The 144,179-nt window shown below is 40.3% G+C and overlaps 4 protein-coding genes, 1 long non-coding RNA gene and 1 pseudogene across 9 annotated transcripts in view; 3 read left to right on the forward strand and 3 right to left on the reverse strand.

Moving 5' to 3' along the window:
* LOC122974727 (amphoterin-induced protein 2-like) overlaps window positions 1-39 on the forward strand; it is a 4,641-nt gene extending 4,602 nt beyond the window's left edge. For both annotated transcript variants that reach the window (XM_044342613.1, XM_044342614.1), the window contains exon 2: window positions 1-39. This exon is cut by the window's left edge and continues 3,337 nt beyond it. The gene's annotated coding sequence lies outside the window, so the exon portion shown is untranslated.
* Window positions 40-17,157: 17,118 nt separating this feature from the next.
* Window positions 17,158-66,059, reverse strand: LOC122975149 (anoctamin-4-like). 3 transcript variants are annotated; one of them, XM_044343408.1, is made up of 29 exons: window positions 65,425-66,059; window positions 62,719-62,793; window positions 55,068-55,292; window positions 47,386-47,586; window positions 44,069-44,217; window positions 43,152-43,301; window positions 41,217-41,317; window positions 40,606-40,650; window positions 40,392-40,523; window positions 40,063-40,169; window positions 38,855-38,910; window positions 38,543-38,664; window positions 38,110-38,244; window positions 37,453-37,549; window positions 37,069-37,129; window positions 29,992-30,074; window positions 28,562-28,702; window positions 28,038-28,202; window positions 27,711-27,747; window positions 26,295-26,406; window positions 25,865-25,922; window positions 24,224-24,321; window positions 23,806-23,948; window positions 22,524-22,676; window positions 22,256-22,403; window positions 21,997-22,116; window positions 21,274-21,379; window positions 19,701-19,904; window positions 17,158-17,740 (listed from the first exon to the last, which is right to left on the reverse strand). In XM_044343408.1, the coding sequence occupies exons 1-28, from the start codon at window positions 65,648-65,650 to the stop codon at window positions 19,713-19,715; spliced, it is 3,438 nt and encodes a 1,145-aa protein (XP_044199343.1). In that variant the 5' UTR covers window positions 65,651-66,059; the 3' UTR covers window positions 17,158-17,740; window positions 19,701-19,712. The 3 variants fall into 3 exon arrangements, with proteins under 3 accessions (XP_044199343.1, XP_044199342.1, XP_044199344.1); XM_044343407.1 differs by having other exon boundaries at window positions 55,068-55,295; XM_044343409.1 differs by lacking the exons at window positions 55,068-55,292; window positions 62,719-62,793; window positions 65,425-66,059 and adding an exon at window positions 52,328-52,396.
* Window positions 30,091-36,336, forward strand: LOC122975150. 2 transcript variants are annotated; one of them, XR_006400576.1, is made up of 5 exons: window positions 30,091-30,199; window positions 32,315-32,500; window positions 34,185-34,307; window positions 35,235-35,378; window positions 35,986-36,336. It is a non-coding gene; the product is annotated as an uncharacterized LOC122975150 (long non-coding RNA). The 2 variants fall into 2 exon arrangements; XR_006400575.1 differs by lacking the exon at window positions 30,091-30,199 and having other exon boundaries at window positions 30,283-32,500.
* Window positions 66,060-68,617: 2,558 nt separating the features above from the next.
* On the forward strand, window positions 68,618-89,079 carry LOC122975049 (annotated as a pseudogene).
* A 21,434-nt stretch (window positions 89,080-110,513) lies between these two features.
* On the reverse strand, window positions 110,514-117,923 carry LOC122975050 (NXPE family member 3-like). The gene is made up of 6 exons (XM_044343222.1): window positions 117,801-117,923; window positions 116,456-116,887; window positions 113,688-113,983; window positions 112,992-113,062; window positions 112,564-112,770; window positions 110,514-112,468 (listed from the first exon to the last, which is right to left on the reverse strand). The coding sequence occupies exons 1-6, from the start codon at window positions 117,921-117,923 to the stop codon at window positions 111,915-111,917; spliced, it is 1,683 nt and encodes a 560-aa protein (XP_044199157.1). The 3' UTR covers window positions 110,514-111,914.
* Window positions 117,924-141,552: 23,629 nt separating this feature from the next.
* Window positions 141,553-144,179, reverse strand: part of LOC122975649 (NXPE family member 3-like) — a 6,865-nt gene continuing 4,238 nt past the window's right edge. Inside the window, exons 4-6 of the mRNA XM_044344179.1 lie at window positions 143,069-143,139; window positions 142,640-142,846; window positions 141,553-142,545 (exon numbers count right to left, since the gene is read on the reverse strand). Of these exons, the coding sequence (XP_044200114.1) occupies window positions 141,992-142,545; window positions 142,640-142,846; window positions 143,069-143,139 (832 nt within the window). The 3' untranslated portion in view covers window positions 141,553-141,991. The remainder of the gene's footprint in view (window positions 142,546-142,639; window positions 142,847-143,068; window positions 143,140-144,179) is intronic.

The raw sequence follows: 144,179 nt of genomic DNA on the forward strand, positions 1-144,179 counted from the left end.
AGCTTGTTGTGCTGAGGCCAATAAAATCAATTGATGCTTTGAATTGTAATTGTTTTCAGCAAAGGACTTCTCAAAATTTTGGTCAATAAAAATGATATGTACGGCTAGACACCAGTAGAGGTAAGTGAGAAAATATGTTATTTTGTCATTTGTGTGCACTGACCCTTTAAGCTGTAATTTGAGCACCATATCAAAAAGTGATACTTTGCTAACATCATAGGAAGATTCAGTCTTCTCCATGGTCAGTCAGAGGTCAGCTGTAGAACAACCCGCCTGGAACTGGTTAGGACTGACACTTAAGCAGGACGGACATTTGTCAACCTGATCCCTGGTTGTCCTCTTTAAAATTGATTTCCCTGCTCACCCTCCACCTTGTTACACAGACTTGCTAGACTAGCTTTAAAAATACCACATTCACAGAGGAATTGATCCTTATCAGTTCAGACAGGAAGGGAGTTTTGGCTGGGCAATATAGCTCCAGTCAGCCTAGATCAGTGTCACAGAAATCAGAAGGTTTGCCAGCTTGCCCCGAGCCCACCATGACCCACATTCCTCCATCCTTCCATTGTTTGATTTCGATAGGTGTGTGGAGTCATTTGCAAGGTGCCAAGAGACTTGTTAAAGTTTCAGTGTCCTTGGTTGTACCACTGTTTGAATATTAACATCTTTTTATGTATTTTCTGTTTCATTAGAATGCAGCATAAATTTTAAGTAGAGCAATGAAGGTAACACTTTGTCATGTCTGCAATGACTAATATTTCTGTTTTAATTTAGTTTATTTGTGTTTTAATCTAATTTAATTAATTTGTATTTAAAATGTGCTAATTTTGGAGGACGAGTATGTTCTTTTATGCCTACAAGTGAAAATTAAAATAATACCCATATTTGAGGTGTTTAGTATCATGTTTTGCTCCTCTCTGGAGGTCTGTTCAAATATTTTTTTGGTAGTACTCCGATGTAAAATGAACAGAGTCAGAGCAGTTTGGGTGAAAAATGAAAAAGTAGTGTTACATCAGAAGGATTTAAGGATAGCAAATAACCCCTTAGTGAGACAACAAATCGCATTTTCAAAAATCCTCTTATAAGCTTTTTCAATGGCTGGTGAAAAACGTAAAAATCCTGTAAAACCCTTTTTTTCTTGCACACTTGTTGGTCAGTACTTTTCCAAGTGGAAAGACATTTCATATGAATGTAGAGTAATTTCAGTGTGTTGTAATTGCAGTAACGACACAAGAAACCTTTTATTACGCTTTATGCTTTCAGAGGCGACAGACCAATGGCAGTGTTGGATAGATGCTTCAGGTAGTGTGGGATCCCATTGGGACTAATTTAAGCATCCCTCGCCATTCACAGCTACAAACTGCTTTTCACAGGTCAAGACAGTGACATCTGAAGTGTGTTGCAGGTGTTGTAAATGCAGTAGAGAAAACCAGCCACTCATTTCTGCATTTCATTTAGTAGATTTAGTAGATTCATATTTAATGTTAGGAGCCATAGAAAACTGTATTAGCACTCATGTTTGTAGTGTTAAAAGTATTAGTAGAAGGAGGAGCACATCATTCCAATCAAACCCTTCCTTCATTTCTTGCCTTTATTGAACTTCTATTTTTTTTTTTGATTGACCCCTTCCTATCTTAAAATCTCCATATCAATCTGAATCAATCAAATCAAAGTGTGGTGGTTCAGCCTTTAGTTGAACCACCACACTTTGCAACCGTCTGTCTATATGTATGTTTTTCTATTATTTGTGGTGGCCTTGAGAGCTCAATGCATTGCACCTGAAGAGTGCATGTGCAAATACACAAAACACAAGTAAACAAAGACATATCTTCACCAATTCCACAACATGTGTATGCTGAGAAATAAAACACGGTCAAACAAAAAGAAAACACATTCACTAATTTAACACAACACATATTCAGCATAACAAGTACAGAAGACACAAACCCAGACAACACAACCAAATTCAGAAATGCTCTGAAGTTGACTACTTGTGTTGGAAAATGAGCTTGCGATTCAAAGATCCCCTCCAGACATCTTTTGAGACATATAACAAATACTTTGCTTTGAAATGCTTTTTATTTTGCTTTCACTGTTCAGTGCTTCAAAATTCTCCTAATTCACTGTAAAGTCCATTTAAGATGAGCACAGAGGAACTTTCCTCTTCAGCAGATGAATGTGAAAACAACCTTCATTCTGCACAGTGAAGCTCAAACATCCAAGTGAAGGCACAATAAGCTAAACACATTTTTGACTGGAGGGGGACTTTTAACATTCTGATAGCATGATTTCAATGTGTTTTCTTGGGTTACAGTGTATTGACTTGCAACCATGTCTTAACATTAGTTTAATAGCACAGCCATCAGGGTGCTCGAACAAAGAAAGCCACAGTGAACTTGTGTGGCTGGGTGTACATCTTTATGCAGTCTATATGGCTTATGGCACAATATACTCTGTATGGAGTGATGCTGAATTTAATCTGTCATCTCTATATAATTGTGCGGTAGTTGTTTTTGTAATTTAGTAGCAGTTGCATTCATTGTAATACTTGGTTGTATAGTAATAGAGGAGTAGGTGCAGTAATGGAGTAGTGGGTGTATTAGCTTCTATAATAATACACATTGGATCAATATTATACAATGTAGTATTTGCAAATTCTGCTAAAACTGATTAAAAAAAAGTTTGAGACATAAATATAGTCCGACACCACAGAAGCATTTAATCTCCTCTGTGCCCAATATAAATGTAGTAATTTCCTGACTATCCATAATTCAAATGCTGGAGGAGTGTAATGGATGTGTGGGTTGTAATTGAAATAGGAACATTAATGTGGACACATTCAAGACAATGGGACCATTTAGCAAATCTAATTAACATGATTTTACAGCACATCCTCATAATTAAATGACCACGTAGGTCGATTGTACTATGCACTCCAGAAAGACCCATAGGATTGTTTTCAGAACGACCCATAAGAGTGAAATATGCTGCTTTCCAAAACTTGTACAAATCACTGTTGAAAAATAATGATGTTTTATGGTGTGACAGCACTGTGGTTAAGGTCTGATTAGGTTTAGGCACAAAAACTACCTGGTTAGGGTTAGGGAAAGATCATGGTTTGGGTTAAAATGTTCACTTGTAACGTGGTTACCACTTCCGTGAAGTTAGGCAACCTTTATCATCATGGCAATAGTAAACACCAAGACAATTATTACAGTTTTTTTAAAAAAATGTGCCAACTTGCAGTTGGAAACATGACATTTGTGGTAGGAAATGGGAAGCGAACTGTGGTCTCTTGCAGCAAAGTCCACTTTTTGCCATTTATCTATCTAGCCGTCCACCCTACCTGCTTCCTCCTAATAAGGAAATTTGTCACCTCATATTGACATCATCTGAACTGCATCACTTCCCTGGGTCATAATTACTATGGCCGCTAGATGGTGTCTGTCACTCAAATGTAACTATAGGTTGTTTTTGTTGGCGTGAATTTTAGACCTAAACTGTCATTGTTCTTGTGAGGACGGGCTGTGATTTTGTTAATGTTTCTTAACTGTACGATCCAACCACCATGTTGAGACAGTTCAGTCCAGAGCTATGTTATATAGAAAGACACACCTTACCCGAGAAAGATCACTATAATCTTTCCACTATTATGGTAATCATGCCCCCCGCAGACTTACCGTTTCATAAGCAAATGCTGCTTATATGATAATCAGCTCTTTTGGAGCCAGAACTCAACTCACAGCACATAATAATGATGTAAAGTCTTGTCAAAAAGTCTTGTCAACATGCATCAAAAATTAATGCCATTTGATGGACACCTCCTTTATTCATAGCACATTATACTGTAAGTGCCAACATTTGGAGCATGTGTGAGCCCAGTGGGATTTGATCTTGTAATATTGGTGGCATATTTCCTGCTGCTGTATAATGTATGTTGGACCCAAGAGCTTAACAGTTAGAGTACTAAGTACTGTGCTTTCAGGGTTCCTGGTGACATGCATAAAAACCATGTCCAAAAACTACACTATTTGCATTAATATTTGTTTAATTTTTTATGACAAGTAAAACCATTTGGAGTGAAGCAGCACAATAAACAATGTAATTGATAAATAACTGAAACAAGCAGATTTATAGGAGTAAAATGTATGACACACCTTCAGTTTCTTAGGGACATCATGCTCTCCAGAACATGGGCCATATATTACAGAGGAAAAAGGGTAACAGACAGAAATTCCATTATCCAGGGTGAAAACTTAATATATATAACACCAACTCCAAGTATGAGTTCTGTAATAACTGTGAAAAGCCTCTGCTTGACGATGAATTGGCCTTAAAGGTGGGAAAAATATTTCAGGATTACATTGAGAGAGTTTATTACATCCTGCAGGGCCATGTCATGTATTCAAAATATCCTTTTTTGTGCTGTCTGACTTTCTTCATGACTTTACCTTAAAGTTGTAACTCTTAAATTAAATTATAATTATAATGTTAGGTTGGAGTACCTTTAGTGGCTCCATGTGCAAAGTCTGATAAATTAACTCGAGTGAGTCAGCGTCCGATGGGGCTGAAGACTACAAGTTTGAAAATGAAAAAAATTTGGGGGTGTCTAGCTAGAAAAAAGTTAGGTTACCAGACCTGTTTAGCCTGCTGCTCATCTCTGCTGGAGGCTAGCAGCTCCAGACTACTAGCATATACGACCCAACTGTTGGCGGTCAACTTGAATTGTGGGTAATATAGGTGCCAAGTTTTGACAAAGAATTAGAGGCATGCATAAAAAACTGCTTCACAATAAAAGCCACTCCTTGTATTGCCAGATGAACACTTACAATGTAAACTAGCAGCAGGAGGAAATGTTGGGTTAGCATTAGCAGTAAATTAATACAGCACTGACACGGTTGAAGGAGAGTCAACAGTAAACAGTATGGACGATATCAATGAGATAAATTATGCTAGATTACATGCCTGCTTTTCTGTGGATCGGTCATGTGTATGTAGACCATTGGAAACCCATGTGGGAATGGCAGACCCTGCCAATAGCAATGAAAACTACTATATAGAAAGGTGATTAAAGAATATAAATATATTGAGTGGCTATTGTCACTTGTCAAAAATGGGATTTAATTTAATGAAAAATTTAAAAATTATAACTTTAAGTCTTCCTTGATTGCAGAGCAGTGTTGTGCGTAACATTGTAATATGACCGTATTAAGGCAGAATGATATTTCAACATTACTACTGTAACTGAGGAACACTAATATCATAGTCTAAACACTTGAAAATAATATTTCAAGCTCAGAATGATTAAGTGTTTGAGGACGAACCAGTAAGTGCTTAGGAGAGAGCTAGAATGGATGTTTCATCAACTTGCTCTAATATGCTTTAGCTTAAGGAGCATATCAGGGTGGATGGAGGAGGCAGACAGAGGAGGGAATGTGATTCATTACTGAGAGATGTGAGCTATTTGTTCAAGGGATGAGTGTTCAGCCCACAACAAGATAGGGAGAAATTTTAATATTATGAGTGCATTAGAGCCGGACTAACCTGATATTGTAGATATGTGAGATAAGGTTTCCAGTGTAATTTTAAAGCCACAAAAAGAGAAGTTTGGACTAGGTGGCATGATGATGAGCTACATCACACTTCATTAAAATGTACAAAGGCAAATAATACAATTTTCATTTATTGCTGTGAACTGTAAGAAGTTTCTTTATTCTGCAAGATCATTCAGTGGGATTCACAGGATGAATACAGCATATTACCTGTGAAATTGCAGGTGAAATCTCTCTTAAAAATGACATGAGGTAGCAAATATCTGTGCAGCTTAATTGGGCAGAGACAGGCACTACACACTGCCATGTTTAGAAGGCTGGATGCTAAAAATGACGACATTCTAGTGGTTTATTCTTTCATCTCTTTCCACCGAAAAGGAAGGACTGCAAATTGATCTTTAAAGCTGACATTGATGATTTGTGGATCTCACACAGCTCTTAATCCATTTTCTATGAAGTATGTGTGTTTTCCAATAATCAAGGCAACATTACACTGCCAGGAAATTTCCTTTGAGAGAAAAAGAGAGGTCAGGTACTATAGAGACTCCCATGAATACAGAGAGAGAATTTGCAATCAAACGCTAATGATGGTAGTGAATGAAGTATGAAGGAACTCAACAGAATTTTAGACACAGGAAGCTTGTAAGGTTACAGTTAATTTATTGTTATGTCACCTCAGGCTTCCTGATCATAACCATAGCACTTACCTCCCTTACTCATGTACTAACACAGTACTCTGTCTATGAAGGCATATGATTGTTGCAATAGATTGCAGAGCAGTGTGCGTCAAGTGACAGATGGTGTGTCAACTTCAAATGTATTAACTACAACACTACCAAGGTCGAGCAGAGACATCAAAAGTATCTGGATGTTTAATATATCAGGAGTGAAAGGAAGTGCCAAAGGTGTTCATTCTGCAAAAATAAAAATACAAGCTGTGGCATTTAGAGATATTTCAGTTAACCTTAAACACATCTTTCATTTACATTCAAAGTGAGGTTTTATTATTTATACAGCATACAACATTAAAAGACTGGTCTTTGCCCCACATTACATTTTTTACTTACTTCAACATGTTTCAAATTTAAAGCTGCTGATATTTACGCAATAACATTTAGTCTGATGAGAATTTTCGGCACTTTAGTTTTTTTTTAAAAGCTGCCCTGATCAATATTTTTATATGAACACTTATTTTTATAAGTGTAATGTCAGAGGTGTTGCTCTTAGTAACAATGCCACAAAGAATTATCATCGACTCTGCTCAACGCAGCATTTTAGCGTCAGACAAAGTTAGTGACTAGCTGGTGAACATGGTGGCATTTAGCAGCTAAAGAAACTAGTGCTAAAAGGTGCATATTGGGCTTAGATTCACCAAGTGGAAATGATAATTTTGCTTTGTTTCTGCTGAAGCTGTAAATAAACAGCTGCTTACTAATAAGTTTGCAGCTTGTTGTGCTTCCATCAAGTGCCCCCCCAAAGTGCAACTTGAAGTCAGTAATTTGACTTTTTAAAGCCATCACCGCCGCTGTGTAAAGTAAGTGTTTTTTACTTGACTACAAATAAAATTATATCCATTACGGAATACACATTCATAGCATGGGTGTCTGAAAAAATTGTTTGTTGTCAAAAGTTTTGATCAATTAAGTGTTTTTCTCACCTGTTGCAGTGTTCAGATATAAGCAACAATACATAATATGTAATGTGGTTATAATTGCCAAAAGAGGTTAGTAGCTAACAGTAGCTAGTTGAGTCGACTGCCACACACCTGGCCAGTTGCTATGTGAAGTAGGTGTACTTGTGCTTGACCTGTGCAAAAAGTTTCAGAAACTGTCAGATGCAGCTTCTCCCCAAGAAGAATAAATCTGTGCTGCCCCAGTTGCAGTACAAAAAGAAAAAGAGCTACCTCCATACTGTACCTGAGGCCATTTGTCTATTGAACTCCCCCCTCCCCTCTGGGAATCCTCCCATCCCCACTACTGACTGATGTGCCCAGCATGTAGTATTCCCCTCTGGGGATGAATACAGTTCTTTGAATTGAACTGAATTTGCATGCAGGTAATCACATCCAGGTGTTCCTGAGTTTTTTTTTTTTTTATATAACATAATAACATAATGAACAAAGCATGCTGGGAGATGGAGGCACTGTGCGACAGTCTTTTAGAGCAGAAGAAGCCACATTTTTGTGTCCATGTGAATGGCATTTCCGGAATTTCTACACTTTAGCAAAGCAATGTCCCTTGATTTTTGAGGGGAAATCCTTTCCCTTATTTGTGGACATATATTTGATTCAGTCTCATACTACAATTAGTGTTCAATGCTATGTTCACAGCAGTGAAATTCCTAAATTGCCTATCAACCAAACAATTTGTAACCACTGGTAACTACTGTAGAGTTTCTATTAAAGCAGTTCCAGCAGCATGGCCACTGTGCCTGTCTTTGTTAATTCAAACCTGTTTATTCCAAAATGACAGAAATGTTAAATGCATCTCCTCCTGTGCACTGGAGGAATTTTAGAGTAAAGAGCCAATAAAACAAGAACAGTGAGCAGTATATAAGCACAAAACAGACCTTTATATTATAATAATATAATTATATTCTGACTTTTATTTTTTACAATAAAATGTAAACTATTACAATTTTAGTAAAATAATGGTATCTACTCATATTGGTTATTTTTATGTATCATGTTAGAGAGCCACAGGAGTGCTAACATATTTCCCCTCATTAGGCAATTACAGCTCCTCTAAGACAGCCAGGTGTAAAGTGCATCATCCAACCCCCTCTTAAGACAGAGCTGTAAAGCCTTAATACTGAAGGGACAGATGGGAGAAATGTGCTACCCAAAGATGCAGCAGATGAAGATGACCCAGATTCCATGGGTAAGAAGGTGAAAGGAGTGTCTTCTCTGCAAAGTAATTTCCTCTTTCTCTGCAGAAGGCGATGACAGCTTTGCCCTTAAAATTGTCTGATCAAATATTTCAGTGTGAATGTAGGGTCACAGTCTGGGCAGGATGTGAGCTGCTAGCTGTATCTTCAATATGTTATTAGGCCTTATTATCTGTCCACTGTTGCACACTGGGTGTGTGTGTGTGTATGTGTGTGTGTGTGTGTGTGTGTGTGTGTGTGTGTGTGTGTGTGTGTGTATAAATTCTGTATTACCAAACTAACGACAGCCAAATGCCCTCACAAGGGCAAAGTAAATGAGTATTCAGTTTGAAGGACTTTAAAATGGGGTTTAGGATTAAGTTCAGTGACACTTAAAGGTTGGGATTTGGGTCAAAGGTTAAAGCTGAGATTAAAATTTAGGTTTAGGAATCTCATAGGGATGTTAAAGCAACTATAATCAGTGTTTTTATATTAGCAATGGATCACATGATTACTTGTATGTAAAAGTAGTGAATCATAGTGAAGACAAAAAAAAGGTGATGATATGTCAGTGTGTTCATAGCTTGTTTCCATTGCCCACGAGAAGCCAAAAATCTGTTATTGCTGTTTAAAAGTTGAGCTGAAATTCAAACTGTCCTTACTTTTTCTGTAAGGAAATGTGAATGATAATGATGGTGCAAATATTGTGTGTTTTTGGACACAACCCTCAGCCTATGGGTGGGTGTTTCCCATTTCTGTCAAATCCTGTGCTTTTTCAGTACGTCTGCATAGTGCAGGTTACTGTTTAAGAAGTCCCTTTAGAACATTCATCATTTGGGAGCACCAATCATGCTGTTCAATTTGTATCCCACTCAGAAAGTAGAAGCTAGTTAGCTAGCTAACATAAACACTGATTCTCACTACAAGTTACTTTTCTATCATGTTATTTCAACACCTGCTGAGTCATTGGCAGCTCCCACACACTCAGTGTTGTGTTTGTCCCATGGTATACAAAGGAGGGGAGTCTAGCTAGCGTTGGCTGTCACTCTATTATGGGTCCAGTCCAACATGGAGAAATATAGGAATCGCAGTAATGTCGATACTGCTCAGCTAAATCACAGATAGGACTAAGCGATGGCTAACAACATTAGTCATGACATCATGTGAAGGCTAGCCTCTGTTCCACTAGCGTCTAGTTTATGTGCAAGTTCTCATTCAGATATTTTTTCATCGATTTTTATGAAAAAAGGAAGCGTGTTCCTGGGGTTTACTTTCCAGACAGCACTTGCTTTTTGAAGTTGAAACCTTCAAAAATAAACAACCATTAATTTTTTAGCATAGCTCTCATCAAAACTTACCAGCACAGTGGCATGGGAAGCCTATTTACATCATTGTAACTTGGCTTTGTTGACTACTAATGTCTTTTAAAAAAAATTTTTGTTGTCATCTCTGCTATCTTGGGGTATTGGGGTGCAAGGCCCAGGCTTGTTATGTTATGTTGTGGCATTTTGGTTAAATTAATCAGCTTTTGCTTTAGCAACATTGTGGTTTTTGTTCATTAAGTTTGAATTAGAAAATTGCTTGTGCTACACTGTGATGCGCTCTGACACAGATATTGAGTGAACCCTTTTTCTGTTGATACTGTGTAATTAACAAGTTTGTGATTACTAAAGTATTAAAGTACGTGTTGTTAAGCATTATTTTAATATGAGGGGTTCTCTTGTCACATAGTAGTATTGGCATTTTTACCCTGTAAAGGCACACATTTCCAACCATGTTTAAAGTCTGGCCTCCCTGTGAAAACTGAATGCTCCCCCGTTCAATTTGTTCTGGCTACAGGGCTGCTCCTCTCTCTCTTGCTGTTATTACAGACATGTCTGCACTAACTGCAACCCCTTGACTGGCCAAAACAGAGATATTGAATAAACAGTGATATTAAATAGGTTGTGGACTAAGGCTGGATTTTTAGTTATTTACCACACTTCAAATGTCAATGGGATTTTGAATTTAGTTTTCTTACACCTGTAACAGAACGGAAGTTCCAGTATCACTTCGGCTCTCTGTGGCTATGTTCAAAATCGCATACTACAGAAACATACTTCCTACTACATAATCAGTATGTACTGCATACCGCTTACTAAATGAACAATTAAGTATGCCATCATCAGCAGACTGTTTATACTGAGGTAAACTCAAGCAAGACAGTCCTGACAGTCAAAAATTTGATGAAATTAGTTGATAAGTCCAAACACAGAGAAGCAGAAAAGAAAAAGAAATGAGACAGACTGAGAAAGAGAATGAAAAATGGAGAAAAAGAGAAAGGAAAGGGGAGGAAAATTGAGATGGACTTGTCAGCTGTGTCGCCCTGGCAACTGCAGCCAGGAAACAGCAGGAGTGTTTTATTTTTCTGTTTTTCTTTTCTTTTTTTTCCCTAGCATTTGCAGGGATGATCCAGGATGTGACATCAGGGCCTTGCTGTCTAATGTCTGTGTGTGCAAACAATCTGCCTGGCAGCTTACAAGCAGCGCTCGTTATCTGAAATACAGAGCCAGGCAGCTGGAGCCTTGACATTTCAAGGAGGCGGGTTTCTGGCACGAGGGTAATTCATCTACTCGCCGTGCAGGTTACGAGGGGGAGAAAACACGTGCTGGACGCCTGGCTCGCTGTCTGTTCTCTTTAAGCCTCTGATGGATGCAAATATTTAATATGAGGAGGGATTTGTGGAGGAAACTGTACCTGAACACAAATATTTGGCATATGGATTATAACAAACAACATATAGCAGAGAAAACACAAGTAAAAATGAATATTTAAATAATTTAAAAGCCAGACATATTCAAATTTAGTAGTTTAATAATGTAAGTCTAAAGTAATAATGGTTTTAAATGGAGTGCAGGATTGATTACAATATACTCAAGGTTGCCTTTCCTCTTAAATCTTTAAAGATCTGGTATTATGGCCTTTTTTGACTCATTTTTATGAGTAGTCTATTTTAAACATCTGTGACATTTTATTCACCAAAGATTGTTTGGATTTCTCTAAATCCATCTCTCCTTACAGCCCAGATTCCCTTCGGTCCTCCAGCAGGCTATCTTGGAAGCTGTTCACATAAAATCAACATTAATAATGACCACCTACTACATTTGGCTGGAGGTGTGGCCCCCACCTTAACCCCCAGCCAGTCAGAGTACTACCTAATCAATAAAACAAATTCCCTTACGCTGCATCTTTACCTGGAATAATGGCTGCAGCTGGAGGACAGTATATATTGTATATATGAACTGGAGTCTGATCCTGAATGAAGGGGAAGAACCTGCTGTTACCCAGGTGAGATTTCACAAGGATGTTTCAGAAGATCGTGTCTAAGTTTCCCACAAAGTAAAAGTCATTTTTTCAAACGTAGCTGGAGGTCGCTAGCTTAGCTTTAGCACAGATATATTATTTTAGCTGAGTAACAGAAAGAAACCATGTTTTAAAACTTCATCCAAAGATTGAAGATGTAAAAGTAGAGAATCCTGCAGTGTACTGCATCTCGTTAAGCAGACAGTTGGCTGCAAAATGCGCCAAACACACACACAGAACTACTCGCCAATAATGCAGGGAAAATCTCCAAAAAAAAAAGAGAAAGAAATCTCCTCTGGAAGGCTGTAAAGACTTTTAAGTTGCTGAACAACCAACAACACTTCCAGTGTCCTGCTTCCAGTGTCCTGAACTGTGACTACAGAAGTTACGTACTCATTCTGCGTAGGGCTGGGCGGTGATGGGCTCATGCTAAAGCTTCCTGCATATTTGATTTGACTTTCTGGTATGACATAGTATTGGGTTCCGCCTCAACACCGCTAGCTCTTGAGCTGCAAATTTAAAAATTTCAAATAACTTAAAGAGACCGAGGAGATAGAAGAGAGAGTCATTTTACAACACAGGAGGGCCCCCACCATCACCCTAATCCAGATCTTGTTTTTTGTTTTTCCACAACACCAGCCCTTAATGTGAAACATTTGTGCAAGTCCAGCAGCTGCCTTAAAAACTTTAAAGTCTCCCTCCACTCAAAAATATTTTTCTTCTCATTCCTTCAGTTGGATGTTGGAACAACACTGTGCAGAATGATGTGTATGCAAAATTTATTTTCACATTCATCTGCTGAAAGTAGAACGTTTCTCTGTGCTCATCGAAAATAAGATTTTAAGGGGCGGGCCTACGAGCATGATTTGTGACATCACAACTAGTTTGGAGCCAATCATAGTCCAGTTTTCAACTTCCGCAAGTGTGATGAAGAAACTTGAAGCCTCCAGTGCACAAACACTGAAAATGGACTTTACAGTGAAGTAGGAGACATCTTGTGTCCAACAGGAAAACCTTAAAAAATTAAATATATTGCATATTCATAGATTCTGGATTTTTAACGAGGGAGAAGGAGTAGATTTAATTTTAAGTAATTGAACTTTTTAGTGGAAAAAACATATTCGCCACAAATTATTTTTCATAGCAGTATACTTCTATATGTCTTAAAACATGTCTGGAGGGGATCTTTAAATGTGATAAATTATAAATAAAAGTAAAGTAAAATAAAATTGCCTATAAAAGTGATTCAAGTAGCAGCACAACGCTGATTGGGCCAGTCACACAGAGCACAGGGATGGGGCATGATGTGATGGACGAATTAAATGAGGTTTTTCCAAATTGCTCATTTATTTTAACATCAAAGAGAATAAATCCCAGGAGATCCTGCAGTCTTCAGAGGTTCAGGTTTCTCTGGCATAACAATGTGTTTCCAAACTGCTTGTGGTGGGTTGCAGGATTTGAAGTAGAAATGAGAGTTCATCAAGTCAAAACAGCATACATTGTGTCATTCTGAAACAGCTAAACTTCTGTTAAATCCTGTATGACTTTGGTAATAGGTTGTGCACAACATACAGGCATCATACTGTATTTACCAGACAGTCTGTAATACTTTATAAAGGTAAGGATATAAAAAAAGAAGCAAGTCTAGCTGTTTCTTGACTTTATTGCTTTAAATTTTTTGATTTTTGTGAAGATTTTCTGTCAGTAACTTTAGCAGCTCACACAAACTGCATCCACAACAGTGAGATGCTCTTCTTTGCTGAAATGTGATCATTTATTGTTGCCTTGTTTATCAGAAAACATACATCCTGCAAGTCAAAGCTGCCAAGATTTGTATTTAGGAGCACATCTGTGTCCCATCCCCATTAATTCAGATGCTGCAGATTTACAGTCTGCCAAATTTATTTGCCCACTGGTGGGAAATTGGCACACAAGAGGAATATAAATAGCATGCTTTAGGGTGTTTTCTGAGAGTGTTTCTGGATGATTTTCTTTTTTAGGATGATGACATCTGATGATTTGATCCCTAAAGGATAATTTAATGTTCTTCTTGCCTACCTATTCTTGCTACTGTTCCCTCTATCATGTGTTTAATTAAAGCAAGAATAAAGAATTTCACTGTTCTAAAAATGGTCCCTCTTTCTTTTACGCCACATGCTCACTGTTTTACCACACACCTCAGATCAACTACACCGATTTCACAGAGGGCTGAGCTGCCAAAATGCAGGATATGAGGAAATGTCAGATATTATCCTCCTGACAGCCTTACGTAACTCCTGAGCGCGTGTCAGGGGTAATCCTCTTAGTGGGAGAAAAGTCGCCTTAATAGGAAACAAAACACAGTTTGCCTCCTCTGTCCCCTGCTTTTAATAATCAAAATGGAGTTTGTACGAAGGCCACCACACCAGAGTAATCCATGCTGGAGGACAAGCCTCTGCTCTCTAATCTATGATTATTTATATGTTCAAAATGACCAGATAGTGATAAACTGTTGGATCAACAGATGTGTTTGGGTATTAAAATGCATCTGAAGGAACATTCAACACAATGCCAATCATGGTGGTATTGTTTTGTTGGAAAAATCTCAAGGTGTGTGACTTTGAGAAGGTGATATAAATTCATTCATACATTGAAATATTAAACATAGATTCTGGTAAAAACGTAATTGATTGTCCCTGCTTTCCAGCAGACAAGCTCATAAAAACTGTCTTGATCTTGAAGGCAGTGTTTTGCCTCATCATAAATTACAGAGAGATAAGCCCTGATTGTAAAAGTCTTCTTATCTGTGTTGACAGGGATAACAAGCTGCCTAGCCTTGAGGCCAGCTGCACGAGGCACAGCGTGTGTAAAATCTCAGTTTACACAAACAAAGGTTGAAGGATGTGCAACATCATCAGCAAATTTACCCCCTTCATCTCCTGTGTTGTAGGCTACTACAAGAAACAATATATTATGTACAAACAGAGTAAATACGTTTTCAATCCACTCAAGAATCTTTAAAAAAACAACTTCATATTTATGTTATTCTTGATATGACTTGGTCAAAGTAATGATAGTGTTATGAAGAGTTAAACACATAAACTGTGTGAAAGTCTGCTGCTGCTGCTGAAACGTAGCTAAGCTCTCTGGTCCCCCTCTGATGGTGTGAAAGAGAATTACAGGTTTGGCTCATGAGCAAATTGAGGTCATGTCCTCTGAATTTTTTTTTTTTTGTGTGTGTGTGTGTGTGTGTTTATGTGTAAATTTAAAGGTTTTATCAACCTGGGGTAAGTAAGCATTCTACAAATACAGTCTTAGACTGCATATGTTCAGATTTGACTGACTCTGGGTCAATAAAATTGTACATAAACACAAGCTTCAGCATCCCCCCCTCAGAAATTTATACCTGACAGTATGGCTTTGAAACAGCCTTTAAGCCCTCATTTTGGGAAATAACATTTACAGAAGGTATAAATGAGCAGTTAACAGAATAAATAAAATATGAAAAATGCTAATATTAAAAAAAAGACTGCACCCCCAGTTTTTGATCTAGGGGATGCATTAGGGGGACTCACTATTATTCTATTATATTCTACTGTATGTAATCCTGGCTATGGCCCTGCTTTTACCAATGTTAATAAAAACATGTGCTGTGTATTGTGTATATATAACATCATTCTTTACTTTCAGGGGAAAAAATGTACTAACACTGACTTAAAACACTCTCTGCTACCTGTGTATTTAAGGTAGTTTCTTTTTCTTTGTGCTCTCTTTTTTCTTAATGGACGAAAATAATACAAATCAATACAATATAACAGAAAATATATGAAAAATAAATAACAGAATAAAAATATACAGTACTGTGCAAAAGTTTTAGGCATTTTAGATGTTTGGATTCTTACGTATAATGCAATACCATCAGGGAGGCATCTGATCTGATGTCCCAAATTTATTCTGCAGCGTGACTATGAGCCCAAACATACAACCAGAGTCAAAAAGAAATGAAGCTTAGCGAAAGTTCAGTCAGGAAGACTATCTTTTGCAACCCTTGCGTAATTTTAGCACTCATACCTCCCTGTCATTCTCATTTCTCACGCATGCTGTTAATGCACGGGGGCATAGTTTGAGTTTCAGCTGTCACCAGCTGATCACTTCTACCTATAGCATGGCGACACATTTTCATTGTTAGCCTATCATCTGGTTGGTCTCCACCCGGTCTCCACAGGATCGCTGGTACCATCACTTCATCAGCTATCGGTCTCATCTCAAGTCATCTTCCACCACCATCACCAGTACCTGGACTCCATGGGGGGATCTATCTCAGGGATGATGTCCTTTTGGAGTCCAAGCGCCAAAGACTCTATGACTATCACATCTATCTGTATCATAAACTTTATCTTTTCTCATTCAGTGATCTCTCATGATTGAACTGTCTTCAGTGACAAGAAAAACAAGGAAAAACAGATGGTTTGGCCCCCACAGAGCTCTGATCTCAACATCATGTAGTCAGTCTAGGATTACATGAAGAGACAGAAGCAGCTGAGATGCCTAAATCCAAAGAAACTGTGAGCAAGTGTACAGAGGAGAACTGCTGCTGTTTTAAAGGCCAAGTGTGCTCACACCAAATATTGATTTGATTTAGGTTTCTTCTGTTTATTTAACTTTGTATGAAATTAACTGATATACAAAAACTATGTATAGCATTATTTTAGAAAGCATCCTCACTTCACTTTCGTCGTCTTAAACTTATGCACAGTACTGTGCATTAAAATGGAAAGCTGTACAGATGTTATATAATTTTTCCTCAATTAAAAATATAATTTTCATATATTTTTACATATGTATAGAATACTGGAGTGGTCTTCATTGGATTTTAGTGGATGATATGGTTATCATTGTCATTATTTTATCATTGTGTTAAATGGTTGACTAATCTTTTTTTTTTCAAAATTCCTGGTAGTTTACAAGAAAAATCTGGTATGTTAAAATAGAAATATCTTTAAACCCCAGCAAATATTCATTTATTATTACCTTTTGCCTGCTCAGCTTACTTACTGTGCATTAAACTTTGTTACAATAGCAATGAACTGGAATGAATGAATGAACTAATCAAACAGTCTCCATTTCCATTTAATTACTACCAAATTACATCATTCTTTCCTGGAAACTTCTTGGAAATTATTCAGAAATTACTGACTTGTTAAATCAAGTTTACAATTACATTTATTTACAATTCCTAATATTCTTTTGGCTTTGTTGAGTGTTTTTTTTTCTGACCAGAGTGACAAGGATGACCATAATGGCTAGGCTAGACTACTCAATAAGAAGGTTGTAAGAAGGTTGGTGTTATTGGTAGGGTTGCTGAACTCCACTTGTCTCCATAAACTTGATGACAATGTTCAAGAAAGACAAAGTCAAATCTCTTTACAATAAATAATGTTTATTACTGCAGTTATCAATCTAAATTCAAATGGAAAGCATTTCCAATTTAAGCAAACTGTGGACACTACCACAGTGTACCTTTTTAATGCACTACACTATAGCAGAGCAGATAGCCTGACATTCATTTAAATATCTTTATTTACAAGCAAAATGTGAACTCCTAAAATAAGGAGAAATGTAAACAGGGTGTGTCATTCAGTAAGCTCGGGAGAGTTATTTCCTCTCATCTAAAATCTGTAAAAGTTTAGTCTTGCTTGAAGCTACATTCAGTATCTGAAGACATACGCTGCTGAGAGTCCAGTGTGGTAGAAACTATCTGGAGAAAATAAAAGGTAGCAAAACCTGCAGCCAAATGTTCAAGAGGACCTCTGTTATGTGTGCAGACACCAGGGCTCCATGGTCACCGTGTGACCCTGCTGGATGCAGTTCATCAACTGTCCACTAGGAGGTGCTGGTCTGACATGGCAGGCGGAAGGTATGAGGGTCCAGTATCATGCAGGAAACCCAGCGCTCCTCTGCCCCCTCTACTGGGCACTGAAAAGCAAACACCAGCTGACAACCTGGAAATCAAGAGAGAAAATGTGGTAAGGCCTGTACACACTGGAAAAAATACAGCTTCATATGTTAAATTTTTTATTTCATTTATTTTTGTGTTGTTATACTTTATTTATAGTTTTGTCATTCATTCCTGTCATTTATGACATTTTATTTAACTCTCATAGACACAACTTAAAGTGAATTTTCCTTCATTCTTTTTCTTTGATGCAACATGATTTTGGCCATTTTTAATCTTAAAATAATTTTAGCAGGAATTCAGTAACTTTAATGTCCTCTTACATTAACAAGTCCTTGATTTAATGTTTCCAATTGCAGCTATTAGTTGACTATGGCTGGAAAGAGTACAAATAAATGCAAAGCTAAACTTTTGTTGACTTCAAATGCTCTGCCTCAGATCTTAAAATATATACTCATTAGGCTAGTTGACTGTTAGCTTAGTTATTGTGGCTCTCACATGGCACAAATGCAATTTACAATAGTAATGGTATTACTACTTGAAATTCTTAATAATTTCTTTAAAGAACTGTTCCCTGATCTCAGACAGAGGAACACAAAAGCAGGCTTCTCATTCCTAGCTGGAGATTGTCAATACTGTTGGCTAAAATGACAACTGTCAGCTACCTAGCTAATTAAGCTAACATTAGCTCTATTTATTGGTTGAAATCACCATCAGCTGACTCTTTTTAAAATGAGAATCTTGTAAAAGAGGTCTTAGATATGCACTTGATGGCTACATACATGATATCATGTTAAAGGTTAAAGCTGCAAAAATGTAAGATCAGAGTTTTATTTCCTTATAACATAAACCAGTTTGGCTGCTTAGCTTACATGTCCATATTTTTACACTAAATGTTTTCATCTGTAACATTACAAAGGAAAAGTCACATTGTCACATTAGACCGAAAGCCCATAGTCTGACAGCCCCCAAAAATACACACTGTGGAGGTGGAGTTCAGTGACTGCTGGCCTTACTACTCTCCAGACTGTTGACATATTGCTCAATTTAACAAATAACATATAAATCATAATGTAAGTCATAACGTATGACTTTGTATGACTGCTAAAGAAAGACGATTCATTTTGGCTGACATTTAACTTTAACAGTTCTTCAGTACACTAAATTAAATAATTTTTATAACGTGATTTCATTAAATCAGTTCTGCTTTGTGAAACATGACACTACATTTCTCAGAAGAACTGAGTGAATTGTGAAAACTCTGATAAGGTAATTTTAAATGACTGATGATGAGGCAAATAAAGTCTTCAATGGTTTCCTGTTGTCGGAGGAAAATCTCTGTTAACATATTTTTAAATTTAAAGGAGCTGAGCTTCCCGGTAAACATCTACTCCTTCTAAAAAGGTCATTTATGATTTCTTACGTCTCATAAATGGACACAAACTCATATGACGAACATTTAACATAATCAGTATTAATATTAGCTCCATGTAAAGTGAAAAAATGTGATGATTCCACATTTGTTTCTACATTTTTAATGACAGAGGACCTTCGTCTGTTTTGTCATTTAGTAAACATTATCAGTGTCTGATAACCAATAATGTTGCACTGCCATTATTTATGGTTAGGTGTTCCGTAAGGCTACCTCTGTCGTTTTTTGTCCTTAATATCTTAGTGTATTTTGAGGTGTTTGTTAAAAAATAATTTTATGGTGTGACAACGCTGTGGTTAAGGTCTGGTTTGGGTTAGACCAAAAACCACCTGGTTAGGGTTCAAGTGATCACTTGCACATCAAGAAACACTGGCATGTCAGCTTTCAGAGCAATGGGCCTTCCGACTATGGGCTTTCGGCCAAATGGGAAGCACCATTGTGAACAAGGCTTTTTTTTAACATTAACTCTAACCCCACACAATAAAACCTGGGTTAGTTAATGTTAAACTGCATACAAGTCATGAACAGAGCTGATAACTTCTTCGACAAACGCTTTCTGAATCTCTAACTGTACCAGTCGGTGCGTTCAGGGCCATTCCTTGTGATGGGCCCCATCTTTCTTCTTCTTCTCGTTTTTCTCCTTCTGCAGTCTCTCCAGCTCGGCCTCATACATCATCTCCTGGATCAGGTATTTCTCTCTGCGCATTCGGTCCCGTAGGTCCTTGGGAAGGTCGGGGATCAGGTACGCGATCAGAGTCTTGATGGCAAAGACCATGTGCTGCAAAAACAGAGTATATTATCACAAACGTCAGAGCCATTCCTCCACAGTAAAAACAAACAAAAATTTATTTATTATTTAGCCGCTAGATGCTTCATTAGGTTCACCAGCAAATCGATAATGTTGCACAATCCACTTTTATTTAACCTCCTCTATTGAAGTAAAAACTGTGGCACAAGAATCTATGGTATAGATACGTCTTTTGAAAAAATTGTATTAAGTTATTGTCCTGTCATCAAGCTAAGCTAACTAGTGCTTGCAGAGCTTTATTTTCCTTCTTCAGTAACATTCTATTGAATGAAATGGTGTGCAATGGTGAACATAAGCTTGGGAGGAAGTAAACAGAACATTAAAGAGAAAATAGAGAGAAGCTGAAGGAGCTATTGTGACTGACTAGCACTAGCTGGCTAGCGAGTTAGAGGATAGCTCACTAGTACAGCAGTTAGCCCTGGGAGTAGTCACTTCTGGCCTCCCTTATTTCTCATGGGCGAGCAATGTCACTTTGTTGCTTTTAATCATGTTTTAATAGGTGCCTTTTTGAAACACCTTTGCCTTTTTGATTTGTTTAGTTGTTCCTTGACTATGGGCTTGCGGGCTAAGTTAAATGAGATTAATTTGAAGCAGCTGTGTATGTCCTCATTAGTGACAGTGTGTGCACATGGTACTGGACTGAGGCTGCTGATTAAAAGTTTGAAAACTTCAAAAACAATCACGTAGTTGGTTGCAGTCAGAGCAATAAAAACAGACAAAACAGGAAATGGAAAATGGTGACAAACACAATGTCAAAAACCTTTAAGTGACTGGAGAAAAGGTAATACAGGCTTTCCTTGTTGTAACACTATGAGTCTGGATTTCAGCAATGAAATGAACTCTGCTGCATCTTATTTTTTACTAGTCCCTGAAACTGGTTTGGTTCTATCAAAAAAGTATTTTTCTGGCTAGTGACGCAAAGTATCTACACTGACAGCATAATTCTGAAGCTAAGTTTGCCAACCTGGAGACTTAATTTAAGGTTGGTTCATTTTTGAATTAACGCTATTATTCAGGATATCAGTCAAGTTAATTCAGGACTACGAACCTAAGACCTTTCCAAATTATTTTCTGAGAGAGCCACATTGAGTTAATCTGCGTAAAGGGAAGAAATGATGGGGCTGTAAAGTCATTTTGGTTTAAACATCACCAGATCTCTTCAGCAATCAGCAACATCTTTATATGTTTTGAGCAAATTACATCAAAATGATGAAGACATAGATAGTCACTGATGGATGAAGACAGAAAAGGGCATCGACAAAACAATATGAAGGATTCCAATTCCAAACCTATCCTGCTGTTTGGCCTCATCTGTCAAAAACGCTGTGAAAACACTAACCTCAAAAACAATGATGAATGCCAGCCGGGCTGCCAGGACGTGCCAGAACTGCAGAGTGTATGAGTACGGCTCAGCAGAGTCTGGGGGCTCCCTGTAGTCACGATATCTGATGGGTCAAACAACGGAAGCCAAAGGTCGTCACAAACAAAAATGATATCTAAGCGATATCAGTGATTCAAAAACCAAAGGAGAAGTCAACAAATCTGAGTGGAATTCGCTGCAGTTACGCTCAGAATGCTGACAGCATCTGTACAGATGCAAGCAAAACATCAAAATAACTTGTGTGCAAGCTTGTGATTTCATTCTGTTATTTCAGTTCAGCTTTACGTTGTCTGAGAAAACCTGAAAGTGTATGTTTATTTATTCTTGTTGTACTTGGCTTCTTTTCTTTTATACTCCTGTTTATGTAATTTATATATGTGCAGCTCAGTAAGATTGTGCAAAATGCACAGAGCCTGCATGTTGGTTTATGGGGATAAAGTGATGGATGGACACACCAAATGGGTTATGCAATCCACCCTAGGTCTGCATAAATGCTTGTAGCCAAAGCCTGTTAAAAATTAGAAGGTTTGTTTTCATCAAACACTTTTTTTAGTGCAAAAGATACAAGGGGGAAACCTAAATCATGGCTCAGCTACAGAAGTACAGTTTTAAAATGCTTGAAATTATGCTCAATGAGCACTGAAAGCCGTTGGTGCTGGGGCACATACACAAACACACTACCTGCAATACTTCACATCTTCTCCAAACAGCTCAGAGCCATTTGTCTTCGGCTGTGATGTCTTCTCAAAGTCAGACACGCGAAAAACTGAGAGACTGGCATTGACATAACCCATCATACACCTGAGGAAAACACAAGATATCATTTAACACTTACTGCATCAAAAAATATCAAAATAACAAAAGGAAAACCACACTCCAAATAGTTGGTGAATATGAAATAAAGAAAGAAACCAACAGGTGCAGAATCATCTTCACTCACCCCTCCCCTGCTCGACCCTGACCAGCACAAGGCCCATACTTGTAGGCGTAAACAAGGCGAGGGATGAAGTCTGAGGTAACAGCGATGACAAAGGCGTTGGTGATGACGGACAAGATGCCGATCCCCTCCAGAATGCCATACCAGATCCCTGCCACAAACACACACAATTAGACACAGATAGAGTTATACCCCCCAAAAAAGAAGAACAGAAAAACATTATTTTTAGATTGGGAAAAAACAAAAAGATAAATGTGCCAGTCTTCATTACCTATGTCTTTGGCTTGTGAGGGCAGAGGTCGGCGCCACTGTGTGACAAACTTGTAGGCGTCTAAACGGATCTCAATGATGTTGTTGAGCAGCGCTAAGAGAGGGGCCAGAGGGAAGGCTGCCACAAAGATGGTGGTGAAGCCAAACTGTAAAACTGAAAACACAATACATGCACAAAGAGCCTTTAGGTCCTGCATGTCGTCATCACAGCTAACATGAGGGAAATAACTGGCTCTTAAGCTGCTAAATGCTCCACTTCATTTACCAGCTGGTTGCTAACTTTGTCTATCTGATGTATGGTGCTGGGCAGGTAGTGCACAAGGGGTTTATCAGAGCTTTTTTGCTGAATACAGCTGCCTGCTGTGGCCTTAAATAACACTGTAGAGAGCAGGAATACTGCAGGCCAGATAACCAAAACAATGAGCTGAAAAACACTAAAATGCTCTGCAGAGCTGAGGGAAAGAGATTACCTTGCTAGGCAGCTGGATTTTCGAGATCACAAGATCACAAGATCACACAAGAATCCATCTTGTCAGGCTTCAAGTTATGTGCTTGTGGTTGAGCCACCAGTGATTCAGACCAATCAGTATCCTAGAGCTACTGGCAGCTATGGGTGTGGTTTAGGTGTGATGATGGCGAGAAGCGATAGACAATGATAGACAGATGGTTCACCCAATCACCTGCCAAGTATTTTTCAGAAGTGCCTGCCCTTTTCCAAACAGTTTCTAGGGATGATGTCTTAGATGGTTCTGTGTAACAAACCACCGGGCATGTCAAGATAGGAAAGGGAGTGGGGTGATATTCTCTGTGGGTTCATCACTGTAAGCAACCCCTTTAACATTACCCAGTCATTTCTTCCCCTTGTTAATATGAACGTATTTATAAATGCAGCTTCAAAGTTTTTTAAGTTAACCCACAAATGCAAATGAATGACTATTTTAACAATTTGGTATTTGTCCTTTTCATTTTTCAATTTTGAATCTATTTGATGATAGACAGTGGTGACAAACATGAAAGATGTGAGCATGTGGAAAAGCTCCTAGCCAAATCCAGTCCAAGGCAAATCAGTGTCACAGTTACATAATATGCACTGCAGCTGCTGGATCACCAAATGAAACTGTCCTGTAGAAGATTAAACTGGAGTGCATTTGGGATAACCTTAAAACTATAAATCTGATATTAAAGGTTGTAGTACTCACATAGGTAAAGTTTTATTATCTCTGGAGCCATCTGTACTAAATATGTAAAGAAAATATATGCGTGGCACTGGAAGTGCAGCTTACTCATTTCCAAGTATTCATCAAAGAGTCCGTAGGCATTCATTGGCTGTAGGTTGTAATCCCTCTCCCACTGTGGGAAGCTAGCTTTAGCTTTCTGTCCGTGCTCTCTCTTCAGCCGCCGCCGTGTCCACCAGTTCTGGATCAGTCTAACAACCACAAGAAAACAAACAACAGAAGATGGCAGGAACGACTGATTCAGAACAGAAACATATGTATACAATTTGATCTGTTATTAATCTGTAATCAGTACAGTTACACAGGAATATGCATGTTGTCATTGAATTAGTTAAATTGCTGATCATATTTAATTATCAATAATCTGTAGGTTGGCCAGAAACATAATGTCTGACATCTGATAAGCACCACTGAAAAACACACTTTAATTTCATTCTCAATGTGGAAAAAAACGTCTGGAACTCACGGGTAGCCAAGCTCCATGAAGTTGTTCCAGGTCTGTTTTAGCACCATGATGATCCCCATCTGCATGCAGAGGTCAATGAGACAGCCACTGGGGTGGCACTGCAGCAAGGATAGAGAGAGAGGGTCAAAGTCTAGCCCTCGCTAACAATGGCACTTATAAAATGTAAGCAAAAATTGGTGGAACTCTGCATTGCCTCATCATTCTCAAGACTCATCAATCTAAACACCCAATCTCTCAATCTGTTAGAAATTCAAGCAAACCTAATGCAGAAGACAGACTCCACATGGTTATTATACATAAAGGCATTATACTACATTATATAAAATTTTACATTACACAAATATACATTTTGAAACGTCAAAATCCCTACTGTTACTATTTATCAATACATATATCTATTCTTACATTTTGGTTACCTTTTCTGTAGAAGGCCCTTCTCACCCACACAGGTGTCAATCAAGCTCAATTTGTACATGCCCACACAGTCCAGTAAAGAGGTCTAATCAGGCAACATAAGTGAGAACACCTGTGTGGGTGGGATATAGGTGTGTAGGGGCTTTATACTAACAGGAATTGCATCATCAGATGTAAATCACAGTACAACTTTAGAATGCCACTACTAATTAAACTTCATTTTATTCCAAAATTTTAATGACTCTGTTCTGTACATGATTTTATTATGAAGAATGGCAGAAGCTTTCCAAAGTTGCAGTGTGATTGACATCCAACAGTATACATAATGTATCATTTCCTCTTAGTACAAAACTATGTTGATTTCATGTATACTAACTGCACAAACAGTATACTATAATGATCAATGTTGCATTGCATTGTGGGAGTGTGCATCAACAGCAAATTGAAAAAAGTGTTTAAAGTATGCAATGTGACTTTTTTAAGTATATGTCATTCTACTACTTGTCCAGTATGGACACACTACACTCTAAAGGTGCTACCATTAGTGTTTACTACCTAACTGGGAAATATACTCTGTATCTAGAGCTCAAAATTAAATGTGCTGGTAATCTGTTGGTTGTCATTTCCATCTTTTCATATTCCATTGGTAGATTGGTAGTATCTTATATCTAATCAGGATTTAAAATGTAATTATTTTACAGACCTGAATAAAGCTACTCACTACTTACATGGGCACTTTTGCAAGCAAGTAAATTTACATAAAAGACATAGCACAGGCCTATAACACCAACATGAGTGTTTTGTTGTAAGCAAGAAACCTTTCAGATGCATCTATTGAGCTTATAGAAGCTTTTGCAAATGTTCATTAAAGGCCAGTAAGCTCTCCAAGCACAATCATGATTTTGCATGGCCACAAAGGCTGATTGAGTTCTGTATATCAAATCACAGAGAATTTGTCATTTCAATTTCTGCAGCCATGGGAACATGTGGGAGTGCATTAGCTCAGCATCTAAAAGCACCATCTCAGGCCTTTTTTCCCCTTAGACCACTTCAGTGTATTATTTCCCCACATGTTCCCATAAGTACTGCTGGCTACACTTACTGCTGATGGGGGTTAAATGCCTGGTGGTTGGGCATAAAGTAATAGCCTAATGTCCAATTTAGAAATACTTGGATCCATAATGCTTTGCTGTTATTCTCCCATGGGAAAGCAAAGTAATTACTCACTTCTTCCAGTTTCCAGCGGTTGATGAGGCGTAGATATGCACCAGGCCGGCCTGTAAATCTGTCAACCAAAGAAATAACTATTTTTAAAAAAAAATAATGTAAGGTGGCAGCTTAATATCAATCAATATGGCAGGCAGTATCTTAGGACCTTTTTTTTTTAATCTAAGATAGCTTACTGTTTATCGTTTATTTATTTTTTCTTAAATATCTTAATTGTCTTCTCTTTGTTTTTGCTTTGAATGTTTCTGCTTTCATCATCTGTCTTTTTTCTGTTTATTGTTCATCTTTTGCTGAGCATTTTTTTATTACATTTGTATAAAATAGGTTCATTGTTATTATGTATCGATTGTGGCTGTTAGAGAACTGAAATTTACAAAGTTACAGTGGCACATGCTGCATTATGTTTGTGAATTCTGCACAACATTCTCACCTCCCCAAAAAAAAGGCGATGTAGAAAGTTGAACTGTTGAGGTTGACAAACTGAAAAAGGAACATCTTGAAGGTGAAGCTGTTCTCCCACTCCAACTCTGTCCTTGGCTGCTCTGTGGCCACAGGAAGAGAAGCAAGGAATAGTAAGATAAACTAAACATGCAGACTGGGCATTTTAGTAAGGTGACCAATGGGACAAATGAGATTAATTTGTATGACAATCACAACAGTCATAGACCTAGACCAGAGTGAATATTAATTATCTTAATGGCTCTGAATTTGACCGTTCACTAAACCCCTCGCCAGAACAGTGATTGTCAAAACATAGCTTAGCAACAGGAACCAGGCATGGCAGACCTGTCAAGCTGTGGATTTTTCGACATGGTGAAGCGGTGCACATGGGGCTGTAGTAAGATAGGTCTACTCTGTCTATAAAGAGTTTTTTATTTACGACTAGCACATCCAGTGTGGGTCAGTCCTGGGTAAGTTTTAAAAAAATACATCCTTCATGGATTACAAATTCAACAAACACAAAGAGTAATACTTGACCTTATTTGCAGTTTGAGATGTTCTGTCAACAGTTTAATAGACATTTCTTTTATAATGGTGGACTATGGAGACAATGCTTTTCAAGCCACAGGGGATTTTTTTCACTGTAATACTGCCAGTGGCCACTAGGAAGAAATGGCAGTAAGGCCATATAGAGACCAAATCAGGTGGTGCAGCGAAAACGCCAGTCCCCCCATTCATTTGAATGGGAGTAGTGTGTTTCGTCTGCGGCCGTTTTGGCCGCTGCGGCGCTGCACCGGACTGCAGCCGGAAAGTTGAGCCAGAGTCAACTTTTGGAGAAACGCAACCTGACGTCACTGTGGCTGAAGGCTTCAGATCAGACTGATCAGAGTTGTAAACTCTGCCATGAGGGAGCACAAAGACGTTACTAGGATGAGGGGAAGACATTTCTCTTTATATGACAACGTTAAAAGTAAAGTTAGACGAGAGAAAAAGAGAGAGAGCTGAGAGCATCAGTGAGAGAGAGAGAGGGAGAAAGAGAGAGAGAGAGAGCAGCTGTGGTTGAGCGAGCTAGAGAGTGAATGAAGAGAGGGAGCCCTGGTGGCGAGAAAGCTGGTGAATCAGATCAATAAAACGTTATTTTCTGATTGTTTCACAGCGGTTACATTCTAGAGCACAAATAAACACGCCCACAACCCCCCACCACACCTCGACCCTGCGGCTGAACACTGCACCACCTGATTTGGTCTGAATACAGCCTAAGACTGAGTGGAGGCACTGTATCGAGCTCTCTTTATACATCCATGGCCAACAACAATGTACTTAACAATTGTAATTGTAATTTAAGCCTGCCTGAAGAAACTTTTCACCCTCAAGAATAGCAGATCTGCTGATAAAACCAACTTACCTAAATTGGTGAGCAAGAGAGCAACTTTTTCATAGAGCTAGGGGAAAAAAAAGAAGGTTTTAAGTCATTGCTGAGTGAAGAAATTAACAACGACCGAGTTAAAAGAATATACTGCATATATTTATTTTATTCAGAAGATATTTAGTAGATTTGTACAGTACTTATGCATATTAGTATGTCTGTATGTATTTATTACTCTTTACTTGGCAATGTAGCAAATGAAAGCATCCTGTATCTTGGTCATGTTGTGTTATGATTATTATCCTTCTATTTATTAGTTGACCAACCTCTCTGCACCACTGCTGTTGATAGACAGCAGAAACTCACCACGTTGAGGAGCATGATCACGCAGAAGTTGATACAGACTGCCGTGCCCGTAGTTGCCACCTGAGAGTTGTTCCTGATGAGAGCCCAGCCAAAGGCGGCAAAGGTGCTGACGGTGATCACACGGTAAATGACAATGCCAAACACAGCGGCGATCACCACCAATATCTGTGACACGTGACAAAAATACCACTACTACTAACAACGACAAATATCAATTATACATTGGCCTTACACTGTAAACATGTGTTTATCAAGTAATTTACAAAATTCATAAAATAGGGAATTGTACAATGAATACAACAGGTAATCACCAAATGCATAAAAAAAGATAACCAGGTGGTGAATCCGCTCAGACAAATTGAACGTTGGCATGAAATAAACTACATAATAGATTACAAATAATAGCAAAGAATATTTAAATCTACCCTACCAACAGGAAAAGTGACTTTCCATTAAAATGATGAATCAGGATGAATAAAATGGTGAGAGTGCCACACCTACATTTATTTACCCCACTAACTCACCATGAAGAATATCCCAGATGCTGAGACGATGAGGCGACTGTATTTGTCAGTGAAGGCCTGGTATGGCTCAGGCTTTCCTGATATGGGATTCATCCTCTCTTTCTTTGAATATTTGGCCTCAAACTGGGGGCGTATTTCATCCTGCAAAACAATGGACATCATGACACACATGAGCAAATTCTAGCAGAAAATGTGATAAAAGACACTTGTCAAAAATGCTCAGTCCAAAGCCCTGACATAAGTGCTAAATCTTTAAATTATAGTTCTGCATGACTAAAATACAGTAAGTGCTATGCAGTAAGCACGCACTGATAGCATTTCATTTCCATAAACAATTTGAGAGTTTCAAGCTCCAGACTTATTAAACCAAACCAATTCTACACTTAGCCAGAGTGAAACCTAATATTTTCCTTCTCCTTCCTACCATCTATTTGTGTCGAGCAGCTCTTCTTCATAGGACTGTTCTACTACTAGTGTACTATAACACTACTGTACAAAGTGGCGGTATTGCACTATTAAGCTGTTTACACTTGACTTGCAGTACACTGAATATTTAAGATTATTATTTTTTTGAATGTGGGAACATTGCAACAATAAACTTAACAACTTCCAGTGTGACATGGTGTGCCTAAAAACTGTAATCATCCCGAAACACAATAGGCTTTTTTCACAGCAGTAATTTGAATTTATATCAGTTTTATATTGGTCTCATATAGAAAAGTACAGATGAAAAGAACATTATTACAGTACCAGTGAGCAATACAGTATAATACAATATCAGGGCCCAGAAACTGGTGCACCTAAACAAAATACAGCCATTATTACTGCATTACAGTTGCAGCACTTCTTCTTCAACAAAATGTGCAATATAAAAAGGTTTTAGTTCTTCCTTGATTGTGAATTAGCCACAACTGCTGCAGGTACCAACCAGGCATACAGTTGCTTATGCAGTTTATTATCTCAGTTTTGTGTCACAGGGGCTCTGAGTCATTTTTGCATCCACAAACAGCAGCCTTTCAAAGAACACATTTATCAGTTAGAGAATGATTGACAGAGAAGGGTTGGAGGTTGATACATCATAAAGGCAAGAAATTTATAAACCCACCAAGATTTCTCACACAACCAACCTTTATATTATCATATGACAACTGTGTAGGGGCTTGACTTTGTATGAGCTGTCATTGGTAAAGTGTTAAAACTGTACATTTTCAGTGAGTCATAAATTGATTTGAGAGAGACTTTCTTGGTGTAGACTCTCAGTACAACAATCCCAAAGGAAACTCCACACAAACACATGCAAACCTGAAACTGCAGCATTTCTTTACTGTTGTTCATGAACCAAGTTGTCAAGACATTACACTTCAAAAGAAAGTCTTGTCATAACATTCATTATATTTTGAGGTGAGTAGATTAGCTACATATATAGTCACCTCTTCTTCCTCCCAGTCAATGAGGTCCCAGTCGTAGGCGAGGACGGCTCTGCGCCTTTTCCAGAACTCCAGGAAGACTGTAGCTGAAATATGAGAAAAATGGCATTAGGAGCATGTGACCATTTGTGTCTTCTCTTTAACAGTACTGATCACAACAGTGATTTTAGGTTTTTGGCTCCTCATAAGGTTATGTCCTTCTAAATATCTGGTAATACTCTCAGGGTAAAACACCCTGAGGTTTAAGGAGAGCTACATTTTCTATTTTTCCTTGTAGAAGTTTATTTTCAGGTTGTGGTATGATGCCTTTAGGGTAAGTGCAAGGTCTCAAACCCTGGACTGACAGTTTTTCTCTCAAAAAGCACGTATTAGTGGAGTTTAGTTCACTACGGTGCATATTAAGTGCTGATGTTTTTTCATAGGTTCCAAATAAGTGATTCCCTTTTCTACAATCCAAGCGTGCCCATATTTTCTTTAAAGTTGTATTAATTAATTTCGAACATTTCATCAACATATTATCAGCTTATAAATTTGTTATGACTAATATGTTATCAGTTGCTTATGTATACATCCAGCAGACAGAGTAAAATTAGCATTCATTTACAGTCGTCTCAGTCCAATGTTCACTCTCTATAGATTTACATTTTTTCAAGTCTACCTTAGAAAGGTAGCAATATTTTTTTTCTGACTACTTTTCATTATTTAAAAACAAAAGTAAACACGTCACTGTCTGGGCGAAAATGCTATTTTTGTGCCAGTGTATCCGGTACATCATAAATTACAAATACAGCCGCAAGCAGTGGTTCAAGCAACACAGACCGTTAGTAGTTGAAAGCTTCAACAGCTTAATTAAAAAATATCCACCAAGTTTGGTGACATTTGGTCATTGATTTATGGCCAAATTTGCATCAGGCCCATGAGTGTGTTTGGAACTGGTGGTGCCCCCTATTGAGCAATTTCAAAATAGTTTTACACACGTGGTTCAACACTGTTATGAAACATATCCTGTGAGTTTTCTTAAGATTGGACAAACAATTTTTGATTCATAGTCTGATTCTTGTTATGCAATGCATTTCTTGCATTTGTAGCGCCCCCTAGTGGTTGATTTGAATGAGACTTTCAGGGTATTTTCCAGGTACCTATGTGGAATTATCCTGCAAGTTTTGTGATGACTGGCCCAACGGTTGTTGACTTTAGTCTTATGTGCTAGTGCTTGTGTCTTTATGTGCTGAACCATGCCCTTTTGAAGTTAATTAGTCGGTATCTTGAAAAGTAAATAAGACATCAACAAGTTTTATGCAACTTTAGAAAGCTTGTAGGGCCAAAACATACTGTAAAGTTCGTGGTTGTAGCATCATCACCTGGCGCTATAATAAGGCCATTGGGGTCGTATTTCTTGGGCAGCACTTGCACACAACTTCCAATCAAACTGCAACATTGGTAAAAATTAAAAGTAATTCCTTTCCGCAGAAAGTCTCTTTAATTGCACAACATGCAAATCTTTGTAAGAAAAACCAGTCTATCAATCATTTTACATACATATTTTTACATAAAACATTTAAAGTATAGGTTTACATTTTTTCAAGTCTACCTTAATAATACTGACATGCCCATATATACCCTGCAAGGGTTGTTAGTGACTGTAACCATTTCACCTGTTCATACTGCCCGCAAAGAAATGCCTTTTTAAAATAATTTCAGTGTTAGTGATGGGGGAAAAATTAATAGTCCTCCATCTGTGCAAAAACACATCTTAAGTTCAGCTGAAGCTTCTGGCTTCTGCAGTCAGTGTTAGAAAAATAAAGTGGGTTCTTCCAAAAATAATCTTTTTAATGCAAAATTATGACTTTGTGTGTTTACTTGCTGAACTACAGCAGAAGAGTAAGACTACAACTACAGCCCACTATACCTTATTTGATCTAAAAGGTGAAGTCATGATCAAATCCCTCAGGATCTGCTTTCATTGCATGTGATTGGTTCTTTCTTCTAAAAGTTCATCCCTCATGGCCAAATGATAATTACTGAAACCAGTTAGTTTGCTGCCAAGATAATCAGACTGTGTTGATATTGTCTCTGGGGCAAAGTGACACAGAGCTGGTTTCTGTTCTGGTGTTTACAATGCAGAGACAATGCTCCACCACAGAGGGCAGGCATATCCGACCAAAGTCCTAAAGATGGCTTACTTATTGCACATATTTACCTGCCTCTCCACTGACAACTGGAGCAGTATTTCTACAGAGGCTCCACTATGACCACTTAGGTTTTTGTCCTCATTATTTCAATGCTTGTAGTTTATTTTCTCTTTTTTGTCCACTGTTGAGTGCAGTGTTTTGAATGTGACTCAGCTGTCTGAAAAGGGCACCACTTCCCATGTGGAGGCAGCAGGGGAGCGCACTTCTGAGGAACCTTAATGAAGGGATTTGAGTGCATTCTCTGCAGCAGTTGAACCCAAAAATATATTCATTTGGACAGCAGTGGCAACAGCAACTTGCAACACCAAGAAGCAGTGACTGTAAGTATATCAGTGCACTTTCTATTAGATTTTCTTTAAACTGGATAAAAACTGGAATAATGTGAGGTATTTGCAGACGTTAAACTGGGCTCTGCAGGTCTGTGCAGCTGTCAAAACAGCTTTAGCCCTCCTCATTGCTCTTCAGAGAGTTTACCATTTGTAACAGAAATCCTCGTCCACTTTACAAAGGTTTAATATCAGCTTGGCATGTTTTTAAGTCAGATTATTAGTTTGTCTGTTAATGTGTAATGTCTTATGTGTTTATAAGTATGTATATACTTGCACTCAGATGTTTTATGCAATCATATATTGTATTCCTGATATGTTGCTATTCGAAGCTAAATCAAATCTAGATACCTTCAAAGACACATTTCAACACACTACATGACATTTGGGAAAAAGTTTAACAGTGCACTGTTTAAAGTTCAACATGCTTTTTATTTAAAGGTGTGTAACTGATTAAAGGATTGTTTAAGTCAGCCTGTAGAGAAGATCAGATGGAGAAAGATCATTAAAATAAGCATGTGACCTTTTTACTTCAAAATACACATTTAATATCAGACTGACATGATAAAATAATCTTTAAGTCAATGTCTTACAAAAATTTGAGAGCGGCAATACTTTGAAAATTTTTATGATTTTCTGCTCCATCAAATGCATGATTTCTGTAACTTGTATTTAAAGTGAAGTGGATTCCCCAGCCCTGTGTTCACACAATAAATTTAATATTTCAAATAAAGCCTATTAATAACCTTTGCATGCCTACTGGAACCATTATAATACAGTAGTTTAAAACAACTTAAGTAGAGCTCTATCAAGACTAGAATTCTTAAATAATAGATTATACAATTACATGAAAGAGATTTTACTATGAACTCTTGAATCAGGAGAGGAAGATAAAAGAAAAATGATCAAATCTATCAGGGTTGATTTTATATACTCAGTATATACTTGATATGAAAGATTCATTTTCATTTCATATCACTGTGAAAAGACTGTTTCTCCCTCCTTTCACATGGCCTTGTTTCTCGACAGTAGTACTTTTTTTTTGTTACATCATTCACTTTAAGTTCAGTGTTTCAGTTTATAGTTCAGTTAATTCAACAGACAGTTTGTGTTCAAAGAAATTGATGTGTTAAATGGGGTCAACCCTGCTGTAGTGATGTATTTTTTGTTGTTCTGCGTGTGATGTCGGTTCTGCAGTAAACTGCATTCTTTAAATTGTGTGTGTGTGAATGTGTGCCAAGCGATAAACTACAATGTGAGGGGTAAATGAGGTCTTAAATTAATTGTTTTTCGTTACTTTGTAATTTCTGATTGCTTTGTATCTGTCTAGCTCATCTACCTGAGCAGGTAAAACAGCGGGTGACAGTTAGGTGAGGCTGAGAAGGTTCAACCTGTTGATTTCTCTTCAAGTTTAAGTTGTTTTGTTGAACTTCCCGCGGTTTGTTTTCTGCCACCTTTTTTGTATCTGTCTACAGTTCAATACCCCCTTCAAAGTTTCCCTGAGCCAAACATTTTCTGCCCTTCATGTGGACTTTTATATAACAGCATCACATTCACAAATACAACGTCAGCAACTACTCTTCCAAAGGTCTTCAGATTCTTTTGATGTGCAGTAGAAAACTTTAACCTTTGCCAGGGCATTAGTAAATACAAGCAAATGCTTCTGTCTGCTGTACAGGGACTCAGCTGTAGCAGTGACGGATCTGACTGATGGGATTCCTCCAGAACCAGAACCTGACTCTGGGCTTCTCTCAGCCACACGTCTCCCACTGGGAGTCAACACCACAACTATCATCAGCTGGTCAGTAACAACATTGCTCAGTGGCTGTCATCTCTATTGTGACTGGAGTTAAAAAGGAAATGCACAAAGGCTCTTAACCATATAAGCAAACAGGGGACCAGTTAAAAATCAAATGTTTTTCTTTATAGTTTTTCATACCTTTTTTTTTAGTTTGCCTTGACAGAAGTTCAGTCAAACTACATCTGCAAGTCATCATAAAACATTTATAAGTGTGAAACAGATCAAGTTTCCACTGTGATGAGGACATTGTCTGAATATGCCTGAATGAATTATTAACACACACAAATGCAACAGGGCCTGCACTGCTTTCATTAGTGTATATACTCAAGTATAAGGACTACGGCACTCACTGTCCAAGAATTACACAATTAAGGGCAAAAAATCACTGATTGATTGACATATTAAGCATTTGACTACATTACATTTCAACATTTATACAGGTTTAAAGGTGTCTGATGGCACTAAAATGTCCTGGCTTTTGGATTCAATGTAAAAAAGCACAGCATGCACATAAACACTTCACTGTGGGATAATTACATTTTTCAAGTGTAATGATATGATTGGATTAACCTGCATCCACACAACAATAATGTTTTTCTGTAATCTCTGCCATAGATATTTATTTTTATTATGTTTATAGATTTTATGTATTTATTATTTATGCATCACCAGTACTCCACTGTATGTCCATGATGGCACCAGAGGTGGTTGAGAAAAGGAAGTTTATATAACATCTGCAATTTGGGGAATACTTTTACCCAAAGCACTTTACACTCCAATGATTGCATATATATTTAGTTTAAATGTCCTGGCATTATTAGTTCCATGCTGTTACACTAAGCTACAAAACCACATTCAATGTTCTTTTCACAGAAAAACAGACAGATAAATAACTCGTACCATTCCTCTCTCCTTTACCCACAACAGTTACCAACACCATCATCGTGCTGGGTGTGTTGACCTTTGCCCTCCAGCTGTGTTTAGTTCTGTTCTTCATGCTGAGATGTTGGAGGTTGGACAGCAAAGTACAAAAAGCTCTCAAACACCCAGACACTGTGCAAAAAGTCTTTGGTGAGCATTCAGTCTGCTGCTAGAGTTTTTGTTTTGAGGTTTGGAATTTAACTAATCAACAAAGTTTCAATATTGATAATTAAATTTAAAAAAAAAACTAATAATGAAACTTTACAAGTGGCGTGAGTTATTTTTGAGAAAATAAGTATTTTTGCAGCCTGACTTATTTTGTTTATTGTTTGAATCTAATCTAGGAAATCAAAAGTAGCAACACAATATAGTACATAAGTTTTCATTCTTAAAACTCTCCTGCTTAAGTTAACTGTAGTGTAATTACAATTCTAGAAATTCCAGCATGCAAATACAAATCACATATACAATACAAGCCTCCAGGTCTAATTTAATAGCAAATAGTGTATCCATATCCGTAATATGACATCTATGAATTAAAGTAATAGCAGCAGTGTGAACAGGGAATATCCAACTGTTCCACAGTAAAAGCTTTCTCTCCTGCCACAGTTTAAAAGTTGCCTTGACAATCAGTTTAACTCAACATATTAGTAAACTGCTTTGTAAAGAAATGGAAAAAAATAAATGTCTGTGGTCTATTTTTTTCTTCAACACAATTACTTTAAGTTCATTTTTCATTTCTTTTGCATTTCTCCAGTCCCCTCATCCTTCCAACTAGATGTTCACAGACTGGCTAGCTATCAGCTTTGTGATGATTCTGCTGCTTCATCACCTGCAGAGTTGGTAGCAGTTGAAGAACATGAACCCACCACAAGCTCTCTGTTTGCGCCTTCAATACCCTGGGACCTTGTTCAGCGCTGACAGGCTCCTGATCCTACTGCCATTTACACAATGTAAATGAAAATGTGAATATTGAAGTTTCACTTTATGACAAATATACTGTATGAAATACTCTATATCACTTTGAGACAATATGCAATCTATGTGAAGTAATAACATCTGTCAGTTTTTAAATGTAGCAATAATACTTTTACTTTTAGAAACCTCATGTTTTTTTTTTTCATTTTTTCAAAAATAAAAAAACTGAAGTTAAAGCTGCACTGATGAATAATTTTACATTAACAAGGGGTCAAATTACTACATATAATGTGAAAGGCATTGCTCATAGTGATTAACCCACTGAGAATTATCATCAGACTCTGCAGTTCCCCTCAGCTCTAAGGAGCATTTCAGCATCTTTAAGCTGATTGTTTTAGTTTTATAGTTCACAACTTTACTGTTTTGGTTCACTCTCACCACTCTCATCTGTGTCATTTCCAGCCACAGCAATAAGCTGTTTTCAGCTAAAAAAAGCTCTGGTAAATCCACTGCACACTGTCTGCCCAACACCAAATTACAGGCACTGAAAGTTAGCAACCAGCTGGTGAACGTAGTGGAGCATTTAGCAGCTAGAGAGCCAAACATTTCCCTCAGAAGTTAGAAGAGACCAAAACAAAGCTAAAAGTAGAGCAAATACTGCACAGGTGGTCATAAATACAACTCTAAATAAGTGCTACAATTCTCGGTATCTGCTGGATGTGTAAATAGCCAACTGTTTGTGAACACATTTTGGATTTCAACTTTCTAGTGAAAGTATGTCAATGTTGTGTTTACAGCTTGTTGCGCTGCCCCCAAGTGGCCAAAAATGCAGGTAGTAAATTGTTAAGTGCATCTAAAGTCTTTTTGTGAAGAGGAGGAATGCCTGGAAAGTTCCTGCAAAAATGTTAACTGTCCAACTTACCCCAAACAGCCATGAACACAGCAAAGAAAACAGTCGCCCCATTGTCAAAGAGATGAGTGACCTGAAATAAAGAAAGGACAACCTTAATATGATTTGAAATTTGAAAGATACACAATTTATCTCAAGTTCACAGTGAATAACATTAACTTTAGTCTTATGACAGCAAATTGAGTTCATTGGTTAATCCCTGAACAACAAAGTTATAAATCAAACACATTTTGGCACCAGAGTTACCCTTAATTAACCACTAATGTGCTTAATCATTGAGAGTAAAAGTTGCATATTATTACACATAGTTGGCTCATGACACATTTTCCACATTTTCACTAACAAATAGGTGTTGGGAACATTTTCCCCCTTGTTTTGGCTCCGTGGCAGCAATACCTTGGCGTAGATGCAGCTGTCTGACAGTTTCAAGTAGGGGCAGTACTGGTCACAGATGGGGCACATGATGATGTCAGTGGCCTGGCAGATTTCTTTACTGGAGATCAACAAACAATTAGTCCATCAAACTCTGATAAAGCAGCTATTACAGCATCCAGAAACAGTCAAAGTGCCTTTAACAACTTACTAAAACCCCAAACTAATGTAATGCAGTTTCTTATGTAAGTTTTTGATAAGATTTTGTTTGTCTGGAAAAAAATGACAACACTTTATTCTGCAGCACTACACAGTATTTTGGCCTTTCTTCTTAAGTGATGAACACCACACATTTACATTTTAGGCATTTATTTTAACCAGAGCATCCTGAATAAGTTTAACTTCCTTTATTCCATCTGACAAGCATCTAATTTGATGGGTTACAAGGGACAATTTCACACTCTGTTGCCTTAACTGTAATCATCATTTGCATCAAGAGTAGTTACTTGACTTTCTCACTAAATAAATGCTGCATTTAATCTGTAGTTATTGAGCATTTGTGCAGCTTAAACAAACAACAAAATGAAGCAAGATAAGGCTTGGTCTGGCATAGACACTATTGTATACAATACCAGCTCTAGGGAAACTATTTTTATAAGAAAAGAGAGGAGGTGTGTTTACCTGACCTGGCACTGCTCCAGAGTGAAGATGCCGTACAGGAATACCAGGAGGCCGACCAGAGCTGCAGGAAATAGCATCCCTGTGTACCAGCCAAGCCAGGCGAAGTACAGACCGATCTTCTCCCCAAAATACCTCCTAAAACAGCGGCAGGGCAGAAGAGTTTGAGGCATCTTTAAGTCTGCCAAAAAGTGTCCTTAAAATATTCATATGACATAAATACTGTGTATATAATATACTGTATATACAGTATAATATCTGGTAAAGTTGCAGTCCAGTGCACAGCTGTTAACAACTGCACTCTGTTTGCTCACTGGATTGTGATGAAGAAACTTCTAAATGAAGGTACTAGAGTTTTACTGCTACTACTACTTATCTCATAATGTCTTGATTTAAATTGACATTAAAACCTCTTTAATTGTCTGAATGTAGTTACCTGATGAGGTCCAGTGGCTGGTACTTGTACCAAACCCCCCACCAGGCCCAGCACTCGTATAGCAGGTGCCGATGGTTCTCTGCTCCATGTGTTCTGATGGAGTTTTTGCTATGATAGCTCCCCTATTAAAATGTATACACATGTGTAATGTCACTGATAACATAATCTATGTATGTACTGGTCTAAAATTTCATGGAATTTCCTCTTTTTACACATCAGCGACCACATACATGTCAAAGCAAGCAGTGATGAATTCAAAACAGGTGGCAGAATTTAATTAATGAATGGATTTACGGAGATTAGGCAAATTACCTCATGAAGAGGGAAAGCTGCTTCATATGAATTATTGCTCAAAAGACGATTAACCCCTGGAATCAAAGACAGAGAATCATAAATGAAGAGCAACAGTCAGTGTGTTAGTCGAGCAGTGTAGAAGATACAATGCTGTAATTGTAACTGTTCCAACATGATCTGTTCAAATTTCTGACTTTTCAGTAACAGGCATTGCCTTGTTCTCCATGTTTGTACTTTCCATCTCACCCATTGCATGTAATGTTGCCTTATCAGTAAACTATGCCAATGTTGTTCTTTTTGCTAACACAAAACTAGCAGAAAACTAGCAAGCCTTGCTGAATCATGTCACCAAACCATCTAAGTAGAAATGTGATTAAGTATTCTGGGTTCAACAATATATATGGATAAATCATGGTACAGCTGTTGACTTTGTAAGCTTTGTAAAAGTGCTTGTCACGTTAGCTTGTTAATGCTACAAAAGTTTAGCATCTCGCTACAATGGTTGCATTTTAATTAATTTGAATGAATTACATGTTAAAATTTGTTGAAACTTGTTTTTTTTTACAGCCCAATCAGGCACAGACTACTATTAGGTACTTAATTATACCAAAAGGATATGATAAGATAAGATTAACTTTAGGGAAAAGTGGACATTTGTAACTGCAGCAGCAAAAACTAGAGGTGCAGCTGGACAAGACAAACTGGGTTTCCTACTAGAACCTGATTTCAGCAGAGCTTCTCAATATTTTTCAGGGTTGATTTATGAAATATTATTGTCATTTTTGTTTTAATTTTATAAATAGAGACTGTAGGACCTCTAACATACTCACTAAGACTGCAAATATACTACAGGTTTACTGATGCAGAGAAAGGTCTGATTTGAATTAAGCATATTTACTAATGCCTTATCGATCAGTTATAAGCCATTTTTAAGACATTTTGGTTTGCCAGCATGTGGAAAATCCTCCATGACACTCCAGCATTCTTATAATAATCCATCAAGTCTGCCAATCCATCAAATTGTAAATGTTAATGAATTCTTTATAAATGGATTTTGGTCCAAATCCCAGCTGACCCCACTCATTGCCTCAAACACTGACAGTCAGATGGTCTCTCTACATTTCTTTTATCTTTCTTTTTTTTGCACCCCTTCCTGTTAAGCTTCAATTTTCCTTATTTTTAAAAATATTTCTGGTATTTGTGATAACGTTCAGGGAGAAACTCACCCATTTTATTTTTCCCCTCCTCATATTTGACCCGTTGGAGGATGTGGTGGACGATGCGACTTCTGGTGGCGTTGTTGAAAAATGTGTCTTTGTTGTGGATGATGAAACTACAGTGAAATGACATGGTTGTTAAAAATCTGTCTGCTGTGAATGATATTTCTTATCTGAGTGTGTGTGTGTGTGTTGATTGGTATAAGAAAGGCAAGATAGAGAGTTTAAAGTGGCAAAAGCACAATAGAGTAAATTGAAAATGTACCAGGCAGGCACCAGGTATAAAGTTCAATTCATTTTGTGGGGATTTTTTAAAGTGCAGTTGTGTAGAAACTCACTGATGTATCCTTGATCGACTGAAAGGGGCGGTAAAGCTCTCGTTCTCCTCCAGGTCAGGCAGAGTGTTGTTGTGAAATTTCATGGGCTTACGGGGAAGCCAGCCACGGAATTTGTTGATGCGCTTCTCCATCCTACAAGTGAAGTTTCTGTTAAAGTTGCCAGAGTTTTGCTTCGTTCACCGACCTCATGTTGCCTCTTACACTGAATACTCACCTGCTCATGAACTTGTGCCGTCGGTGCATGTAAAAGATTTTCCTCCTGGAATATTTAGGAATATTTGAAATAATATTTGGAAATGATGAACTTAGTACAGGGTGATATAGATCAGTAATGAGGTTATAGCTACAATGAATTGTACTACTTCTACTGCTGTTACAATTAATATTACTGCTTCTATTGCTGCTAAGTTGTGGTTCTACTAGCCATGTTGCTATGATAATACTACTGATAATACAAACATTAAAGGTACCCCTTGGAATTTTTTGACCACTAGTAGTGCTATGGAGCAATATTTTTACAGATAGGCCACTGTTTTATCACAAGCACCACAGTACACATTCCTGATGCCGGTTTCATGTTACTCTGTTGATTGTTGACAATATCGTACAAAGAAGCATAGCAATGTCCCAGCAAAGGCAAAAAATATTATGCTAGCTATGCTAACTTAAAATATATATAAAATAATGTTTTATGAGGAAGGAAATACATTGTGTAAGTAAAGACACTTTGTAATGTAAACAAAGTGTTTGTTAATAAGAAAACTCCACAGGGTACCTTTAAGTTTTTTCCATTATAAGACACTTTCAGAAGTGGTTTTATCTCACCTAAAAGGCATGCGAATGTTCATGAGCTCTGCGTAATGGCAGAGAACATCCCATGGTGCATGAAGCTTCAGGAAGATCACGTCGCTGTTGGTTAAGGAGGCCTGTGACGAAACCAAACATACAAAACAACAATACAATGTCAGTAACAAAGATAAGTTAAATAACTAAAATAGGGAGGACCAGAGAATGTCATTTACATTTAATTTTCATTCTGTATTCACATTTATATATTTACAATGATAGTTTTGAGTTCCCTGACAGAGTAGGAGTCAGTCTAAAGGTACAAGAATCAAGGGTTAACTGTAAAAAGACCTAAAAATAACTAAATAGCTCCATGTAAGAAACACACACAAGTGGGCTGTTGAAGGAGACAAGGGCCCTTTGTCCTCCCCTGTGTGTCCTAGATAATGCTGACCTTGATGCTACAGCAGAAAGCGCAGAAATGAACACACACACACACACACACACACACACAGATCACAATATCTGCATTTCCTACTCTTTCAAGGGGTCCTTTTGCTAAATACGAAGCAGCAGGGGAGAAAATCAACAGCAGCTCATTAGTTTTGGGTCTATGAGTGGTAACCAATGAACACCAGAACAGAACTCAGCTGTCAGACTTTGTAAGACCAGGTGAAAAGGCTCAGAGCATTTTAAGATTCAACAATCTGGCCATTGAAATTACATGCATTATAGGACTGAGCATTAAAATGCTTATTCAAACAAACTGGTATTGATGTTGCTCATGTTGCACATTATGAATGCACCTGCATGTTTGCCAAAGTAATCACAGCAAATCTAATTCAACAAAAAATACCGACAGAGCTGCTTGTTTATTTGCTGTCATAAGTTTTCAAAGAACTGGCAATTTTTGCTTTGCAATAAGGCCAGAAAGTGAGAAACCCCTTTACTGAGCAGTGAGAGAAGATATGATTTTCCTCTTGGAAGAGATGGAGACCTAATGTGATAAGGCCACTTTTCCCCTGGAACCCCCTGGTAATAGCTTCTGCCCTGTTGAGGTGTGCTTGAGTAAGAAACTAAATCCCTATCAGTTGGAGTGCTGCTTTGTGGCTAAACCTGACCTCTGACCCTGTTGTGGAGTGCGAGAGGAAACATGATGAATTAATCAATAATTAATAACACAATAATAATCATTGGTTATCAACACATAATCATTTATGGTTTGAGTCATGATAAATATACCAGTTGAATATATCACATGTAGCACCTTGTTGAATATGAACGAATATGAATATTTCAGTGTCTTTAAGCTTATGGTTTTAGTATTGTTTTGGTTTTTGTTAGGGCCCACAACTTTTTTGTTTTGATCAAATCTCATCAGTGTCATCTCCAGTAGCAGCAGGCAACTGTTTTCAGCAAAAAAGCTCTGATAATCCCACAATACACTACCTGACCGTAACCAAATGGCAGATAAAGTTTGAGACTAGCTGGGGAACATAGTGGAGCATTTAGTAGCTAAAGGGCCAGATAAATACGTCTCCAAATGAATGCTAATGTTGCCCCATGTCTGCTGGAGGTGTAAATAGGCAACGGCTAACACGTTTTCCTTAATCTACTTTATAAGGTAATAATATGTCAATGTTGTGTTTACAGCTTGTTGTGCTGCCCCCAAATGGCCAAAAAAATCAAATCAGGAAGTTTAAACAATAACTAATCATTTTTTGTATCTCTGTATTAGTTACTCGGCAGTCCAAGTGGAGTCATTAACTGTTTTGCAAAAACACATCAAAAATATTTGCTAAGCATGTGGATCATCTGTTACATTGGCATTTTCTGAAACCAGTGAGGAAAATGAAGTAAAATATTTCCTGCAGTTTATCAAAACAAATGTTTTATATTGTAAATATTCCTGGATGATTTAGCAGAACCCTTATCAACGTAATGAAATAAGCAGCAAGTGTAAACGCTCTCCACCTCCTTTTCCATCTGTAAGCCCTCTGCTCGGATGTTCCGCTCAAATACCTCCCTCTTCTCTGATTGCGAACTGGACTTCCTGTAAACCAGGATGTAGTCGATGAGGCTCTTTCCATCGCTGAAACAAAGGCCGCTGGACTTACTCCTCCCCTGAAAGCAGACAACAGACAGAGAATCAGGAAATCTAACTATAAAGGAAGGAATCTCTGTATGTCTACAACAAGCTGTAAACACAACACTGACATATAATCACCTCATAAAAATGATATGGCGAATGTAAAAGAAAACAGTTGCCTGCTTACACACCCAGCAGACATGAGCAATATAAGCATTTATTTCAAATCATGTCTCAGGCTACCTAATAAATGTAAGTTAAATATTCACTCTCCTTTTTGCTCTATTTAATTCTCCACCAACCCTTTGGGGTAATATTTGACTCTTTAGTGGCTAAATGCTACACTATGTTGACCAGTTTACATGAGAGCTGTCTAGGTATTGAGAAATTGTCCCATTCTGAACAGGCACGTTTTGAACAGGCACTGCATTAGCAATAATAATTGGCCATTGAGACAAAGAGGAAAAACAAGTTGTGGGAGTTTGATTTGCATGGAAGTCAGTTTCATCGGGGAACTTCAGGGAACCATAGGTCGTCACCGGAATACTTTAGGGAAGGACACTAAAGCACTAGCTTACAAGGCAAATATCAGTACTTTTCAATTGGACAATCACTGAATTTCACCTCTTTCACAATAAACATCTCATCTGATTTATCTGTCCACTGCATTGTTTTAACCTTGTTCACATTTTTTAATTATACACATTAATTCTGAAGCCCTTTCCATGAAGGGCCTATACCTTCAGCTGGAATGGAAGGAGTGATGTCTCTGGGAGGCCCAGAGATTTTTTTTACCACTGACCTCTGGGAGGCCAGAATCAGACTTTGTGTTGTCATCAAGGATGCTGCTGTGGGTGACCGGGTTCAGCAGGGTGGAGTCATCATCTCTGGATGGGGTGCTGGTGCCCTCTGACCTTTCTCTCTCAAGCAGGACATTAACATCCTTCACAGCTGGAGGGAAGACAAGAATGGATAAAAAGTAGACTAATATTAGAAGTATTAATATGACAGTGAATGCTGTATGGTTACCAGTCTGCTGAATGAGCTTTTTCACAACAGCAGGGTCAGCTATCTTTTTACTCTATGGTTTGGGTTATTAAGTGCTGAACAGAGTGACTTGTTGAACAGAGAAGAGGTACTGTATTATCTGTAATTACGGTAAAATATTAAGAAATTTAAATGTACGTAAGCGTGTATTTTTGCCACTTGTGGGCAGCACAACAAGCTGTAAACACAACACTGACATATAATCTGATAAGAAAACAGTTGCCTGTTTACACACCCAGCAGACATGGAACAATATAAGCATTTATTTAAAATCATGCCTCAGGCCACCTCACAAATGTAAGTTCAATATTCACTCTCCTTTTTGCTCTATTTTGTTCTCCAGCAATCCCTTGGAGTAATATTTGACTCTTTAGTGAGTTTAGTAAGTTTATCAAAGCTTCTTCACTGGAAACAGCTGTTTACTGCAGTTGGAAACAATGCTGTTGAGAGCAGTGAAACTGAACAGTTAAGTTACTGGCCATAAAATCAAAACAATTAGCTCTAAGAGGTTGAAACATTCCATAGATCTAAGTGGAACTGTTTGTTTCCTGAACTGTACAGCAAACCCTTTCTATCCTCGAGTGATAACTGTTCAATTCGGTTTTGCTTTTGGGATCCAACTAGGGCCTAGGCCATAAAGTATACCCTCTGCAGTCCAAAGGGGCCCCGTCCCACCTGTCAACAACTATTATAAGAATTACAATTTTTTATTTCTTTAATTAAAACAGATTACAATTACATAGGTTGCACATCATGATGTTGACTGTATATTCAGAGGCAATACTGGTGTAAAGATAAAATCAATATTTTAAAAAAATCTTTGCTGGTCCATATTTTTCTAGGAGCACTTCAAAGTGTGTATTTTATGCAGCAGTAGACACTGCATTGCACAGGTGACACACAGTTTCCATGGTATGCAAGAGGTAGCAAGGATGTTTGGGTTTTTACACCCACAATAACGTTTGTCAAAATCCTATGAGGAAATGTATAAATCAGCAAGTGCCCTAGCTGACCAATACAAAGATGAGTTATCTGCTCTCATTGAAACGTGCATTAGTGTTAAAATATAAAGAAAATCAAGCATGGCTCAGTCCAAGATTTTGCGCACACTCTGTTTATAAAGCATCACTCTATTCTACCAAGTGTGCCTGATGTAGCCATAGCTATTAAACTATTTTGTAACTCTACCTTTGAATGTCACAAGTGCCTAAAGATCCTTCTCAAAACTGAAACTAATTAAAACATATCACAAAAGCACCATGGCACAGGAGAGACTGTGGGAGCTGGCTATCTTGAGTATTGATAATAAACACGCTTATAGTCTTGACTTAAAGAGGGTGGTATGGGATTTTGTTCATCGATATGCCAAAAGATGTGTGCATATACTTGCCAGCAAGCCTGTAAGAGAAGCATCATAAACAGATACTGTAATCTTATTGCTTACTCTGATGAGGAGTGCTGATAACCTAAATGTTTCATCACATATATTGATGAATTGTGTTACCTGTTAAGATGAACATGTATTCACATTGTGAACCCTGGCATTTCAATTGATGTAATCTTTATTGTTCTGTTTGAGAAACCGATTTAAAATAAAAGTAATTTGGCCTTAAAGGAAAAGCTTGTTCTGTCTATCATCACAGTACAGTTATGTAACAATCTGAGTTGAGTGGGCAGGTGGGTTTTTTGCAATAACTTCGATAATGAAATCCTCCACTCTGCGACAATGACTAATGAGGAGAAGTCAAATACAGAGTACTCTGTACAGCTCCCGCAATCATGGCCATTACAGGATCAGCACCTTGGACAGTGGTCGTGATGCTTCAATAGAATGTTGGAAAGCTCCAACAGTTTAAAATTTACTCAATACAATAAACTCCATAATTTTATCCAGTGTTCTAAGTGGTCTGTTAAATTTCACTGTGCGTTTGAAATGATTTCAGGTGTTTAGTGTTTTCAGACAATTTCCATGACAATGGGACTGCCATTAATCTTGCAGCAATGTCATAAACCAAAGTATTGGACAAACTGAAATTCTGCCAATATGATAGCACTAGATAAAAAGTTAATGGATCACCATCATGATTCACCCTGAGGGGGACATGACTGTCTGACGTTTTGCTCAAAACCACAAATGCTTGCGTAGATGAAATCATCACAAAAGTCTTAAGGATAAATCATTTGGGAACCATGACTGTCTGCATAAAATTTTGTAACAATCCATCCACTAGATGTTGAGATATTTCCCTGTAGAGAAAATTTGACCTGCTGGTGGTCCAGAGTTATTAGGGTTCCCTCTACCAAATTCCATAGTAATTCATCCAATAGCTGTTAAGACAGCCTGTTGGTTGGTCCACTAGCTGTCGAGATATTTCAGTCTGGAACAAAGTGATGGACAGTCAGACTGACTGAAAAAATGATATTGTCAACCCTAAAGCCATGCCACTAGTACGGCTAAAATGTAGACAGGAATACAGATTGGATTTCTTGGACCTTGTGACACTCATTTGTTGCCTGTTAGGTTTCTATCAGTGATCTTTATATTCTAGTAAATGTTGACTGGAAATGTAATTTTTTACATGTGAGGTACATCATAAAACTGTCTTTTAAGTCTCTCATAGTGCAGTTCATTTTTAGTAGGGGGCAGTGGCACTTGCTGTGATAATAATTAGATGTAGGGGGAAGAGATTTGTAATGTAAATACAAATATTTAACAAGTTTATGTACTGTGATTATACAGTAGCCTTCTATTACATACTGAATAGCTTTTTATGTTTAAACAGGGATTAGCTTTTTGTTGCCCTATCTAGATCTATTCATTTTAACCATGCCAATGCAGCAGCCCAACTTGTGGTGTACACATACACGGCTTGGTTAAGTGGTACTTTCAGATCACACACTTATTACTTGAAGCTGCCCAATATTACTGCCATTGAAAGTGTTGTGCTTTGCTCAAGAGACTCGTCTAGGAGTTGCTGAAGGATTGGAGAGTTTCTTTACCCACCCAAGGTTGCCAGCCAATCTGGGGACTGACTTCCCTTACTTCTAGGTCATTGTGTCTGTGGGTCTCACCGAGGGGAGGCACATCGTCTTGAGTGCTGGAGTCCGGGGCTTCAGCCGAGGATTCCTCCATGATGTCTGCCTTCCCACAAGAGGGGAAGGCGAGAGGTCTGTCCGCTGCCTGGTAGCCAGTGGCTGAAGGATGCAGCGAGACTCTGTGTCTGTGGAGGCTCTGCTGCTGGGGTTCAGACCCATGTAGAAATAAACTCACACCTGTAGGACACAGAAAGCTTCATTTCACTTTCTTTCTTTATGTTTTGCAGCATTTATAACATAATTAAAAATAGAGAGGGGCAAAAAAGTTTTGGAAAGATAAATTATTAGACAATTAGACTTAATACTTGAGGGCAGCACAGCAAGCTGTAAACACAACATTGAAATAATATCACTTCATAAAGTGTAGAACATTAGAAAACAGTTGCTTATTTATATCAAAAGTAAGTCTTTATTATTCCCACTCTCCTTTCAGCTCTGTTTTGGCCTCCTCCAACTCCTGGAAAATATCTGGTTCTTTAGCTGAATGCACCACTATGTTCCCCAACTAGTTGCTAACTTTGTCTGTCTGCCACATGATGCTGGACAGAATAAGGCTGCCCAGTGTGTCTGAAAACGACCCATTCAGTCACCACTGGATGTTCCTGCCATATTTTTTAGTTTGGAAATGTCTCAAGTAACCCAGAAATAATAGTTTCAAATGCATACAGGACAAAACTCCAAAGCTTTGTGCAACAGATGAACACAGACATTGGAAATCTGACTCTTTGCTAGCAAGGGTTAAGTCCATTTTAGCAAAAAGTAGTCTGTGAAACAGTTCACAGATGTTGGATGGATAACCACTCACACAAACGCAAACTTTTTTTCTGTGTAAAAGCTCATTTAGAAAAGCTGAAATGGAACGAGGAGGAGGATGAATAGAGAGACGAATAGTGTAAGACAAGATGTGTGAAAGTCAAAGAGGGAAGACCAACCCCCCCCCCCCCCCCAAAAAAAAAGAATAGAAACTGAATATGACAGCTCAAGACCTTTGGAGTCCTTAATGAGGATTAACCTTGAAAGACCTTGAAAAGACAGACACTCTCCACGGGAACACATAAGCTAATTGGGTCTATTTATCAACCAGACTGTGCCCTCTGAGAGGGAAATTATTCAAAGCTTAGCAAAATAGCTTAAATCACCTATATCTAAAAAGGTCTGCATCTCTCACTTTCAGTCATCTGGAGAGCAGGAAGACTTCAGAAAACAGGGGTGGCTGTCTTAGAAGTCTGCGTACTGAATTTTCATTTGTGACAGCAAAGGTGACTCAGCTAAATTTTTCTGCTGAGTCGTAGTACCAGGGACAGAGATAAAGTTAGGGGAAGCGTCTCAGCTCTTAATCAGCCGTTGATGCTTTGGAAAATTGAAGCCTATGGATAGAGCTAATAGAGACAGTAAATTTCATACTAGTGAGAGATCAGCAGTCTGCTTCCTCTTCCTTTACTCAGACCATTAGCAAGCAAAGAGAGACAAAGAGGGGTTTGGATATCTAACCAGGAGCTAAAGAGGTCAGGCTGAGAAAAAGTTCAAGAAAATCTGGATTCATCCAGAGATGAGGGTGATATCATTGCAGCGGAATTTCAATTAAGTCTTTTTTCATTTTTAAAGTAAACTACAGATCTTTTTTTTCTCAAACCCTTGTGGTTTGATGTACTGTACTGTATATACAGCACATGAAAAAGAGCTTGGTAATTAAAAGACTTGAGACAAGAGGCTTGTTCGGTCTGTTATTTTGCACTTCCTCCACATACATGTATATAATGACTATGGGGATCATCAACACTAGCTTGTTAACTTTACCTCCCCGTATTCAAAGAACTCACCGACCCCGTTTCCTCAGCAGCACTCCCAACACCGGTCTCATTAAAGGGAGAGAGAATTGCTTACTATAAATATTGGCTCTCAGAGGAGAGACACTACATATTAGCCTACATGCTGCTATGCCGAGACAGTGACCAAACAATGTATCCATCAAACTTTAACAGCCCTGTGGTACGTCTGTAACCCAAGCCACAGCTGAGGTCACATGGTACTGAAGATTTGGCAACACACACACAGAAGTGCAGCAGCGTGTTCTCTTCTGAACTCGGCTACAGTATATATGTTTCAATAGCTGTTTGATAGTTTTTTCCCCTATTCATTTTCATTCTTGAAAACAAAGACAAAATTAAGAGGGCTACTAGCTGTTCAAGCTGCACACAAGCAGTCCCATGAGTTGTAATTACAAACAAGATTTTACAATAGCTAAGAATTACTAATGTAAGCTAACGGTAAGTGTGACTTACCATTAGACTTACAGTTCTGACTTGCTGGTGACCTTTGAAGTCTGACCACTTGCCAGCACATAATCAAACTTTTACAGTCACTACAGGCCGTATTATTACTCAGTGGATGCTTTCTCTTTTAACATTTTTTGTTGGCATCCTTCATGTATTAAGTACACCTTCCCAGGGCCAATAGTGGGACTTCGAGCTGCAACAAAGAGTGTAGTATATGGTTGTGTAGTATATCGGCTGCTTTGAATTGTAACAAAAAGGGAAAATGCATGATAAGACACATTAAAGCTGCATTGTCTAACTCATTTTATTCATTTACCTTTGTTTACTCAGGGGCAGATGATTACTCTACAACAACCTGAAAACCCCTGATTAACATTTTATCGCTAACGTTGTTGTGGCTGATGAGTTGGCACACAATTGCATATTAACACATTCAGCAGACATTAGCAACATTAGCATTCATCGGTCCACTTGATGAACCAAAGTCCTACATTGACTCTCCTTATCTCTGTTTTGGTGTCAATCAACTCCAACAACAAATACTCATGTCTTAGCTTGCTAGATGCGGTTATCACTTTACTGATTTAAATCATTTTGTTCAGTTGAGTTTACAATCCTGTGTAATTTTATCTCTGCAGTTCAAAAAAGACAAACAGGGTGGTGATTCTTCTCTAGTAAAATGATCAAGCTGATCCCATTATGTCAGTTTCAGTAGCCTGGTTCTCCTTTTATGTACAGTATCAATAATTAAATATTGTCAACCCAATAGTTTTGAATCAGGACCTTTAGTATTTGGAGCAAGTAGCTCATGAAAATTAATGTATGCAAAACTAAGTAGGCTACGCCAGTTACTTTAATGTGCCGGATGCATATTTCATCATTTCATATCTTATGCTGCTCATCTGATTTTCAGGTTGTCGCTACAGATGGCAAACATTAATTAGACTTCCACTAAAAAAGTTTGTGCCTTCTCAGTCAACAAAAGGTGATTACAGATCCCAAAATGGATCACTGAGTGTGAAGTTAGGTAATGTTATGTTGAAAGCGATGCCTAAATCAGTTGCTGGATTTGTAAGTATTCTGATTCAATGAGTGGAAGTACACTGGATTTGAATTTGAAAAATTACTATTAGACCCTAACTCTAATTAAAGTCATTATTATGGGAAAGAAATAAATTCAGTGACTGACACTGGTAAATGCACAGTTGACAAAATCTTCTGATGCTTGCATACTTAGCCACCAATTTATCGCATATCTCATCCTGTTTTGATTTAAAGGGTCACTCCATTTATTTTACTCATCAAGATCAGCTTACTCATTATTGGAAGTGCTGCTCAGCCTGTGAAAACAGTTGTATATAATGTCTTCTGTGGCTCTGGATAGAGCTTTCTGATGTGGAAATAATCCCTATGATGTCATTGGGTTTATCTTGGCTCAGGATTGGAGACTACACATTTTTGACAGAAAGCCTGCATTAAAAATGAGACTTTTAGTTTGAAAGATTTGGCCACTCACCTGGCAGGGAAGGTCTAACAAAAGACACTACTGAGTTGCATGATGGCAGGTGTAGGATCTGGTGTTTTTTGGAGCTTTACTCATACTACAGTCAGGATATCCTGGTTTCTGCTACCCCAATTTTAACCATATTTTAAAACCTGCCCCTCAGAGGAGCCCAAACTTTATGGAAGTGCAATACTAAACCCCTGGAGTGTTTAAAATACATTTGGTTTGGCTATTAACTCCTCATGTAATTAGCTTGCAGTACCACAATATAAACAGCAGGACATTATGTCTAAAATTAAACAGACAGGACTATTGCCACATCAAATTAGGTTTTATGAACAACTACTTAATTGTAGGTTTCTTCTCAAGTCATTAGTATTTTTCATATTTGATGATAAATGAAGCCACATTTGTTATATTTCTGCCTCTAGTTGGTGAGAGAGACAAAAACAAAACTGAAAAAATACACAGCTAAAAAACAGTCAATAACATAGTGGTTTCTTGCGTAATACAACCCAGTCTGGAGATGACAGCTCACACAGTGAATAGAGTGGAAGACTGCAGGGGGAGACAGAAGAAGAATGGGAGGTGGTAGGGTGAGATGTGTTGCCGAGGGGATCGCGTGTCAGTCACTTGTGAGGAGGAATCTTTCCTTCATTCCTTCTGGATGCACCCATCATGCCCTAGCGGGGACAGGGTGGGGGTTGTATGGTCTACCTGATGGTGAACAGCAAAGATTTTGCACCTGCCAACCTGCTACTGGTGCCTGGACAAAGTCGCAGCACACACACACACACACACACACACACACACACATACACACACTCCTCACAGAGGCATGACCCAGTTCTCTGTCTTAGAACCAATACATCATGGAGGCTAAAGAAGTGGTGTATGAAAAAAAACACATTTACAACCAAGGGAAGGGACAACAACTGGGTGAGTGAGGAGGAGAGAAAACAAGTGTATGTGAAGGTCAAATGCTTGCATGGTCACAAAGAACTGCCTGAAAGAATGATGGAGCAGCGTAAAGCGGAGTGTGAGTAGGACACTGTAGCACATGGGAGCATTGCGGTAAAAAAACATCCACTCTGGAGAACAAGCTGCCTTTGCTTGCGGACAACTTGACAACACTCACCGTGTGAAGGTGGAGAGAGGTAGGGAGGCAGCTTCACCCCTCAGAGGAGAAGAGAGAGAGAGAGGGGGGGGGGGCTTCCCAGCTGAGCCGCAGCAGACGCCAAAGCAGCTAGAAGACTCTTCCCCATACACACACACACGCACATACAAACAGCGGTCACCCCTCCTCCCCCCCCCCAGCCCCAGCGTGCAAATGACCTCGCTGAGGGAAACAAACAAACACGACGTCCCACGAGGGAAACCAGCATCCCCACTTTTCACTCCGTACTCCTCATCACTGCATTGGTCAATCCAACATCACTATACACACAAACACGCACACACAAGCACTCACACAGACGGATCTGTCATAGTGTAGATGCTACGACCAGGCAGCAGAAAAGCTCACAAAAGCTGTCAAAGATCTTCTCTGAGGAAAAAAAAAAAAACATAAGCATGAGCAGGATGTTTACAGTGAGCGAGAGAGAGGGAGAGAGAGAGAGAGAGAGAGAGAGAGAGAGAGAGAGAGAGAGAGAGAGAGAGAGAGAGAGAGAGAGAGAGAGAGAGAGAGAGAGCGAGGTAGAGAGGCAGAGAGGAGGTGCGTGCCTCTAATCGGCATTCTTAATCAGTCTCCCTTGGCAGCCAATCAGAGGTTAAGCTGCTCTGACAGCAGCCAATCAGAAAAAAGGGCTGGCTGTGTCAGTGTTGCTGCAGCCCAAAACAATGACAGTTGGCACTGATGACAGTGTCAGTATGTACCTCTGATGAGGACTCAAGGGCATAGACACATGCAGCAAAGAACACACACACACACTTATAAACAAGTAGATGTATAATTTGAAATAATGATTTTTTTTTGGTTGAATTTATATTTGTGGGCTAGATCCATGTTTCTGTGGGAGAAAACCAGAATAACCAGAGAAAACCCAACTGACATAGAGAGAACATACAAACTCAACATGAAAAGGATCCTGGCAGGGGATGATTTGCTTAACCCCTCCCACGCACAGTGATTGTCCAATCAAAGCTTAGCAACTGTATCTAGGCATGGCAGGACTGCCAGGATTTGAATTTCCTCTCATGGGGTTTGGAGGGTGCTGTATTGTGTAAACTGTAAGGAGTGGATTAAACTGTGTGTTTGTCAGCTCTAACATTATCATGTTCAGCTAACTAGCTTACTACACAACCCAACCCAGGTAACTTGCAGTACGTCCAAAAGCGTAACAGCATATTATTAGCTCATAACATCATTTTGTGAATTGCAAACTACGTTAGAAAGAAGCCAGTAACTTTCTGGAATCTCCACTGGTTTCCTGGCAGCTGGTCTCGATCAAGAAATAGAATGCTGAATTTTTAAAAAGTTTTTACATTTCAGTTTTTGTACAGATTAAACAACACTTATGCACTTGCAACGCTTGCAACTTGCTATATTCTGTTGGAGGTCTTTAGGATATGAGAAAAAGTTAATTAGGAGAATATGACTCCTGCACTTGTTGTGACGCGATCACCTAGAGAAGCTTAAGAAGAGTTGTTGGAACTGCAACTAAACTCCACTAAAGTCCACTTGCAATTGGACAGTGGTGTTAGAGAGTGGAGTTTCTTCCCACGCAAACATCTTTGGCCAAGTAAACATACTGGCTTTCAGAGAGCACAGAAAGCCACAAACAGCCAAGTTTAATTTTGTCACATCACTGCAATACTAGACCTGCAGCCGGCGACATTTGTCATTTTAACCAATAAAAGCAACAATCAGTGCCGGCTAAAGAGGTGCTGCTACCTGAATGTTTTGTACACAGAAAGAAAGAGGAGCGATAACAAATTCAACAACAGATTTGTTAGCTTCAGCGAAAACCTGTAGATTTTGCCAATTTAAGTGTCTCTCTACATAGTAGTCAGTATACTATACAGTAGACCAAGTTGGAAATAAAAAACACAGCACGGCAAAAACAATGATGTAATTTACACGTGTCTACTATTTTACTATTATCCATTATAAAGAACAAGATGTGAGCATGCTCTCTTCTACAGGAGTTTGATTATACCTAAGAACAGCAAGTGACATTACATCATCTGAATAAAGGTGTAGCTCAAGCCACCACTGGCATTCAAACCGCAGGGAAGCTGCTATCACTCACATATTAATTGACAACTCTTTTTATGCAGGAACTAACACAAGACTGAATCGTTTTATGAATTGTTTTATGTTGTAAAATGTATAAAAATAGTCTGCTTTGAATAATAATTTGTATGTGAATATGGTCTTTCAACAAAAAAGTTCAATTAAGTACTTACAAATTGTTAAAATGACATCTACTTCCTCTCCATCATTGAAAATTCCAGATTCTATGAATATGTAAATATTTTTAATTTTCAAAGTTTATCTGCTGCATCAGGATGCCCCCTGCTTCACTGGAAAGTCCATTGTCAGTGTGTGTGCACGAGAAGCTTCATGTTTCACACTTGTGTAAGTTGCATACTGGACCACGATTGGCTTTCAAACTAGTTGTGATGTCACAAATCATGCTTATATGTACACGCCTTTAACTCAGATTTAAGGTGATCACAGGGAAACTTTCCTCCTTTAGAATGTGAAAACAAACTTTGCACATACATCATTCTGCACAGTGAAGCTCAAACATCCAACTGAAGAAACAAGAAGAAAGACACATTTTTGAGTTGAGGGGGACTTTAAACTTCAATCTGCTGCTCCAGTAAAGTGAGGGCTCATAGTTTAAACCTGTGCTGTACTGTTATCTACATACTAGTGCTGCTGTCGCGGATTGTCTCCTGGCTGGCACTGCAGGTGGGCAGTGGGGTGATTGATAGCGATGCCGGGCAGGACACAGGCTCAAGATGCTCACTGGTGGGTGGGACGGCGGAGGACTCAGAGTGAACGCAGTCTGGACTTGGTAGATTCTGGCCACTCGCTGGGAAAGGGCTGTTCCAGTGGGAGAACCCGATGGCCACTTGACCCCCGAGGTCAAACCCTGCTGACGGAGTCAAACCACAAAAAGAACACAGACTGATGAAGAGACAGTTATTCACACTCCAACCTACTGCCAGCAAACAAACATACATTTTCCAAGAGTCACAGTGGAATATGAAACTGAAAACTGTACTTCTCCTCTGTCATACATGATTATAGTTGCATCTGCTATGAGGACTCTGTGAGCATCTTAACAGTACCAACAGTCAAAGTATTAGTCATTTCCTCTGCAATGTTGCCCTCTAGTGGTGGGATCATTATAACATCTCCACACCTTTGAATTATCTGCTGAAATACCAACTTTAAATGTCATCATGCATTATACAGTACCTTACTGAGTCTTGCAGTCGCAAATAAAGGTGTTTACAGAGAACATGAAGCACTCAGAAACTCAGCAACTGTACTGTCACTAATGTTACAACTTCTACAGGCTAATCATAATCATATTTTGATCAGATGATCAAAACATGTAAACTGACAGGATGAAAGCATATTCCTGACTAAAATCAACATATATGTTCAAGTATTTGACATTCACTGCCATATATCAAAGCACAATAACAGTGGGTCTGATAAGAATGTACCCTTTGTGTTATACAACCAGTCAGTAATACAAACAAACAAGGTAATGACTTAAAAGACAACATTATTAAAAATTATTAGGTGGAGGTTTGGTGGTAAGAGTGTTTGTATATGACTATCCAGAGCTTTTGATACCTTTGACAGACATTAACATTTGTATAAATGTGACTGAATTAATTCTACTACTCAGGATTCAGGGACTATAAGTCCTGTCCTTTCAAGAGGTTTGACTAGGTTTGCCTCTGGGTTACATAAACATAAAGAACTGGTTTCAGATTTGTGTTGGTGTGGTGTTGCCAAACCCATAACATGCTCTAGGGAATATTTTACTTGTCATTACACAATGCAGGATTGCACACTGAAATTCAGTTGTAGCCCACTCCATGCTACACACATAGACAATGTATTTACAAATATTAGAATATTTTAAATTAGAATAGAATAAAACAATCAATTTGGCAATAAAATAGAAAAAAGTATATAAAAGTAGCACTAAAAAAGAAAATGAAAAGGAAAAACTTTACATACTTACAAACTGTACCTACAAGTAGTATATACACTGTATACACCCACAAGTTTTTACAATATGTGCAAAATAAATGTAATATGCAGGTTATGGTACAAAAAAATTTGGTATTAGTGGGATTTCAGGTAGTGCAAAAGTATGTAATGTGTACAGAAGGTTTCAATGTAAATTTCACATATGCAGTGAAATTAACAGAAGAGGTCCAGAGGATGTGGTGGAGGTTAGGAGCCTCACAGCCTGAGGAAGGACGCTGCTCTATGGTCTGGTGGTACAGCAGCTGACGCTTCTGTATCACAGGGTTGACAGCAATACGTGTGCATTTTCTTGTCCTGTCCAGCCCTGTCTAACCGGCAGGTCATGAGCAGTGACGTATGTTTCAGAGCCACAGAACTTCATTCCGTCTTGTATACAGTGGAATGTATCTGTAAACAACACATGGTTCACATTTCTGCACACCACAGTATCTGTTTATGCACATGCATGGTGAAAGTAGCAAGAGATAGTGAACAGTCAGGTGCCCAAATGAACACTGACATGTGTTTCTCTTGCTGTAATCACTCCTCCTGTTCATACTGACCATTGAGAGATCTCCAAATAGACTTTCAATGTAAGTGATGGGGGACAAAATCCACCGTCCTCACTCTATGCAAAAATGTATTTAAAAGTTTATCTGTAATAACTTCAAAATAATTTTGAAGATAACATGAGGCTTCAGCCATCCAAATTAGTCGAATTAAGTCAATATCTTTCGAAGTTAAAGGCTTTTTAACAATCCCTCTACTGCAGCTGAACAGGAAAACACTGTCCGTCGAGACACAAAGAGAGAATTTTTTATTAAAAAGACTGTAACTGTGGAAGATATCCACTTTATTTATCACTTTAAACCTTTAAATACATGTATGTGCAAAACAAGGACTGTGGACTTTGTCTCCTTTTGTTTACATTGGAATTTCATTTGGAGGAGAACACTTAATACCCAATTACATTTAGCAAAACCTGTTTTAGTGTTAATGCAGGCAGACTGTTGCTTTAAGACAATAAGAAATGTGGACCTATCCTTCAAATTGTTCTTGTAGTCTCCTCTTCATTTATACACCTTTTATTTTCACCTAGTTTCGTTGCTATAGTGTACAATATTAGGTAAAAAATAACTTTAAACCTGAACTGATTCCCAGCACTCTTGCAGACAGCTGCTAAGTGGCTTAAGTTTAGAATCCATGTGTAAAACATCAGTGTATTATAAACTTTACAGTGGATTATCAACATGCTTGTCATGCTTCTTAATAGCAAGTTATACAACAAACTCATTCTACTCTCATGACTATGTTGAGTATGAACCACACAAAATATATCTGCATTTTATATACCTTTTACTTTTTTCAGCCTTATATTTTTGGTATCTTTGGAAACTTATGAAAATTGTGTAGAAGTTACAATGACAGAATCCATTATGGGTGAAGAGATTAAAACTGACAGGTCTTATTCTGCTTACATGATCCCTGACTGGATATTTATTAAACACAAACGTACAGTACAGTGTGCTGTCATGCCCTTCCTTCTGCTTGTTTCCTACACACTGCCGTTACATAACACACCGGGGGCATGTGGGGCAAATGAACACACTCACCCGCACTTCCTACTTCCTACTGTAAAAACACAAAGCCCAGCACATTTCAAAGGGACATCAACAATGGACAAACACAGCCCGATCGATAGCAGTGTGGTGGAACACCATGCAATCTCTAAGCCTCCCAGCTCGCTCCTCACACAGCACATTCAGCATGAGGATAAATTATGAGGAGGAAGGATGAGATAAATCTAAGCGATACAGCTAACCTCAGCTGTTTTACAGCCTTGAATTCTCTACAAGAAAAACGGGTTTTTCACACTATGGAGTGTGACCACATCCCTAAAATAATGTACGTGATCAAGTCAGCACTTGCAACAACTAGAGCACAGAAAAGGTCTTTAATTTCTCTGAGGGGCATTAGTCTTTTACAGCAGGTTTTGGAAAGAAAGATCCAACTGCTCTCTCTGGGAGGGAATCTTTGGTGTATGACAGTACTTACAGAAAATTACAGCAATATTTTTATTTATGTTTTTACTCCGTTTCACTGCTCATTGTCCAGGCTGAAGAGCAACACCAGTTTACCAAGATATTTGTACATTAAAATGAGCAGAAATAGCCCACATATTTAAATAAACTAAGACTAAATGCTCTTCTTTTTGGTATCAGACACAACACACACTTTGTTCTTTCAATTTCTAAATTTGGAAAATATCCAGCAACAGCTCATTCATCCATTAAGTAAATGCCCACAAGCAGATATTATTTTAACAGGGCGATGGACAGATGCCCAAAACAACTTCTCTTCTTTGACAAAATGAGGCTGGACACAGTGAAAGTGCAGCTGTGGTGTTGATTTGAGAGTGTAGTATTAAGTATCTAGTTTTGGAGATTTTCCTTTTTTATTTTTGAATTTGATTTTACTTTTTTTAGGATTTTAGGATTACATTTTACTGTAGTTTGTAGGCCAAGAATGCTCGCTGAGATTTGGTTTTAGTTTAACACTAAAAGTCATGGTATGAAAACTTACTGCAAGATAAAAGACTGTACAGTAAACCAAGGACATAAAATCACAATAACTAGTACTACTTTTGCTTGTACAAGTACTAGTACTACTACTACTCATTACTAGTCAAAGTCATTTCTTAAGTAATTCTTTCACTTTGTTTTAGTCAGTATACAAGCTTTAAAAACATGAAAGGCCATGATGCATTCACTGGTGCTCTAGAGTAATAAAACTACATTAAAAATTGCTTCTTGCTGAGCTTTGACCAACCAATGAAAGCTAGTGAGGTTGATGGATTTTAGGAGGATTTTAGTAAAAAAAATACATCATGACAGAGTGATCTGGGAACTTTAATGGTTTGTACAGAAACTTAAGGAAAACAATTGAAAACAGCCATTAGTGAATGAATGATTTTCAGACATTAAGAGCTGCATTGGGTGTCCCATGAAAGTCACCTGAAATGGTGGGAGGGGCGGATGTGGTAATCTACACCTGGCATGTATCCAGACGACCTTTAAAACTCATTGTGCGTGCAGCCTGTTGGGACATAGTGTGTTCTAAGCAATATCTATGTTGCAGTCATCAGAAAAAAATGCCCGCATGGCTCTCTGAGAAGAGCAACGCCCAGATACTTGTAGTTCCTGACACCGTCAGAGGTGAGAAAACAGATGCAGGTGCAGAAATCTGGGCCACACACTGAGCTAACAGTCTACAGTAATCATAGAAAGACTTGAGATGGAAGTCATTAGTGTGCATGTTTTTCTCACAGAATTCCAACAAGGACTGTCAGTGGCTATTTGACATCCTGGAGTTAGCATTAGCATTAGCGCCTCAATGGAAACTGAAAAGAGCTAAGAATTCAAATGATAAATTATCCACAAGTGGCTGTACTTTTGATGATCACCTTTTTCTGTGTTGTTTATCCTAATAAAATATTGCACACTGATTGCACATCAGTAAAAGCTACAGAATACACACTGTATACATAAACCTCAGTAGAATAACTGAATAGGCCCGTTGATGATGATACCAACATATTTTGACGTTGGTGGAACGCCCAGGGAGGATGTCCAGTGATGGCCAGGTAATGTGCACTATTTTCATTTTGGGACGTCTTGACGGGACATTCAATCAACGGTCATTCAAAGTGTAAGCGTTTGCTGGGATGCAACTACTGTAGCAGGTGGGGTTTTTTCAAAAGAGGGAGACAAAGACACTTTAGCTGACATATAAAATTGTTATGTGCAACCTGAAATTCCTTGACATCCTTTTCACTAAACACACCTGATATCCAGAAAGCACAGAGTCAGCACAACCCAAAGAAACACTTTGGGTCGAGCACTGTTACTATCCGCCACATGAATCGAATCATTCCCAGGGATACAACAGAAAGTTTGAGCATGTTCATAGCTCTTGGCAATGTGTCCCTGATGATGCCAAAAAAAATGCCCAACAATGAAGGAGGGTGGGATTAATGGAAGTTTATAATCGATTAGAACTTTTAAGAACCTACAGTGATGCTGACTAGTATTTTCCTCTCAAACAAAGGCAAGAGCTTTTACAGTCAGATGTGTGTTAATGTCAGAGTGTGGGGTAGGACTATAGATCTTTTCCTTTGTAAAATGAAGAGGGTGAGTCTCAATGGTCCAAAGCTCTCCATCAGCACTTCATTAGTTTTTTATTTAGCACAGAGAGAGAAGAGGAAAACCTGCATGCAGCAGCAGCAGCTGCAGCACAGCCTGAGCTGAACTCAAGTCTTAATTGTCACAGCATCTAGCTCACAGTGTCTCTGACTAACCAGGCAGGGCTGTAATATTCATCAAAATCGGTTTTGTGACAGACAGGAAAAATATTGCAGACAGCTTTGTCAACAACGCACAATTTGCTGTCAACAAATGCTGACATACAACAAAGTTACATGTCAGGGGAAATCTTTACTGTTCTTACTACTTAGTAAATCCTATGGTTAGCTAGAGTTAGCTTTTAGCTCATTTTCATATGCAGTCCCTTCAGCAGGTCACAATTAAAACATATAACAGCACAATAAAAAACAGTACAGAACATACAGGACACATAATACAAAATACAAAACTACACACAATAGTACATCACGTACACCCACAATGTCAACTAGGATTATTATTATATGAGTGATACCTGTTATTCAAAAATGATTTTGCTGTTAGTTTTACCTCCAGTTATACAGATTATGTGATATATTGTAGATAACTGTTTTGCAGTATACTGCATAACACACCTACAGTGATACACTACTAAGGTCTACAAAGGTCAAAGTATACTTGACAGTACTGTAATATATGTTACCTTTAAGGGTTGGTGTATGTATGCTTGATCAGAACTAGTCTGTACATTCGGAATCAGAAATGGAGAGTAAGTAAGCCATCATAGAGAGAAGAGGGAAACATGATAATGTTTAAATGCGAGGATAACAGCGCACATTTTCTCAGTCTCACCTGGAATTCATATTCATATTCACATTCATAGTGTTGCACTCTGTTGACCACATGATGTGAGACCATTCTGAAGCTGTTCCACCACACAACAAGTAGTTCTGGTGGAGTATACTGGCCCCTTACCAGCCAAACTAGTATTATGCCAATCCATGCACTGCTTTTACAACTGTTAAGTTAAAAGTGAAGTTTATATTCAGTAAATCTCAACAACACACTTTCTGTGTTTCCTTGAGGTCTACCAAACAAAGCAAATGCATTTCTGTCCTTGTAAAGCATTTGCAAAGTCAATTTTTTAAAAACATTATAAACATAATTGGTAGCTTGCAGTCTTCTTCCAACAAACTCTCCACTCACCAAAATATTGCCCATAGGTTTACTGGTGGTCAAAAACTCCACAGGGTACCTTACTGGGTACCATACTTGCATCACTTTTTCATGACTATACCTGAAATCAACAGCTTTCAAAACATACATAAATAAATGCATGATATAAAACTAGTAAACAAATTAATTAATAATACTATCATATAGGGCTTGAGCTTCTTAGGTACAAAATATTATTAAAATAACAGCCCAGTATCGCACCAAAGCGTGTAATACACCTGCTGATCCACTAGAGGATACCGTGTCAGTGCCATGTTTTCCCTTGCCTAGGTGTGAAAAGTACACATGTATACTCAATGCCAACAATTTCCTCTATCTAAATTTCCATATTAGGAGGCGGGTTGGGTGGATGGCTAGATAGATAGATGACAAAAAGTGGACTAACCTGCAGGAGACTGCTCTTAGTTTCCTGTTTCCAACCGTGAGTCGGGACAGTTTTTTAAAAAACATAACTTAAGATTGTTGTGGTGTTCACTGTTCCCCTGACGACAAAGGTTGCATAACTTTAACCCACACCACATTTCAAGTGAATTTTTTATCCAAAACCAAGTGGTTTTTGTGCCCAAACCTAACCAGACCTTGACCATAGCATTTTCACACCATAAAACATCATTATTTTTTAACAGTGATTTGTAAGGATTTTGGAAAACAGAAAAATGATGCTGTCCTACCGATTACTGCTGATAGAGTTGCCATATAAGAAAACTCTCCTAACATACAAACATGTACCTTTCATGCCTTGATGAGGCAAAAAGTGACACCGACACAGTGGACTGACAGGTGTATCACATGCTTTGGTGTGATACCAGGTTGTAACAAGCATAGCAAAGCATTTTCCACCTTTCTTCATGAAAAAAGCTCAATCAATTTGGAACAAAGTGTACTCACCGATAGTGATTTGACTGACACAGCTGTAGAAAGTTCCAGTAGAGACATTGTTGCTGCCACTGCTGGGCTCATGGTCTATGACAGAAGGAAGCATCTCATATGAGGAAAGTCATCACACACTTATCCAGAGCATCTCAGTACCACAAATGCATCGATTTTTAGCACAGGAGAAGATTACAGTTTTAGTCATTTGTATAGCCATTGTTGTTGCAATGGATGTGTATGGCAAAAAATCAAAAGTTTTTCTGAGTCCCACAGTATCATGTATTTTGCAGTTCCAACTGCATCCATTAAGCCACTAAGCCTAGTTCTGTTCCTAGGGGCTTGATAAAAGCCATGACCCCGCAGCGTTACAGGAATGAAACACCTCATCCTGCAATATTAGTGCCACGCTCCACACATTGAGCTACACAGGGAATAAAACCCTTGACCTTGGCAGAGTTGAAGGAATACTGTACCAATTTATATATAGAGGCAATGAAATCATCCACTGTGGTAGAACATTGTGAATGAAATTCATAACACTAGCACCAGTGTTATGGGAATGAGCCCATAACTCCCCTAATCTTGACACTGTTGTACAACATTAACATTCATTTAAAGTTATGTTCCTGATCACCTGACTAAAAGCCCAATACTCACTCTTCTTTTAGCTCAGTTTTGGTCTCCACCAACTCTTAGCTGCTAATTGCTCCACTATGTTGCTACTTGCTAACTTTGCTGTCTGGTGATGGGCAGGTAGCATACTGTGTATTTTTCAGAGCTTTTTCTTCTCCCGTTTTTTTTAAAGCTGCCTCTTGCGACTGAAAATTGGATTGATGAGAACGGTGAGACTGAACCAAACCATTAAAGCTCAAGCCTGTAAAAATGAAAACAACAACCAGAAAGATGCTAAAACACTTTGTAGAGCTGAAAAGAACTGCAGAGTTGGGTGATAATTTTTTGTTGGTTTGTCACTAGAAGTGACACCTTACACATCACACATAGTGATTTGGTCCATTGTTAATTCAAAAATATTAACAATGCAGCTTTAACTTACCTAGAATAGTCAGATCTACATAATATATAATACTGGCAGAAATATTTCCCCAAAATTGTGTTGCACTGAGTGTAACCAATGTCTTGGTGTTTACACTATTAGTTGACCTAAGTATCAATTCAACTTCATGCAACTTAGTGGCGCACAACTTTTCAGTTTATTTGCGTGAGAGTGATCAGGTATACAGTAGGTACAGCTCTGATTAAGTTCCTATTCATACAGCCAAACTGCATGAAAACTGGCTTGTGTGTTATGTTCATTGCCATCATGGAAAGTCCATAGCTCAACAACAACAACACATAAACACAATACTGGATTGTTTGTTGTTACAAAGCTACAACACTTGATGTGAAACACTGCTTGCTATCAATGAGGTTGCATGATCAATAAAATAAGCTTGACACTGGAAACTACTGTAAAAACCTAATTTGGAACTCCAAGTTATCAGGGGAGACAGAGTTTAAATCATGAATCTGTCTCAGCAGAGGAAAAGACTTTCTCTGGCATTGCAGTCACTACAGACAGGTACCAACTGACATTTTGGCATTGCACTGAGAACTGAAGACAAAAGAGCCTGCTCATTTACCAAATTGGAAAACTTACTCCCATTTCCTTATTTTCTAATCTAATGCCTACAGCTGCATCAAAGAAAAGCAACTGCAGCACAGAGTAGACATTTATCACAGACTGGGAGTCTTTTCAGCTTAAGCACTCACATTTGCTTGCATGTTTGGAGATAAAGCTGCAAGTACCATTTATTACCAAAGCTATAGAAAGTGGACTAAGCAAACTATATCAATCTCTGAGCAGCCTCCAGTAACATCCATAATTTATCATCAGATGGGATTTTAAAAATGTCAAACATCATTTCAGCATTGAGCACAATGTACACAAGTACATTTCATTCACAGTGAGGTCAATATCTGCTGCTGTTTATGAATTACACCTCAGCATCCAGGAGTGAAACAATCTCAAGTGTTCATAGCAACTTCACAAGCTGCTAGACATCTGTTTTATTGTGATAAGAAACAATATACTTGGAGGCAGTCTCTAGATGTTTTTTTCTTTTTTTTGCCTAATAGGCAAGTTGATTTGAAAATAAAAGGCACTAGTGTGTTTAGCAAACAGAATGAGGAGGCTTAAAAAGCTAGTTTGTGTCATGATGATAAATTAAGGAAATTCAAACCCCACTGTGTCTGATTCATAGCAACATATCTCCTACAACTATAAAGTATAAACTATAAACTTTGCACATTTTTCACACATCGATGATCCACCCTGGATGCTCATTTAAGAGACTTTATGCAGACTTAACATGACTGCCTTTGGGGCTGTAGCTCCTGATAATTAAAAATACATCAAACTGTTCATTTTTCATTATAGCATGAACGTTTCTGCCATAAACTCATACATTAATTTGTTAATGTTGTATTATTCATTATTGTTTGATAGAAAGAAGGTGTTTCACTTATTCTTGAGTTGTCCCGAGCTGTCACTTGAAGCATACTGGAACACCACACCCTCATTTTCAGCCCACACTCAACCCTGAAATTGGGGTAATTGATTATATGAACTGCCAAAACAGTGTTAATCAGATAAACAGGCAAGTATTCTTATTGTAGACTATGTATGCTATTTTTTCTAGCTGCATACACTGCATAGGATACCTGCGGATCCGGAGGAGAGGCGCGCCGCGATGGCGCGGCGAGGACTGCACGGACTTCCCGGACAAACCCGCACCACCTCGTCCTGACATTGCAAACCAATGACCTGGTTTTCGTGATTTTCTCCGACCTTACTGCAGCCCATGTGCTCGCTCCCGGCCTGGATCTTCATACCTGTGTTGATCTGATGGATCAGTCGCATGTGTGATCCTGCCTCATGCTGCAGCATCCTCCCCACAGGCGGTCACGCCCATTACGCATGGCTTCGGCGTGTGAAGGAAACGACTTCTCCTGTACCTAAACCATCCTTAAATCTACCCACTGCACACTTAATTCGAACGCTGTTTATTCAAACCTGACCCCCTGCACGAGCTCACCTCCGCCATCACCCATTTCGGCTCGTGTCGCGGTTGACGTCGCGGTCTTTACGCGCGACTGCAGACGTGGCTGCTTCACGTGGTGAGGTCGCAGTGTCAAGTTCCTTTGGGAATGAGTATTAGTGGTACCAAGATAGAGAAGTCATAAAACTAGTCCAGCAGAGACTGTATGCCATGAAGGGATTATTACATTGACACAATAACAAAAAGTAGTTTGAAGTCTCCGGACGCTCAGCATAAAAGACAATGGGGACAGATTAAGTACATGTACACAGTGGCGGACTCAGGCTGTCTCAGGGGGAGGGCCAAAAAATATAAGGGCACCCCCACTTCACAATGTTTTCTCCCCTACAGTGCATGCTATAGAGCACATTTTTTCATTGAATGGGCACCCGATTTTGCACTTCAGTATGTTAGACCAGTGGTTCTCAACCTGGTGGTCGCGACCCTCACGAGGGTTGTGAGATGATTTCTGGGGGTTGCCAGATGGTTGTGTGAAAAAAAATAAAATAACATAATTTAGACTGGAAACTGTTTTTTTTTACATTCTACCGGCTGTATCAGGGGTCGCGACCCACATGAGGGTCGCGACCCCCAGGTTGAGTACCACTGCCTTAGAAGACATTTTATCATAGTGTGGGGGCACCTTAGGGGTCACTTTATCATACTGTGGGGATCATTGGAATTTTCTGAGGAAAACAGAGGTTCTAAATCACTGAACTTTTCATCAACGTGTGTTATAGAACATATAGGTTAACATAAAAGGAGCTTCTAGAAGCAAACTAACCCAACAACGTTATTGAAAGGATTCTAAAAGACAAGGGCAACCCAAGCCATAGCTTGGTCATTCTGCCGCCATTTGGCAAGTGATACAGAAGTATCTGCTGCCATAAACCGGACTAAAGAGCTGTGAAGGCTCAGTAAAAACAGACTTGGAACTCGTGTTATCCCCCCGAGACTGTACCTTGGCACATGTGGCAGATCTTGGCACTCACTCACTGGAACGAGTACAATGAAGAGGATGACCAGCATGTGTACAAGGAGGAAGATCCAGTCTCCCTCTTCTAAGATGAGCCACCAGCAGCATATCGCTATCCCCTCATCAACCTGCCTGGTCTCTTTGTCTCAGCTGCTGATAGGGAAAATCTTGTAGTTGTTGAATAATTGTTGAATAATACATTGATGAAAAATAAAGCTGAAGAAACTACACAAGCTCCAGCTGAATCTTACTTGAATATATGAAGTTTATTAATCATCAATATCTGAGCTCAGAGAAGCCTTTGGCACAGTGTATACATGGATACAGTCACACCAAAAACAGGAAAACAATCTCTTCTTATAGAGTTGCTAAGGTCATGCTTTGAAATATTGCCCTTTGAACCTTGAATTTCTAATCATGGGGAATATATCAATGTATTTAAAAAGTACAATTCCCATTAGAGACGTGCCTTAAAATTTGTTAGTAAACATACAAATCAGCCAGCATACTTGTAGTTCTTCCAGTTTCCAGAGAAGGGTTGTAACTAATGGTTATAAAAAATGTATCTTTACTAAATATAACAACAGTCTACTTCAGCTTAAACATACATTATACTGCATCTACATGATCAGGGTGAAAAAATCACATTGGGACAGTGCCATGTGGGAGTGGTTAAGTAGAAAAGGCTTCAACAAGATTTATATCCTGATATCGAACAAGGAAAACCTGCAAACCAGCAAGATACACTCCTGGATCAATGTGAGTTTACTGTGTTCCCTCAAAATGAATCTCTGCTGAGGTAAGACATGATATGCTTAAATGTTGCTTATTAAATGTTTGTATGCTTAGATTAAATTTGATGACATTTGGAGTTTCAGTTCACACACATCATGAAAACTAAATGTGGCTGCTAACCATTTTCATAGTTTTAACAATTAATTGAATTGCTGTAACTTGCAGCAGAAACCCTGCCTCCTTACGTTATACGTGATAACATTTCTCACAAATTCTATATTTCTATAAATTCTATAAATACAATATCTAGGTTTGCCAATATAACACATAACCTCACATTTTCTTTTGTTTGTTTGTGAACCAGATGGTATTTGGATATTCCTATACTGTGTGTTTCCTTAACTTTACTAAGCCTTCCCTCAATGGGAGACAATAGTATCTCATAACTTTTATCTGTATCTTGGTTTAACTATACATAAGATGGGATATACTTGAATGTCCCCGTAGAGAAATTTGTTCTTGACTCTGTCCTGCCAACCCAGTCGCCAGAAGAAAACGTTGGCATTAAACGTTTCTGCAAACCACAGAAACGTTGAATATACGTTTCAACACGTGAATTACGTATCATATCAACATTTCTACAAACGTAGCATAACACACAACACAAACACAAAGACCACTTGGTTAGGGTTAGAGAAAGATCATGGTTTGTGTTAAAATAAAAATAAAAAACAACATAAAAACGGCCGATGTCTCATAAAAAAGCCGGTTTTCTCGCCAGAAAAACGGCTGCAAATGTCCTGACGTCTCGCTAAAAACACCCGCTTTAGTCGGTTGAAACGGGAAGCGCATGTTTCGAGGTGGTCTCGAACCGTTCTCTCAGCTGATTTCCAACTTGCTGCCAACAAACTTACTAACCATCCATCTGCCCCTCCTCATATAGGAAGGATCAACTCATATAGATCATATGCGAACTACGTCACTTCAGAAATGTTGAGATGATACGGATTTTGGAAATGTTGATGTAATACGTTTTGTTGAAATGTTGACATAATACATTTTGTTGACATTTTCATATGATACGTATGATAAAGAAAGTAATACACTCTGCACCCCTGTTCCTCATAATTTTTCACCTGTCCTGCACCTGTACGATGCGCATTGAAAGAGAGTGTGGGATACTATTTGATGCCCATCACAGCCCAAGTCCGTGAAGAGATGTCAAGAGGCAGATATCCACATTTTATTTCATAATGAAAAGGTCCAAACCTTCAGGTGCGCAAGGAAGAAAACAGTGAAAAGATGAGGCGAAAAGAAAGCTAGAGGTGTGACGTCTTATGTTAACATTAAATGCCATTCTGTGTGAGACGTTAGACGTTTCGTTTGTAGTAACTAGCTAGCTGAGTAGCAATAAAGCTAATGCTAGATAATAATACTATAATAGCTGCTAGACTCAGATAATGTTACAGAGTGAAGGATATGAGACTGAATGGCAAGCCAGTAGCTAGCTATCTAGTAGCTGCTCCTTCCTAGGAAGTAAGGCATTGTGCTGAAATTTCACTGACCAATATCAGTAATAATGACTAAAGCTATCACCATAAAAAGATAGACTGGGTTGCATCAACTATGTGTAAGCTGGTATGAGCCACTTGGCATCGTAGCACATTGTAGTAATCTAGATCGATATTGAAGTATCATATCATGCAGGGGGAGGTTCTAATCTCCTTTGCTGTAGGTAGGTTGCTGTGAGTAGGCTATGCAATTGGGTGTTATTATTGGGTGATTTTATGTTCAAATATGTGAAGTAGAGTGTAGTAATATCAGCCATTTAATAGGTAAAGACTGTTCAATCATGCTTAATGACTGGGACAAGCCAGCTTTAATTGTATTGCATATTCCCTTGTTAAAAAAACAAAAACAATGGCCATTTAGAGCATGGAATTAAATGACACATCTTTTCTATTGTAAGGAATCCATTCTAGCTTTTGTATTAAAGTGTACATATTGATGTTATAAAGTGTATATTAATAATGTAAAAGGTGCACTGTCATTTTAATTTATTGTGTGTGCATGTATGTTGTTATTATTGTTGTTTCTGTAAATGACTTTAATGTTAATCAAAGTTATGAACAGAATTCGAGAGACAGTAGATCCAGTGAGTGATGATGGTAACCATGGCATACAATTATTTTTAGGCCTGGTAAATTTTCTTAGTGAACAGTAACAAAGCTGCTTAAGCACTAGAACACTGTGGGTTGTTTTGTGTCAGATAAATGCATTTATATAGTGCTTTTATGCAAAGCGCTAAACAATTTGCCTCACAACAGACTGAATAATGTAACTAACATTTGAAATTTTCCTAAAAAAACAAAAATAAATAAAAATAATCTCCCAACTACTCAGTTCTAGTCAGATATATTCAAAGTTTTAGTTGATCGAAAAAGGAATCTGACAGAAAAAAAACTAAAGTCCTGGCTTATCACTGAAAAAGGTAAAGGTTTTTTTCAACCTGTAACAGTTTGCATCAAATGCAAGATATTTTCTGCAAATGGCTAATCTTTCAACAAAAAAAAAGAAAAAAAGAAGCTTGCATGTTCATAGTCTGACATATTAAGCCTGTCTAACTGAAACATCATCAACAGGGTACTTTAAACAAACATACGTTTCCCACATTATTCTCTACCAAAAGCCTGTGTGTTACCTAATGCAAAGTTCATACTCTCCCTGAAATCCCACTTTCACTAACACACAGAAAAACAAGCAAGAAAACACCAAAGAGAGCAATGAGAATTTACAGCAATTATACCAGAAAGTTAAAAGTACCATATAGAAAGCTCCAAAAGACAGAAAGGAAAGTGACAGATGAAAAGTATGTGGGGAGAGAAGGAGTGAAAGAAAAAAACAAGAAAAAGTTAATAGAACTATAAAGATAGCATATAAAATTATTTAAAATGTATATAATGGACAGACAGTCAACTCTATAGGGGACTGTAAAAAGAAAGGAAGCAAAGAGTAAAGAAGACAGAAGAAGGGAAGATGAGTAAGACATAAAAAGAAACAATAAATGGAAAAAAAAACAAAAAGGAAAGAAGGGAATAGAGGCCAAATATGGAAGCGGAAGTTGACAAATTGGCCAGATGGTGGAGCTAAAGCAAAGTTTAGGTAAAAACCCAAATCATTTTGATGCATCCTCTCACAATAATGATACAGTAGTAGTGCAAGTCTTTTCTCCTAGCCCAATATTTGTACACTTTGTAAACATGACTTAGGCAGTGCCGTATCTAGCAGTAATATTTACCTTTAACATCCTGCAGGTAATCCCTCCAGAATGGAACAACACGTTCCTCTGCCCCTCTCTTGTTGCTTCCCACTGTAGACAGCTGGATGTGGAAAAGGTGATCCATTAAATCAGCAATGAGTGGGGATAGTTCATGATACATTAAGGGTTTAAAACTGTCTGAATGCACTTTGATTGCAGTCAGAGCACCAATGGTCGTCAGCCCCTCCCTAAATCTATAAAAAAGAGACACATATGAAGACAAAAATGTCTGTTTCAAATTGGCTTGATAATCATATATTGTTAGGCTTGCGGGGGGAAAGGGATGACTTGCTTCACCAACGTAGAATAAAAGCTAGAAAACCAGGAGAAAAACTACACTGAATTTATTGTTGTGTTTAAAATGTTTTTGTATGTGTAATAAGTCTCAATGGTGAAAATATAGTTGTAATGTGTGCAAATAGCTTATTTTACAGGATACTTTACAGATAGTAATAAGTTGCTTACTGCCTGAGTTGTTTTTCATTGTTATTCTTACATGACACTTGTAGGCCTAGTTTATACAGATATAAAGTGGCTTTTAATTAAGAACATACAGTACATGTTCAAATGTTTCGTTCTTGTATTTGTGCAGAGGAAATGGTAGAAAATATCACTTATCATCCATGTAACAAAAATTTTACTTATTTGGTTTCTGAACAATAGTGTTACACAAACCTTTCAAATGCCCTGCAGACTCTGGACCACCTGAAACACGACAATATCTTGAACCAGCAGATCTCTGTCTTTAATGCATTTCAGTGGCCTCAGACACCCAGCATTTGCCAGGTAATCTTGCAGTGGTTCAGTGGTATTTATCAGGTCATCCAAAGACGTACATTCGGACACCTAAAAGCACCACACAATAGAAAGAGAGAAACAATAAACAAAAGCATAGTTGAGCAACCAAGAATACAAACAGTATGTGTGATAAATCTACAGCTTCCCTTTGACAAGTGTTTTACTGCTAGAAAACAACACCTCACAGTTTTAACTGTTTTAGGAAGAAGTTGATTCAACTGTATGATCATTTTGGAGTCTGCAGGTTTTGGTGTTGTAGAACTGGATTGACCTATACTGAGAAGTGTTTTGGTTATCATAAATGATCATGCAGTTGAATCAACACCTCTCTAAAACAGTTTCAACAAAAATTGAACATTAAAACCTTCATGAAGGTAGAATTTATTGAAGGACTGTTGGATTAGACTACATTAGTTTTAGTGAGGTAGATCTAATAAACTGGCTACTGAGTGTATATTATAATGTATTTACCTTTTTAACCTTCTCATAGAGGTCTGTATCAACGATGTCTTCCAAGACAGGCTTTATTGAGGAAATGCCACCAACTGCACGAGAATACATTGTTGGTGCAGTGAATCCTGGTGGAGGACCGCCACGGACAAGATGTGGTAATGGCCCGGCCAGCGATAAAATGTCAATCTTCCTTTAAAGCTGAAGACAAAACACAGGATAAAATGGATGGCACAATAATTATTTGGCAATTTGACCAGCTTATAATGGATTTTCAACATTTAGGCATGTGTAAATCTCACAATGGATCCAGAGGGCATGAATAGACAAACATGCCACGAATCACCTCAAACAGCTCATGATTGTGCTTTACTTAACAAGACAAGTCACGCTCACAACCTTACTAAAAGAATAAGGTTAAGCTCTTTGCAGCAAACTATTCATTGGCAATATAATGTCAGAACTATGAACTAGCTGATCTTAGTAAATATATATGTACAAGATTATTTATTATCTGTTATTAATTCTTTGCATTTAACATAAAATCATAACATTTAGAAGAAAAGAACACTTTCAGGTTTGTCTTTTCTAAACAGGAAGAGCTTAAAGAAATAAAACGGCTTTTATTTTATGAGAAATCACAGAAAGTCCTCTCTGCCATATATATATATATATATAAACTCTTGATGACATGTGGAAACAAACTGGTATATATATATATATATGTGTGTGCAAACACAATGAGATTTTGTATTTATAATTGAATAATAATTAAGTGGGTCTGCTTCAACTTTTATTGTAGGATGAAAAGCTGTAAAAAAAGATACCTGGTACAAGGTACATAATATATTTATCTAGACTATTGCAAATTCATCTTTATGTTGCACCTAATTTGTAACAGTGCTCTTATGGTTATTTTTGTATTGTTTTGCTATGATTCATAGCAGTTATTCACAGGTGTGGTCTGTGTACTGGGAGTCCTGTCACTGTTGATAGTGGTATGGTTTGATAGCATTGTGTTTTATTTGAATTATTGGTTATGGTTTATTTTTTTATCCCTTTTCACAGGTAGGATACTCCCAGCACTCTACCAGTGGGTGTGTGGTTCCCCGGCCGTGGTACACCTGTCTGTCCTCTCCTCTTCCTACCTTTTTAGAGGTATTAATTCAGAGCTGCTGTTCTGTGATCAGATTTCTTTAAAGAACACTTCAGGTTAAACATGAATACAGAGAGTTGAGACTGTTTGTGAATCAGCAAACCTTAAAAACCTCCTGCTGTGTGTTACATGTTTGTTCCTCTTCTGGTTGGTTTCCTGGTTGAAGCTGCTGGTTAATTTCACTTTCACTCGACAGCTTGATTCAGCTTATTTTCAGCATCTAAAGGTGATGTAACCAACAGTTTTCATCATGTTTATGTCAGCGGGTGTTAAAATGATCTGATAATGATCTGATGTGTTGCTTTGCTGACCGCATTAGTGGAATGAATGAACCTCCAGGAGGAAGAAATACAAGTATTTATCAATACTCTTATTGGTTCTTTTTCATTACTAAAGAATTGGGGGTTTGTGAATTATTATTTTAAAAAAGAATATATTCAGAACTGGATTAGAATAGATTTACATTTTAAATATGACAAAATATTGTTTCTACAGCAGTTCTACAGTTTCTATTGTTTCCATCAGCAAATTTACTATATAAATTCAATATTTCCCTTGAAAAAAATAAAAATCAGGCATTCCTCCTGTCCTCCTCCCTCTGCTGCTGGTCGAAAGCAGGGGCTTATCCAGCCAGTAGCTGGAGGGTCCCCACTAGGAAAATTTTAGTTACAAAGACTTGATTTCCCGCATTCTGTTGAATTTTTGTGCATGTGAATAACAAACTAATGAACCAACAACTGCTTAGTACAATGTACTGTTATGAACCTCAAATAAAACCAAAGGTGCATATCATTTAGAAGGGAGACAACAGTAATACTACTACTGTAGCACCAATGCTACACTCTTCACCTTCAAAAAGAAAAAAAAACAAGAGCATGCTATATTTTTAATGTACCATTATAATAGTTAACCACTCTCTCCACCTATTCAAAGAACAGAGCAAGAGTGCAATACCCTAGTCAGTTTACTGATGTATACCCATCAGAAGTTTGAGTACACCTGTTTAAAACTATTTTTTTCATAAAATTACCCTAAACTGTATACATTTGATTTTTCTAACATGTCTTGTAACTGCAGGTTGCTCTGCAGTAGTGTGGCACCAATGGTGCTCTCTCCACCTTCAAAAAAAAAAAAAGCAATAGCACAGCACTGCATATCGTCTAATGTACCAATATAATACAGTTAACAACTCTCTCCATCTATTCAAAGAACAAAGCAAGAGCACAATACCCGACTCAGTTTACTGATATATGCTACCCATCAAAGGTAAAATCGCCCTTTAACAAACACAAACATTATATAACATAGATATTTAAGTTTCAACCAATTACATTAGCCTGAATAGTGTGACAGAAGACATTGTGTTGTCTCTAAATTTAAATTATGAGCTCAAAGTATTAACTCACTGGCTGAAATTTTCACCAAAACAAATGAATTTTCAAATAATATTGACCACATTATTTAGACTAGATATGCCAATTATGCCATCAATGTTTTTGAAGACATTAGAAAGGGAACTACTACTTTTATTATTGATCATCCAGTTTCTTGCCAGCTTTAACATTGACAGGGTATGATGATGACGCATCAGTAACATTAGCTATGTTAGCCAGCTAGCATGTTTATTTACCTTTCTTTTTTTCTCTCTTTCCCTCTTTGCTCCACCCTTCCTCTTTTTTCCACCGTCCATCTTGCGGCTAAGTCATTTAGCTGCAATAAATGCACTTGCTGCCAAACTAAACGTGTAACTGTCAGCTAGTCTCTCTCTCTCTCTTCTTCTACCGCCTGGCTGTCACAGTGCGCAGGGCAGTGTTGCGTTCAGGGTCAAAAAATAAATAAATGAAAAAATCTGTGGCCTGCGGTGCCATTTAGCAGGCCAGGCCACCGGGAAAAGTCCCAGTGCTCCCGATTGCCAGTCCGGGCCTGGGGCCACCTGTGGATGAATCCTCATGTTAAACTGCAAGGGGAGTGACGCTGCTGACTTTGGTTATGGCCTCGGTTGATGGTTGATCAATCAGAGGAATGTCCTGGGTGACTGGATTAAGTTTAGTAGAAATGACTAAAAGGCAAACATACCACATTTTGCATAGAGATCATTCAGGTGTCAATTAACACTGTTTCTTTGTTTTACAGCCACAGATGAAGACTGATCATCAATCATGAAGGCCAGAGCTTGTAGAGAAACAGTGGTCAGCTTTTGCTGTCTGAAGTATGGTGCCATCTTCCTTTTCCTGGCTGTGTTTGTCTTTATCTTTTTGCTTTGCATGGACTTTCTGGAGGTGAGAATTAGGTCTTGAGTGGGACTGCTTGAAGGGTGGACCCCGTTTGAAATAGTCAGATTTCAGGATATTGTTTTCATATGCAGTGTGGCTTTGGATAACAGTAAAGTCCTTCATCAATATTTCTAAACAAATGCAATTTGAGGAAAATGGTTCTTTTGCTAACAATCATGCATTTGGCTGACAGCAGACACTCCCTCAAATAATTATACGTGTATATATTTTAATTTTATTACTATTTTCATCTATATTTTTCTTATCATCAGTAAATCCCTTGAAAAGACCAAAACCAACAATGTGTTAGTCCATCTCTCAATACATTCCCTAAACAGGTAAAAAAAAATATGAACTGCTTTTTTTCCTTCATGGAGGGTAGTCATGTTGAGCTAAGGCTGATGCTGTGACTCTTAAATGCCCTTCTCTATCGGTGCTGGCATATAACAACAAACGTTTGAGCCAGTCAGGTGCTGATGACATGGCTCTGTTGGTGGGGGTTGCCGCCATGGTAGTATGCAGGACCAAAGTGGCACAGCTAGGCCCTGCTGCGAGGGTGTAGTGGAACCATGGATCATCATGGTGGCTAAAGCATAAGAACCCAGCCGATTGAAAAACTACTATTGTTTCATTTTCTTTAAAAGCCAAGTAATTTATTGAAACAGTTGGCTACTGTAGTTTTTAGCCAATGTTAGTCAATCAGTTGAAAATTTGTTGGGGACTATTCTCAACCATAGATAATTATAGATTTGCTGCTCTACTGGGTATTTATGACAGTAGAACAGTGTATGTGGGATTGACTCAAAATAAACAACAATGCCCATGTAAATTTTAATAAAATGTCACCCAGTGCACAGTTTGGCTCACTGATGTGTTTTTAATCGTTTCTGGGCAACAATTGAGCTCTATGGCACAGAGGAACAATCCACATATATCAGGCCTTTGCTACACAGACAATACTTGTCAGTAGGATCAATTCATTGTTGGGCTAGGTCTTTTCATGAGTTCAGTGCAGAAATGTTTGTTTTGTTTTGCAACATCCTGGAGTGGAAACAAATAATTCCTCAATGAAAACCCAATGCATAGAAAGAGTATTGTACCAGTATTAGACCAATTTAACATTATATTTGTACCTTCACTTTTGAGATTTATATGAAGAGGAAACACAAAAGTACTTTAGGTTCCACCTGAATAACTAGTATCAACACTTAAGTTGTGTTAAATATTAACATCATTATCAAATTGTAACATTGTCCTCATTCGAAAATTCATCAAGAATTATTTTTTTTAAAAAAGGAGGAAAAATGCTCTCTGATAAATAGCGCACCTTAAATTCATCAACCTGTGTAACTGTAGACAAGCAATATGAAAAGTAATATTTAAATTATTGCTACAGTAATTACTAAAATGGACTGTAAGGATATTCTGACTTTAGTTTTCCTTCTTTACCCTTTTTCATGTTGCCATTATCGTTGATGAAAGAAGTTGATCAAATACTGATCAACTTCTTTCATCAACCCCTAAAAATATTCAGTGATTTTCTGATATGGGGCAGGAAAAATCTTCCTTTTGTTTTATTTAGTTTATTTGTCTTACATTATAAATTTGTTTACATATCTTTGTCACATCACTCTCTTGACTCCCCTGCCACTTTCAGCATAAAGCGATCACCACCTTCCCTGCTCCAAGACCTCACCTACAACACCGCTTCTGCAGCTTCCAGCCACTGTCCCCTGAAGATGCTCTGGAGGAACGCCTCCTATTAGACTCCATTGCTTGGCCTGAAACTCCATCCCTGCCAGATCCTCTTTCCCTGGAGCAGACCACCGATCCTGCCCACAGCATCTTCACTATTCTCCCAGAGAAGGGTGGACGACAGTGGCATGTAGGGGATCAGCTGGAAGTTCTGATCAAAATGTATGACTTCAAGGGCCGTCCTAAGAAGTCTGGGGGAGACGTCTTACTTGCCCGTCTGCACAACCGAGCACTTGGTGCAGGTGTGGCTGGACAAGTGCTGGATCATCTCAATGGCTCCTACTCTGCTGTATTTTCTTTACTCTGGGAGGGAAGCGCACAGGTTGAGGTGATGCTAAAAACCTATACTATTTAACGATGTTAAATGTGATTGTGTCAATCTTCTAATTTACTGTTAGCTAAGCCCCACCCCCCTCAGTTACTGTTGCTAGGCCTGTCAACTTATTGTTCTCACACAGCACATATGCAGTTTGCAATAATACTACTTAATATACTTAGTAATTTTCAAAACAGTGGGTCCTTTATTTCATACAGTGGTTGGATTATTTGTATGCTGTCAATCATTCTTATCAAAATCAAGATAACCACTCTACCATAGTCCAGATTCGATTGCTAGCATAGGATTGAGAAGTGTTAAACCAATTCAGCAATCAAAGATTTGATCTGGTCTCTAGCACTATCTAGAAAAGTATTATCCCGTTTGGCATCATTTAATGTGGCAGTGGAAATTTTAAACTTAGTATGTCCAAGAGTAATAAATACCATTGACATATTGAGAAATAGATTTCTTCCAGTGAGTGGTTACTATTAATATTAACCAACTAACATAATACAGCAATGGGAAACAGATGGATCTAAACCTGTGTTGTCATCTAACAAACAGGAGAAAGGACATTTTTATTGACAATACTTGTTTGGGCAGATGTCATTGACTGCCAAAATCTGTCAGCCTTTGTGCACTTCCACATCATACCTGTGTACCTTGAGTTCAGGGAAATTTGAGCATTTATGAGAATGATTTAATGAGACCCTAGTAAGCCTTTTTAGGTGCGTCCTCATTAAAATTATATATATCATTTGACGATTGGGATTAGGATTTCTGTATGCCAGCTTGATGTTGTGCCATACTCTGGACCAACTGATATGAATTACATAAGGGATAATCAATGACTAGGTGTGCATTAAACGGTTTTAAGGCACAATGTGGAGGCGTAATGCCTTAAAACTGTTAAATGCACACTTATAAGTTGAGTATCCCACTTATACCATGGTCATTTGCCAACAATATAAAATAAAAGCATTCGCAAATTTTTGGTGAAAGCTTTGCACTAAAAATCGAAAGGTTGTGAAGGAAGAGCTTACTGTTGTCATGACAACTTGCCACACTTTACTCACTGACAGCCTGAACTGAGGCATAAAATTGAGGTAAGGTGTCATTAAGCATAACTGCAGAGTAATCAGTGTTCTTTTGTTTTTGGTAGAGAAATCGCTCAGTATATTAACTGTCCATTTTGTTGCCTTTTTTGTATTAATCTCATCCTTCTCTTTCTTTCTCTTCCATCATTTTAAGCTCTTCAGGTGTCAGTTCCTTGTGCCATTTTTCACTTGGTTTGTTTCTTTTCTCATGCCTCGCAGCAGACCTCAGAAGCATTAATCTCATTACGCCAATCCTGATTGGCTGGTGAACGTGTTCGTCCGCACCAGGTAGTGCCACCTACCTTAAATCGCTGCTGCGGACAACACAGTCTCTTTCAAACACCTCTTCTCATTCGGAGCATATCTTGCGTCAGGAGCTAGGTAGCTTAACTGTCCACAGACGGATCTTATTTAGCTTCTGTCACCGGGTGCTAGCTAGCTTTAGATTTGCTTCTCTCTCCGATCACACCAGATCAGATTCGGTGTTTTCCTTGCCCTCCATGGCTTGGTCATCGTTTCTCGGCTCCTCACCATGGCAGCTTGAGCTTGTCGAGTATTAGCATTCCAGCTAATCCCTCGACTTCTGCACAGTTAGCACAGCAGCTAGCTGCCTTGACTCCTTGCCAGCACACCAGCTCATGAGGAATGGAGGCTACAATTCCTCACACCAGAAGTGTCGGAGACTCCGGGGCCCGTCCCTGTCGCTGCGGAAATAAGATTTCAAGCAAGGACACACACCAGGTCTGTTCAAGCTGCCTAGGGCTGGAACATGTTAGGCTAGCTATCGATGTTCCCTGCTCGTGTCAACACTGCGCTGTGTTCACCATCAAAAGTCTCCGCAGACGGCTAGTATGCCAAGCTAGTCTGTCTGAACTCGACCCCTACCTTCCTGCCGGCGCCCACCTGGCTCAAAGCGAGGGAGAGAGGGAAGTCACTGCGGAGGTGACACCGGTAGCTAATGCCAGCTGGGGCTCACAGCTGGACATGGCTCTGGTTCCCCCGCCTGAGGAGGATGTCCTGGAATTGGACTATGGAGAAGATGAAGATGACGCCTCGGATATCCTCATATCAGAGGATGAAGAGGACAACGACATTTTCATCACTCCTGTGCAGCCCGGGATCTCCGCTGCCTTTCGGGATGGAGATGAGAGTAGCATACCAGCTTCTCCTCTCCCCAGCTCGGACTTGCTGGACGTGTGCAAATGTGCTGCAGACCGACTGGCCATCCCCTGGCCTGCTGTCGTAGCGGAGACCACCAGATCCCGAGAAGAAGTTGCTCTTGGCCAAGAGTGCGACAAAGCAACCCCCCCCCCCCGTCTTTCCAGAGCTGCTGGATGAGGTCGCGCATTCATGGAAGGACCGCCCTCACAGCAGCAGGAGCTTGATACCTGGTGCCTCGTCCCTTGACTGTGAGGTGATGGAGAGCCGGGGTCTGCTCCGTATGCCTACGATGGAGGTTCTCTTGCTGCCCACCTTCATCCCCGGCTGTCAACGAGGTCCTCCAGGAGCCCTGCACTGCCGTCTAAGTCTGACCGGTTTCAGTCAGCCCTGACTGAGAAGGCGGCAGCGCTTTCGGCCAGAGCGCTCAATCTGCTCACGGCATACCAGGCGGAGATATGCGAGGATTTTGCGCGGACACAGGACCCAGCTACGTGGGAGGAGATACCGGTTATTACCGACCTGTGTCTCCGTATCCAACGCTGTGTGGTCCAGGCCACGGGAAGAGCGATGGGAACAATGGTCCTGGACATGCCCATCGTCCCTGAGGGTATCTTCAGCTCTGCGCTAGCTTCGATGCAGCAGCAGTGTGAAGCCAAGAAGAAGGAGGATGAAGCTCTCCAGCTTTGCCTCCCTCGGAAGGCCCCGGTTCCCTCTCCACCTGTGCAGCGAAAAACCTTCGCTCAGGCTGCTTCCCAGGTTCCACAGTTTAAAATCCCTAAACAGCCGAAACCTCAGCCAGCCCCTTCTCTGTCACCCAGACAGGAGGCCGGGACCAGCTGGCCCAGAAAAGCCCTGGCTCCGGCTGCAGCTCCGCCGGCACGACCCGCTCAAGCTGCCAGCCTGCAGGCCAGGAAGAGGAAGAGAGCGGCTTGACAGCACCTCTCTCCACCGGTGATGCAGCTGGATGTTCCCTGTTCTCCAGCTCCACCTGTTCGGCTTTCATGTGTGCTTTCAGGGGCCCTCCCACACACCTGACTCTCAGTTGCCGCGGACAGTGTCGGAGCGGGCCGGGAGGAAAGGAGACTACGCTGCAGAGGGTTCAGTTGTTGCCCCTCTTTCATGTCTCAAAGCACGCACACACACACGTTTTCCTAAAGGAAATAAAAAGTGTCCCGCTGACGCATCCGGGCCAAAGGCAGAGGGCGCAGCACATAAACAAAGCCAAAACAATGATCAAAATAAACAGTGCGGTGGCAACACCTGCTGTCCCTCCCCCGCAAAAAGCTGCGGCTTTCCGCGGGGTAGGGGTCACAAGCCCCCCGCCACTGCATTGCCGGCTGGCGCAGTGCCGCTCGGGGGCAGTGGTCGAAACCCACCGCGAGAGGCCACCGCAAGACCGTGGCAGGAGCCTCTCATGGTGGAAGTTGGGCTGCAGAGTGTGTCTCCTCTCTCGCTCAGACGAGAGAGATGGGCCGCGCTGGCAGCCTCATCCTGGGTGCTAAGAACGATTTCGCAGGGATACAGGCTTCAATTTGCCGTCGTTCCCCCTCGATTCTCTGGCATAGTGCATTCCCAGGCTCAGGGAGAGTCAGGCAATAGCCCCGCTGAGGTGGCAAGGCATCTGCCTGGCCACGTACCTGGACGATTGGCTGCTGTTAGCACAATCGGAGCAGGAAGCCAGGGCGCACACTCGTACTCTCATACGACATCTATCCGACTTGGGTTTCGTGGTAAATGCGGAGAAGAGCGTGCTGTCTCCGGCACAGAGTGTAATCTTTCTGGGATATCAGTGTCTTTCACAGCTCGCCTCTCAGGACGTGCCTTGCATTTTTTCGTCCACACAGATCTGTTCAATTCAGATTATGTCTTCGATTACTCGGGCTGATGGCGTCTGCCATTCTCATAGTCCATCTTGGCCGCCTCCACATGAGGGATTTCCAGTATTGGGTGGCTTCCCTCAGGCTAGATCCCGGGCGTCACGGCACTCAGAGAGTGTTGGTCACATTAGAGTGCGTCAAAGTGCTGTGTCACTGGCGAGCCCCGTCTTTCCTGACCCGGGGGAGGCCCATGGGCTCCGTCCTGTCCAGGAAAGTGGTCACTACAGATGCGAGTCTGTCAGGCTGGGGCAGAATACACGAGGGCCGGTCTGTGAGAGGATGTTGGAGCGCTGGTCTCCAACAGTCTCACATAAATTTTCTGGAGCTTCCTCCTGTCTCTCGCCGGTCACCATGTCTTGGTGAGGACGGACAATACGACGACAATGGCGTATATCAATCGTCAAGGGGGGTTGCGCTCCCGTCAGTTACACACGCTGGCATGCAAACTGATCCTCTGGAGCAGTGAGCGTCTCCTCTCCCTGAGAGCGACGCACGTTCCGGGGGCCCTGAACATGGGTGCAGACCTGCTGTCCAGGGGCGTGCTGCGATGGATCTGTTCGCGTCAAGAGGAAACGCGCAGTGTGCGCTGTTCTTCTCCCTGCGCAGCATGGATGCTCTCCTGGGCGTAGACGCACTAGCGCACGCCTGGCCGCACGAGCTTCTTTACGCGTTCCCTCCACTGGCTCTGATACCCCCCACTCTGTCCAGAGTGAGGGAACATGGCCACGCGCTGTTTCTGATAGCTCCGCACTGGCCTGCGATGCATTGGCTAGTGGAGATTTATCGGTTGCTGCGCGCTTAGCCTTGGCAACTCCCGCCGCGCAGGGATCTGCTGTCGCAGGGAGGGGGGACGGTGTTTCACCCACACACAGAGCGCCTCGTGCTGTGGGCCTGGCCCGTGAGTGGTTCAATCTGACCGCTGTGGGGGGGGGCCCACAGACAGTGATTGCCACTATCCAAAACGCTAGAGCCTCCTCCACTAGGTCTCTGTATGGCTGTAGGTGGAGAGTGTTTGAGGAATGGTGTCTCACAGAGGGACACATTTCTTTTCAGTGTCGATGGGAGTGATATTGTCATTCTTGTTTAAAGTGTATTTGGCAGCCATCGCCGCCTGTCATGTCGGATTTGGGGGATGAACAGCGAGCCAACACCCGCTGGTTTGCCGTTTTATGAAGGGAGCGCGCAGGCTTCTCCCCGTCTCTTGACCGTTGTTGCCTCCGTGGGATTTAGCTGCGGTTCTGGAGGGGCTTAAGGGTCCTCTGTTTGAACCACTGGAGGAAGCGGACCTGAAACACCTGTCCTTCAAGACAATGTTGCTACTGCCGCTGGCTTCGGCTAAACGAGTTAGCGACATCCATGCGCTTTCGGTGCATCCCTTGTCTGCTCAGTTCGCCCCGGGTGATGTAAGGATGACTCTGAGGCCAAACCCCACCTTTGTGCCCAAGGTGGTTAGTTCATGTTCTCCTATCGACCTTGTGGCTTTTGCTGCCCCTCCTGGAGAGCAGCGGTGGCGTGTGTTATGTCCGGTTTGTGCGGTGCACACTTACATGGATAGGACTGGGGGTTTCAGGAAGAGCGATCAGCTGTTTGTCTCCTGGGCTAATCCTCATAAAGGAAAACCTGTTACTAAGCAACGCCTCTCCCACTGGGTGGTGGAGGTGATTGCTTTGGCTTATACGAGTCAGGGTCTGCAGCCACCAGCGGGTCTGCGAGCGCACTCTACTCGTGGCTACTCATGGCCACAACCTGGGCCTTATTCAGGGGAGTTTCTGTTCAGGATATATGTGCTGCGGCGAGCTGGTCTTCGCCTCTCACTTTTGTCTATATGCTGGACGTCTCCGCCCCATGTGTAGCACGCGCGGTTCTGGAGTCCTAGCTGGAACAGAGCGGCTCTCCCTGTGGGTTGGTGGACACTAGATAAGCTTGTCTGGCAATACGGGAGCTACCACATCCCATAGTGAGACATCGAAACGAATATTATGACAGAGAACTTTAGGTTATTTACATAACCCCGGTTCTCCGACTAATATGAGTGAGATGTCTCACCAGACAACCCTTCTTGCTTGGGTGAGTGAGAAGAGGTGCTTATCTTGAATGAGACTGTGTCGTCTGCAGCAGCTATTTAAGGTAGGTGGCACTACCTGGTGCGGACGAACATGTTCACCAGCCAATCAGGATTGGCGTAATGAGATTAATGCTTCTGAGGTCTGCAGCGAGGCATGCATCCCATAGTGAGACATCTCACTCATATTACTCAGAGAACCGGGGTTATGTAAATAACCTCCATGTGAAAGCATCTTTCATCAGATGGACGTAACCCTTTATGTGCTTGCAGTTCAGATTTCCCAGAATATTGATCCCTGCTCCCATTAACACATGACGCCATGCAGGAAATGTTCCTAAACAGGGACAGACTGCATGTGTGAAAGGGGCTTATGATTGGACAATCGCTGCTTGGGGGAGGGGTTAGTGAATGGTTAGTTCTCCGGACATGGGTATCTGGAGATCAATCTGGTTTACACCTGAAACGAAATGTGCAACTTTAAGTAGTGTTCACTTTATTTGTCTTTACTGCTATGACAGTTTCAAGTAATGGGACTGAAATTTGAACTGTGGTTCTCATGTCCTATCAGGTGACACTGGTTCACCCCAGTGAGGCTGTCATGGTGCTGCAAAGGTTAACCAGAGAACAGCCGGATAGAGTTTATTTCAAGAGTGTCTTCCACTCAGGCTCAGTCTCTGAAACTACCACCTGTAATGTCTGCCTGCGTCCGACCCAGCAGCCACTGTGCAACTACACTGACATCAATACAGGCGAGCCGTGGTTCTGCTACAAGCCAAAGAATCTGAGCTGTGATGCCAGGATCAGCCACTCCACAGGAGGATTCAATCAAAACCTCAAGGCCAAGGAGGAAATGCTCTTTAAAAGGTGAAGGGACAGAGAAACGGGACTGGCATTTTCTTTGACTTCTAATAAATACATATGTATCTCCTTGGTGGAAATCTCAGGAGTGTGTAAGCTGGTAAATCTAAAGGTGTTTTCAATCTAAAATGACACAAATCAAAAAATCACCCTGATTCGCTTTAGTTTATGTTCATGGTGTGAGAGCTCCAGCTCTCACAGTTATGTTCGCTTTCTTTCTTTATTATTTTGCTGTTTTTTGGCCTCTCTCTACTTCTGTACTGTTTGTCATGCAAGCTTCGTTTCAGTGTCAAAACGTACATCTTCTTAAGGAGATGTAAACTGTTACTTTTCTTTATTGTAACATGTTTCAGTGATTTTATATCATTTTTATTAAACATTATAATGGAAAGTCTATGGGAGGAATATTTTGAATTTGATATCTCAAAAACTAAGAATGCTGAAGTATTCATACTTCATGGACAGGTGTGCCATGTGGAAATGCTTAACATATTAAAACATGGTACCCATAGTGCCACCATGTGGTCAGTTATTACATGTTTTATGTTTTGACTAACTCATGAACTTTGAGGCAATATTTGCCGTGTGTTCCTTGGATGAAGCTGACTCGAATAGCCAATAGCTGACTCGAATATAAGCCACGCCTATTTGCGCCCAGAAAGATTTTTGGCCATTTTTGATTTTTTGGTAGACACTTCTTTTGCTTCCTTTGGCACATATTTCATCTAATCTTCACCAAACTTGGTACATACCGTATTTAAATGACCCTGAACAAAATGTATGAGTTCGTTTTTGGGTATCACTTACTGTTTGTAATTGGTTACCAAACTTTCAAAGGCATGACCTGATGCCCTTAACAGGCTGTAACTCTTCAATGCTAAATTGGATTGCAACCAAATTTGGGAATGTGGCACATACAGCCGCACTGCACAAGTGTGTAACATTTGATACAATTCTACCCACAGGGGGCACTACTGTAATTTCACAACATGGTATTTCTACATTTCTGTTGTCTTTAATAAAATTAAACTTGGTACACAAGTTCTCCAAGTTCACCACCATACTAATTAACTTTCATATCTCTTAAATGTAATATTCCATGGTAAACAAATTCAGCAAAATTGGGGATGCTGAACAAGTCTGTAGCATTTGATACAATTTCATTTGTGGGTGGCTGTACAAGATTTAAAAAAAAAAATGCTGCTAGAGCAGCAGCTTGCAGCAGTAGCAGCTAAAAGCTCTCACACGCATTTTCTTCAGAAAATGCAAATATTCTAGTTTAATGTGTGTTGTCCTTATAAATAAATAAATGAAAAGAAATGAAATTAAGAAAAATACTGTTTAGTGTTACTCATTTATATTCTAATTCACATTTTTACAATGTATTTAGGATATGATCTTTTAAAAAATGTAAAGATGTGCTTTACACTTTTTACTGGGCCATTTTAGCAAAATACATTAGTCTCTACATGAGAAGAAAAACAAAACAGTTTTGTTATTACATTTCTAAACCTTGTTCACATGATGTACTTGTCAGCAAACACTTGCAATTTATACAGAGCAACATTTGCAGTTATTTAGAGTGTCTATATATATATATATATATATATATATATATATATATATATATATAAGGTGCTAGGCAAATGTACAATTGGTTTATCAATGTTTTTTTTGCTGAAAACAGCTGTCTGCTACATATGGATAATTTATTATGCATGTTTTATTCTTCAGTGGTGTCAACATGAAAGTCTCCATTAAGGCATCAGGATCAGCCAATGTCAACGTGTTGCCAAAAATTAAAGGTAAAGCAGAATTTTCTCTAATTCAACCTCTGCCTGTAACAATAATTCAAACTTAAATGTGCCAGAGACAATTAAATGTAAAAACAATCGCAAAGAAACATTTGCAAACAACCTACCATTACCTTTACTAGCGCTTTGTTGGTTTCAGTCTTTTAATGGGATTTGTTGACAATAGGAAAAATATACAATAATGCCAGCTATAATGCCTTAACTTCTTCTCAGGTCAACCAGAGGTAATGAGCAGCAGTGTGAGATCTGGACCCTCTGGCTATTACTATCAGGATATGTGGCAAGCCTTAGGTGGCACCCCAGTCCGCCAGTTCAGCACGTCCCCTGCCATTAGTCAGTGTCTGAAAGGCAAGGCCGTCCACCTGTATGGAGACTCTACCATCAGGCAGTGGTTTGAATACCTCACTGCAGCACTACCAGGTAGTTAATAAACAGAAATCTCTGGCAACAGTTTAAGCTGCAGTATGAACATAATCAATGTGTCCTAATTGTGTTCCCTCTTTAATACTTTTAGATCTCAAGGAGTTTAACCTGCACAACCTGAGGCACGTTGGACCGTTCATGGCCTTAGACCATGCAAACAACATTTTGGTGACATACCGGTGCCACGGTCCCCCTATCCGTTTTGTCAATGTCCCAACCCATGACCTGCGCTACATTGCCAATGAAATAGACAGCTTAGTGTGAGGCATTAACACTGTTGTCGTTCTTGGCATCTGGTCTCACTTCAGCACTTTCCCCATCGAGGTGTACATCCGGCGGCTGCAGAGCATCCGCAGGGCGGTGGTGCGGCTGCTGGACAGGGCTCCAGGTACGGTGGTTGTCATCCGGACTGCAAACTTCAAAGCTTTGACGCTTGATATGTCGCTGACCAACAGTGACTGGTACTCACTGCAGCGTGACAAGGTGCTCAGGGCCATGTTCAGAGGACTGAATGTTCGTCTGCTGGATGCCTGGGAGATGGCCTTGGCCCACCACTTGCCGCACAACCTACATCCACAACCTCCCATTATTAAGAATATGATCAACGTCCTCTTGTCCTACATGTGTCCCCAAAATGGCGGCTAGATGTGTGTTTGTTGTGAGAAAGGAGTGTGAATTCAAGTACTTGTGTTCAGTTTACACATTGTCTCTGTGTTTCTGCCAGGTGCTGTAATGCACCTGATATTTTTCTACCATTTTTCTATTTTTAACCAGGGAAGTTGACAGAGCAATGCCTCGCAAAATGCCTCGAAAAAAGAGAAACAGAACAGGAAGAAAAGCATTCATTATGTTGCTGTAGGCTTGGTTGTAGTGTTCACCGCCTGGCTAGGCAGCTGCTCAGGAGCAACAGGTTGCAACACCGCCCCACTTGACTGCATTTCAGATGTTGTGGTGACATCATTACATTTCGTGAAAAATCCATTTATCTTTATTTACCCAGGGAAGATTTGTTGGGCGCAAATGATCAATTTTAAGGCAATACAAGTGAAATTAGTTTCTTATTTTTAGTCTATTAAAAAGCAAAACAAAAAAACCCCCAAAAAGACAACAACACCAAAAAAAAAACCATTCCAAGGTATGGCAGCTGCCATACTTGCCATACCTCAATTGACACCTATGCTCAAAATGCTTTGAAGACATAAAATAAAAATTTGACTAAATTGTCACTGACAAAAACTAGACTAAAACAAACAAATCCAAAGACTAAAATTTCACGAAAAGTAATATACATTTTCGTCAAAAGACTAAGACAAAACAAAAATTAGGTTCCAAAATTAACAGTTACTTTAACGAGTAGTTTGACATTTTGGGAAAAGAACTTACTCACTTTCTTGTCAAGCGTTAGATAAGAAGATCGATACCACTCTATCTGTCCTTTCAATATGAATTTTGAGCCAGGAGAAGGTTAGCTTAGCTTAGCATAAAGAATGGAAACAGGGGGAAACAGCTAGCCTGGCTCTGTCAATTAATGCACTTTAGAAGTTCTGGCTGGCCAATTTTGTTACCTTTGGAAGGATCCAAGTTAACTTCACCCCCATTCCCGGCCTTTATGCTAAGCTAATTGGCTGCTGGCTCCCATAATGTATATATACAAATACAGTGCATACACATTAATTAAATAATGCAAAAGCAATAAGCACTAAAAATGTGGAAATGAATAAATGCAGATAAAAAACATTGTGCAAACAGAAAGGCAAAAAATAAAATAAATAAATAAAATGCAATAATCATTTAGGAAATTGCAGTTGGACTCAAATTTGTTTTTGGTATGATGAGGAAAACACAGATAAACATGAATATTCAAGAACCATCCAATGATTACAACAAGATTCTAATTGAATAGATTTGTTAGACATAATAACATTTCAGTCAAATTAAATAACACATTATCCCAATAAAAAATTAATATTTGTCCCTCTTTATTAAGGCCCTAATACTCTCTTAAACTCTGCCCAAGCTTTTACATGCATGGTTCCTTAAGAACTGAGGAGTATTGATATTTGCAGACATGGTTCAAAAGGTCAAAATAGGCTGTATCCTATTTCTGTACCAGCAGACAAAGTCTAGCCTGCACTATTTCAGCTAATTGTAGCTTAGTGAGCAGCCACGCAGCCAAGGGTTCATTCTTTCTGACAGAAATTTGAAGTAGAAGTAAATTTGACTCAAAATGACTCATGGGATGGTTTATGCACCATAAACTGATATTAACCAGCATGGTGGGATTTTTCTTTTAGTTGACAATTACTCAAGTAAGAATAAAACTACAAGTGGATAAACTTTTCAGGAATGTATAATAACAGCCATAATATTAAATAATATCTGACTTTATCTCAACAGCCACATATTTATGAACATTTTACTGAAGAGACATCAATGTGTTTCTCAGCTCCAAGAAACAGCAGAAACATAGAATTATCAGAGCTTATCAGAGTATCGATGCAATACATGTACATTACATATAATTTAAACAAGATGTTGTTGTTGACAGAATTATGGATATTGTATGAAATGTTTCTTGGGTTATGTTACTGGTTGTGGGTTGATGGAATATGGGGAAATGTAATTTCTTAGTTGTTGCATTTTTCTTTATTTTTTATGTTATGTATACAAGACATATATGTAAAAAACAACTGGAACAACCATATGGAATATAGAGTATTTTTCTTAAGTTGCATTTATGTAATAGTAGTTTGAAGATTAAGTCACTGTGAAGTGAACTCACTGTTACTTCTGATGGAAATCTTGGAGGTGGGTAATTCAAAAATACCTTGAGACCTTCGATGTCTTGAGAAAAATAATTTATTGACAGTTGATTGATTGAGAAGACCATAGGATATATAACTCCAATGCATGAAGTTAACACTGAAATGTTACCCAAATTCTGAAGGAAGTTTTGTGAGCAATGCCTTATTATCTCCTCATCATGTCCAGATGAAGACTGGTTTCGGCAACAGCCTTGGCTCAAGTCATAACATAACAGAGACCTTGTAGCCTTGGCTTAAGTCATAACAGATGCCTTGCTGTAAGATTGTTTACTTTAGCGCCAGTGTAGATACCAGAATGGCTTGGCTTGCCAGATCGGCTCAGGGTCCTAGCTGTTTGTTCTGCACAGTAATGCTGATGTTCTTGTGGTCTTTGTTTGTTAGCTAACATTAGCTATGTTAGCTAAGGTTAACTGGCTAAAATATCATGAGCTGTGTTTGTTTGGAGTTAGCTAATGTCTTGTCATGGGGAATTTATCTGTTTTTCGGGTTCTAGCATACATCCATGCTACAGCTAATTGGTGTGCTGTCAGAACGTTCCAGGTGGAACTCGTGCTCCAGAATTATTGTACTGCATGTCTGAGTAAGTCGATTATTAAACTATTTTGTCTGTAATTATTTTGGTCATAGTGTATTCTTTGTACGAGTGCATGCACTGAACTGTAACGTCCATGCTGTGATGCTTTGTGACGAATACATGGTTCTAGGATCTAGAGATACTGTATTAAGAGTCAGTTGGTAGGCGATTTGAATGCTGGAGACACAACTGAGGTTTCCTCCATCAAGACAGATCAAACTACTGATTTGTCACAGTTTTGCAGCATTTTTGCCTTACTGAATTCCATTTGTGGATTGTACATGGAATTGTTGTTGTACTTTTTCTAATAATGGAGCAGTCCATGTCCTAGACTGCAGCAGTACATTTATGCCCAGCACAGAATTAAATAATTAAAAAAATAAAACATCTTGTGTACAGATGGGACAGTGTCTACATTAAATATATGAAACATATTAAACACTACATTAAGAATATCTATCTGGTATTGTATTATTAAGATATCTATATCTATAGAAATATGTATTTTTTAGATGTAAATATTGGCATTGATATTTGTTCAAATAAATATTAGTCCCAGACTGCAGCAAGACATTTATGCACAGCATACACACACACACACACACACACACACACACACACATATAGTATATAGTGTACAGTATATTGTTAGGAGTAAAGGGGGCGGGGTTTATAGTTCCTCTTTCTTCCTTTCCCTTTCTTAAACTGGACTGGTTTTCATTGAGAAGATAACAAGGGGGTGTGGTTAAGCTGCGGGCTGATAAAAGGACGCCACGGTGAGGTGCGTGCGCAACCACTGGAGTAACGTGAGGCAGCTCAGCTGGGAAAGCGCGAACCTTTGAAAGTGATACGAGTTGAGTTAAAGCCCAGAGAGACGTCCTTTGTAGAAGCGTTCGAGACATTACAGCCTCACACCTTTCCTGCACCCGGACCCTTTAGTAAAACCAGTTTCGGTCTTCGGGGACCCATCCCCCAACCACCAAAACCTGAACTGAACCGCCAGAAGGAGCTCGCGGCTCACGAGAGCAACGCCAGAGCTGGCGAGGCCGAGTCGGAGGGACTTGCACTGCTAGTCGGCGTGGCAACCCGATAAGGTAACCCACCTCCAGCCTGTCTATCTCTAACACTGGAAACCAGTCCGTCTTTCTCCGTATTCTTCCTAGTTTTCTCCTTTTCTACACCCTCCAGGTTAGGACTAGTATTGGTTCATTGATACTGAATCCCCTAGACTTGACTAGTCCGTAACATAATTTTGGGAGACTCGTCCGGGATATGGATTCGAAGCGATTAGAGTTCAGTTAGTGAGTTACATCCAAGCATTCTGTTTGCGGGAAGAGGCACAAGTGAGTTGGATTCAGCTCGGTAAAAGTTGTATGTTGCTAGGTTTAGAAGTAGGCCATGGACATACAGCTACGGGCAGAACAGCTGCTCGGTGCCAGACTCTCGTTTTAAACAGATGGTTGTGTATGTATGTAAAACTCAGCTAGCTAGACGAAAGGTTAAGGAAAATTTATCGGGTGTGTCGAGGTTAAAAACGAGGATAGGTCTGTAAGTTGACGATAACAGTGTGGCTTAGCGGGTTGGTTGACGGCTGGTGTTTTGCTGCTGTGCGCGGCGTACGGGTGCATTGGTTTGTGGTCCGTGTGTAAGTTGTATTGTCATAAGTGCTGTGTGCGACTTACGGGTGCATTGGTTTGCGGTCCGTGTGTAAGTAGCACTGTCATGAGTGCTGTGTGACTTATGTTTGCATCGATCTCTGAGAATAGAGTGACCTATGAGCTACCTCCTGTTAGCAGGTTATACGTTTAGTTTATGGCCATCTGATAAGTTACCTTAGAGGTAATTTTTGTGAGGCCCTTGTCTCCTTTGGTTACCCCCACCGGTGAGCGCTCACTAACGGTGGCTATGGCTACTTTCAGAGTAGAAGAGTTTTGTGGGAGCGATTTTGGGCGAAATGAGTTGCGTAAGCTTAGAAAAGAAGATTTGCTTGCGGTAGCTCAGTATTGTGAGGTCGAGATAAATCCAGAGGCTAGAAAGCCAGAAATTGTGGAGACCCTCATTTCAGCGTTACACCTGCATGATCCGGTACAGGAGAGAGAGAGGGAGGAGAGAGAGAGAGAAAGAGCGAGAGAAGGGGAGCGGATGTTTCAACTTGAGCTGGCAAAAATGGCAGCAAGAGAGCAAGAGCAGAAACTTGAGTTGGCAAGGTTGGCATTGGAGCAAGAGAAGCTTAAAGCTAACCATAGTGTCCTACAACGCAAGCACGAGGCTCGTTTTGATGTTTCCAGCTGTTTAAGACTCATGCCAAAATTTAACGGTGATGATGTGGCCTCTTTCTTCGAAGCTTTTGAGAAAGTAGCCAAAGAGCTAGAGTGGCCTAAGAATAGGTGGACGCTGCTTATCCAGAGTGTGCTTGAGGGTAAAGCTCAAGAAGCTTATGCAGCCTTAGATGCATCTGACAGCCGAGACTATGATGCTGTGAGGAAGGTGGTTTTGGCAGCCTATGAGGTGGTGCCAGAAGCCTACCGACAGAAGTTCAGGTCTCTGCAGCGGAAACAAGGTGAGACTTTCCTTGATTTGGCTAGGCAACAGGAAGTTGTGTTTGACAGGTGGTTAGCAAGTACCAACACACATACCTTTCAAGAGTTGCGACAACTTATACTAGTGGAGCAGTTTAAAACCAGTTTACCCCGGCACATGGAAATACATCTAAATGAGAGAGGCGTTACAGAGCTGAGAGGAGCTGCTATGGCAGCAGATTCTTACGAGTTAACGCACAGAGAGGCGCCTTGGAAAAGCAAGGTTGGCAGACAGGATAGGAGGCAGGCTACCACTGACAGGCCTACAGAGGCTAGCGTGGTTAAGCCTACTCTTCCCTCCCTGCGGTCTCAAGGACCAGGGAAAAGGTATGAGAAGCCTTTCCTTCCTAGAAGTGATGTCATCTGTCATTATTGCAAAAAGCCTGGCCATATAAAGTCCAGTTGTCCTGGTCTCAGGAGAAGAAATGGGGACGAGAAAGTTGTGGGGTTGATAAATGCCCACCCACAGATTGGTCTTTGTGAAGTGGACAGCGTGAACCTGCCATCCTGCCCAGTAGCAAAGGGGTTTGAAGGTTTTGTGTCAAGGGGGGCTGTTTCTGGGGCACCTGATAGGGAAATGGTCCCTATATCCATCCTGAGGGACACAGGGGCCACACAGTCTTTATTGGTTCAGGGTATTATAGATCTCTCGCCCGCCACCTATTTAAAAGCTTCTACCCCAGTGAAGGGTGTGGGAGGTGGTTTTATTAGTGCTCCTTTGCACCGGATATTTCTGGAGTCTAACATTGTAAATGGGCCGGTAGTGGTCGGCGTTGTACCTTCCTTGCCAGTTGAAGGGGTTGCCTTTGTGTTGGGAAATGATTTGGCCGGTACTCAGGTTTGCGTGACACCAGTTGTGTGTGAGAAACCTTGTGAAGTCCCAGAGACCATGGCTTTGGAGAGAGAACACCCCGAGGTGTTTACAGCTTGTGTGGTGACACGTGCTCAGGCTCTGGCTGCTGAGAAAGGAAATTCCAGCGAGCAGGAGGAACTGTCTGGTGGGTTGGCTGATACCTTTTTCGCTAGGCTAGCTGAAGTGTCACCTTGCTCTCAGTTCACTCGGGAAGCCCTCATATTAGAGCAGGAAAAGGATCCTTCTGTAGCTCCATTGAGACAGACAGCTGCTAGTGCTGAGGACATGAAAGAGGTAGCTGAAGGCTTCTTTATCCAAGATGGAGTCCTGTTGAGGAAATGGCGGCCTCGTGATCGTCCTGCTGAGGAGACATGGACCGTTAGGACTCAAGTTGTGCTGCCTGAGAGTTTTAGGGAGGAAGTCCTGCGTTTAGCCCATGAAGTATCCATGGCTGGTCATTTAGGCATCCGGAAAACTCAGGAGAAAATCAGCAGACATTTCTACTGGCCCAAAATGCATAAGGACGTGGTGTCGTACTGCCGTAGTTGTCATGCTTGTCAGGTTGTAGGCAAGCCCAACCAGACCATCCCAGCTGCTCCCCTCTGCCCTCTACCGGTCATGGAGGAACCCTTTTCAAGGGTAATGATTGATTGTGTTGGCCCTTTGCCAAAAACTAAGAAAGGGAATGAGTACCTCCTGACTATTATGGATGTTTCTACGAGGTTTCCAGAGGCTGTGCCATTGAAGTCAATTAAAACCAGGGTCATAGTGGAGGCTTTGCTCCATTTCTTTTCTAGGGTAGGTTTACCACTAGAAGTCCAACATGATCGTGGGTCCAACTTCACTTCTGGTGCATTTCAGGAAGTGATGCATGAGCTGGGAATTAAACAAATTATGTCATCTGCCTATCATCCTCAGTCCCAAGGTGCAATCGAGAGGTACCACCAGACTTTAAAGTCTATGATTAAAACCTATTGTGTTGGTTACTCAAATGACTGGGATGTAGCTATGCCATTTCTGTTGTTCGCTATTAGAGACTCTGTGAATGAGGCTACCGGTTTTAGCCCTTTCGAGTTGGTTTATGGACATCAAGTGAGAGGACCGCTGAGGATGGTGAAAGAACAGCTGTTGCAGTCAGCCGGGCAGACAGACGCTCCCAGTGGAGTTTTGCAGTATGTAGCATCCTTCAAGGACCGGCTGCATACAGCTTGTGACTTGGCCAGGAGTAACTTGGAAGCAGCTAAGGGAAAGATGAAGGCTCAGTATGACAAGAAGGCAGTGAAACGTACCTTCAAGGCAGGGGACCAGGTTCTGGTTTTGTTGCCCATGGGTGGAGATAAGCTAGGGGTGAAATTCTATGGTCCGTATAAGGTTATTAAGAAAGTGGGTGCTTGCAATTATGTTGTTGAGACCCCCGACCGGAGGCACAAATCACGAGTATGTCACATCAATCTCTTGAAACCTTATTATACCCGTGACACTTCGTCCACCGTGTGTATAACCTCTCAAGTTGCTGTGGAAGAGGAGGCGAGTGAGGATGATGATGATGATGATGGGTCAGTGGAGCCTGTTACAGCTAGGCTCAAGAATTCCAGCGCCCTGGCCAATCTCAGAGAGACACTCAGTTACCTCACTACAGAGCAGAGAGAGGATGTAGTACATCTAGTGGACCAGTATAGTTCTTTGTTTAAAGATACCCCTGGCTTGACGAAGTTAATAACCCATGATGTAGACACTGGTGAGGCAACCCCCATTAAGCAACATCCGTACCGCATTAACCCACAAAAATGGGCTCAGGTGAAGTCAGAGTTGCTTTATATGGAAGAAATTGGTGTCATTGAACAGGGCTCAAGTGAATGGAGTTCTCCCTTAGTCCCTGTTCCCAAACCCGATTTAAGCGTACGACCTTGCATTGATTACCGAAAGGTTAATAATGTTACCAAAACTGACGCTTATCCCATACCCAGGTTAGAAGACTGCATTGACAAGATCGGCAAGGCACAATATGTCTCAAAGTTTGACTTGTTAAAAGGCTACTGGCAAGTGCCGTTGACAGAAAGGGCAAAAGATGTATCTGCCTTTGTGACGCAGGAATGTTTGTATCGCTGTCGAGCTCTCCCGTTTGGCATGAAGAACGCGCCAGCAACCTTTCAGAGGTTAATGAATCTGGTAACCTCCGGATTACAGAACACTGTAACCTATTTAGATGATGTGGTTTGCTATAGCTCTTCATGGTCTGATCACGTGCAACATATGAGACAGTTGTTTGAACGGCTTGAGCAAGCAGGGTTGGTAGTCAACTTGCCCAAGTGTGAGATTGGAAAGGGGCAGGTCACATACTTGGGGCACCAGGTTGGTCAAGGTTCAGTGAGGCCAAGGACTGCCAAGGTGCAGGCCATTTTAGACATGCCGGTTCCAAAAACGAAACGTCAGCTAATGCGCCTTTTAGGCATGTGTGGATTTTATAGGCGGTTTGTCCCCAACTTCGCAGCGGTGACAACACCACTAACAAACTTGCTGAAGAAGGGAGTGAGGTTTAGCTGGTCGGCAGACTGTCAAAAAGCACTGGAAATGGTTAAAGCTATCCTAGCTAGTGAACCAGTATTGGTGGCTCCGGACTTCTCTGTCCCATTCAAGCTGGCAGTGGATGCTTGTGATGTTGGAGTGGGGGCAGTGTTACTGCAGACTGATGTATCAGGGATAGATAGGCCGGTTGCCTACTTCTCTAAAAAATTGAATCGCCATCAGAAACGTTATTCTACCATTGAGAAGGAGGCCATTTTCCTCGAATTGCATTTGTTTAGAAATATGGATGAAGGACATTACTGTCATCCAAAGCCATATTGCATATGAAAACAATGTCCTTAAATCTGACTATTTCAAACAGGGTCCACCCTTCAAGCAGTCCCACTCAAGACCAAATTCTCACCTCCAGGACGTCCATGTTAAAAAGAAAAAAGATGAGGACAAACACAGCCAGGAAAAGGGAGATGGCAGCAAACTTCAAACAGCAAAAGCTGACCACTGTTTTTCTACAAGCTCTGGCCTTCATGATTGACGATCAGTCTTAATCTGTGGCTATAAAACAAAGAAACAGTGTTAATTGACACCTTGTTTAGCTGTATTTTTGTTAGTGATTACTTGCAAAAACTTAACATGAGCATTGAAATGATCTCCATGCAAATAGCGTGGTATGTTTCTTTCAATCTTTTTTACTAACCTTAATCCAGTCACCCAGGACATTCCTGATTGATTGACCATCGACCAAGGCCATAACCAAAGTCAGCAGCATCACTCCCCTCGCAGTTTAACATGAGGATTCATCCCCAGGTGGCCCAGTCATTTACCCGTTGAAACATAATGTAAATGCTTCTGCAGTCTTTTGCAATCTTACAGGATATCTGTGGGTTAGCTGCCATAAATGGCTATTTATTAAAAGCAGGAACTAATACTTCTAGTAAGGGTGGAAGAGGAGAGGACAGACAGTTGTACCACAGCCAGGGAATCCAACCACCCATTGGTTGAGTGCTGGGAGTATCCTATCTGTGAAAAAGAATAAAACAAACCAAACCAATAATTCAAATGAAAACACAACACTAACAAACCATTCCACTGTCAACAGTGACATCAACACAGACCAGTCAGCAGCGTTACTCCCCTTGCAGTTTAACATGTGGATTCATCCCCAAGAGGCCAAGTCATTTATCTGTTGCAACATATTGTAAATACTTAGAAAGTAAATACTACTGCAGTCTTTTGCAATCTGACACCATCTCTGTGGGTTAGTTGCTATAAATGGCTATTTCACTAACCAAGACCACTCCTTCTAGAATATGGATTTAATTTAAATTTAATTTTGTTGGGAGTGTGATGGAAGGCAGGGTGAAAAGGAGGAAGGATAGTTAAAGGGATGGTTGGAGAGGGAAGGATGGATGGGGGAAGGGAGAGGGTCGGGGGTGTGAGGATGCGGGGGTGAGGGTCGAGGTCGTGGGATGCGGGATGAGGGGGTAGGGGTCGAGGGGATGAGGGTCGAGGGATGGGGAGAAAGAAGAGCAGGCGGGAAAGAGGGGAAGGAGGGAGTGGATAGGAGAGTGATAGATGAAAGGAGGAGAGGCGTTGACGTCGGGGAGGTAAGTGGGAACAGGGGGTTGAGACTCAGGGTGGGGGTGCTGTCTCGATGATCCGGCATCTGTACGAGGCCCCCAAAGAGACTTCAACCAGAGAGGTGAGAATGGGATTTCTTAATGTTATCCAGGTCGTGATGGATGTAGGTATGATAGGCGGGGGATGACCAACGGCCGAGGATTTTGATGACGTTGTTGGGAATGCCTTGTCTAGAGGCAGTGGAAGCGGCTCCAATGCGGAATGAGTGTCCTGAGAAATGGTCTGGGGGTATTCCGGATCTGGCAAGTACTGAGCGCATGTGGTGATGGAACCAAAAATGTGTTGCTACCCTTCCCGTTTCCGTGATGAACAGAGGGTCTTGAGGGGAAGCTCAGTTGGCTAGTCTTGTGTTGATGTACTCATGGATGGGTTCGTAAGGACTTATGTATGAATCTAGGCGGAAAAGGTAGATGGGTTGAGGTTGACCCGACTGGTTAGTCTTGCTGCGTTTGAGGTGGTAGATGAGTGTGTCTGAAGAGTGGAAAGAGATGTCGGACAATGTGGCGTGTAGTGATGGATCAAAGGAGTAGGAAGGAGCTGTGATTTCTGAGCAGCGTAGGAAGCCAAAAAAGGCTAGTAAAAACATGGACTCTAGGGTTTTGTCTATGTGGGGAGACAAGTAGCCTGTGCGGAGTGTGTGAATGCATCGGACCAGAAGGTCCGACGTGAGGGGTGAACGTTTTGGTGCGGGGTGCGGTTCCGCCTTGCGGAGACCTTTAATTAACATATTAATATGAGAGTGGGACAAGGCTGGGCATGGTGCTCCGGAAATCAATTTAACAAAGAAATTGATTCCACTGAGGTAAGTCTGTATGGTGGAAGACTTGATCTTGAGTTGAATGTGGGAGAATGTAATGAAGCAGGAGAGGTTAAGAATGTCCAGTGAAGGGAATCCGTGGGAGACGTGAAAGGCTTTAAAGGAATTCCAGCCAGTGAGGTACGAAGATAGTGTTCGAGGGGCGACGCTGTTGATGATGTTGTCCCATGAAAAGGTGACCAGTTGTTCCAGTTGCGGGTTCAGTTGTAGATTGTGGCTGAAAACGGTGGGACTGGAGTTGGAAGAGGGTTGGAGACTGGAGCTAGTTGTCTGAATTTCTGAAACAGGAAATGAGAGAGTGAATCAGCGATTGCGTTTTGTGGCCTGGAATGTGGAGTGATCGGATGATGAACTGGTGCTGGGCTGAAACCAATGTGAGCTTGCGCACGAACTGCATGATGTCCAGATTGTGTGACCGGCCTTTGTTGAGGATGTCGACGACGGCGCTGTTGTCAGAGTGGATGGCGATGGTCTTTTTGGACCATTCATGCCCCCAAAGGATGACAGCAATGATAATCGGGTACATTTCCGAAATGGTGGAGGAAGGGGCCAGGGAAGAGGAGTCGGGTGGCCATTCGGCAGAGAACCATCTGCCGCCGTAGTAACCGCCAAAGCCGACTGAAGGGGCGGTGTCGGCGGCTGTCTAGCGTGATGTGGTCATGGATGGATGGGACGGCGGTGGCTATGGAGAGAAGGTGTGACAAGAAGGATTGGCCCTGAGGGATGATGCGGGTGGCGTAGTTGAAATGGCCCAGCAGAGAGAGTAATTGACGTTTGGTGCATGTGTTGGCCATGAGAAAGTTTTGAATGAGTAGAGAAATGCGGTGGAGTTTCTCAGTAGGCAGAGATGCTTGGAGTGTAATGGAGTTGAGGGTGATGCCGAGGAATTCCAAGGATGTGCTTGGGCCTTCTATTTTCTCTGGAGACAGGGGAACGCCGAGATCAGTGAATGCGGAAATCATTGTGGTGAGACCGTATGACGGGGGCTTCGGACAATGAGTTGAAATTTTTTTTTTTTTTTTTTTGGGCTGCTCTAGCAACTTCCTGGTTGCCACTCCGATTGGGCTGACTACAGCTGTTGCTTTGTCGGGTTGTGTGGGCATGTGGCTCTGGCATGGGCTCCCCCACAGAATAAACAAGTGTGGAGGAATTTGCAGCTGGAGGAGCTGCAACCGAGGTCGTTGAAGTTATTGCAGATCATCCGTCCTCCCTGGTAGAGGAAAGGTCTCCCTCTCCTGTCCATGCCTTTGGGGAGGGGGCCGAGGATGGACGGGTGATCTAAGGCAGGTTTGGGGGTGATGGATGGTGGGGGAGCCGCCGATGGCAAGTGGTATGGCATGGCTGGGCTTCGCTTGTCTGTTACCGAGGCGCGGGGCAGGGGGGCGGAGAGGGTGCATGCTGCGGCGGGATGGGAAGGGGCGCCGCACATTTCGCAGTGCAGAGAATCGCGAGCTGCAAAAACTCGGCAGTATAGCTCGTGGTCCAGTGTTCCCCAGTACGTGCCCTGGTTGAACTGTTGGAGGCGACCGGCGGCTTGGGAGGCGAAGAGGATATGATAGGTATAGAAACCGTTGCCTCCGAAACGCAAGGCCAGTTCGAGAATTAATGACAAGTAATCATCGAGCTCGGACCTGCGGTCGGGGAAGGCTGAACAAATTATGTCCCTATACAGTGAGAAAGCAAAAGCGAACTCGGCGACTGTGAGGTCCTTGGAGCGGGCAGGAAGTGGCTGTTTAAGTTCCAAGGGGCCGAATGAGGTGAGCAGTTCCCTAGGGATGTGAGGATTGATTGATGTAGGGTGAATGAGTTGAGCGAGATAAATGTAATTACCGGTTAGGATCTGCTGCCTGAGGGTGGGAGACACAGGGGAGGGCCGGGCGGATGCTGGGGGGCGCACTGGTGGCTGGGCGGTGACCAGGGTGTAGTTGCTAGATGGATGTGCGGGAGCCAGGAAAAGGCAGAGGCTGGCCGTGTGTGAGGCAGTTGGATAAGGAGGTGCAGGTGCTGTAGTACAGGTAATGCTAGAGTGCGGGTGGTGGGGAGGAGGGAGGTAGGGGAGGTGGCAGGGAGGATGAAGAGAAGAAAGGGGGGGAAAAGGTTGGGTATAACTCGTGGAGCTGTTGGGGCCAGCTGTTGTTTGTGCTGTCTGACCGGCTGCCGAGGTTGGTGCAGGTGGAGGAGCGGCTGAGATGGCCGGGAGGGAAGGGGCAGCAGAGATAGGAGCCACTGAGGAGGAAGGGATGCTGGGGTGGTGGGATGTATATGCCGAGTACGGGACCTTCCCCTGGAGCCGCTGGGGATCGAGGGCTCGACGATACTGTCGTTGACGGATGATGAGGGCCGAGAGGCCGGGATGAGGGAAACCGAGGAGCGCAGGCGAGGCTGCCGGAAAGATCGGACGCCGGGGGACTCCATGATGTGAGTAAGAAGTTTTTTAAGTTTATGCTGGTGTGTCACAGGATGCTTGCAAGCTGCGGATATGGTGTGTTTAAATACCCTGTGGTGCAGAAATGGGTTGCGTACAAGGCGTGGTCTTTGGTTCCCGAACTTTGTTTATAAGTGTATAAACTTAATTTATTAAAAACAGGAATTAATACCTCTAAAAAGGGAGGAAAAGGAGAGGGCAGACAGGTGTACCACGGCCGGGGAACCAACCACCCAATGGTAGAGTGCTGGGAGTATCCTACCTGTGAAAAGGGATTAAAAAAAAAAACAATAATTCAAATAAAAACACAGTGCTATCAAACCATACCACTATCAACAGTGACAGGACTCCCAGTACACAGACCACACCTGTCAATAACTGCTATGAATCATAACAAAACAATACTAAAATAACCACAAGAGCACTGTTACAAATTAGGTGCAACATAAAGATGAATTTGCGATATTTTAAATGAATATGTTATGTACCAGGTATCTTTTTTACAGCTTCTCATCCTACAATAAAAGTTAAAACAGACCCATTTAATTATTATTTAATTATTACAATATCTCACTGTGTTTGAATACCTACCACTACCCTTACATCACCACTGCATGGGTCCTAGTGTCCCCTTGGTACAATAACAAATGGTGTGTGAATGTGAGGTGGAAAATCTATGAGAAGCCACCTCAGCCAAAATTGAAAACTTCACTTGCACATACATACAGTATATACAGGTTCTAATCACTTACACAAACATGCATACTCTCATGCATATACATAAATACTGTGTATATATATATATATATATATATATATATACACACACATCCAGTTGGACCAGACACCAAATGGACTTTACCTTACCAGCTCCCTGGCACAAAGTCAATCAATCAATCAATCAATTTTTATTTATATAGTGCCAAATCACAACAAAAGTCATCTCAGGGCACTTTTCACATAGAGCAGCTCTAGACTGTACTCTTGTACTCTTTAATTTACAGAGACCAACAATTCCCCCATGAGCAAGCACTTGGCGACAGTGGTAAGGAAAAACTCCCCTTTAACGGGTAGAAACCTCAAGCAGAACCCAGCTCTTGGTGGGAGGCCATCTGCTTTGGGTTGAGAAAGAAAGAAAGGACAAAAAACTCTGGGGAAGAAGCCAAGTTAGTAACATGCCATCAACACAATGATGGTACATGAATGCATACAGATGTTGAGGAGGAGGAGGAGGCGACCTGACCGGCTCTAATTACAAGCTTTATCAAAAAGGAAAGTTTTAAGCCTACTCTTAAACGCAGAGAGGGTGTCTGTCCCCCGGACCAAACCTGGAAGATGGTTCCATAGGAGAGGAGCCTGATAGCTGAAAGCTCTGCCTCCCATTCTACTTTTAAAGACTAGGACAGCAGCAAGTCTGCATTCTGGGAGTGCAGTGTTCTAGTGGGGTAATACGGTACTATGAGCTCTTCAAGATATGATGGTGCCTGACCATTAAGGGCTTTGTAAGTTAAGAGAAGGATTTTAAATTCTATTCTAGATTTTACAGGAAGCCAATGTAGCGAAGCTAAAATGGGAGTAATATGATCTCTTTTTCTAGTTTTTGTTAGTACACATGCAGCTGCATTCTGGACCAGCTGGAGAGTCTTTAGGGACTTGTTAGGGCAGCCTGATAATAAGGAATTGCAATAACCCGGCCTAGAAGTAACAAATGCATGGACTCGTTTTTCTGCATCTTTCAATCATCAATATTAGGTAAATGAAAAAGGTAGTCTTTGAAATTTGATTTATGTGGGAGTTAAAGGACATATCCTGATCAAAGATAACTCCCAGACGCCTTACGGTGGTGCTGGAGGCCAGGGTAATGCCATCCAGAGTAGCAATATCATTAGATAATGTGTTTCTAAGGTGTTTAGGGCCAAGCACAATAATTTCAGTTTTATCTGGGTTTAATGGTAGAAAGTTGCAGGTCATCCGGGTCTTTATGTCCTTAAGGCATGCTTAGAGTTTGTTTAACTGATTGGTTTCATCAGGTTTCATTGATAAATATAATTGGGTATCAACAATGAAAATTTATGGAGTGTTTCCTAATAATATTACCTAAAGAAAGCATATACAAGGCAAATAGTATTGGTCCAAGCACAGAACCTTGTGGAACTCTGTGTCTAACTTTTGCCTTGATGGAGGATTCATCATTAACGTGTACAAACTGAAATTGGTCTGATAAATAGGACTTAAACCAGCTTAATGTAGTTCCTTTAATGCCAATTAAATGTTCCAGTCTCTGTAATAGGATGTGATGGTAAGTTGTGTCGAATGCGGCACTAAGATCTAACAAGACAAGTATTGAGAGAAATCCTTTGTCTGATGCAGTTAGGAGATCATTTGTGACTTTCACCAGTGCTGTCTCTGTGCTATGATGCGCTCTAAATCCTGACTGAAAATCCTCAAATAAACTCCCATGTCGGCAGAAAGACTGGCCGACATGGAGACAAACCTTGGACACAATGTCCATACTGTATAAACTTAATAAGGCAACAATAAACAGGAAAATAAGTCCAAAGCTTTGTTTTTTAGCCTGGCCAGAAATGCCTTTATCTATGTCATAACAGATATCGTAAAATGGCGAGGACTACTGAAAAGATGAAAGTCTAAGCTTAGGCTCATAAAGAATTTTTCCAAAACTGCGAATCACCACAACCACAAGAGGTCCAGTCATAAATGTGCACAAAAAATATTAGGCTGATGGGTCCAGTAGTAGGTGAGATTAGCTGGGGACAGACACACAAAGGACACACAACCAAATGCATGATCCCCTCCAGACTTACGCCTGGCAGAGATAATAACAAAAACCTGACCCCATGGTGGCACTCTGAACAGCCAATTTTACACTTTGAATATAAATGAGATAAAAACTAAACTCCTTTTTTCTTTGGATTTCTTGGATGAATACACCTCTCATTGCAGGCCACAGCCATTTTTGAACACCCTCCAGTTTGACTTAAAGGGGTCATATTAAGAAAAACTCACTTTCTCAGTGCTTGTGCATATGTATTTGGGTCCCTGTCAGTTTGGTGTGGGCTGGCTTGCTCTGTCCTCATGTGATTCAACAGGCCATTCAGATTTCTTGCTCCTTCTTATGTAACATGGGGCGAAGCTAGGATAAAATAAGCTAAGCTAAGGGCAAAAAATTCACCCGTATGGCAGGGCTGGACTGGGAGACAGAGCCACTGCTTGTCAACACATGCTCAAGTGAGCTCTGCAGGAGAGAGCCAGCCGAGGAGCAGACAAAGTGTCCTGCGTCACTGCTGCTGCAGCTGCTTCCTTGTCTTCTGGAGGAATAAAAACCTGATTCTGCTTTGATCCAGAGCAGTTTACCGGCGGGGGGACTTTGTTTTTTAAACTTTTGGGATTAAGTGGATTTATCTTCAAACTGGCTTCTCAGCCTAGCTAACACCAGAGTCACACACCACTTCAGCTGTTGTCATCAATAATAAACATCTTAAATGCTGGTGAGTTTATATGATTTTAATGTTACACAGTCTGTAGATATCAATGTGTATAAACAATAACAAAGCTGTTGTATTTATGCCTTTAGATGACGTTATTTTGAGTGTTGACGGGGGAGCGACAATGTTAGCGTAGCTCTGATCAATCTGAACTCCATTCAGAAAACAAGCATTTCAACAGTTGTTTGCTTGTTGTCATGTGGACATGATGTAGTTATTTCAGGATCCTTTTGATCCATTTATTGCAATTAAATCACACCAAATCTAAGTTTATTTACATTAAAACTGGCTGTTCTGAGCAGGGTTGTTTAGACAGGATGAGTTGATACAAACACATTTTATTAAGACCTTTTATTGAGGCCTTGGAAAAGGGGCATATTATTGCCTCTTTAAGTCCAAAACATGTAAAAGTTTTTTGCAGCCTTCAAATTTGTTTCAATCTTCACCACATTTTACACTTAAAAAGTTTGGACCGCCCACACAAGAATCACTTCCTTTGCTTTACTTTGAGATACTTTAACCACATTTTGTGCCCATGTTCATATGCTAGCTCTGAGGTTTGTGACTTACTACTAGAGGTCTTCACAGGTCCACCCGGTTCTGAGGAACCAAGACCCATAGTTGCCACCTTGAGACCTCAAAAATAGGGATAATTTTGAAACCAAAGGGGGAGGAGGTTGTTAAAAGTCTAAGGTTCAGAGACTTTGTTTCCTGCATACTGGTGACTTTTAAAGAAAGAAAATAACAAAATAATAAGTACACTGCAACAGCATTTTTATGTTAAATACTTTTAATTTTAAGAATTTCAGGACAGAATACAGAATAATTTGCCCCTCTGGTGTGAACTCATGTGAATCTCTGGCATAAACTAATATTCACTCAACCCAGTGGGGCCCCACGTTGATGTGCTTGGAGGAGGTGCCCTTTTTTTCATTTCTGTAACTTCTGTAACTAATTATAATAAAATAAACAACTAATGACATAAATTAAAAAAAAAAAAAAATAGTTTCATTACTGCACCTGAGCTTGGGGAAAACTGGTGCTGTGAGTCTGGATCCAACACGGTTTTGGAGGATGATGTTCAAAAGAAATGTTGTCATCATCTTTGTGGTCACAGCTACAAAGAAGCCTCTCACTGCCCTACAACATATGATCAGATGCACAATTACAGCCATTGTATGATGGAATTTCAGTTATTTCTTTATCAGGTAAACTGATTTGGATTACACAATAATGCTTACTTACACATCTTTGGAACTGAAGAGGAAAGGTCATCCATTCCACACTGTAGGCTGGTCTCCTTGAATTTGATGTCCTTCAGTGGGACATCAGCCTTAAGGTGGGCAGGGAGAAATCTTCCCAGGCATCTTCCTACCAGGCTGGTCATCTCCTTGTGCAGCCTGTGCACCATCACCCCTTCAGCCTAGAAACACATGAAGGATTTATCAGTTATAAAATATGATGTAATTAGCAAGGGTGGTTCTTGAGGAGTTGGTAATGATAAAGAGTAATATAAAATTGAACATATGGAAACCCCAAATACACAATTGTATGAAAACAATACACTAACAAAAGCAGGGGTCCTAGACATGAGACATATTTTAATAAAAAATGTATTAATTTGGGAGAGAATGTGGGAATAGAATGGACATTAAAATATAATTCTCAAGCCAAAGAACCATCTGAGTATCACGCAGGAATTATCCTTTAAGCTATCCACAACACAAGTATTCACTGGTGATAAGATGCGATAAATTTATCTTATCAGCTCACCTGAAACGCAACTTTGAAATCTGCCAGTAGTTTTAGAGTGCAGGAGAGGAAGGGGATGAAGAACTTTGTGTCCTTGCTGGCTAAATGGCCTGCCAGCATTTTCACCTTGCCAGGCTTCTCCACGTTCTTGTGACTGTCAAAATATGCCTACAGTGCATTCCAGTGGTTGAGCACACACTTTATGGAGGCCAGCAGGATGAGCCACCTCGCTGCACAATACCTGAGAAGCTTCAGAGTCTCTGAATTATCTCAACAAACTCCATGTAGAGCTCACATCGCTTGGCACTAAAGTTGAGGTAAATTAAAGAAAAAATGAGGAAATAAATGGTTAAATGGACAAAAATGACATCCAATATCTGTCAAATGTGCCACACAGACTATAATGCACTCTTATGTGTAAGTGTAATGTGCAAAATATCAATATGCTTACCTGATGTCAAAGTGAGCATATGTGCTACTTAAGACCTCTTCAGTTTGCTGGTGGAGAGCTTTGATGCCACATCCTGTTGCCAGCTGGACCAGATGACAAATACAATCTATGTTGATTTGGCATGGCTGAATCTTTTTGATCCCACTGGCCACAGAGTTATGCCTTCCTTTCATTAGACTGGTGCTATCAGTGTTAAAGGCCACCATGTTGTTCCAGTCAATGTTTCTCTCACTAGAAATCAAAGTACAACATTACTGGTCAGTGGTCAGCCTCCTAGAGTATTGTAATTTATATAGACAGTATACATTTACCTTAGCACTGTGGTCAGAGACCTAAACATAGCTCTGCTGTTCCATTGTTGCACACTGGCATATGCAGGAATTTGGTGACAAACTCTTGAGTTTCCTCATCAAAAAATCTGGCCAATATCACAAACTCCTTCTTTGTGCTTCAGTTGGTACTCTCATCACACATGACACCAAAGGGTTGATGTTGGCAAAAGTTTGTTACCTCCTTGTCCAATTCTGGGGCAACGGCACCTGTCAAAATATATAATGACCCGTCCTGGGACCGCAGTTGGACCGGGGCCAAATTCTACTCAGTCTAATCGAGTTGGGTTGGGTCCCCTTTTACTGCCACAGGTCTCAGGTCTGTATATCAATATGTTCAATACCTGAGTGGAACCGAACTGACCCAAGTGTAGGTGTTATCAGTTCTGATCATATAGTAGCCTATGTCACAATCACTGCAGGGGAAAACAGTGTGTTTTGAGTGAGAGGGGAATGTAAATGGTGAAGTGAATCGATACGAGGAACAAGTTGTACAAGTTTTATTTACTTTTATTTTTATTCATTAATTGGTTGAGAGCAGACTGTCCAAAAGGGATGTCCTCTGCCCATAGAATGAACATCATTGGGCATTATACATTTTCAACCTATATTTGACCACTCCGTTACTTAACATTTAATCATGAGATTTTGTTCTTGTTTTCATTTCTTTATTTTAATTTTATCAGTGCAGTCAATGGTCTGCGTCAGTCTAGTGGGCAGACAGGAAGATCTGCTGCTGGGAAATATTTTTCTCACTGTTAATTTTAATGATATCCTCAACATTGTCAACAAAACATTAACATATTGAATGAACATAACCTTGAGAGTAAGTTTGAGAGTTTTACCGGCAATTTAGAAACAGTATAGTTACACCCCATTAGAAAATTTAAGCCACCTAAATATTTAAATATATTATGTGGTATTAAATGCCATAATGATTGCAGAAGTTTCAAACATTTTTTAAGCCACTTAATCTTAAAGGCACAGCATAAATGAACAAAATTTAAGATTTTCAATCCCCCTTCCATTCTCTCGAAACTTAGCATTTCTTGTTTGAGATAATGGTGCCAATTCTTCCACACAAATTCGATAAATAAATTATTAATGTCCTTACAGAGTACATCATTAACAAAAAGTGACAGAGAAGGATAAACAAATGTTGACATACCTTCAGCCTTTGTCAATAACACTCTTCTAAAAATGGAAAGGTCCCTCTAAAGCCACATGTTGAGAATTAACTTAATTTTTGGAAGAAAATTTAGCTGCTGTCTGAGAGCCATATCTTTTGAAATATGAATGCCAAGATATTTTACACATCGTTTCACAGGGATATTAAACATAAGTTTCTCTTCAGTCTCGTATAAACATAAAATTTCATTTTTGTTGATGTTGAGTTTAATATTTGAAGCTTCTGAAAATTCTCCAAAAATAAATATTAACCTAAAAATAATACTGTCTCATCAGCTAGCTGTGTAATTTTTATCTCTCTGTCAAAAATTGTTAAACTTTGAATATCTGGACTATGTGAAATATTTAAAAACAAAAGTTCAGCAACAATCAAAATCAGAAAACAAGGAATAGGGAATCCTTGGTGTATACCTCTTGAAATAGGAAACCTTTTGGAAATGTTGAGATATAAAATTAAGGAGCTATTTATGTCCTTATAAACATGGCAATATTATTAATAAAATAATTTCCAAAACCAAATATCTGCAGGGCTTGTATAATCAAAGAATGTTCAATTGAATCGAATGCCTTATAGAAGTCCAGAAACACAAGCAGTGCACTTGAATTTATGTAGTTTGAATAAATATTAACCTAAAAATAATACTGTCTCATCAGCTAGCTGTGTAATTTTTATCTCTCTGTTAAAAATTGTTAAACTTTGAATATCTGGACTATGTGAAATATTTAAAAACAAAAGTTCAGCAACAATCAAAATCAGAAAACAAGGAATAGGGAATCCTTGGCGTATACCTCTTGAAATAGGAAACCTTTTGGAAATGTTGAGATATAAAATTAAGGAGCTATTTATGTCCTTATAAACATGGCAATATTATTAATAAAATAATTTCCAAAACCAAATATCTGCAGGGCTTGTATAATCAAAGAATGTTCAATTGAATCGAATGCCTTATAGAAGTCCAGAAACACAAGCAGTGCACTTGAATTTATGTAGTTTGAATTATTTTAATAATTTTAAATAATTTTAATCAGATAGTAGAGCTAATATGATGTTTGGCCATGAAGCCATGTTGGCTTTCACTTACTATCTCTTCTAGACTCCTTTTTAAACGGTGAGCATGAACCTGTGATAAAATTCCTTTCTTATTGTTCAACTTGACAGCACTCCGTTCTATTGTGTCACTTCCGGTTTAGCTTTTTTAGAAGCGAAAGTAAAATTCTCTCAAAAACAACTCCAGAAGTCGCTGTAGTGTGTATACAAGTACGTTATTATGAAAATGTAGTTCCTACATCATTTTCCTATATCACATTAAATCCACCTTGGGGGCACCACCCTGGAAGACAGGGAACTGACAACCAACTCACTGAGATTAATCAAATAAGAGGATGAAATGATTAAATGATTAATACCCACATTCAGTCATAACATCATTATAGCTGAGTCTGTAGCATCAATAAAATAACACAATAAAGGCAATTTACTGTACGGCAGAGGTTGACTTCAACAATATTCAAGCGAAAACCACCAATGCAACTTACAATACTACAGGATTTATTCTACTTCAACAATAACAACTACATCCAAAACTATTCAAGTACAACAAACATCAATATAACTGGAAATTCTAGCTAATGGTGTAATTATATATAGCATGTGTGTGTGTGTGTGTGTGTGTGTGTGTGTGTGTGTATGTGTATGTGGCATGAAAGACAAAAGGGGAAATACAAAGCATTATGGCTGACTCAACCATGTCAGGTGGGTGAAGTAGACAAAGGAAGGAAGAACTACAACAATATGGCAGACAAACCACATATGGTGCATGAGATCACGTGTGTGGAAACAGACAGACACAAAGGAGCTGCTAACACAGGTAGAAAGATTTGAAAAGAGTTGAGCGCGAACAATAGGTACTCACTCTGTTTGTGTGTGTGTGTATGTTAGTAAGAGAGAGAGAAAGAAAGAGATAGAGGGAGAGAGAGAAATGCATGCAAAGTCTAACTGGGTGAAACCACAACAATGTGAAAACTGAATCAACAGTTAGATTGACCGAAACAACACAGCTCAACAGGTGGAACTCTCACAAAACATTTAACATCAGGCTTAAGCATCTACCATCTACCATCAGTGTTAAGCATCAAAATAACACACAATCCTATAGTGAAGTGGGTCCTCGTTGTGCTGGCTCATCAGCTGGGTCTGGGTCACATCTCTTTCTGGTCCCGTGTGTAGCAGTGGAGCGGAAAGCAGAGATCTTGTTGATGTCAGAAGATAGAAGGGATTTGATCACCTCTCACTCTTCAAAAACACTGCGTGACTTGCAGTGGTTAACCCGTTATAAACTTGTAATCACACGAGTACTGAACAAAGCTGAGTTAATCTCACACTATACATGGCCAAGTGGTTAGGATAAGAAAAACATGGTCCCTTTGTTCTTTGTTCTTGTCTGATCAGAAGGGTATCTCTGTCACCTTTGCAGAAGTACAGCACAGAGAGGGCCTTTTAACAGTGATGGGACATTGCACAGAGACGGATTTAAAATTGTTTATTGGTGTTGTTGTTAAGTTGACGTCATTAGTCGCAGGCCACACTCGACCAATGGTAGCTGAAAGCTGGTTCCAGTGGTGGAGTTAACATCCAGGTGTGAAGTACCTAGTGGATTCTGGGAGACTGAGTCTTTTAAGGACTTTCTTTGTTGCTTAGAGTAATGGACATGTAGTTTAGCCTGTGAGGCCTTGTAATATTTGTTGATGAAAAATGTAATAAGTTTCATCAAACCTTTCTGTTTATTTACTTTTAGTCCTGTTTTTGTTGTGAAAAAAGTTTCAGCAACAAAAATTTATGTCATAGTTTTCATTGAAGAAGTATAGGTAATATTTTCCCAAAGTAAATGGTTCAAGTTCCACTTGATTAGTTTTAAGTGGTATGATGTAAAATTGCAGGTGATGTCTAAGTCAGGCCTGTAGAAGACAATTCTGAAGTGTCAAGATGAGTAGTTGAGTTGACAGATCCAGAAATTAACATTACCATTAAATACACCGTATTTATAGTAGATCTTTTCCATAAATTGTTTCCAGCAACCACAATACTAATTTCACATTAAGATACCTGTGGTGAACTACACTGATCACATTGTACCAATCAGAGATGCAGCAATGACTCTTGGAGGTAGATGGTTAGCTCAGAATCCTATACTATTTATCATAGATGAACTAATTAAGGACTGGGCCTCTGCATCAATATTTCAAGGCATTACTTCTCATAAACTGCTTCATTTAAATCTTCTACTGTCAGTGATCCTGCATCTCCCAGGATGCTGCTTGACAATCCCATGACACAGGGCATAATGTTGTACTTGTGTTTGTGTTCGTCAGCAGTTTACTACAGCTCAAACTTCGACCTGTCATGCAGCTGCTTTTTATCCTGTTCTATTTCTTTTTTTCTGGGCTCTGTCGACTTCCCTGATTAAAAATAGAAAAATATCAAGTGCATTTCAGCACCTGGCGAAAACACGGAGATAACATGTAACCTTAGCACGAGTATTTGAATTCCCACTCCTTTCTCCCAACAAACACACATCTAGCTGCCATTTTTAGGGCATATGTGGGACAAGAGGACGTCGATCATATTCTTAATAATGGGAGGTTGTGGATGGAGGCTGTGTGGCAGGTGGTGGGCCAAGACCATCTCCCAGGCATCCACTAGATGGACATTCAGTCCTTTGAACATGGCCCTGAGCACCTTGTCACGCTGCAGCGAGTACCAGTCACTGTTGGTCAGCGCCTCATAAAGCGACAATGCTTTGAGGTTTGCTGTCCGGATGATAACCAGCGTACCTGGAGCCCTGTGCAGCAGCCGCACCACCGCCCTGCGGATACTCTGCAGCCGCTGGATGTAGAGCTCAATGGGGAAGGTGCTGAAGTGTGCCCAGATGCCAAGAACGACAACAGTATTGATGCCTCCAACTAAATCATCTAGTTCATTGGCAATGTAGCGCAGCTCATTGGTTGGGACGTTGGTAAAACGGATAGGGGGACCGTGGCAGCGGTATGTCACCAAAATGTTGTTTGCATAGTCTAAGGCCATGAAGGGACCAACTTGCTTCAGGTTGTGCAGGTTAAACTCCTTGAGATCTAAAATTATCACAAAGGGAACACAAATTGGGACACATTGATTATGTTCACACTGCAGCTTAAACTGTTGCTTCAGATTTCTGTTTATTAACTACCTGGTAGTGCTGCAGTGAGGTGTTCAAACCACTGCCTGATGGTAGAGTCTCCATACAGGTGGACCACCTTGCCTTTCAGACACTGACTTATAGCAGAGGATGTGTTGAACTGGCGGACTGTGGTGCCATCTAGGGCCCGCCACACATCCTGATAGTAATAGCCAGAAGGTCCAGACTTCACACTGCTGCTCTTTACCTCTGGTTGACCTGAAAAGAAATTAATGGATATAGCTGGCATTATTGTATATTTTTCCTATTATAAACAAATCCCATTAAAAGACTAAAACCAATAGTGTGCCAATAAAGGTAATGGTAGGTTGTTTGTAAATTTTTCTTCCTGTCTTTTTTTACTTGTAATTGTCTGTAGCACATTAAAGTTTGAGTTATTGTTACAGGCAGAGGTTGAATTAGTGAAAATTCTGCTTTACCTTTCATTTTTGGCAACACGTTGACATTGGCTGATCCTGAAGCGTTAATGGAGACTTTCATGTTGACACCACTGAAGAATAAAACGTGCATAATAAAATACACATATGTATCAGACAGCTGTTTTCAGCAAAAAAAGCATTGATAAACAATAATTATACTTTATGTTTATTATTGAGGTATACTGAATGGTGTTCCTAATATTTTGTCCACCCCATTAACATACATGAGGGGGGCAAAATATTAGGAACACTTTTCAATATAATACACTCCAGTACATGACCACCTCCCACTACAACCTCAATAATAAACATAAAGTAGAATTATCAACTTTCTGATAATGTCTACAAAAACTGAAAATGTATAAGCTTCATAAATGTAGAATTTATGGCAGAGCTGTTGTACTGGATTGCATTAGATTGCACAGGTGTACTCAATGAAGTGGCCAGTGAGTGTATATAGAAACTCTAAATGACTGCTAATATTGCTCTGTGTAAATATGCCACTGTTTGCTGACAAGTACGCAAACAGTGTAATAACCAAACCGTTTTTTCATGCAGAGACTAATGTATTTTGCTAAAATGGTCCTTAAAACACCTTTAGACTCGATCTTTACCAGCTTACAAACTCCTGAGATTTCCACCAAGGAGATACATACATTTATTAGAAGTGCCGGTCCTGTCTCTCTGCCCCTTCACCTTTTAAAGAGCATTTCCTCCTTTGCCTTGAGTTTTCGATTGAATCCTCCCTTGGAGTGTTTGATCCTGGTATCACAGCTCAGCTTCTTTGGCTTGTAGCAGAACCAGGGATCACCTGTGTGGAGGTCAGTGTAGTTGCACAGTGGCTGCTGGGTTGGACGCAGGAAGACATTACAGGTGGTAGTTTTAGACAGTAAACCTGAGCGAAAGACGCTCTTGAAATAAACCCTGTCTGGCTGTTCTCTGGTCAACCTTTGCAGCACCGTGACAGCCTCACTGGGGTGAACCAGTGTCACCTGATAGGACAGAGAACCAGAGTTCAAATTTCAGCCCCGTTACTTGAAACTGTCATAGCAGTAAAGACAAATAAACTGAACATTAGTTAAAGTTGAACATTTCGTTTAAAGTGTAAACCAGATTGATCTACACATACCCATGTGTGAAGAACTAACCATTCACTAAACCCCTCCCCCAAGCAGCGATTGTCCAATCATAGTTTAGCCACCATAACTTGGCACAGCAGATCTGTCAATCTTTGGTTTCTCCACATGGTGGTGTGCACGGGTTGTAGTGAGAGCTATATTTGGCATTTAAAGAGTTTGAAGGGTGTTCTCTTTTTTAGCTTCTCCAAACAGGAAAACACAACGAGCAAAGGTGTGAGCAGTAGCAGTGAGCAATGGCTTCTCTCTCTCCCTCTCCCGCTCTCTCTTACTCGGTGTGTCACATGTTTAGCTATTCCTCTGCGTCTTTTAGTGATAATGGTACACGTAATAAATGTAGTTTATTTGCAGTGTTGGAGGTAAGGTTCAGCGAATGGGAAACGCGTCACCACACCATGGAAAACCAGTCATTAGCTACTGTAGTTAGCCAGTCCCCAGTAGCTGGTGCGGGCCGACCTAGAGTGGCTCCTACTCCCCCAGTAGTTCCCAAACAGTCGGGAAGCTAGGGTGGCTAAGTGACTGTCGAAAGGAAGCATAGCAGAAGCCCATGATTCACCACCAACCAGTTCATATTTCTAACAGGTTCTCCCCACTCAATGACACACCCGCTGAGAATTATGAAGTTTTCTGCCTGTTTAGTTGTGTTCACCATGCTAGACTGTTTCGTGTTTGTCCTGCTCAGGACTACTGTGTTTGTGCCAACGTGAGTGTGAAAGTAACTTGCTTTGTCAATTGGAAATGAGATAACGTGTGTTACCGTCTGCTGTCCATACGCGCTCTCTCTGTGCGCAAAGCAACCGTTTCTCTCCCTCCCCAATTATCTCTGATAATTATTAATTATTGCTAATAACCAGGCATGCTCCTCACAGATCCAAAAGTTGGTGTTGCCACGTGAGGCTCTCTAACAGTTGGTGCCCTGCATTATTAATTAATAATTTCTTGATCTTATAATTCATAATTATCTCTGATAATTTTTAGTTATTACTAATAACCAAACGCACTCCTGCTAGATCCAACACCAGAAACTCCTGCTCTGTTTGTTAAATGATGACACAGATTTAGATGCATCTGTTTCTCACCACTGTATTATGTTTGATTATAATAGCTTGATTATATGCTGCCAGTAAATTAGCTGCCATTTGATGGGAGAAACCAATTTCTCAATATGTCAATAGTATTTATTACTCTTGGATATACTAAGTTTAAAATTTCCACTGTCACATTAAATGATGCTAAACAGGCTAATACTTCTTTTCTAGATAGATTTCTAGTAATCGAATCTGGACTATGGTAGATATGACAACATATCTCTGCCAAAATCCATGTGCGCAAATGAGATCCATGCGCACAGAAGTAGAAAAGCCACATGTGCAACTAAAACAGCACACATATTATTTTTGCAAGCACTTTCACAGCAGAATATCTCTGCTAGCCTGAGTGTAACCAAGTATTTATTTGCCTCTCTTTACATAGAGAAAAATCAAGATGAGACCAGATTTTGGTACTACAGCTGAAAATCTATTCTGGGTCTGGTAGTAGTATGCTACCTATGTCCAAAGAATCAAGTAGTGGACTGGAATGTATCTTCCTCCAAATGAATTTCAAGCTTTTCAGCCAACAAAAACAAAAACAAAAAATTAAAATAACGTAAAATAACTTCTCTTCTGCTTCAATTTATAAGTATTGACTTGGTATTGCTGTACCTAGCTGTCCAAGATGGCAGACCTGCTCAAACAATTATAGTTAGGGATACAATGGTGACTGAGTCCGCCCACTTACTGCCAAAAAGAAAAAACACTTGCGAGCAGGAGAGCAGTGATAGTAGCTGTGCACTCGGGGATAACAGTCACGCTCTCTTTTGGATTCTGCTTGCACTCAAAGCATTGTTTTCTCTACAATATTGCTTGTGCAAACTATATTTTGCACACGAGTGCTGTGACAGCACTTGCAAAAATAATATGTATGCACAGCTGTTTAAGTTTTGTGCGCAACTCCTCTACATCCGCAGGCGTGGATCTCATTTGCGCTCATGGATTTTGGCAGATGTGCCATCATAGGTAGAGTGTCATCTTGATTTTGATGAGAATTACTGACAACATACAGAATAATCCAACCACTGTATGATATAAAGAACCCACTGTTTTGAAAATTACTAGGGATTTTGAGTCATAAATCTGCCCCCGATATCATTGTAAACTGCATATGTGCCATGCAAAACCAAAAAGTCGATAGGCCAGCCCAGCAATACTAACTGGGGGGTAGGGCTTAGCTAATGGTCAGTTAGAAGATTGACACAATCACATTTAACATCATATTTTTTAGCATCACCTCAACATGTGCTCTTCCCTCCCAGAGTAAAGAAAATACAGCAGAGTAGGAGCCATCGAGATGATCCAGCACTTGCCCAACCACACCTGCACCAAGTACTTGGTTGTGCAGGCGGGCGAGTAAGACATCTCCCCCAGATTTCTTAGGACAGCCCTTGAAGTCATACATTTTGATGATAACTTCCAGCTGATCCCCTACATGCCACTGTCGTCCACCCTTCTCTGGGAGAATAGTGAAGGTGCTGTGGGCAGGATTGGTGGTCTGCTCCAGGGAAAGAGGAACTGGCAAGGACGGAGTTTCAGGCCAAGCAATGGAGTCTAATAGGAGGCGTTCCTCCAGAGCATCTTCAGGGGACCGTGGTTGGAAGCTGCAGAAGTGGTGTTGTAGGTGAGGTCTTGGAGCAGGGAAGGTTGTAATCACTTCATGCTGAAACTGGCAGGGGGTCAAGAGAGTGATGTGATAAAGATAATAATGATGAAGACAATCAAAATGTAAGACAAAGAGTCCTCAACAAATTCACTAATACATGTCATCATTACGAAAGGGTGCATGTTTGATCAGCATCCCATACTGAGCGTTAAGAAATTTGAATGGAGATTCTGCTGTATACAGTTGCTGTATTATTAATACAATGGGAGCAGATTGGGCTTCATTGACTTCCATGTATAACTCATAAACCATAATTGTCTGAGCATTTTGAAATTCGAATGGAGTTTCGACTGTGCACAGTGACTAATAACTAACTTATAGCATAGCATAAATCTACAAAGAATTCCACACGGTTTGACATATGGAATGTCTTTGACGCATAAAAATTGTAGGAGATAGGTGACAAAAATAAGTTTAAAAATCATGTTTTTCTGCAATAAGTCATTAAATATGCAAAGTCATCAACTTTGCATAATCTACACATAATTCTGCACAGTTTGATATAAGAATGGTATGGTATGAACGGTTTTTGAGTTGCAGATGAGCATTGTGCAAAGAAATGCACAGAATAAAATAATAATAATAATAATAATAACAACAACAACAACAACAACAACAACAATAATAACAATAATGAGTATGCAAAAGAACATGAGTGTGACTGCTGGGCAGCAATTACACTAATAAAAGTATATAAAAATATAAATATTTTAATTAGAGGAGTTGGTGCTGTCAGCCAAATGCAGGATTGTTAGCAAAAGTACCATTTGCCTTAAATTGCATTTGTTTACAAATGTTGATGAAGAATATTACTGTTATCCAAACCCACATTGCATATGAAAACAATATCCTGAAATCTGACTATTTCAGACAGGGTCCACCGTTCAAGCAGTCCCACTCAAGACCTAATGCTCACCTCCAGGACGTCCATGTTAAAAAGCACAAGGATGAAGACAAACATAACCAGGAAAAGGGAGATGGCAGCATACTTTGAACAGCAAATGCGGACCATCCTTTCTTTACAAGCTCTGGCCTTCATGATTGATGATCAGTCTTCATCTGTGACTATAAAATGACACACAAACACAAAAAAATTAACAACTTGTTTGGCTGCATTTATGTTAATGATTACTTGCGAAGACAGAAACTGACTTTTGAATTCATCTCTATATAAATGGTGTGATACCTTTGCCTTTCCATCATTTCAACTAAACTTAATCCAGTCATCCAGGAAATTCCTCAGATTGATCAACTGTCACAAAGGCCATAAGCAACAAGTGTTTACGTGTGTTACATACAAACTGATGCAAATACATTTCTGTCTGGGTTGAAAATATTAGAGCAACTTGAGCAAAAGATCTATCCCAGTCCTTTATGAATGTACCCCATAAAACATACAGAAAGGAGATAGACTTGAGGGAAATAATAGAAAGTACTGGAGTCAGTTAGGTCAGAGGCTGAATTGAACACAAACAGACAGGCACACTCCCACAGAAACAGCCCGTGCCTTCTAGGGGTGGGCCTGAATCCAATGATGTTATTAAGCAAAGCACAAATAATGGGTTTTTTACGAACATTTATTTAGTACAAATATTTTAAAAAGTATTTGTTTTCGATTGGAAAAGAACCCATGTCAAATACCAGTGTGTAGGTCGTTTACGTTGCTATCTCAGTCTCTCTCCTCTGCTCTGCTGTCACGTCTATCAGCAAGTCTCAATGAAGGGAGTCACATCCACCTGCTCCATGAAGCACATTTCCTTATTTGGACATCACTCCCAAAGTTGGGGGTGTTCCCCAGAGATAAAGCTGAGCTACTGACACAAGCAAAGTGCTTTCAAGGGACTCTCCATATCCTGTTGTTCCCTTTCTCCTTTCCACAAAGTTTCTCAACACGTTACATGCTGTACAGTCTCTGTGTTATGGGTGTATAGATAAGTAGAGGTCTGTCTGCGCATTTGTGATGCACTTGGTTTTAGCTCAGTAGTCAGCGCAGTCATGTATGATTTGGGAGACTCAAATTTGAGACCCGGTGTGGGGACCTACTTCATAAGATAGTTTATTCATAAACACTTAAACACCTTAATATCCTAAAATTAAAAGCGTAATAAAACAATAGCTGGATTTTTCCACTTTTATTCAAATACAAACACAAATATAAATAATTTTGCTGACTCAACAAATATAGATACAAACACAAATACTGGGCTCCCTGCACATCCTAGTGCCTTCCATTACGAGGTAGCTTACAGCTAATGTGCAGTAATGTTTTTTGGCTTTTTGGGGCAAATAAACACAAATGGTCCAGCAGTCAAACTTGCACATGTTAGGCCAATGTGAAAATTTGCTTCATATTCTGTCTGAGCACATAATTACAAAGTAGGTGCAAGGTACATGAATTTGCGTTATTTTAGATTAAGATATACAGTAGATAGATACAGTCTATCTACTATTATTACAGGAAAACGACTGTGGGTGTGCATTAGAAAAACTGGGTGTGCCACATCTAATTTTTTCTACAACAAAGATTAGGCTAACAACGCTAAACAGCACCTTTGTGAAGTAGCCGCCATGCTGTTGTTGTCTATTTTGACTTTCAGTGCAATAAATTAGCCTACTCTGACCCCGAGCCATAACCATCTGTCACTCTCAATATAGGCTTGTCTATAACATAACCATAAAACATCCATTCATTTAATGGATACTTTAAATGAGTGCAGTCATTATCAAGTAAAACTAAAAAGGCCTTCAATAGTGCAACAGCAAGTAGACAAGACTAGAACTGAATCTGATGAATTACCAAGGCTCATAGGTCTACACAACATTCCCCCACATGACATTTACATGAAAATTCATTGAGATACAGCCTACCTGTGCAAGTTGACGGTTTAAAGGGCAAGATGATGTGGCTTGGCCTTAAATGATTAAATTATTTCATTTGACTAAAAACGAAACACAAGATTAGAAATTTACTTTCAAATGCCAGCAATGAGGCAATTTAATCTTCCTGTGAGCATGGTTGCTCTGCTGGATGGTAACTTGTTGACTGTTGAAAACAAGCACTCAATGGAGCAGCTTGTAGCAAGCACTATGATCAAAACACAATGTAAACTGTTCACATTGGCAAATACATGTTTATTACATAAGTCTAAGACTTCAATTAGGGATGGTATGAGTGACCACCATTCACCTATTGTTTGATCAGTTGCCTAAACACTGTCATTTCCGGCCCTTCCACTCCAAGTCCATAATGCTTGCTTGGAGCCTGTAGTATTTCCATCTGGCGAAACGAGTCTGATGTAGGCAGCAAAGAGGCAGCAGCCTTCATTATTCCATAGGTGTTGCACTGAAAATAGTTAAATTCCACAAACTCGCCATCAAGGATCAAATGAAAATCCAATACAAATCCAAGTCACTCCTAATGGGCACAGACCTGCCCACTGTAGCGGTCACATGCAAATCATAAAACCTGGAAGGTTTGACAATTGTGTGTGCTGATATGTTGTCATCTCATCAACTGGTATAAGATGTCCAGCTGGACAGATTCTTTGATCTATGGCAGTGAGAGCCACCAATATATTTAATAGCAGGTAATAGCAGGTATTAAACGCACAATATGTAATTTCAGCCGCTAGGGGTCTCTCAATCAAAACAACAACAAAAGACGGAGTGTTATGACGGTGTGAAGTAGCAAGGGATCATGGGAGTTATTGTCTTTGTTGTTAAATAACCAGCTTCACCGGGATAGGATTACTCCAGTGTTAATCAGTCGGGATGTTTTTACCAGGAGCTGAATTACCCGCAGAGGTCGCCTCCTCCCCAGAACAAACCAACCTGGTGATTACAGGGAAAAACACTGAATAAACTGTTTCACCTAAAAAATCAGTGTTTCTCTGATGATGTACGGCGACCACCGGATGTCCGGTACAGGCTTTTAGCCGAGCTGCTGCTGACACTCGTTCCGTTTATTTGTCTTATAACATTAGATCCAGACGTTCGGCTGGTTAATCCCGGGAGCCAAATTATCCACAGAGGTCTCTTCATCTCCAAAAACAAACGTACATGCAGATTAAAATTGTTAAAATACTAATTAAAGCTGTTTCACCTAAAAAGTCAATATTTCTCCGACGATGTTCAGCGACCACCGGACTTCCTGGAGGGGTTGTTAGCTGAGCTGCTGCTAACGTTTGCCCAGCTTATTTCTCTGATAACTTAAGATCCAGACGTCCAATGACTAAAATCCTTCTTCCGGCTAAAAGATATAGTTAAAAGTGACCTAAATTTATCATGAAAATGTGGCTTAAAACGGAATAAAAGTCAATTTATAACAGTTTCTGTGGAACAACCACAGAAACCCTAAGCCTTCCTACAAACTAGACAAGGGAATTGCATTGCTTCCCCCTGGTCCAAAGCTGTGTTCAATGTATTTGATAACAAGATTAAGTAATGCATTATTTTGTTTTTCATGTGAATTAAAGAAATATATAATCCACCTCCCATTTTTTTCCTCTTTCACATTCCCCTAACCCATCTTCCTCATCAAATCGACAATTGGAATAGAAATTAAACCAAAACCAGAAAATAACTTGTTTTCTGCTAGTCTGTCTAAAAAGTATTTTAGAAGCTAAACCTTGCTGAATAGTTTCCTCTAACCTTTTGATAACTACAGTTTTTAGTTTTGCTGCGCTGCTCCACATAATGAGCTCAGGATTTATCAAGAGGATGGCTGCTTTACCAAAAACAGTATGAACCTGGACTGTGTGTGTGACTTTTTGGATGGTTAGAAGAACACAGAACATTAATTAACATTAGGTCCTGACCGATCCTGTCTGTGTGTCGGAGATTTAAATAATCGGTTATGCTGTTATGCTGCTGCTTCTTGTGCGTAAATGTGCACAGTGTCTCTCAAAGGGGAGACACAGTTGCAGGGAGATCGCTGCATATAACTGTATTTGTTACACATATATGTTCCGACACGGCGCTAGAGCAAATCCATAGGATGGGCATTAGTTTTTTGTGAGGGGGCACATGCACTGTATATTAGTTTATCTTTTTATCAAACAAGTTCAACACAACTTTGGACAGAAGGTTCACAGACCCCCAGTCCTCCCACAAATGAATTGGGTCTTTTCAAACAGAAATGATGTACATGTTTATTTGCATATAGAGCAAGGAAGTGAGAGCCATTCATCTGTGACTATAAAATGACACAAACAAACAGCGTTAATTAACACTTGGTTTAGCTGTATTTTTGTTAGTGATTACTTGCAAAAATTTAACCTGATCAGTGAAATGATCTCTATGCAAATAGTATGGTAGGATTCCCTATCACTCATTTCTACTGAACTTAATCCAGTCACCCAAGACATTCCTCTGATTGATCAACATCAACCAAGGCCATAGCCAAAGTCAGCAGCGTCATTCCCTTTGCAGTTTAACATGAGGATTCATCCCCAGGTGGCCCAGTCATTTACCCATTGAAACATAATGTAAATACTTCTGCAATCTTTTGCAATCTTACACAATATCTGTGGGTTAGCTGCCATAAATGGCTATTAAAAACAGGAACTAATACTTCTAGTAAGGGTGGAAGAGGAGAGGACAGACAGTTGTATCACAGCCAGGGAATCCAACCACCCATTGGTTGAGTGCTGGGAGTATCCTATCTGTGAAAAAGGATAAAACAAACCAAACCAATAATTCAAATAAAAACACAACACTAACAAACCATTCCACTATCAACAGTGACATCAACACAGACCACACATGTGAATAACTGCTATGAATCATAGCAAAACAATACTAAATTCACTAGCGAGGACCACACCATCAACAAGAGCAGAATACAAGAGTGAGGAGAGGATTAAGTGGTATTTATAGGAATGCTGGAAGTGGCGTAGTTGAGGTGTGGTCCTGAAACTTCACTGGATGAGCTTCAATTCACTAGCAAGGACTACACCATCAGCAAGATGCATTTCAATGATTTATTAAGAAAAACAATTAATGTGCGTAATTCTTCCACTTGCTGACTGCGTTGTGGGGAAGCTTATAGGAAATCCGCTCTAGCGCACAACGGATCGCCAAAAACCTCCAGTTACTTAAGATAAGATTGAGCAGAACTGAGATATTTGAGTTCTGAATGGGCGTAGCGATGATATGTTTGGGAGGATTGGCCAATGAGTTGTATGAAGTGCTTTGGGATGCCATTATGGGAGGCTGAAGTGGTGGCTCTGATCCTTAAGAAGTGTCTGGGGTAATGAACAGGAGAAATACCAGACAAGTAGAGTATGTGGTAGGATTTCTGGAATTGTAAGAATTTTGCGTTTGTCCCAGAAGGATTAAGCAGAGATTGAACTTTGAAGTGGGTATGGCTGACCAGATTAATCGGTTTTAGTTAAGTAGTCAAGTCAGCCCCCCCCCCATGAGCAAACACTTGGTGATGGCAGCAAGGAAAAACTCCCCTTTAACAGGAAGAAACCTTGTACAGAACTTGCCTCTAGGTGGGTGGCCATCTGCCTTGACCGGTGTTATCTGAGAAATACATACATGTCTGAAAAGCAGGTGTGGTGGCTTGGGTTGGGGTGAAGAGTTGAGGCAGTGAATTCAGAGCATATGAGAAAACCGAAGAATGCAAGTGAGAATGTGACCTCTAAATTTCGAGCAACGTGAGAAATGTCTGAATATCTGGAGCAGATGGTATGGATACTGACGACAGCAAGATAGCAGTAAGAGGAAGGCAGTGAGGATTTTTATCTGGCTCTTGGCGTTGAAGTCCTCTGAGGAGTGAAATTAAATGAGAACGGCTGGAGACCAGGCCCAGCTGTCGGTTAGGAGTTTGGAGAAGAAGCAGATACCGCTAAGGAGTTTAGAGAAGAAGTTGATGCCGCTAAGGTAAACATGAATGGTATGTGTTTTCATGGCCACCACTGAAGGGGCGCAGGTAACAAAACAAGCATGATGATGAGATTGAATGATGGGTAGGTTATGTTTTACTTGTTGTGAAGGAATGATGACTGGGTAAATCTCATGAACAGCTGGAGATGTTTGAAGAATTTTCTGCAAGCAAGAACTGTGTGATCTCGCTTGGCCATTTGGTGGAAAACCATCATCCACCATGGAAACCCCCAAAACCGACAGGAAGAAAAACATCTATGTCAAGGTGACGTTGTCTGGGTCTGTGTCTGCTGCGGTTGCTGGGAGTGGGCAGCAGGGGGCACTGGCATCCCAGTGCCAATGGTCCCAGGTGAAATGAGCTGCAGGGATCAGTGAAGCTGGGAGATGGGGAATCCTGGCATCCCAGTGCCTATAGCCCCGGCTAGAGCGAGCTGCTGTGGCTGCTGGACATAGGCCGAAGAGGGCACTGGCATCCCAGTGCCAGATGCCCCAACTAAAGCTGGTTGCTGTGGTTGTTGGAAGTGGGTGGCAGGGGGCACTGTGATCCCCATGCCAGGTTTCCCTGCTAAGGCTGGCTGTTGTGATTGCTGGGGCTGGATGGCAGGGGGCACTGGCATCCTGATGCCAGGTTCCCCTGCTAAGGCTGGCTGTTGTGATTGCTGGAGCTGAATGACGGGGGGCGCTGGCATCCTAGTACTGTTCACCCTGGATGATGTAGGCTGCTGGTGCTGGTGTTGAAAAACCTGAGGGGAGGTGGAGGGCCCTGGAATTCTGGTGTTGAATGCTCCATCTGAAGTACTAAAGTGAGGCGAGAATGGGCAACTGGCAACCTGGTGCAGAATAATGGAAACAGTGTGAAGTTACTGAAGTAACGTTAAATTGGTTTTGTTAGTAACTTGCAACCCAGTACATGTAATGGCAGACCTTATTGAGGTGATGTTAGATTAGTTGTATTAGTAACTGGCAACTGGATGTTACTAAAGCCATGTTAGAGGTGCCAGTAGCTATTGATGTTACTGAGGTGATGTTATATTAGTTGTAGTAGTAACTTGGAACCTGGTGTAAGTAACGGTAGGCATTACCGAAGTGACATTAAATTAGTTCTATTAACTTGCAACCCAGTGCATGTAATGGCAGATGTAACTAGGGTGATAATAGATCAGTTTTAGTTATAGGCAACCGGGTGCATGTAACAATAGAAGTTACTGAAGTTACGTTAGATTAGTTCCATTTGTAACTTGCAACCCCGTACATGTAACAGCCAACGTTACTCAAATGACATTTGATTAGTTGCATTATTAACTTGCAACCTGGTGCACATAACAATGGGCATTACTGATGTGATGTTAGATTAGTTGTAATAGTGTTAGGCAACCCAGTGTGTGTAATGGTGGACATTACTGAGGGGACTCTAGATTAGTTGTATAGTAACTTGCAATCCCAATGTACGTAACGGTAGACGTTACTGAAGTGATATTATATTAGCTGTATTAATAACTTGCAACCCAGTGCATGTAATGGCAGACGTAACAAGGATGATGATAGATCAGTTTTAGTTATAGGCAACTGGGTGCATGTAACAATAGAAGTTACTGAAGTTACGTTAGATTAGTTCCATTAGTAACTTGCAACCCCATACATGTAACGGCAGACATTACTCAAATGACATTTGGTTAGTTGCATTATTAACCTGCAACCTAGTGCACATAACAATGGACGTTACTGATGTGATGTTAGATTAGTTGTAATAGTATTTGGCAACCCAGTGTGTGTAATGGTGGACATTACTGAAGGGACTCTAGATTAGTTGTATAGTAACTTGCAATCCCAATGTACGTAACGGTAGACGTTACTGAAGTGACATTAGATTAGTTGTATTGGTAATTTGCTGGCAACCCGTTTGTATTAATAACTGGCAGCCCTGTGCATGTAAAGGCAGGCATTACTTAAGTGACGTTAGTGAGAATGACCAGGTAATTGGCACCCCGGTGTCTATGGTGGAAATGCCAGGATGTTTCCAAAGTGTGGCGAGAATAACTGACTTTTCTCTTCTAAAATGAAACTGATGGAGAATAGAATAAGAAAGTGGCAACCCGGTGCCACTCACAGAAACCAGAGGTTAATGGGGCAGGAATAATTCGAGCCTGGTATCCCGCTGCCAGTAATGGCTTTAAGTTTATCTGGTAAGAAAAGAGTTGTTGAGGTGAATGAGGGATGATGAAAACCTGGCATCCCAGTGCCAATGGTTTGTTTACTGGGAAGTTTGTGTAGAGTGAGGGACTTGAAGCTGCTGGAAAAGTTTTGGCGATGTTTGCTGCACAGGGGGAAATACAACCTGGCCCCCACCAGGGACTGCTGATGATGCAGGCTGTGGCCATGGAGGCAGTGGGGCTCTGTGACGTCCCACTTGCCAATTATGGCAGTGATTTGCTCTGGCGAAAAAGCCGGAGGTGCGGGAGACTCGGTGATCATTGTTGCCACTGAGTAGAGATGAAACAGTCTGGCTTTATTGTCACTGTGGTCGAAGGGAATGTCTTACAGTAATTGTTGGATGCGGGCGACAGTTCAGTCTCAGATGTCAGGCTCCGTTTATGGATGTAAAGATTTGCCGAATCAAGAGGAGGGTGCACCATGGGTTCACGATGGTGGCTAGTATCCCGGACTGTAGAGAGGCAGCTGGTGAGGAGAGAGTTGAAGCCGCGTGCCCCCACGTCTATGCCTGTTGTGTCCATGGTTTGCTCGCTGACAGAGGAAAGGAGGTCTGAGATCTACCAGGACTTGGAGAGTCATGTTAAGGGAGCTTGAATGGAGGTGCTTCCGAGGCCAGTACGCAAACCACTGAGCGCAGCAGGTCCGCTGGGGTGCTTGGCTGTGGTCTGCCTGCTGTGTTGTGGATGGAGCAGAACCAGTTTCAAATAAATCATCTGAATTGGACGGGTTGATCAGCAGTTTGTGATCCAAGGTGAGTTGACTTTTTAGAATCGAAATTTCAGTGTTTGTCCAAGTTTAGATAATGCAATCATGCGATTAGGCAGGAAGTACGGTTTGTCTGTTGATAAATCTGAGACAAAATGGCTAATATCTGGTGGCAGCTTGAGTTTGTTTCTGGAGTGACTGCGAGAAGTAAGACTCAGACTGCATGCATTTGAAGCACAGAACACAAGAATAAAAGAGGAGGGAAGGGGTAAGTGATTATTAAGTAATTAAGTAATTATTTAAATAGGGCCTGAGCCCAAAGGACGAAGACCCTATTGTTTTTCGTCTGTTTGTTTCTTATTATTCTTTCTTTATTTATACGCCACTTCAACCCTAAATTTGACCCCCTAAACATGCTCAAAAACTCACCAAATTTGGCAAGCACATCAGGTCTGGTGAAATATTTGATAAAATGTAAAAATAAACCCCCAAAGTGCCAAAATGTGCTCGAGAGCACCACCTATGTATCTAAAACGGCCGCCACGGCCGGTAGGAATGTTGTAGAGAGATCAAACCAAAACTCAATTATTCGTCTCATCAAGACCTACAAATCATATGCTAACACCCCTGACCTAAATCCAACAGGAAGTCCGCAATCTCAATTTCAAAGTACGAGTTTTTGCCAATTTTGGACCTTGAATAAACGCTATCTCCTCTTAGGGCGTTAATGGTATCGGCTTCAAACTTTAATACATGACTCATCACACTGTGCTGAACAAAAGTTATTAAAAACTTTGTAATAACTCGAACGGTTTAGATCTAGTAAGCCCTGAAAGTTGGAGCGCAACATCACACCTTACAATGTAAACCAATGGGGAGGCAATCTCTGGGCATGGACTTTGTGCCAAACTGGGGCGTCTGACGTCTAAACTATAAGTCTGACCACTTTCAAACCTGTATAGTGGACAAAGGAAGTGATGTTTATCTCCTTCTCACACTGTCTGAAAACAGCCCGGGTCTGAAGACATCTACATGCCCGTCACAGAAGCCCTTCGATTGCGCCGCAGCCCGACGCGTGCAAGGGCGCGAAGGCCCGTTCAACCCTTACATCACCACTGCATGGGTCTTAGTGTCTCCTTGCTACAATAGAAAATGGTGTGTGAGTGTGAGCTGTGAAAATCTACATTGTCTAATGTAAATTCAAATTCAATCAACAGTTGCAGTCACATTCAGGTCTTAGACTTAACCTGTTATAATGTCACTGCAGGTACACAATGTGTCTGTCACTCAAATATTTATTGTTTGTTGTTATTGTTTTAGAATTGATTTTAAGATTTTACTGATCACTTTTAAAGCACGTCTGGGTCTGGCTCCAAGCTACATAACAGATATGCTGACCCCGTACGAGCCAGCCCGCAGCCTTAGATCCTCAGGTGGGGCCCTTCTGGCTGTTCCAAAGTCGTGGCTTAAATCTAAAGGTGGCCATGGTTTTTCCATCAGGGCCCCTTGACTTTGGAACAGCCTGCCTGAGGAGATAAGGCTTGCAGAATCAGTAACTTCTTTTAAATCACTTCTTAAAACCCATTTTTACAGACTTGCTTTTATGTAATGTTGTCTTTAGATCATCTTTCTGTTAAACTTCTTTTTTTTTACTTTTCATTTTTCTTTTAAACTTTTTATCATCTCTTTATTGTCTTTCTTTGCCTTTGGCCACCATCTTTTTAAGGTCAGATCTGTTATTGTCTTCTGTTTCATGTCTTTGCTTTGCATTGTACTGCTTTTGCTTTATCTGTCAAAGCACTTTGTAAACTTTGTTCTTAAAAGGTGCTATATAAATGAAGTTATTATTATTATTATTATTATTATTATTATTATCATTATCATTATTATTATTGTTGTTGTTATACAGGTTAACTAACCGGGAAAGAATTCCCCAGTAGGTGTGGTGTGGTGGTGTGGAAATTTTCTCTCGAGAAAGAGGCACATGGAGACATAAAGAAAGCATTAAACATTGTTACTTGTTGAAGCAGTTGTAAACACTGTACAATCCATATGTCACATATGTCACATCATCATACAAATGATGATGTGACATTTGTATAATTGTCACATCATCAGTAACAATTATACAAATGTCCAAACACAAACAAAAATACAATCATCTTGTATTTTTGGAGAGAAAGCATGTTGTTCAGCTGGCCCTTTCCCTAAAGCCAGCCCTTTCTCTAAAGATTGTGAACTAAAACTAAACAGCTTTATACCTCTCCAGAAGCAAAGCTAAAAACAGTCTGGTCCCTAAATGGACACTTCCACAAACCGTTACACCTTCTTACAAACAAGTATGGTCTCTAAAACAGTAGGCTTAAGACAAAGATATCTCTAGCTAACCCCAGGGGTCAGCAAGCAATCCTCATGTTGACTTGTATGACTTATACTTGTTGAATGTATGACTTTATGACGTAATTGATTCGTTAGCTTGTTTGGGCACTCAGCCCCTTGGGAGGCTGTAAATATGTTTGTCTTTTGGACGCATAGTGGATGCTGAATATTTACCAGATGTAAACAAATATAGTTAACAGTCAAATTCAAAGTCTGAGTTTCAGATTCCGGGTTGTTTACTTTTATCTGAAAGAGTACAGCCATGACGAGAGAGAGATCTGATAATATGTTTGATTTAATGTACTGTATGCTTGAATGTATCATTTAGGATAGAGTTAATTTAAGGAAGTGTTCTGCAGACATACAGCAAAGAGAGGATATCAAATCCAAATAAAGTGTAAGTGCAGAAATGTGCCAGGAACAAACATAAAGAAGAGAGAGTTTATTTCAGCTTTAGTTTGCACTTTAGTTAAACCAGGAAGGCTTAGTAAAGTTAAGGAAACATACAATATAGGAATATCCAAATATCATTTGGTTCACAAACAAAAGAAAATGTGAGCATGTTATGTTGGCAAACCTAGACATTTTTTTTCTACAAAAATTTCTTTCACCAAAAACAATTTGTGGGAAATGTAATCACTTATTACATAAGGAGGCAGGCTTTCTGCTGCAAGTTAAAGCAATTAAACTTGTTAAAACTCTGAAAATGGTTAGCAGCCACATTTAGTTTTCATGATGTCTATGAATTGAAACTTCAAATGTCATCAAATACATGTATACTTAAATACATTTAAGCAAATCATGTATCTTACCTTAGCAAAGATTCAGTTCGAGGAAACACAATAAACTCAGACTGATCCTGGAGTGTACCTTGCTGGTTTGCAGGAAATCTGTTTTCTTATCTTGACATCGGGTAAGGATTCCTCTTGTTGTCACAACAGTTGCCTTAGTGGTTTTGATTTTCATCAAACTGCCCCTCTGTACTTATCCCCAGCCACTGTTTACTTCCCCCTGGCCTATTCATGTATGAGTATTCTGTTGATCTTTACTTGCTCACCACATGCCCTCAGACTTCTCCACTGGTCCATGTCACCTGACTCCTACATACATAAATAGTAATCCAGTTTTACCTCTTTTATCAGTCAAGAAGAGTGCACTCGATAGAGTGCAGATCTCTGCCAGGTGTGTCTGGCGCCATGTGGGTGGAGAACAGGAAGTGCAGGGCAGGCTGTGTGAGTATTCATGCGAGTGGTGGAATGAAGGAGAGACGATATGCAGGTTACATTATCAAGGTGTAACCTCAGTAGACAGGCTATATGGAAACAAACCTCAGAGACATACTGTATACTGTATGTCCATACTGTATAAACAATAAACAATAAACAGTACGAGAAGTCCAAACTTTTCAATTTAAACATTTTTATTTATTCAGAACATTTTGTTGTAACAAAAGCAGGGATTTATTAATCTCCCACCGCAGTGAAAGAGCAGCAATGTTAAACAATACAACAGTGTTTGTGTTCTCTCTCTCTGTTCAGGTCGATTAGGGTTGGATCTGGCTGCTTGGGTCCTCCTCTGGTTGGGTCTCTTTATTTTGAAAATTAATTTATGCACATTGGGTTCAGGTAGATTGAAATGTAACTGACGTTCATGTTTTTGTGTTGAGAAATGTTAAAGAGGACCTATTATGCTCATTTCAGCTGTAAATTTTTATTTTTGGACTCCACTAGAGTAGCTCTGCATGATTCAAAGCACTGGCCCCTGCTGCTCCTGAACCCTCCCATGGCCCCAGACCACCAGTTTAAAATTCTGTTCATTAATTTGTTTTTGTAATTTGTATTTTTGTTTGGTTTTTGAAAAGGTTTATTTTTTGAATTACAGATTACAGGTCTTTAAAATTGTTTTGTTCAGTCATGGAGTAACAGGTAAAATCACCAGGGTATTAATTGTTGAAAGTATGGAAACCTGATCACTGTACTCTCAAAAATGTTAAAGAATGTTTCTTATATATTGTTCAAAAATTAAATAATTAATTTTAATCATGTAAAGAATCATCAACACAGTTATCAGGACTTGGTCAGCTCTCCAAGGTGGTGGTGCTGCTGCTAGCAGCAGCTAGAAGCTGTCCAGATTTATTTCCTTCTTTAGTTTAATCATTGTTTTCACCTCATTTATTTCCTCAGGTGTTCCTCATGTCATCATGTATTGATGCAGCAGGAAAGTTGATTTGTGTCTGATCCGTTGTTGTCCATCTGTCCACGTGTATTGCCACAATTTGGTCAAATAATTAGACAATTTTATCCGTCATTACTGTGATTAGTTAATTCTGATAAATATTATGCCTAACCATTATGACATGTATTTTTTAAAATATTTTGATGTACACAATAATAATCTTTCACATTGTAATTCTTTTATTTGTAATCTTTTGCATGTCTGTGTGCTGCTGCGCCTCCTGTGTGTAAAAGCAGAGTGTATGTTGTTCACCCGCCTATGTAGGCGCATATTACTGTCTTGATAATGTGCCTTTAAAATAACAGTGAAACACTGCGCCATTGACTTCAGACCAGGTTTTTGTTGGTCCATAGTGCAATTGCTCTCTGCTGCCTCAAGTTAGCAATGCGCCAACAATGAGCCTGACCACACCTCAACATGCCCATGGGCGCTCTGATGGGTGCAAGTGCATTTGCTATTTAACCAACTGCGTTGGTCTTAAACTAACAAAGACACTTGCGTCGCGCTTGGCACTGCTTTGTGCCGTGCGTGCGGTAGGGCCCATAATGTGTAATCTCAGTTTAAATAATGATAAAAAAATGCATGAAGCTTTAGACAGAAGATCAATGAATAATTTTCTCTGTCACTCATGATGTGATTGTTCGCAATAATTGAACATTTCGATTACAGTTTTCATGTCATTTTGGAGATTATATTAATGTGAGTGAGCAGGATTGTGGTGCATCTGCAAACTAAATGTAATTTGAAAGTGAGTATTTTAAATGCCTATAATCTGTACGTGTTTCAACAGCATTTCAGTGACTGTTTAAATTTACTACATTTGTTAAAATACTTGAAAAAAAGTCACTGAATGCTGTTGAGCCAAGATCCAAATAGATGTCTAAAACTCTGAGTTTTCCATCTAAGGGTTCATCGACTCAGAGTTCAGGGTTGGGATCATAGTTTGTTAAAACTGCTTTCTGGAATAGACCCCTGAAGTGTATCCTCCTGGTCAGCAGGTGTGGTGGAAAACTGCCTTCCCATGATGAATGTGCCAGTGAGACTGCAAAGATAGCATTATGCCAATAAATGAAGTTTATAGATTTATAAATAAGGTTCGGGAACAGAGACCACGCCGAGTACACATCCCACTTCCGCACTACAAAGTATTTAAGCACACCCCATCCGTTCTTCTCCCCTCGTCTCAGTTGCAAGTGACCCGTGACAGGGTCGCATCGCAAACACTTACCCCTCGCCCGCATTCCTTGGACCACGTTCCCCAGCAATACCATCCATGACTCGATTCCGCAGTACCAACAAGATACCTCCTTCACCACCACATCCACGCAGAGGCCGTTTACACCGCTGCTCCTCGGAAGAAAAGCTACTCCCTCAGACGCCACACTGCTGATCAGCTGGGACCCATACACACCCACGTTATAGCCGATTCTGACCCAGCTCGTTTTCCTTCAAGCAACATCTTCAACCGGACACTCAATCACCTACAGAGTGCCCCCAAACAGACGGACACACCGTTCCAGCGAAACAATAGCGTTGCCAAACTTTTCCAACTCTACGGAAACGTTTTCCTCACCTATCCAGCCGGCAGCTCAAATCGTCCCGCTCTTCCGGGTTCACCGCCTAACGCTAACCCAACGCACGCCGCACACCGATGTCGTCACCACGCTGCCCGCTACAACGGAGACCTGACTCTCCAGCTCCGGCCAGGGCACACTCCACTTTCCTTTCTTCCCTCCTTTTTTTAAATTTTATTTTCCGAATTAACCCTTCATCTCATTTTCCTGCTTATTTATTAAGTGCTCGCGTAGCTCCATGGTTCATACTAACTCACTTTTCTGTTTTCATGTTTCTTCGTTAATGCTTCTACTTCTCTTCAGGAACTCTCATCCTCTTCTCTCCAAAGAACAGACCATCGATCATCCCCAGCGTATCATACACGCATTCTACCCGACTCAGACACCATCTCCTTGTCTCAAAAGCCGTGCTTTTCCCGCTCCATACAGCCTCCAGCTCATCACCGATGTATCCAGCTGCTCACCTCCGGGTTCCCTGCCCAACGTCTTATACCGGGCACACCCACGGCACCACACCGCCCACTACAGCAGAGCAGCGGACGGCTCCCCCGAGGGCCAGGTCGAGCGACCTCATGCCCACAGCCATACATGCATCCCCTCATCCTTTATCCCTCGACCCTTCTTCCTTCAACCCCCATCACTATCATCTCTCTCTCCTTTCCCTTCCTTTCCTCCCTTTCTCTCTCTTCTTTTCCTCCCTTTCTCTCTCGACCAGTATGCTAAATATTTCCTTCTTCCCCCATCCCTTCATCCCTCGACCCTCATCCCCTCATCCCACATCCTACGACCTCGACCCTCACCCCCTCATCCTCACACCCCCAACCCTCTCCCTTCCCCCTCCATCCCTTCCCCCTCCCCTCATCCCTCTAAGTCTATCCTTCCTCCTTTTCCACACCTGCTCTTCCACCACTCACCCAATAAACATCCCTCACCCCCCCCCCCCCAATTCCTCATGCGTGGTAAGTATTCCCTTCATCGCGCGACCCTCATCCCTTCATCTCGCATCCCACAAACTCGACCCTTACCCCCTCATCCTCACACCCCCGACCCTCTCCCTTCCCCCTCCATCCCTCCCCCCCCCCCATCTCTCTAACTCTATCCTTCCTCCTTTTCCACCCTACTTTTACCCTCACCCTTTCATTTTTCATCCTTATCTCCTTCACCCCCCCTCGTTTTGGTTTGTTCTTGTTTGTTTGTTTGTTTTTTCTAACCCAGCCGGTCAAAGCAAATGGCCGCCCACCTAGAGCCAGGTTCTGCTTGAGGTTTCTTCCCATTAAAGGGGAGTTTTTCCTCACCGCCGTCGCCAAGTGCTTGCTCACGGGGCAATTTTTGGGTTTCCGTTAATTAAAGAGAATGGTCTAGACCTGCTTTATGCTAAAGTGCCACGTGACGACCTTGTCGTCATTCGGCGCTATATTATAGAATTGAATTGAGTTCCCCACCCTTCATCCCTCCAACCCTCACCCCTTCATCCCCCGTGCCTCCCGCCAGACTTTCTATCTTTTCTTCATATATCACTTCGGCTTCCATCCTCCCATATTATCCATAAAACAGCACCTCTTTGTTCTTCGCTTTCTAGCCACAGCCGACATGGCTCACTCAAATCCATCCATTTTCTTTTCATCCATTCTACCTTCATCTGAATCTCAAGGCACCATGGAGGGTGCGCCCTCACTCTTTCATTGCCGTCAACTGCCTATATAAAATGCTTCAACACAACGAATCACCTCCAATACAACCATTCATCATCAATTCAGTGCTCCAGTCAGCTTCTATTCCCCCACCACTAGTTCATGACATCAGCGGGCCACAGAGCTTCCTTCTTCCGACCCACTCCATTCGGTTAACTCCAAAGAGCCATCCAGACCATCAGTTTTCCTTTAAACGGTTATCCCACAGTTCGCCCCCACACCCAACCATCTCCCCCTTTTTCCCCCTTTCTTCGACTCCCTTCATGCAGCAGGCTTTGCAGGTCCTGACAGTCTCAAGCCCCATCACAGGCTACTAAAGTCTTGACAGCTAAAGCTCATCGCAGGCCACACACTTCTCTTCTCGCTTCCAACGGCCATCGTACCCATCCAGGTGCATCACGCCCGTCGATACCCACGTACAGTATCCTTCCTTCAGTGGTGCCTATGTTAGGTGCAGTGGCCCTCAGAACCCCACCAAGCACGGTCCATGACACCACTATATCCTAAAGCACTAATTGCCATTAACTCCAAAGAACCATCTCAACCGCCAGACCATCCATTTTCATCCATTTCGTACGTGATTGCCCCACAGTTTCCACCAAGTCCTGACACTCAACCCTTCCGGAGACAACCACATTGCCTGTTCTCGCAACATACAGCTGCACTGACTCAGCGTCTCTCTCTGTTTCCGGGGTTACAGCAGTTTAGGTGGTTCACCTCCAGTCGGCCACCTCAACTGCCCCCCCCCTCCCCCACCCTGCTCGATGAACCACGTCAAGTCATCATCGAAGCCCTTCTTTGGGGGCAAAAGAGGTCTTAGTCATCCTTGTTCCCACGCTATATCGTTGCTAACCATTATAAACAAGAAATCCTCAAGGACATCATATCCAGCCTCGCTCCACACTTCGGCATGTTATCCAAAGGTCAGTAAGGCCAAACCCAGCCTTAAGTCGAAGCACTTGCCCCCGACTTCATCATCATCCTGGCCTGCTATGCCAGAATTCCCCGTACAGGCCACCTGCCTCCCTACCCTGACAAAGTCGTAGAATCCACGTCTCTACAGACATTCTACAGCATGCAACGACGTCTGATATTCCTATTCATTCTTCGGAGACAATGACGCCACTCCCAGACACCCTCATATTTAACCTTAAGCAAGCAAACCAACCAGCTCGGCTTCTCTTGCCCCACTTTTCTTTTCACGTAAATTCTTATTCGAGCCTTCAGAACAATTCAAACCTACATAAACCAGAGGCTAGCCCACCACGCATATCCACAAGACCCGCTCTCCACCGCCAAACCAGGCGAGTTGCCACATGTTCCTGGTTGCAAACCTGCAAGTTTTGCACAAGTCGGCGATTTCTCCAGAACCATACTCCAGCCACATTCTTGAACACATCTCTGCATGAAGTTCTTTTTGGGGGCTCTATCCAGGCGATGGATCGGAGAGACAGTTTCCCCACTCAGAGTCTCAACCTCTCCCCCCTGTTCCCTCCTACCTCCCTACTGTCGGCAGTCGTCGTCCAGTCGACATACCATACATCCATCATCGTCCCTTAACCCTCCATTCTATGTTCCTCAACTCTCACACCTCACCCCTTTCCTCTCCCCATCACTTCATCCCTCCATCCCTAATCCTTCATCAGGTTCTCCAACCCATCCATCAACATATCAGCTCTCTTTCATTATCTCAATTAAACTATTGAAATCTAATGTTCTCGGTGTGGTCTCAGTTAGTGAACAGACAGTTCCCAGGGAGTTAGCAAGACAGCTAATCTGTGTTATAGCATTTTGGTTTTCTGTGTGAAATGATTAAAGGCTGCCAGGTCCATTTTTAGTGAAAAAAAAAAGAAAAGAAAAAGGTGGAAGATGCTGAGACAGTAATTTTTAAGATAAGTCACACTTGTATTATCACCAAAGCGTCAAGGTCACTTATGAACCTCAGAAATAATGACCAGATGGTTGAATATAATGAAAAAGGAGGTGGAGACTAGAAAATAAGCTCCACGATAGGAGGAGTTATGAAAAGTATATAATATGAGGTTTTATGATTTTGCATCAGGTTTTTTTTTTTGTCCCAGGACAAAGAAGCCGTGGGTTGCTCTGTATCTCTTTATGTACAGTAAACCTATTCACATTGAACTCTACCAGCTTCCAGTGTATTTTTTGAGTTTTTCTCTTATAAGTTTTGAGTTTAATACTAAGTTGTGGGTGACCTGAAGATTTATTGGGCCATTTGAAGATTTTTCCACGACACAGGGAAGTCTGTTTTCTTTGCTTGACATTGGGTAATGATTCTTTTTGATGCCTTTTCTACTTAATCACTCACATAGGCCACTCCTCAAACATGGTGCTTTTTTTTGTCACAACAATTGCCTCAGTGGTCTTGATTTTCCTTAATCTGCTCCTCTGTCCTCATCTCCAGTCAGGGGCAGAGCCAAACGTTGTAAACATTCAGGGCTTAGCCCAAACCTTTTTTTAGTTAGTCAATCTCTGGACATGTCAGTCACATCCTTGTTGTTAGTTTCACTTTATGACTGCTGTTCCTCTTTGTTAAACTCTTTGATATTACTTTCATATTCATACAATAAAGTCACTTTTTTTGCAGTGTTTTTATAATTATTCATTATTTTTGCCTTTAGAGGAGGAAATAATAATTTCCATCCTATCTTTGGCATTTAAATGAAATGGTGGGTGTTCTGAAACTAACACAGAAAAAGTATACTGACACATAAAGTTGGGCTTCTCTTACCAATAATTTAGGATTAAAGTGCCTCAAATTATTTCTTGTGGAAAATTCATCTAATGCCTGGAATAAGTAAGCTAAGCCATTTTTATCACACTTTTCTTACTTGTGTGGCTGTAAAAATGTATAAAATCACATTACTCTTCCTTCAAATTTCCAAGTCACAGCTATGCCACACTTTGAAGGCAAAGCCCTACTGCCTAAAAATTACGCTTTAACTCTGTTAGTCAGAGGGGAGGAAGTTTTTACTGGAACCTACAATAAAAGGGGGTCAAGGTGGGGTTAGTAACAAAAATGTGTAGGTCAAAGGTTACTGAATGACAGTGATAGTATTTTGACATCTGCTTGCTTAGTAATATGAGATCTATCTAACTCACAGGCCTTGTTGTGTTGTCATGGGAATCTTTTGAAACATTTAAAGGGAGTGTGGTTTAATGTTCAGGCTAATGGGTGTGAGGCTGAGGACTTTCATGGCAAATAATACAGAATGTACACAGTGCTTTTCCAATGATACTAAGAGTAAACATCAAAAAGCATACAGAAAACGTGCATCATAAACTATGAATCAAGTACATAAAGACTTGAATTTTCATTATCTGACAGATCCTTTTCTGTATATTTGTCTTTCAGACATGATGGACATTGACAACTGTGGCTAACAAATGCTAATAAAGATGGATGAGAAAACCTCCAATGTCAAGAAAATACTGATTTATTTTTGTTAATGAAGATTTATGTTATATTTTTTATTATTTGTTTTTTAAGCTGAAATTTGAATCTCGTCATGTGAATCATGTTATTCCTATTTCTATATTTGTATACTGCCACTAGATGTCACTGTTCCTACATTTGTATGATTTTTCTAAAACATTAGCAGTGAGGTTTCTCACAGGTGATCCTGTGATAAACCTACATTCAAGTATAACAAAACATCTAACATTCAAATATAATAAAACATCTAATTTAACAGTCTGATTTAACAAATCATCACATTTCAAGCAGAGTTTATTACAAGTCACAAGCTTCAGATGTTGTGACTGTACTGATCACCTAACAATTCCTGCTCATAGACAATTCTAGTTCATAGCTAACCCACCTTTAATTTTCACACTGCATATGGCCTCTATATGTTTACTCATGACTACTGTTTATGTTTACTCATGACTAATGTTTTGTCTTAACTTACAACCCTTAAAAACAGTGAACTGTATTTTTAGCTGACTTTAACAATATTTTTCTTTGATTAAGTAATAGTTTTAGGTGGCTACATTGCCCAACACTAACAAAATAAATTAATAAATAAAACAAACACCCTTAAGGTACCACTTGCATAGAAGTTTGAGAGCACACATTGCTCTACACTGCACATAACACAGTACACATGCCAGTTACAGTTACAAACTTAGAGTTTATTACATGCATTTAATAGATTCAACAAATGAATGATGGAAACGTGAAAGAAGAATTGTAGATTAATAGTTTACAATATAATCATTTTTGTTATTATGACTTTCACTTCACAAAAGTAGACAAAACACAGACTTTTAAAACAAAATAATAAATTATGGCTCTGTGCAATATTGTATGGAACGACACATCATGAGAATATTAACAAGTACCTCCTGTATTGGTGGTAGGGCATTGCTTCCTCCGGCTATCAGCTTCTGCAGATTAGAGGTCTGCAAGCCTGTTTGGTCCCAGCGGGTCCCAACACACTGAGTTGATTCAGGTCAGGCTCGCACCAATTTTTTTTTTTTATTAGATCAGGCTCGGGTCGGACTCAGGCTCATTTAACTCCTCTCCTTTCACTGTGCCCATACACAGAAGTACATGTGCATACATTATAGTTCTACAGTTCTAGGACTATGCAGAAAATCAGGGAGAAGTTGGAGCATTGTTCTTCATTTTCTGTAAATTTACATTAAAGAAAGGTAGGCCATAAATCTTTATATACTTATTTGCTGCTGGATTACGTAGCTTTGTTTTATTCTCTACCGCATGCTTATGCTTATCTGTAATGGACAGTCGATATAATATTTGTGGGCATGATTGTCAGTGGCACTGGTTGTTATGTTTGAGGCCTATAATAAGTTTATTTCAAAAGTTTGATTAAATAAAGTATGACATTTTGCATTAATAATGCTTCATGTTTCTATGACAATGCAGACAAAATATGTGTGGCTCAACAGAGTATCCACATGTTTGTGTTGATCAGAGAGCGCGCATCAGAGAGAGCTTAAAGTGATATTGGTGTTGGTCTCGGGTTGGGCTTGGGCTGGAAAATTGCAGACTTTGTCGGGCTGGGGCCAGGCTAGGGCTTGTACACACCTAGCCAGAACCGGGCTAGAGCTGGAGTTTTTGGCCCTTGCAGGGCTCTACTGCAGATGACATAGTAGCATCATGGTCCTCATTATCTACACACAAAAACAATATTAAGAAAAGTCCCACCCAGACTTATTCTGAGGCAAATGCTAGAAACGTGTGTGTGTGTGTGTGTGTGTGTGTGTGTATGATTGTAAAGGTGAAGAAAAAAAAATTTACATACAGATATCTGACACTTGTAGATAGGCTATGTTACTAACTATTTGGCAGGTATTATGCTCCCTTACACAAAATCAGTCAACTAATGTATTATTGTATCACAAACATTTGATAGCAAAGAACAGGCGAGTGAAATCAATTTACAGGTGATTATCAATAAATAACCATCGTGACCAATGAGCTGTGGCATGTTGGAGGTTGCAGATGACATAGCAGCATCATGGTCCTCATCATCTACACACAAAAACAAGTCAACATTGTATTAACGTTACTGGTATTTTTAGGCAAGTTGAAGGTGGATAACAACATGCCATCTTTATCGTCGTCGATTCCACTCCTGTTCTCGTCACTGGCACAGTTGGTGGAGTCCATGCCAACATTAGCATCATCAGAATCGAAGACAAGCTTCACCAGGGCAAAACGTGAGTCGATCACCCAGCACTGCGTCCAGTTCATTAAAAAAGGGACAAGTTACCCTGCCCCTGCCACTTTTCTTCTTGTTGTCCTTGGCATTTCTGTATGCCAGTTTAATGTGTTTAATATTTCGTTTTCATTCATTCGTGACATTGCAGCCAGGACTGGTTGTAGCTGTTTTCCACCAATTGCTTAGCTATTGCTTCATAAATGGCACGGTTGCGATATAATTGCCAAGTTTTGCTTGTATACTTTTGTTTACAAATTGAGAGCAGACACTTGGTCTCATCTTGACTCCATCCACGAGTGTCTTGAATATCCATAGCTTTCTTGCTGCTTTCTTGCTGCTTTCTTGCTGCTTTCTTGCTGCTTTCTTGCTAGTAGCTGAAAATGGACCTGTGTAAAATTTTCACATATATATACTATGTACAAATATATATATATATATATATATCATAATCCTCTATTCATACATCACTTCTTAGACAAGGCAGATAGAGAGAGCAGCCAGCTGTTCTACCTTCTCCGGGTCAGGTCAACCTCTCCTCGTGGTCGTTGTCACGAGAACCAGTATAGGGACCAGTTTGGCTCGGTCCACCAGATCGTTTACAGATGACCTCACACATTACAATCAACTGTAGGTCAGAAAGTGTAAGGATGCCATGTGTTTGAGCCGCAGACCTCCATTTAAATGAGCAAATTTTAATTGTGCTATTGTTTGTGTAGAGAAAGAGATCTACATCTAATAAAACATAAATGCCAAACTTTACATGTGATTATTTCATATCTGTTTGTGTAGAGAGTGTATGTTCACTAGTACCGTACTGTATGTATACTACATTTATATATGTGTGTATGTGTGTATATGTGTGTGTGTGTGTGTGTGTGTGTTTAATGGAGAAAGGTGACCCATCTGTACATAAGATTTTAAATTCTGTATTTAATTCTGTGCTGGGCAGAAATGTACTGCTGCAGTCTGGGACATGGGCTGCTCCATTATTTATTAGAGAAGTACAACAGATTCCTTGTACAATCCACGAATGGAATTCAGTAAGGCAAAAATGCTGCAAAATTGTGACAAATCAGTAGTTTGCCCTGTCTTGACAGAGGAGACCTCAGTCATGTCTCCAACATTCCTACCATTCCTACCACCTGTCTCTTCATACAATATCCTAATTAAGAGTCTCTCCTAGAACCATGTATTTGTCCCGAAGCGTCATAGTATGGATGTCACCGTTTGGTGCATGCAGTCATTCAAAGAATACACAACAACCCAAACAATTACTGTCAAAATAGTTTAATAATCCACATACTCAGAAATGCAGAACAATAATTCTAGAGCACGTGTTCCAACCAGAACGTTTTGGCAGCGCACCACTCAGTTGTAGCATGGATGTATGCTAGAACCCGAAAAACAGATAAATTCCCCATAACAATGTAACAGAGACAATTGTACAGCAGTATTATGTAACTACAAGAAATCTGTAAATAGTTATAACCTGATGTGCTACTCCGCCTGGGTCAATATGTGGATTGAGTCTCAGTTTCTGTGTCCCGACGTTCACTTCTGTGGGTCCCCCTCCCCTATAAATGATGTCTCCGCCCTTACCTCTCCCTTTTTTTATTGTACTCCATGGGAGAGGTAAGCGACATTGCAGTCTTCCTGTTAAATTATGGTTGTGAGTTTATTTGTTAGCTTAAACTTGTGTAGTCTTCCAGTCTAGCCGGCCTTTTGGGGGCATATGTAGGATAAGAGGACATCGATCATATTCTTAATAATGGGAGGTTGTGGATGGAGGCTGTGTGGCAGGTGGTGGGCCAAGACCATCTCCCAGGCGTCCAGCACACGAACATTCAGTCCTTTGAACATGGCCCTGAGCACCTTGTCACGCTGCAGCGAGTACCAGTCACTGTTGGTCAGCGTCTCATAAAGCGACAATGCTTTGAGATTTGCAGTACGGATGACGACCAGCGTACCTGGAGCCCTGTCCAGCAGGCGCACCACCGCCCTGCGGATGCTCCGCAGCCGCTGGATATAGAGCTTGATGGGGAAAGTGCTGAAGTGAGACCAGATGCCAAAAACAACAACGGTGTTCATACCTCCAACTAAATCATCTAGTTCATTGGCAATGTAGCGCAACTCTTTGGTTGGGACATTGACAAAACGGATAGGGGGACCGTGGCAGCGGTACGTCACCAGAATGTTGTTTGCATAGTCTAAGGCCATAAAGGGCCCAACTTGCTTCAGGTTGTGCAGGTTAAACTCCTTGAGATCTAAAAGTATTAAAGAGGAAACACAGTTGGGACACATTAATAATGTTCACACTGCAGCTTGAACTGTTGTCAGAGATTTCTTTTTATTAACTACCTGGTAGTGCTGCATTGAGGTGTTCAAACCACTGCCTGATGGTAGAGTCTCCATACAGGTGGACCACCTTGCCTTTCAGACATTGACTGATAGCAGGGGATGTGTTGAACTGGCGGACTGGGGTGCCACCTAAGGCTTGCCACGTATCCTGGTAGTAATAGCCAGAGGGTCCAGACTTCACACTGCTGCTCTTTACCTCTGGTTGACCTGAGAAGAAGTTAAGGCATTATAGCTGGCATTATTCTATATTTTTCCTATTGTCAGAACATCCCATTAAAAGATTAAAACCAACATTAGGCTTGTAAAGGTAATGGTAGGTTGTTTGTAAATGTTTCTTCTCGCCTTTTTTTACTTGTAATTGTCTGTAGCACATTAAAGTTTGAATTATTGTTACAGGCAGAGGTTGAAGTAGTGAAAATTCTGCTTTACCTTTCATTTTTGGCAACACGTTGACATTTGCCAATCCTGAAGCCTTAATGGAGACTTTCATGTTGACACCACTGAAGAAAAAAACATGCATAATGAAATACTCATATGTAGCAGACAGCTGTTTTCAGCAAAAAGCATTGATAAACCAATTGCACACTATTTGCCTAGCACCTATTGAATATATATTTATATATATATAGAAACTCTAAATGATTGCTTATGTTGCTCTGTGTAAATACACAATTGTTTGCTGACAAGTACACCATGTCAACAAGGTTTAGAAATAAAATGTAATAACCAAACCATTTTTCATGCAGAGACTAATGTATATTCCTAAAATGGTCCAGTACATGCAGAGATGCTGCATTCGTGTCACAAAAGAAGAAAAGTTGACATCTGCTACAGCTTTGAAATGTGTATCTTTATGTTTTTTAAAAGACCACATCCTAAATACATGGTTAAAATGTGAATTAGAATATAACTGAATAACAACAAAATAACAACATTAAACTGGAATATTTGCATTTTCTGAAGAAAATGCGTGTGAGAGCTGGAGGCTGTTAGCTGCTGCGGCTGCAAGCTGCTGCTCCAGCAGCAATTTTAAAAAATCTTGTAGCGCCACCTACAGGTGAAATTGTATCAAATGCAACAGACTTGCTCAGCACACCCATCTGTACAACTTTGCTAAATTTGATTACCATGGAATATTACATTTAGGAGATATGGCAGTAAATAAGTAGTATGGTGTTGTTTCACTTATGGCCACAAAGTAGGGGTATTGGTGCCATGCTTCAATATGTCATGGACATTCTCATGAAGAACTTGTGTACCAGGTTTAATTTTATTAAAGACAACAGAATTGCAGAAATATCATATTATAATATATATACCCCATGTTGGTAGAACTGTATCAAATGTTACACATTTGTGTATTATGGCTGTATGTACAACATTCCCTAATTTAGTTGCAATCCAATTTAGCATTGAAGAGTTATGGCCCGCTAAGGGCATCAGAGTCATGCCTTCGAAAGTTTGATAACCAATTCCAGACAAACTGTAAGTGATATCCTAAAACAAGCTCATAAGTTTTGTTCAGGGTCATCTAAATATG

The sequence above is a fragment of the Thunnus albacares genome, chromosome 23 (assembly GCF_914725855.1).
Source record: "Thunnus albacares chromosome 23, fThuAlb1.1, whole genome shotgun sequence".
NCBI classification, from domain to species: Eukaryota; Metazoa; Chordata; class Actinopteri; order Scombriformes; family Scombridae; genus Thunnus; species Thunnus albacares.

Coding starts and splice junctions, on each gene's coding strand:
- LOC122975050 (XM_044343222.1), bottom strand. CDS start 117,923: ATGAAGGCCAGAGCTTGTAAAGAAAGGATGGTCCGCATTTGCTGTTCA. Junction 113,984..116,455: donor AGGGAAGAGCACATGTTGAG/GTGATGCTAAAA, acceptor CTGTCCTATCAG/GTGACACTGGTTCACCCCAG. Junction 113,063..113,687: donor GAGGAAATGCTCTTTAAAAG/GTGAAGGGGCAG, acceptor TTTATTCTTCAG/TGGTGTCAACATGAAAGTCT.
- LOC122975149 (XM_044343407.1), bottom strand. CDS start 65,650: ATGCTGCAGCATGAGGCAGGATCACACATGCGACTGATCCATCAGATC. Junction 41,318..43,151: donor GCTTACAGATGGAAAAGGAG/GTGGAGAGCGTT, acceptor GTTTCGTCACAG/GCCTCCTTAACCAACAGCGA. Junction 38,911..40,062: donor GGAGGGGAAAAATAAAATGG/GTGAGTTTCTCC, acceptor CTTTGATTCCAG/GGGTTAATCGTCTTTTGAGC.